General features: G+C 36.6%; 1 protein-coding gene across 3 annotated transcripts; it reads left to right on the top strand.

Annotated features, from left to right (window-relative positions):
• The first annotated feature begins 43,976 nt into the window (after window positions 1-43,976).
• On the top strand, window positions 43,977-130,765 carry LOC145666405 (uncharacterized). 3 transcript variants are annotated; one of them, XM_081733617.1, is made up of 12 exons: window positions 43,977-44,131; window positions 57,965-58,012; window positions 66,483-66,574; window positions 80,418-80,554; window positions 85,535-85,842; window positions 88,241-88,444; window positions 105,694-106,266; window positions 108,831-109,026; window positions 113,562-113,698; window positions 115,324-115,506; window positions 129,907-130,057; window positions 130,253-130,765. In XM_081733617.1, the coding sequence occupies exons 2-11, from the start codon at window positions 57,982-57,984 to the stop codon at window positions 130,029-130,031; spliced, it is 1,986 nt and encodes a 661-aa protein (XP_081589743.1). In that variant the 5' UTR covers window positions 43,977-44,131; window positions 57,965-57,981; the 3' UTR covers window positions 130,032-130,057; window positions 130,253-130,765. The 3 variants fall into 3 exon arrangements, with proteins under 3 accessions (XP_081589743.1, XP_081589741.1, XP_081589742.1); XM_081733615.1 differs by having other exon boundaries at window positions 57,965-58,804; XM_081733616.1 differs by lacking the exon at window positions 129,907-130,057 and having other exon boundaries at window positions 57,965-58,804.
• Window positions 130,766-144,179: the final 13,414 nt, after the last annotated feature.

Here is a 144,179-nt window from a genome sequence, read left to right as displayed (position 1 = left end):
AGAACTTTCTTGGTTACCTTTATAAATTAATTAATTGTGTATTTTAGCAGAATAAAAACTACCCACTGTATCAGATTGGCAACGAACGAGATACATTTTATTCCTAAAATTCGTTTTTCTCTTTTTCTCAAAAACTAAACATTAAGGGCTTTATGCAGAATCGTTCTGACGCGTGATAAGTGTTATACTAAAAAGTTCAACTAACATATGTTTCCTGCAGTAGTCAGGCCTTTAGTAAGATGCTAATCAAACGTTAAAACGACTCTGCATAAGGCACTAAAAGTTTACTCTAAAGAATCTTCTTTTGTTCAGTTCGATGTGATCTCTCCACTTAAATATGTCCAATCTTTCAACAATACTGTTGTTAAAAAAAAATAATTGTTTAAAAGTTATATCTTACTAAGAATACTTCCATTTTGTTGGTGTCATAATGGAAAGCTTGATGATGGTGATATACTTGAGTATCAGTTTAATCTTAATAAATGACGTGGTTGTCGCACATCATTTTTTTTTCAATTTTTGCAAAAATAGTTTTTCTCGAAAACTACGCCTGAGGATTTACACTCACTCTTATCATTTGGTTTATCTGAATTATGTTTGTCGATTTGTATATTTATTTATTTATTTATTTATTTATTTAACAATCACCAGATACAGCTCAGAGACCATTTTATACTGGATATCTGACAACAACAATAACAGTGGAAAGGATTTGGGAACGTATCGGGCAGAGCCTGTTTAGTAAGTACTATTGCGTCATTTGCCTGATAGACTGAGAAAAACTCTGGAGAACTCCAGACAGGATGTTCGGCAGTGGGAATCAAACCCACAACTTCCCGAATGCGAAGCTAACGTTCTATCACTTGAACTAGGTATTTCGCTCGGTTGATGTCTCCTCTTTAAACAAAATGTTTCCGTAAAACGCTAATAATGTTGCAGAATAAAATAAAACTTTCATTTATGGTTGTGCGGTCGGGGAAAAGGGCGAAAGATCTATGCCAGCTACTGGTGTGACTACATAAGACATGCACCCATATTAGTTCATTTCTTGCTTTCCACCGGAAATTGCTTCTTATTAGGAACTAGCATATGCCCTCGCGCGTTATCTCTTCCTCTCCCTGTGTTCCAATTGTCATCGTTTTCGATAGTAAACGCAAGTGAATAACATGAACACAATTTCATGTCACGCTCAATAGTTTCATTTATACATTTTAAAAAAAATCTATGTCTTACAGTCTTGGGGATCTAGCGAACGGTTAAAAAAACTATTTAAGCCCTCATTCTCCTAAATATATAGTCTTCTCAAACCCTCGCCTTATTTAGAGCCTACGATGCAAGGAAAATATTTATACAATATTTCAGGTTTTACAACTCTACGCAAACACAAAATAGTAGGCCCCTTATCGCCTCCTCGAAGGATATAAAATTCTCGAAACTTGGTTTTATTTACAGTCTAGGGTACAAAGAGAACATTTATAAAACTTTCAAGGTTCTAAGTATTGTTGTTTTGTAGATATGATGAACGGCGAAAACCATTTAAGCCTTCCATCCGTCGTTAGGGTCTGCAATTCCCTAAGTACTGCCTTGTTTTCAATCTAAGGTATTAGGAGAACATTTATACAAAATTTCAAAGTTCTTCGCTCAATATTTTAGAAGACTATTTAAGCCCATACTCCTGTAAAAACACAAAATTCCCGAAAATTTGTCTTATTTACTTAGGGTCTGCAATTCCCTAAGTACTGCCTTGTTTTCAATCTAGGGTATTAGGAGAACATTCATACAAAATTTCAAAGTTCTTCGCTCAATATTTTAGAAGACTATTTAAGCCCATACTCCTGTAAAAACACAAAATTCCCGAAAATTTGTCTTATTTACAGTGTAGGATGCAAGGAGAAAATACATACCAGCTTTCAAGGTTCTACGGATAATACTTTAGGAGATCTGGCGATTCACAAATATTCCTTCATCTCATCCCCCCCTTTACGATATGTACAGGGTGGCCCAAAAGTATATTCCTGCATTGATCAAGTATAACATTCTAGCCTATAGGTTTGTTTGCTTCGGCCGTTCCGAGCTTGATATAAGTAAAAAAAAAAAAAAAAAAAAAAAAAAAAGAACAAATAAAGAAACTAACAAGGTATTCGCGAAGTGTGCCCTCGGGATTCATGTAAAATTTCTCCATGGCTCAATGTGTATTGTACTAATTTTAGCGGCCCATATGGTAATTTGTATATTTATGAGCCTTCATATACCTGGAATTCAATCATTCACTATCATGTGGTTCGGATTCCACGTTAATCAGTAGGTCCACGTCTCATATAGCCTCGCTGCTGAACGGGACGTTAAACTCAAAATCAACTCAACTCAATCATACACTATTAACGTTCGGTCACAAAATTGCTTTTAGTTTCTTTAGATATAACTGAACATGAATGTGGGAATATGCAAAACAAATTGGATCAAGTACTGCTTCTCTGACATGTGTTATCCACACAGGCCGCCATCTTGGATTCGCCATATTGGATTCAACTTTCGGTTTTTCAAATGGGAATAGGTGCATGTGACACATCAAATTCATATAAAATTTTCTCGAAAATTCATTGGTGTAGTGAGTGTTACGGTAGCTTGTACCATTTGCGACATATTACATGTTAAATCCCTCTAGGCAGTTCGCGAATAGACATTGTAGAGTAATATCAGTTACGCTTACGTTTTTGATGTTGATAAATCAAAACAATATCTAACTGGAAAAGTATTATTATTATTATTATTATTATTATTATTATTATTATTATTATTATTATTATTATTATTATTATTATTTGTAAACCAACCCACCAATTAAGGTGACATACAATAGTATCAGGATTAAAAGTGGATCTGAAAAGCTAGGGGGACAAAGGTAGCAGCATGACGTCACGCCGTTCCCCTGTCTATCTTTGCCCATTGTATTTTTTTAGGAACTGGGGTTACGCCGTACATATTTTTTCGAGGTCGGGAGATGGCGTACCCACGCGTTCCCCCTCACTTTTACCCCTGAGTAGTATACAATCAAGCATACAGTAATAGTATACAGTACTAATCAAGCTTTTGTCATCTTGCTATGGTTCTAGCAAGGCAACCGTATACAGTTTGGTTAAGTAGATGCACTGTGTATATATAGTCCAGTCTAGTCGGCATAATTTTAGGCCAAACCTGAAACTTTGGGCACAGAGTCCCTAAGATAAGTGAAGCAACGTATTAAAAATATCCGCTTCTCCCATGTTTGCTTCATCCAATACGGAGGTCAATACAACATGGCTGCCAACTACAATTACAGGATGGTATAATTTCATGTTTCTTCATGATTCATGTTACATTTAGAGCAAAAGATGTCTCAGTAACTAGAATGGACCATGGGTGTCATAGTTAATATTCCAATGTAATCCACGAATATATTTACGTGGGAGTAAATATATATATATTACTTTACTAGTCTATCACCCCTCGTGTTAAAGTGGACAATATTTTCCATTTTTTCTTCTACCTGTGTTCCATTCCTCTTTCGTCTTCCATACTGAATGCAATTGAATAACACAAACACAATATCATGATTCTGCGCTCAATAGTTTCAGATATTTGGTGGAAAGAAAAGCTTCCGTTCTTATATTAGTGTTACTTGTAAAACCCCATCTGTTCTGGAGCCTACAACGCAAGAATATATAACTTTTTTTTTTTTTTAAGATTCTTTGCCTCACAGTTTTTTTTTCTGATGTAGCAAACGGCAAATAAATTCAAGCCTCTCTACACCCTCTTAGGTGAATATTTCTCAAAACCCCATTTTATCTTCAGCATAGGATGCAAGAAAATTATTTATACAAAGTTTCAAGGTTCTATATCTAAAATACTGACGTGCAAAACTTAAGGATGAAAGTGCGTTTCGCATGTTGTGTCTCTTCCAAGTGGTGTAGATCTGTGAAACTTGAACCATACATATAAACTAGTGCTACAGTATGTTACAGGAAACAAAAAACAGAAACACGTGAGATTAGAACAACATAATTACATTTTCATACAGATAGAATAACTTATACTGAAGGCACTGCTACTTCTGATGACCCTCTGATATTACAGAAGGACTAAAATTGTCCTTAGAAGGGTGTTTGCTCACCAAGGTCAGCGACGCAATGTCTGTAACGTACCTCCATGCTACTGAGAAGGTTAGTAATGAGTTCTTAAGATATGGAGTTCCAATACTGTACTTGTGTTATTGATAAGTGCTGGATGGTCCTTGGTGTCTCAGGACGTGCTGCATGACAGTAGGGATGCGCATGAGACAAGATTTGTGGCTGTCTCGTCTCGAAAATGTGCTGTAAAAGTGATGTCTCGACTCGAAAAATGTATATTTCTCTATTGGAAGAGCCGTGTCTTGACTCGAATTTTGTCAGGAAAATCCTGTCTCGACTCGTCTCGTGCGTATCCCTACTCGACAGCATTCTAAACATGTTCGATAGGATCCAAATCGGGGAAACGGGCAGACTAGTCCATTCGCCGAATATCTCTTGTTCTATAGCTCTTTCGAGATGAGAAACAACATAAGCAGTAACCAATAGTAGTACGCGATATACAGCCCAGCTTTGCCGGATTGCGGATTCCCCTTTTCCTTCTCACCCTTTCTCCTCCTAGTGTCACCCCAAATAAATTGACAACACTATTCATAATGTTAAAAATGTTATCCCAATAGAATTTAGACTATTTACTGTCCATGTTGCAAATATCAACTAAATGAATTCTCCTTTAATATATTTAATTACGAGAACTGCTAAACGCTATTCTATTTCATCGTGCTGTCACCATCGTCTATGATAGTTTGCATTTTCTCGCTGATTTAGCCCCTCTTAAATTTATTATAGCACGTTACAAAGTCCGTTAATGATTATTTCATGAAATCTCCTCTTCTAGTTCTTCTATATGCTGTGCAAATGGTCAACCTCAGCCTTCCTGTTAAGTGGTTAGTTCCCTCGTTGATTTAGCAAAGCCTTCCTCCCTGAGGACTTCCTTGCTTCACCACAAATGAATCACATAAACGAAATGATTTTTAAAGCCTTTGTTTTTGCTTTTCTTCCTCTAATGCGAATTTGTTTATCACCATTAAAAAAAATATGTATGGTCTAAAAATAATTCTTGAAATCAATTAAGAAAACTGACAATCATTTTTAAATTCATTCTCTATACCTCACGAAATCACAAGACGAATTTTATCTACCAAGAAAGAATTCAAGGAATAGTTATACGAGTAAAGGTAAGAAGCCTTATTTAGCCGCTTAATTGTATCAGCTCTCCGCGTCTCGAAGTAGTTTTGTTTTGAGTGCAATAATTTATGGTATGTATTTAAATGTCTGCGCGTTTGTTCAGCAACTTTGAGTTCATAATATGTTGACTAGAAGGAAAGAGAGGGCGGGAAATGATGAAGTAATCAAACGTGAAGCGCGAAAAAAAAATTGCATTGCCTATACCGGATAAAAAAAAATTCCTGTTTTTCGAAAGAAATAGAATCTTCTACTTTCTTTATTTACAATACATATGAAACTACGCAGTTACACATGCATCTCTAACGTAAGCAAAGAGCCCTTGGGCTCTTGAAATGAAACGTTTGTTTAACAGCTCACGTTTATGCTCTTTAGGCTAAGGGAAGCGGTAGGGGTAGTGAATGATGATGGAAGAATTGGTGGAACGAAATGTGGGAGGAAACAGGAGTAACCCGAGAAAACCTACGGACACGATATTGTCCACCACAACCTTACTTGACCGGGGATGGAAAAAGGACCGCACGTGCTCTACCGCTCTACCGCTGGGCCGCCGTGCAAACAACTCCTTGGACTTTCAACTGAGTATGAGACAAAATTTTACGAAAGGAAAAATGAAAATAAAATTAAATATTTCAGTTTCATATCCCACTCTTATGCCACGTAGGCTAGAGGAGATGGTGATGGTGCAAAATGAATGAAATGGTAGAATGAAGGTTTTCTCGGGAAACGGGAGAACCCCGAGAAAACTTATGCAGACGGTGTTTGTCCACCGCAAAGCCCACTTAGCGTGAACTGGGATCAAAACAGGGAGGACCAAAGGTGAACGCTCTACCATTGAGCCACCGCAGCCTCTTTTACAAAAGAAAACCCCCTATGGAGAAAAAGGGGGACTTGATCCTTTTCTTCAATGTTTATCAATTACCCGAAACTATTGGACATAAGAATCTAAAGTTTTGTTAAAATGCTTTCATGGATCCTACTCTGAGCTGTGAATAAGACAACTATACGAAAAATGAAAATGGAATGAAATATTTGAATTTTACGTCCCACAGTTATGCCGGCTAGGCTAAAAGAGACGGTGATGATGAGAAATGAATGAAATGGTGGAATGAAGAAAGTGGGAGGAAACGGGAGGACCCGAGAAAACCCATGCACACGGTGTTTGGCTACCATAAATCACTTGGTACGAGCTGAGATCGAACCAAGGATCCCATGCACCAGAGGTGAAAACTCTACCACTGAGGCACCGCGGCTAGACAGCTATCCGAAATGTGGTACATGACGAAAAAGGAGAATTTGAAGTTGTTTTTTAACAGTTCTCTGAAACTTGGATTTGGGAACTTGAAATTACGTACAATTGTTGTCCTTAAAGAATAGACTTGAGGGAAAGATGGAATTTTATTAAATGTAACCCTTAGAGAAGCTTTCCCTACCATTCATGATATCTTCCAACCTATAGAGTAGTATCTTAAAATTGTGTACAATTGTTCTTCTTGAAATGTAGGATGGGGATAAGATGAAGCTGTACGAAATACGACGTGTAACTTGTAAGAGGAAATAGAGGGGTTGAACTTTTTCTGACCCTTCCTCACCAAACCTTGGAAATATTTGGACGTACGAACTTGAAATTTTATACAAATGCAGTATCCTCCTCTTTCTTTTTACTACGGACAAGACGGTTTTTTGTGAAATTCTTCACCTATCATAGGGAGGTTAAATGCTTTATCGCTCTTCATCAAATTTCTGAACCTGTCCGGCCTATGAAGTCGAAATTTTCTTCAGGTGATAGCTATATACCATAGAGGAGTACTCTCCACCCTTTAGTTATGCCAACACCCCGCTAGTACACACAATTTTATGTGACCTCCATTCACTGATATTAATTACAATACATATTATTCCACATTAATTACAATACAGTATATTCTATTGTAACAAACATAGTTTACATCAGCAAATGCAATTATTTTATAGGGGATTTCTCACATTAATAATATTGAGAAGTATTGTCTTCACACCACAATTTAATGACTTAGGGATGCTCGTGGGTTTTCTCGGGGTTCTCCTGTTTCCTTCCACTTTCTTCATTCCACTCTTTCATTCATCTCTCATCATCAACTTCTACTTTAGCCTAACCGGCATAATCGTGGGACGTAAACTTTAAAGACTTCATTTCATTTTTTCAATGACTTAGGGAGCATCACGGTTCGCTGATGTATCAAAACTCGAAGAATTAAAACATCAACCCTTAGATGCGCCAATGCAGAGTATCAAGGATAGACTCCATTATAGAACGTTATTCCCTCAAGATCGTATAAGTCAAAATCTTGATCACGCAGCTAATTCGCTAAACGGAAAGAAGGAAAAGAGGTTGAAGCTTGAGTTTAACATCGCTTTCAACATCGAGGCTAATTGACGTAGACCTACTGATTAACGTGGGAATCCGAACCACATGAGCTCCGGCCGGGAATCGAACCCAGGTCTCTCACGGCAAAGGCCCGTACGCTATGGAAAGAAGAAACTCTAATATTATCTTACTAGAAGTTCTTCGTTAGCTTTATGTTCTGAATTGTGTACCTGAGTGGAATACAGGTCTAACCAATTCAGATTTCAAAATGAAAAGCAAAAGCTTAAAGTGCCCATTCTCTTCTGAAAATTATTTTACAAAGCTTATATTTCGCACTCAGTACAACGAAAGTCTTGTGTAGAAGGCCTATGTCCTTCTCCATCATCTGCATATCGAAATGCAGATGAGGGGCACATTTACATATCAATATGTAAATAGATCATTTTTCGATACAATTAATTGTTTAAATATTAGCATACTTATTGAATATTACCTAGGTATTATGGGTAAATTGTGAAAAACACCGAGCGTAGTACGGAAATATTAATACAATATTGTATTATATTGTATGTATTCATTTATGTTTATTTCCTTTATAGGCTAATTATATTGTACTTTACCGCTTGCATCTAATTACTGGGTCATTGCTTAATACATACATGGGGATGAAGGGAGAATGATATTAAAATACTCTACGATGGATAAATTAATGGAAGAAATAAGCATATTCTATAGGAATCATGCATTGATTTTTAGAACCATGGAAGACGGAGCTAGCGCTGACACAGAATTTTTTTTTCTTGTGTCTCTCACGACTTCTCGTCGCCTAGACTTCTATATGTGAGGTCCTCACGACTCAACACTTCAAGAAATCACTAGATGAGGGACTAAATAAGACTCATTATACACAGGAAGGATCCTACGCCCTTCCTTAGTGAATCGACACTGATTTGGAAACAGTGGGTATAGACGCACAACTTCTATTGTGTAAAAAGTTGTAAAAATTTTAGCGTCAACATGTGAGTTTTTGGATTTCTATAGGTGTGATTTTGTATGCAGCGAGCTCAAGCGTCTCTTCCGCCCCCCTCTTCACCCAGGACCGGTACCGTCAGCGAACGGACCTAGTTTTTTTCCCAAGATGCAAAGCCAGTTTAAAATGTTTTACTCTATTTTGACTTATTTTTCATGTAAAATATTAATATTAACGTATTACGCTCAATCGTTCTTGGAAATACCGTACAAAATTCCTGATTAATTTTATCAACGTGTATCCCATCCGCACAAGACATTTGGATCTTGTAATTGTCTAAATTAAATATTAACAAAGATGTTTCCTCACCCCTCTCCATACAAACATGGATGCCATTAGTAGCAGACAACTTGAAGGACAGCCGCAGGAAATTGGGCTTATTTCTGTTACTGGGGGAGATGACAGTTTATGTCTAATATATCAATATATTCTATGTATATTTAACTTTATTTCAGTGTATCATAACATGTATTTTTCCTTTTTATAGTGTTGTTATAAGTGAAGATAATTATATTGTTTGAAATAACTCTCATAGACTTCTGCTGGGAGCAGAAGGTTCCAAGTTCACCGCAATGTTAAGTACAGCAGCACCTGTCAGAGGGTGCAGGAACAATCTGCAACGAGAAGCGGCTGAACTGGTGGTATTTGCAGAAAGGGCCACCCGGAAGCTCGCCTCAGGCACAAAACCTTTTGTTAAAGACTCGAAAGGAAGCGAGTTTCTTCCTTTCTTGGTTTTTGTGCGGTAGATATACTTGTTTTGGTGGTGAACAAGGGAAGTTCGTGCTCTGATCTGGAAGTGGAAACACGTACAATCATAGTAAGGAAGTCATCTCTACTTCTTTGCTTAACTGTTAGTGATATCCCAGGAACGTGAGGACACTTTCGGTCCCCGTGGAGATTCCTGTTGAAATACATCATTTGATGTATTCGGAACTCGTGTGAGTGATAAACTTTGTCTATACTAATCACTATTGAGTGTGAATTAAAGAACGTGTTGAACTGTGCGCTTTTCTAAGCAGTGGAAGTTTAGTCATACAAGTTAACTACAATTTATAATGGAGAGTTACGTTTAATAACTATATTTGTTTTTTTTTATCATGCTAACCACAAACTTGTAGAAGAAGAACTAAAAGTAGACATCTTGTCTAATACCCCACCTATAGTATGGGGAAATGTTTACACGTCCAGTATGGCAGTGAATACGTAAAAGTAATATATCTCAGTTGAGATAATTTAAGGCCTGTAACGTCATAAACGCAGTGCCTTCCTTGGATTTTCTGAACAAGATTCCAAGCATTTGTATTGCTTGATCTCATGGACATACCACATGTCCACGTCCAGAGAATTCATCGTCCAGCATATTAAACATTTAACCGGAACATTCACCCTCTACAGTGAAATGGGAATGTGGAAGGACATTGTGACTTTGTGCTAGAAATGTGTACATGAACATGTTAGTCAGCTACAGGAACAGTGCAGCGAACATACAAGATATATGATCAATTTAATTTTTGTTTTTTTTATTTATCTTCATTTAACGTGTTGCCTACAATGATATTTTTGTGTGATAGTATTTTCTCCTCTCTGAGACTGACAGAGACTATGAACTCATCAACTGAGGAGTAAAGAAATTTGTATAAAATGTTCTTTTAATTTTTCTAAGGTCAACCAGACCTTAAATAATAAGTTTTCGTCCTCCCCTCTTTAATTTTTTTAATATAGTGAAACAAGTGTTGTATATATATATTTCAATATATATCATATTGTCAGTGTGTTAGTAGTGCACTACATGAGAAGTTTAAGTATCAGTGTATTGGAGTGTTATCATCAACATCCATACTCATCTTGATGTTTCATTATCTTGGAAATAAACCGCCATCTCTAATCAGAATTTGTGTTGAAGTCAATTTGCTGCAGGGTGAGTACCTACTGCTAATGAAAATGTTCTGTTTCAGGAGTGTGAGACAAGGAAGGATTTCCCTTGTTGTGTGTATGTCTGACCAGCTCTCTGAATGAGGCCCAGAGAGAATATTATGCCAAGAGAACCAAACTATCAGTCATGAGTATAGTGAGTTTTTAGTAACAGGCTGCTACCTGTTGTTTTAAAGTAGATTTTTTTTTACCCTTTTGGTATTTCTAAACACCTCACTATAGTAGCATCTTGGCCATGACTGTTGCGCAGATAACCCTGAGATCTGTTGCTATCATTAACTGAAATTTTCTGCTCTACCGATTTACTTGTGGCAGTGGCGGCTTTCACAGGAGAGTACCCTCATCTCCAAGAAGGGAAGTACTTATGCAGATGTTGGTAATTTGCATTTTATGTAAATTTTCTCTGTTGGTTTCTAATATTCCCAGCCACTCCACCTTATTTATTTAATTTATTTGTGTTGGTGTTCGTGGTAACCTTAGTTTCGGCTCTGGCTACCTGCACCTCACACTTGACGTGTATGCTGTACTGTAGATTTGTACTGGAAGTTGAAATTTATTTTGATTTTGTGTGTGTGTGTGTTGTGCACCTAGAGATGGGGGTATTGACTAGACCACTATTGCATCCAGGTTCACAAATTATAATAAGAAATCTCACACTACTTTTGATGTTAAATTGTGACGTCCAAATTTTAAAACTCAGCCCTATATAATAGCTAAGGACAGGATTTTGACGAATTTCACTTCGACGTGGGAGTAAGGAAATTGAAAAGTTTTTCGATATAAGTTGGCTAATAATTTCTGCTGTTAAGTGTCCCTTTAGAGTAAAAATCTTAGCGCATTACGCACTTAAGACATTGAATCACTAGCCATCTTCAAACTGACATCGTGAAGAGCTGATCATTGCAGTTTCCACAGTCCTGGCTCTGCAGTGGGTTGAAAAATAGTACCAAATTGAAACAAAAAGGGCTGAATTCATTATTTTATACCAGTGTAATACATGGCTCTATAACATGAAACTAAAAGAGGGTAAGTTCTAAAACATCCCTCCTCCCCCGTGTCTTAAGTCCAAATCAAGAAAGTGCTCTTTTAAAAATTACTTTTTAAAAACATTCAAATAGGAGTACCCCGAACAACCGTGGAAGTAGATGAAACTTTTCTCACACGAAGGGAGTATAACAGAGGCCGCAAATTAAAAGGATAAACAGTTATCATCATCGGTATGTATTGTAAGGAAACCAAACGCGCGTCTATTTCAAAGTGATCAATAAATCAAAACGGCTTTATGGCCATATATGAAAAATATATATAAAATGAGGAACAAATCAATCATCTTCCAGTTCGTGAGTAAACAGTACGTTATGATAAAATATTAAAATATACATTATTGCATTTTATTCTCGCTTATTTCACGACCGAAGGAGGATAATAACTGTAAGAAGTATATTGTGCTACTTTTTGTTTTCAAGATTTCAAGATAAAATTTCCACCACACTGCTTCTTCCTTGTCTCCTTCATCTGCGGCGCGGATACGCCCATGTAGCGTAATTTGTTCCTTGACATAGTTCGAATTACGAATTTTCCACTCAAAGTTCGTAGCGTTACGCAGTGTAATGCCGCAGAATGAATGTTCAACAGGGTTTTTTAAGAGTCCAACACACAGTATGAGTAACGTGAGATGTAAGAAAAGTCTTACTGACACTTTTAAAAGTATTTATTTAAATGGGGATGAATTGGGTAGAATTGTACCAACTTTTTCACAAAAGGGGCTGAAAATGCCAGCGTGGTACCAACGGGCCGATGAGTGACAGAAAGGGCTGAATTTGGTACAATTGTACCAAGTTTGGCAACACTGTCTGAATGCAACATATGCGCTATCTTACAATTATCTGACAAAGTAGTGGTTTCTTATCGCTGCCTGGTGGAAAATTCGCTCTTTACGCGCGATATATTATGTTAATTGTTCTAAAAATTTAGATAATGAATTTTTATTGGAGCGAAATGAGCATTGGCAAGCTGACATACATTTTGAATTTCATAGTGGTCTTTTACTATAGGTACTTCGACTGATAACCGAATTTTGTATAGTCATCAGAGTAAACGGTGACAAAATTGAGGAAAAGAAAATCACGAGTCACATGGGAAAGTTGTATCAAAACTTTAAAAAAGAAAAAAAAACTTGCAAATAAAACAGAACTCAAAAAATAATATTCTGTTGTACTTTTACGTAGTATTTTAAAATATAAAGATAACTACTTCAAAGTGCAAAATTCACAACTGAACTCTTTATTAATTGAATAGGCATCTTTCGGGAATTTGCCGGACCTGAGAAGATGCCAATTGATAGTGTAAAAGCCCTCAGCGCCCATGGCCTGCAAATTACAAAGGAGAAAGAAATCTGAGGAAGATACCATTAAGGTAAACAACCATCGAAGCTACCTTTTCATAGAGGGATTTATTCCAGGGCGCTGTTCCCCTTCCCTCTGTTGCCCCTAAGTAATCTTAACGACCAAGTTACAAACTAGCATATTGACGAAAATTCGTGCTAGCTTTTGTATGCATGTCCTTCTCTCATTCCTAGAAACGTTTTCAACCTCAACGCCACTAGATAAAAAAAAATGGGGAAGTATAAAAAAAACTTACCTGGATACGCTGCGCTTGGCTACACGAATAAAAGAAAATTCTTAGCAACGGTTTAATTGTTGAGTTTTTAAACAAGAATTTATGAACCAATAATGATAATCTTAAGAAATGTTAAATTTTTGATTAATGAAAATTTTCTTATTTGTTACATTCTATTTGAGCAGACCCTTCCCGTGGTTCTTCTATCTCAGGGTGCGGAGACGGTAGTCCACGAGAACGAGTTCCATGGTGGTCTGTAGGGATGCGCTCGAGTCGAGTCGAGTTGAGATTTAAGCCTGTCTCGACTCGTCTCGAGAAAATGTTGTCTCGACTCGTGTCTCGACTCGAAAATATGTTTCTGTCTCGACTCGACAGTCTTTGTCTCGACTTGACTCGAATTCGAGTCGAGACGTCTCGAAATTCGAGTCGAGACAAAATTTACGAGTTAAAATATACGCACACATCAGCCAGAATATTATGACTACCTACCTTATTGTCAGTATGTCCAACTTTGGCACGGATAACAATGGCCACGCGTCTTGGCACGGACGCAATGATCCTTGAAAGGTCACTGGAGAGATTTGATTGGTACACATAGGCAAGGGCGCCGATTTTTCTGTAAATTTGGGGGGCATTCAGATGCAGAAGGCATATGTATGAGGATTTTAAGACAAATTGTATTCAAATTATGTCAAATATTGTATATTCATAAATACAATGCGGGGGCCCACATGAGGACCCTTTGGGGGTGCCCGGGCAACCTCGGCCCTCCAGGATCGGCGCCCTTGCACACAGGTCACCTAATTCCCGTAAATTCCGGGGTGGGGGGCGATGCGCACTGAAGTCATGTTCAATCACATCCCATTTGTGTTCGATTAGGTTCAGATCAGGCGAGTTGGGCGGCCAGCACATCACTTGGAACTTGCCCCTGTGTTCCTCGAACCACTCCATCACAATCCTGGCCTTGTGATATGGTGCATTATCTTTTCGAAAAATGCCACTACCGTTGGGAAACATGGTCGTCATGAAGGGGTGTACGTAGTCTGCAAGCAGTGTGTGATACGCCTTGGTCATCATGGTGCCTTGCTCGAGCTCCACTAGACACATGGATGCTCACGTGAATGTTTTGCGGAGCATAATTAAGCCGCCGCCAGCTTGTCTCCGTCCCGCAGTACAGGTGTCAAAGAACTGTTCTCTTGGAACACGACGTATTCGCACCCTCCCATCGTCATGATGAAGAAGGTATCGGGATTCATCAGACAATGCAACGCTCTGCCACTGTGCCAAGGTTTAATGACGATGGTCATGTGTTCATTTCAGTCGTAGTTGCCGATGTCGTGGTGTTAACATTCGCACATAGATGGGACATGGGCTTCGGAGGCCCATCGTTAGGGGTGTTAGGTGCACTGTGTGTTCAGACGCACTTGTACTTTGCCCAGTAATAAAGTATGATGTTAGTTCTGCCACAGTTCGCTGCCTGTCTTGTTTTACCAGTCTGCCCAGCCTATGACGTCCGACATCTGTAATGAGGTGGGGGCGCCCAACCCCTCGACGTTTGGACGTCGTTTTCCCTTGGTTTCGCGACTTGTTGAAGACACTCACCACAGCACTCCTCGAACACCCGACAAGTCCTGCAGTTTCTGAAATTCTCCTGCCGAGTCTGCGGGCCATTACAACCTGCCCTCCGTCAAACTCAGATCGCGCGCCTTCCCCATTCTGATACTACATGCACCGTACGTGTGACTGACTAGCAGGCATTCGTCGGCAGGTGACACAGATATCGCCTGGACGGAAACTATATATATAGTAGGTTGGTAGTCATAATATTCTGACTGATCAGTACATACTAAATAAATTTAAAATGTAGGAAATTTTCAACATTCTGATTAACTTGCAGGAAATTTCACAATGAAAAGAAGCAACTGACTTGGACAAGACAACGGTTAGTTGATGGGGCAATCTTTTTTTCTGGTCTTTCATTTGGACCCGCCGCCATTTTGCACAGGGTTGTCGTAGAGAGTCGAGACTTCCTCCATTTTCCTTCATTTTACAACAGATTTCAAACGATGTGCTACTTAACCCTCCTTACCATTTGAAACTTTTTAGTTGGATCCCTTCTGGGACCCTGCGGGGAACCCTGGGGCAAACTTTTTTACCCCAAAAAAGTGTGGCCTTGAAAATGATAGGATACATGTTCACGGAGTTTTCCATTTACCCAACCGTTTCCGAACAAATGACTCGGTTCAAATTATTCTAGCAGGTAATTCCTTAGCTATGGCTTTTTAAATATCTAGAAATTGACCATGTTTTTGGCCAATATCACAGGAACGGTAAGCCATAGAGATATGATATGGTGGTAATCAATCCCTAATAGAATGTTAAACATTTTTGTCCCGATATTAATTGGTGGCCACTGGCCAATTGGCAATTGGCCAAACCACTGACCAGTTGGACAGTGGCCACCGGTTACTATTTGGCACCAAAATGTTTACCATCCTTTTAGATATTGATCAACACCAATATGATCTCTCTATGACTTACGGTTCCCGAGATATGGCTCCTTAAATTTCTGTAAATCGGTCATTTTTTGGCCAATATCTTGCGAACGGTTAGAGTGACGCGAAACATTTAATCATTTTGTCTGATAGTTTTTGATGCTCTATCGAATGCAGTGTACAAAATTGAAAAAATCGCAAATGACAGACAGACGGACAGATAGACACACGAACTTTTTAAGTTCGTTGAATGTGTTGTAACTCACGATATCCCGCCCGGTGACACGTATAACTTCGGGATTCGTCTAGTTATAACATATCAAATGCGAACACAATTGTCTCGTTCGGATCTCAGTGGAGCCATCCCTTGTCAGTAAGCAACTGTCTTCTTCAAATAACAAGTTGTTATATCTCGAATTGTTTTCTTGGAAGATATTTCTTGTAAATACGATAATTTATTGTAATACACGGTAATTCTAGTCTAAGATACACGATATCGAAAATATGGCATTATAGACTAACATAATAATATGCAAATGTTACACTAGAAAATAAAATCTAACACTGGAAAATCGCAAAGGGCAACCTGACATTCATGTTACAGTCATTCCTCTTTATTTGATTTTAATTATTACTTCATTATCAACGAACTTAAAAATTCGTTACTGAATTCTCTATGTCTGTGTGTCTGTCTGTCTGTCCGTCTTTCTGTTATTTGCGATTTTTCAATTTTGAACCGTGTATTTGATAGAGCTTCAAAAACCATCAGAACAAGTAATTAAATTTTTCGCGTCACTCTTATCGTTCCCAAGATATTGGCCAAAAAATGGCCGACTTCCAGAGATTTAAGGAGCCATATCTCGGGAACCATAAGTCATAGAGAGATCACATTGATGTTGTTCATTACCTAAGAGGATGGTGAACATTTTGGTACCAAATAATAACCGATTAACACTGGCCAATTGGCCACTAGTTTGGCCAATGGCCAGTTGTATAGTGGCCACCAATTAATATCGGTACTAAAATGCATACCATCCTCTTAGGTATTGAATAACACCAATATCATCTCTCTACGACTTACCGTTCCCGTGATATTGGCCAAAAATGGCCAATTTCTAGATATTTAAGGAGCCATAGCTCGGGAACCATAAGCTGTAGAGAGATGATATTGACGTTGATCAATACTTAAGAGGATGGTAAATATTTTGGTATCAAATAGTAACCGCTGGCCACTGTCCAACTGGCCACTGGTTTGGCCAATGGCCAGTGGCCACTAATTAATATCGGTACCAAATTGTTTACCTTCCTCTTAGGTATTGATTAACACCAATATCATCTCTCTATGATTTACCGTTCCCGTGATGTTGGCCATAAAATGGCCAATTTCTAGATATTTAACAAGCCATAGCTTGGGAGCCGTAAGTTGTAGAGAGATCATATTGGTGTTGATCAATACCTAAGAGGGTGGTGAACATTTTAATACCAAATAATAACCAGTGTCCACTGATTAACTGTCTACTGGCTAACTGGCCACCGTTCCCCAGATATTGGCCAAAAAGTTCAAATTTCTAGATATTTAAGGAGCCATATCTCGAGAACTGTAAGTCATAGAGAGATAATATTTTACTAATTTTTGCGAGCGAGAAGGTGGTGCGGATAAAAAGATTTACTTTTACATCTAGGAACAATGACAGTTATCCTTCCCGCTCCATATCTCCATTCTTTTTAAGTTCGTTCTAGCAATGCTCATGGAGCATTCTCAACTGGTTTAATTCTGTGAAACTGTTAGAATTAATTATAAGCTGTGTAGAAACACTTTCAAAATGCATTAAAATTATAAATGACAAGTAAAAGGTGCCTTGCTGAGCGTACCTTGTAGAGGCCCCCTCAAGTATGCTCCCCCACACCGCGGGGTCTGCGCGCCCTTTATCGCCGTCACTGGCTAATATGAATATGAAACAGATGTCAGGCAAGGACAGCTAGCGGTTTTTCCCATATGATCAGACGATGACTTATTTATGGCACGAGCCATAGTAGAAGGCAGCATAGTTGAAGAAACTACACCCTCCCAGTAACCTAAATTGCACGAAAATTTCCAAAGCAGGTTCATTGACCTGAGTACCGCATGTTGCCCACTTTGTCCAAGAGTGGGATTGTTTGTTTCTAACTTTTCTACCGAAAAGCATTTGTCTGGAATGGTGTTTCGGAGACAATAAAATAAAGAAAATATACTATGCAGAGAGAGAGCAGGGAGGAGGGAGTGTACCAATTATTCTTTCCTCTAAACCAGCGTTTCCCAACCTTTTTCAACTTGCAGCACACTACGAGTGTAACATGGATTCTTGCGGCACACTTATAGATATTATTATTTGTAAATATAAAACACACTGGTATTTTTTTCTTTGATTACTGATCTCCTTCGCACAGAGAAGAAAGCTCGATCACTGGGTTTTCCTCGTGGTAAATCACTATGCTTATTTTTCATTCTAATTTAAAAGGAGAAAACAACTGCAATGAAATGTTGGACTCAAGTTATTAAAAATACGCTTCCTTTTTCGAAAACTGTATCCAACCTTTTACTAAGAATGAAGATCATTAAATAACGAACGAACAAATAAATCTATTTTACTTTTAAAACACAAATGTAAATAATTTATCGAAAGGATTGAATGATATTTTAAATTTTCAAGTTACGAAATAGTCTGTAACGATAAAGGAGCAATAATAGTCATTACAATAACAAATACTTTCTTCAACATTAGAAATGTACAGAAAAGTAACACGGCATGAAACTTAAAATTGTAGATTCATAGTAGAGGTTCATAGTAATGTGCAATACAAATATGCATTTTCCCCTACGTTTTGCAATTTGATTGCTATAGAATTAATAATTTTGTTTTGATATTCTCGCGGCACACCAGTGGCCCATTCACGACACACCAGTGTCGCGGTATTTTCACTGATAGCTTCTCATTTTAGATTTTAGGTTTATTTACAACAAGGGGGGTAGCGTGCACCTTTGCACCCCCTAAATCCGGCCCTGTCCAGAAGTTATGTAGCCCTATTGCGTTCATGGAAATAAAAAACACAATAGTTATAACTATGCTAAATTACTATCGACTGCCAATTGCTCATTCAGAGAATTTATGATGTTCACTTTATTGCAATGTTCTTATACAAACTAGATATAGGCTAAGGATAATAGTTTTATAGAAACTAGATAATCAAATATTATTATTATTATTATTATTATTATTATATTTGAAGTACAATCAAATATCACGACATTAATTATTAGTTTTAATAAACTGAATTGAGCTGAAAATTAAAATCTTGATCTCGAAAGATTAACTATTAAATTTAATAAATGCTGGAATTGGTTTCAAGGCTGTTCCTGAGTGAATAATTTCTTCATAATAATATTAAAAGTTATAGAAAAATTTTCGAGACATTCGAGTCGAGTCGAGATTTTTATGAGCTGTCTCGACTCGACTCGTGTCTCGACTCGAAAATTCGAGTCGAGAAACACGTTTGTCTCGACTCGTCTCGAATTTTACAAAGTGTGTCTCGACTCGAATTCGAGTCGAGTCGAGCCGAGATTCGAGACATGTCTCGACTCGTGCGCATCCCTAGTGGTCTGCGGAAATCCGTACAGTTATTCTGGCTCGCAGGCCTGCTCTTACCTCTTACCTAATCAGCATCCAATTGCTGAGTATCTTCATTTGTATGGTGATCAAATTTGCAACTGGTATACGGCACGCCCACGAGTCTGACACCCATGGTACATTAATGCTTACGATAGTCTCTCCGCAGATGAATTTGTATGATCATCTCTCTTTGTTTGCTGCATGATTGTGCTCTTCCCACCATGGTTGTTGACTCTTAAGGCTCGAACTTCGGTTGTTTTATACATCAAACAGTATAAAGGGCGCCCATGTTGAGGTTTTCAAGGGGGACAACTATAAGCGACATTTCAAATGTAGTTTCAAATTTTGCGGTAACTATTCTAAACATCTATTGGGTTTTCGATCTTCCGAAGTACAATTTGTTCTAGGGGGGGGCGAACGCCTCACCTTGCCCTCCCCCTGATGGGCGCCCTTGTACAAGGCCCTCTGCACTGGTCTAGTGACTAGTGCGTGTGCCTTCGGTGCACTTGGTTCTGGGTTCGATTCCTGGTGGGAGAGCACAGAAAATTAGTAAAAACAATCATCCACTTACATTAGTCATCTGTCTCCTTTAGCTAAAAGGGCATAATCGTGGGATGTTAAAATTAAAAAAAGAAACAAATAAATAGCATACAAGTAACAAGGATTTCCAGAAAAAGTTCAGAGCACTACTAAAACAGTACCCTTATTTAAATGTGAAGTATACAGACGGTGCCGAAAAAAGATTCGTTGATTGTGCCTTCGTTACGGACAAGGACAGCTCAGAATTTAGTCTGTATTGACTTCGTTCACTACTAAACTAATAGCATAGTAGTTAAGCTTGCCCTTGACTCTGTCCTTCTGCTTTCCCTACGTCACGTATTTATCTGTACTGTTTCGCAAAGCTTTATTAAAAGACTGTGGAATATCTTTAGCAAACACGACCTCATGCAAGACATTCTATTGAGATACCATCAGCTACGTCAGTGCTGTGTCATCATTGTGAGCTGGGTACCGAAACATGTCGGCATTCGAAGAAACGACACAGCAACCAAGAACGCCGCATTGGCAGAGGTTGAACTGGAGCACTCTTTCTCGTGTACGGATCTCCGTAGCTATTACGTCCAACGATTGCACTCTTACTAACAAGAAAATTGGAACCAGGCAAATGAAAATAAGTTTCAATGAGTAAAATCTCTTTTGGGCAATTGGCAGACGTCATTGAGCACTTCATACCAAGATGAGGTGATTCTGACTCTCTTACGTCTCGGACACTCGTCAAACTCATTCTTATCTAAAATATGACGCTAACCATCTGTATTGTGAAGATTGTATAGTCCCACTAAGTATGGGGAACATTGTTGCAGAATCTAAAATACATTCTTTGGGATACAATACTTAGAGAACATTTTGGGATACCTGAAAATTTTAGGTTTTGGAAGATAATCTGGTCTCGCACTCTCATTTTTATTAAAGAAATTAAGAAGCTAACGTTCTTTGAGGTTTTTCTTATTAGGTTTTTCGTGCTGAATTATTAATAATTTTTTATTCTTTGAAATACTTTCTTGTTTTATTTTTTATTTATTTATTTATTTATTTATTTTTGTATTTTGTACTTTTTAAAGTCTTTTAGACCTCTGTTTTATTTTTTATAGTTTTTAATCTTCGTCTTCTTTAGCCTATTGGACGTTACACTATAATTTTATATCATTTTGCTTTACAGATGTTTGGTATTGTGTATTCAAGAGAAGTGGAACGTTAGTTCCCTTGATAACTGTCAATTACATGTTCCTTCTTTCCCTTTTCATTGCGTGTGTGTTGCATGCTAGCTGATGCTTAACACTAATTTGTTTTTAATGTATGCGAATTTGTTTCATGTTTTGTTGTTAGTTAAATACATTTGCGATTAAAATGAGAAGAACAAAAGCAGTATATGCTCAGAAATTTACAAAAAGATATGTAATCAATACAGCTAAATTGCAGTTTTCCACTTTGAATTGAACGTGGTAGGGGTAAATGTTAAACGAATGTTGAAATCACGGATGTAATTTTAAAAAAATAATTCCGGGAGACCAGGTGATTACCTAGGGGAGCGGGAATCGTCCGAAAGTATGCCTAGAAATAGTATTGTCCACGAGACTGGAAGTACCTTTTTAAATTCCAGACGGGACAAGACCAGAAACACTGCAAATCTCGTCTAGTTTTCGAAACGACAAATTTCACGATTCTCGTGAGGAGCAATATGGTAGGCTATTTGTCTCTTTTAACTAGAAGAACAATAATTGCATACGGGAAGGTGGAATGCCTATAAAGTAAGTTCCTCGAGCCATGAGCCTGGATATTAAAACAGTAAGATATTGAATTGAACAATTGGAAGCAGAAGGGGAACAGTGATCACCAGGGCCCGGATTTTGTTGACCTAAAATTTTCTAAAAAGTGACCTATAAAATGACACTAAAATTCCTGTGAAATGACCCTAAAATTCGCAAAAGTTGACCTTAAAACTTGCAGTTTTTTAAATGTTTATTTCACTGAAACATTGACATTTTTTGAATATCTATTGGATTTTAATTACCATTTCTCACTCATTTTCAAAAGTTTTGTTTCAGTTAGTTGCAGTCCATTGATCATCTGCGTCTTTGGTATTAAAAAAAAGCAATAATATTAAAATTAAACTTTGACTAATTTAGTAAATACCTAAGCATTTCATATTTGAATACAGATATTATATATATATATATATATATATATATATATATATATATATATATATATATATATATATATATATATATATATATATATATATATATGCCTATGTCCAATTAAGCATTATATAAACATTTTAAAAGCTGTGGCACAACAAACTAATTCATGAACTTTGTAATCGTCAGAAAATTTAGCTCATACCTTATTCAGCATTGCAGTAGATAACTATAAACATTGTTGCGATTTTATTGAATTAGCAGCCTTAATTATATACCGAGCAGCATCTGTTACAAAAACAACATGGTCATGTTGGACACCTTCAGACCAAAGTAGGGATATCGATTTATCGAAAAGTCTACATATTGTAAAATGGTTGACAGATTTCAACACTTCACCATGTGTCCTCGTTACACTTTGGCATATAATTTTTCCTTATATTCGTTTCGTCTGGAATGGAACGACCTGTATGACGTTCTAGGAAATCCCGCAATTTGACATTGTTGAGTTTCCAAAGAGGAATATTTGAAGACACAAAAACTTCACACAACTCTTTTAAAAACTGAGGATTTGCCTTTACTATTCGAAGCACTCTCCACAAGTAACAACTGCGGATACTTGGTTTTATGTTTGTTTTCAACTGCGCGTAAATGTTTTTCGCTTCTGATATGCTTTTGCACAGTGTACCTTTTCTATGCTGTCACTTTTACTTCACATACCTTACAAAACAATATTGTACCGTCAGTACTAAAAACATTCTCACCAAATTCAGAAACAATCTGTCTTAAATGAGAAGCTATAGATGGCTTAGGCCTCGGCATTCTACATACTGAAAGCATCAATTCACTCTTGAGTTGAAACTAGGAAGCGCACTTAAAAAATAAATGTTCGCAAGTGTAGATTGTATACACCAGAATAATAGATAAAAAGCCTGTTTGAAACCTTTGAACGTCTTCTAATCTATTTTTAGTTATTCACGTAGTCATATCCTTTGCGGTAAACAACCAGAACCATCTGCTTTGGCCACTTACGAACCCCCAGCCCTCGTCAACCAGCTACAGCTTAGTGTTCACTAACTTGTTGGGAATGCAGTTTTTCCACCCTAATAATCAGGAAGTAGGAAAAAGGATCATTTAACTTTTTGTTTTTAAATCCGTAAACAGTTTTAAGATTTCCTTATGTAGAATATAAAGAATAAAATGACCATAAGTGACTAAAAGTTACCTTAAAATATTAAACATTGACCTGAAACTTCAAAACGGTAAAAAGTGACCAAAAGTTGACCCTAAAAAAATATATTTTTAGAACCAAGAGTTGATGGATATTTTTTTATTTGAACTTGCCTTATCCTATGCGTAACAGAAAAAAGTTGACTTGTCAACAAGATCCGGGCCCTGGTGATCACAAACTAAAGCGAAACTGAGTACACCGCTAGTGACAACGGAAGACGAAACTGTTTAGATTATTGAAGGTAACGTAGCAAACCTGAAAACAACTTTAGGTCTGAAATGCAGTGTGGAGTCATGTAACTGTACTCATTTGTTCTGTTTCGCAGGTCAAACTAACAGATACACATATACATGCTCGCTTAGAGTTCGCAAGGACGCACATCAACAAGCCACAATACTTCTGTAACCGTGTAATCGGAAGCAGTCATTCTTTCAGAAAAAATGTTCAGAGGGGGGCACAGGTAGTATTCCGGGGGGGCACTGTTGGTACTATTTTATTTATTATTATATTATAGACGTATTATTTTGGTCTCGTCCGGGGATGGCACTCTCAGAGCTCCGGGGGGGGGGGGGGGCAGTGTCCCCAAAAGCGTGTCTGGAAGAAACACTGATCGGAAGTAATGAGAAAGTGTTTAGTTTATACGAAGGAGGAAACCTGTTAAAACGTTCTGTGAATGTTGGTTTACAAACACACATGATCAAAATTGAAAACTTCGCAAAATATCATATCTCTATGACTTACGGTTCCCAAGATATGGTTCCTTAAAATCTCCTGAAATCGGAATATTTTTGGCCAATATCTCGGGAACGGTAAGAGTGACTCGAAAAATTCCATCACTTTCTCAGATAGTTTTCGACGCTCTATCGAATGGAGGACTCAAAATCGGAAAATTCGAAAATAACAGACATACACAGAAAGAGACAGAAAGAGAGAGAGAGAGAGAATTTAGTAACGAACTTTTAAAATTCGTTGAAAAAATATAAATGATAAAGTGAGTGTACTAACACAAAGAAGAACATATTAATAACTTTTAAAGAACATAGGCTAATCATAATAAATACGGATTAAATGTTATTATATCACACCCTTCGAGGTTCTTTTGTGACGGTGAAGGATTCTGATCACTCCTAGATGAAACTAAACAAAAAATATAAGCACATAAATTTGTAGATAAATTTACAAAACGAGTCGTGAAAAGCTTCCCAAAAATCGAGACGAGACGAGACAGAATCCTTTGAAAATAGAGAAGAGACTTCTACAAAATTGTCTCGTCTCGTAACGGGGAACATTACCTAGAAGAAACACTGTTGCCTCGGATTTTAACGTTTCTTGAACAATGGATCCCGTCTCATCTAGCCTCATAAGGACCAGTTTAGTTCAAATCAATTAATCAAATATTACAATGTTATTAACGTTTAGCAGTGGCGTATTTAGGGGGGGGGGGCTCCCGGGCTTAAGCCCCCCGAAATCTTACTTACTATAGTAAAGTATATGAAATATCTTGCAGAATTTTCACATTTTCAGGCAAAGCCCCCCCCCCCGAAAGTTAGCAAAGCCCTCCCCGAAACAAAATCGTAAATACGCCACTGACGTTTAGTAATATAAATTGTCCCCCCCAAAATGTCTTAACCTGAAAAATAGGCCTGTATAATAATTGTTAGTCTTCAGTGATTGAATGTGTAAAGAAAATGAAATATTTCCGTTTAACATTCCACGATTATCCCCTTTTAGGCTAAGGGGGACGATGAGTAAGGCCAGTGAATGATAAAAGAATTGGTTGAATGAGAAAGTGGGAGGAAACGGGAGTACCCCCTTAAAAACCAAGAACACGATGTTGTCTACCACAAACTAACTTGGCCGGGGATCGAACTAGGGACCTCACGCACTACTACTTTTTTTCTTTTGTTTTAAATTTGTCCCAACCAGAGCCGTGACTTGTAGGGGGGGGCAACTACCCCCCAAGGAAGGTCCCCGCCTTTCGATGGAGGCCCATTCAAGACAAAATTTTCTTGCTCCATATACGATAGGAACATGAAATTATAAATGAACCATCAAACAGGTTCACTACATTACATAAACAAAACAGCACACAAAAGGGAAATAAAACAAATATGATTCGTGGGCCCATTTAAGTAAAAATGTCTAATATTTGGGGCCCTAGAAGTAATGTTTTTATTTCATATGGCTTTGAGATTTGTCAATATTGTGTCCTTAATTTATTTGTCATGTATGGAACGGGCACAGGGGTGTAACTAATGGCCCCACAGACCTTGGCGTGCGGGAGGGCCCACAGGCTCCATGGGGAGGGGACATAAAAAGTAAAAGAAAGATGGAAAGAGGGAACCCAAAAATTAGAAAACAACTTTTCCAGGAGGCCCAAATATGCGTGTTAATGCTTACTCCCCCCCCCCAGAAAAATATCTTAGTTTTGGCGCTGGTCCCAACCGGGTTACTGTTCGCTAGTGGCACCTTACGTCCTTTCGACGTATTCCAAACACGACAGGGACACGAACACAGAAATATCGAGGAACGATTATGCTCTTCAGAGGGATTCTAACCCCCCATGGGCTTCACCTCACAATCATCAGCCTAACGTATCAGACCACTAGGCTACGTCCACCGACTACCACTGAGCCACCGTGGCTCGCTGTATGAAGAAGAGTGTTGGGGAGAATTATTTGAACGCTCCGAGAAAACCCACCGACACGATATTGTCCTCCATAAACTTACTTAGCAGGGGATGCAGCCAGGTATCCCACGGAGCAGAAGTAAACGCTCTAGCACTGAGCCACCGTGCTCAGTTTGCGATGAAAGATCGATGAAACGTTGAGGTTGTTTGATATAAGGAATACAAACACATTATTAATTAAAACGAATTTTTTATAGTAACGGGTGTCACTGTTAGGAGTATGTATGTTACCGTTAACTGAAGACAAACAACAATAAATACAGTAAACATATATATATAACGAATGAAATATGTTTGGCGCCATAAAATCTGTTTCTCTCAAAAAGTGCGCATCAGAATTTACCCTCAAGCCTGTCATTTTGTTTAACTTGACGTGACCTATCGATTGATTGATCTCCTTTTTGGATAATATTTTAGTCGAATAGAAATTAAAGTTCAAGAAGCAATTTTAATTTGCAGCTATATCTCATTACGCGCACCGCGTGCATTGTCAGCTTGCTATCATAAAACAGTTGGAAGAGGGTATAATTTGGTATCAATTTTATCTTAATAGAAGGCATTGTTATTGATTAGCATTCGACTTTAGGCTTAAAAGAAACTCGCTTTTCTCAATTTTGTCGAAAACTACGGATAAGCATTTATACTCACCATGTTAATTTGTTTAGTTCAATGTCTACAAATTGGTATGATATTGTTACAAATATATATTACCAGTGGCGTATTTACGATTTTGTTTCGGGGGTGGGGCTTTGCTAACTTTCGGGGGGGCTTTGCCTGAAAATGTGAAAATTTTGCAAGATATTTAATATACTTTACTATAGTAAGATTTCGGCGGGGGGGACTTACGGCCGGAAGCCTCCCCCTAAATACGCCACTGTATATTACCTTTATATATATATTCTTATTTTAAATTATGTAATCAGTTAATTTTCTTCACAGTAAAATTCACCATAAATATTTAATAAGCATAATATTCTGTATCGTTGGTTTTCCATAATGTGGAAACAAATGCGCGAAGAAATTTTTTTTTTATTGTTTCCTGTAAGCATGGAGCGGTCTTTATGATAAGACATTTTATATTTAATATTTTGGGACTTAATGGTATGTTTTGGCTACTGTTCTATGAAGAAGAAAGAAACCTTCGGTGTACTATACAAAGACACTTAGTTCTGCAGGCACAGATAGGTCACTGTTTGTTATTATTTTGTACTTAATATGTGTTTATCCTGGAAGACACCGGGGCTTTTACTTTGTATTATGTAGCCGGAGCGTTCAAATAATACTCTAACATAGAGATGTTTGCCCTCGCGAGGGCATCCTCACCCTCAAATTCCCTCGCTCACAATGACGCAAGGACAAGGGTGCGCGAGGGCGAGGGTAAATTCCCAACACGAGGGCGAGGGCCAACTGCCACTGCGAGGGCGAGGATAAGTTTTCAGCACGAGGGCGAGGACCACCTGCCAATGCGAGGGCAAGGGTACGCGAGAGCAAGGACAAATTTTCAGCACAAGGGCGATGGACAACTCCCTTCGCGGGGACGAGAGTGCGCGAGGGCAAGGACAAGTTTCCAGCACGAGGGCGATGGCCAATTTCCACTGCGAGGGCGATGAGAAATTTCCAAACTCTCTTCGTGATGCGGGGGTGAACGAGGGCGAGGGCAAACTACCACTGCGAGGCCGAGGGTATGCGAGGTTGAGGAACAATTTCCTTCGCGAGAACGAGGGCACGCGAGGGACAAGGACAAGCTTCCTTAACAACAACTATTTATGATAAGAAAATAACACAATGCTGTAGGTCCAAGGTTCGGTAATCAGGCTAGGCGGTACAGAGAAAGAATTAGGTAAAGTGAACTTCATCTTCCCTCCTTCATACCAGCACCTTATATCTATATCATGTGATGCGATTTGCGCAATACCTTTGAAAACAAGTTATACAACAATTGAACTTATTAGTTGTAAAATACAAGCATCTTTTCACTAATTTATTTTTAATTGATCTTTTGAACGTACCAAGTTTTCGAACACTTAGTTAAAATATTTCACAGAAGTTAAATCAATATTACATTTAATACGTGGTACTAGTTAAAAGGCCAGAGAACCATAACGAATGACTTCAGCCACAGCCAAATTTAGACAAGGCTATTGAACTAAATTTAGGTCCAGCCATGACGACACAACGAGTTCGTATAAAGACGACAAACTCCAGAGATCTGGTGGACGATACTTTTTCACAGAACCACGGGAGACAATTGCTCTTAGCGGGTAGTTTCGAAAAGATGTCTATGTTCGTGGTTTTTAAGTGAAATGTTAATGTTGTTAGTGTAATATTTATAATCATGAATTTGGGAGAAAAATAACTCATTTGTTGCACAGCTAATTGCGAAGGAAACTAGGGAAATGAACTAAAAGTGAGTGTGTTTAACTTGAAACTAAAGACAATCTACGGAAAACCAAGTTCCACAGAAAACATTTAATTTCCACTTATTTCAGCAGGGTAAGTTTATAGATCTTTTCTCAAATTAATAAGTGGCGGCGCTACAGGGGGCGAGGAGGGACGATCGCTACCCTAATATTTTCTCTCGCCCCTCTTTGCTTCCACATTTTTCTATGTACAACCGGTACCGGTATATAATAATACGTACAACCGGTTATAATAATTTTCAAAGCAAAACAAGTGTGGATGCCTCGCCTCCCCAAAATTTTTCTTGCCTCCCCTTTTCCCCCCTACTATTACGAGCCTAGCGCCACCACTGATAGCAAACAATGATTTATAAGAACTTTCAAAAAAGTGTGTAGTATTGCCAGATAGTTAATCTCTTTCAGGTTTAATCTTGGTAAATAATAACAAATAAGCTAGCATAAGCATTGCTTCGTTGTTTTGTTAAAATATTTCTTTACCATCTAGGATATTTGGTATCAGCTACGCGTATATCGAAATTGAAGCGAGGACCAAACATACTTCTCGGAAATCAAATCTCCTACAGCAGAGGAAAGGACGTTAAACGTATGTAAGAAAGAGCAGTAGCGTATTTTGTGGGCTACCGGACCGGACGATCGCCTAGAGTATTACAAAACAAAGTTATTATAATACGAGGGAAAGTCAAAAATTATCTACACTTTTCATTCTATAATTTATTTATATGAAGCTAGGGTTATACTATGCACATCATTTTTCTACGTAATCTACCTCCTTATCAATGCACTTGGCCCAACGGTCAACGAGCTTACGTATTCCTTCCAAATAAAAGGACCACGCAAAGCATCCTTGAGTGGCCCAAACAAGTGAAAGTCAGATGGAGCTAGGTCTGAGCTGTAGGGAAAGTGCTCCAATAACTCAAATTTTAGCTTGTTGATGGTTTCAATAGTGTGATGAGCCGCGTGCGGCCATGCATTGTCATTCAACAACAAAACTTTCTTCGACAACAAACCTCGGCGTTTGTTGAGAATTTCCGGCTTCAGGTTCTTTTCCAACATTTCACTATAACTCGCACTGTTGATCGTCTTTCCCTTTTCCATGAACTCTGCCACTATGAGCCCCTGTAAGTCCCAAAACAGTTAACATAGCCTTTCCTGTTATGGATGGCTCAGTCTTGAATTCTTTCTTCGTCAGAGATCCAGTGTGTTTCCACTGCATACTCTGGCGCTTTGATTCTGGCTAATAGTGATGAACCCATGTTTAATCGCCGGTGACTGTTCTGCTTAAAAGTACATCACCTTCGTTGTTGAAGCGCGTGAGTAAGCGTTGACAGACCCTAACACGACACGAGTGAGCTTGTGTTCTGCAGTAAGCTTTCTTGGTATCCATCGTGCACAGACTTTATGAAAACCGAGCTCGTCGTGGATGATTTGGTCGGCAGAGCCATGACTGATGTTCAAAGCAGCTGCTACCTCATCGATAGTGATTCGCCTATTCGCCACAACCATCTCTCGAGCTTGCTGAATGTTGTCATCTGTAGTGGAGGTTGACAGCCGTCCAGCTTCCTCTTCATGTGTTACACTTGTTCGGCCACTTTTAAACTTCTCGAGCCACGAAAACACAGTTTTACGTGATATTGCACTCTCCCATATTGCAATTATAGTCTGCGATGAATGTCTGATCCCTTGACACCCTCCGACCAGAGGAATCGGATCACTGCTCATTGTTCCTCTTTGGTGCAAACTTCTAATGGAGCAGCCATGATATATCTGCAACAGAAGGAAGAAAATGGAGGAATTAAGATCACACTTTCACAACATTGCCACAACAGTATAACAATAAAATATGCGAGGACAGAAGACAAAGTGCGCAATGTAAGAAAAGTTATGACAAAAGTGTAGACAATTTTTGACTCGCCCTCGTATTAACTAATTTATATTGACAATTTTATACTATAGTATCTTGTTTTTGAGAAATTGATGTATTTAGAAATATTTACTAGCTTTTTTGCACGCAGTCTGTCTCGCTTGCTTACGAGATCTTCGATATAACAACGCTGCAGAATTGAGTTACTGGTGTAAGTTCATTTCTTTGGCCCGGGAATCGAAATTTGACAATTCTAGTTTTCCCTAAATTTGTAGATACTTTATTAATGTTTAGCCAACTAAAAGTTTTTGTTAACGTCTTTGTAGTGTGCCTTTCTGCTTCCTCTACTGAATCTCCACTGACAAGAATATTTATCTCATCAGCATATAATGTTGATTTGACAGAACCTAAATTGTTAACTGTACCATTAATTTATATAACAAACAAAAGAGGACCTGGTATTGACCCTTGTTGTACTTCTTTTGTGTAAATGATTGGAACGTTTCTCTTCTGCTATTTACCTCTTTACAGATGCCAACAGTTTGAATACATTCAGATAAATACGACTTTATCCAATTATATCCCACACCTATGATGCCATGAGAATATAATTTTTCTAGCATAATACCATGGTCTGTAGAATCGAACGCCTTAGATAAATCAAGAAAAATGCCAATTATATGCTTTCTTTTATTTATATCCATCGCTACATCCGATATGAAATTGAAGATTGCAATGTTGGTTGACTTCTGGCTTTGAAACCCATGTTGATTTGTTGATATTATATTATTTCAAAGAAAAAAGTTATTTAGTCGCGTTCTCATTGCTAACTCAAATATTTTAGGAAAGTACGATAAAACTGAAATAGGACGATAGTTATTTAATTCCAACGTATTCCCCTTTTTAAGCCTATACATAAGTGTAACTCTAGCTAACTTAAGCAACGTAGGAAAAATTCCTGTCAAAAATGAATTGTTTATTATATGACAGTAGTAGTAATCGCCCCACTTGAGGCCATTTTTGCCGCCCCCTAGAGCGTGGCGCCCGCCGCCGCCGCCAAAATTTTGCGCCCCGGGCGCCCGGCGCCCATTTTTGGAGTTACGTGGCCCGGAGTCAATGACCTAGGGGGCGCCCCCGCCGCCAAAATTTTGCGCCCCGGGCGCCCGGCGCCCATTTTTGGGGTTATGTGGCCCGGGGTCAATGACCTAGGGGGCGCCCGCCGCCGCTAAAATTTTGCGCCCCGGGCACCCGGCGCCCATTTTTTGGGTTACGTGGCCCGGGGTCAATAACCTAGGGGTACATAGGATCACCCCTTTTAGATTTTGGTAGGGGTACCATGGACCACCCCCTAAATTTTGGCAGGGGCACCTAGGACCATCCCCCTTAAATTTTGGAAATTGCCAAATCTAAAAATTTGGTGTGGTAGCCTAGGACCATAGTATGTACTTCTATCAGTATTGGGTGTCTATGTCATTCCCTTTCATGGGTAAAAAAAAATGACCAAAAATTCAAATTTCGGGGTTTTTTGACCTAATTTATCCCCTTGAATGAGGTGTTATTATCCTATATGGTTATATGGGCGTACCCAGGGGTCCATTACCTTTCATAAGATATGGATATATTAATGCACCCCTTGAAAAATTTGGGAAGGGTACCTTGGCCCACCCCTTAAATTTTGGAAATTGACCAATTTAAACATTGGGTATTATAGTACTGCACCCTAATATGTATTATGATAAATTTGGGTGGTCCACCTCGTTCCCTTTTAGGGGTACAAAATTGCCAAAAATATAAACGTAAGCAATACGTTGTACCACGTGTTTGTTCTTTTGGCCCAATTTATTTCCTTGGATGAGGTCCTATTACCTTATATGGTTATATGGTTATGTATAGAGGTCTATTCCCTATCATAAGACATAGGTACATTTGTGCACCCCTTTAAAAATTTGGGATGGGTACCTTGGCCCACCCCTTAAATTTTAGAAATTGACCATTTTACATATTTAGTATAATAGTACAGGATCCTAATATGTATGATGATAAATTTGGGTGGTCCACCTCGTTCCCTTTTAGGGGTACAAATTTGCCAAAATATAAACGTAAGCAATACGTTGTACCACGTGTTTGTTCTTTTGGCCCAATTTATTTCCTTGGATGAGGTCCTATTACCTTATATGGTTATATGGTTATGTATAGGGGTCTATTCCCTATCATAAGACATAGGCACATTTGTGCACCCCTTTAAAAATTTGGGATGGGTACCTTGGCCCACCCCTTAAATTTTAGAAATTGACCATTTTACATATTTGGTATAATAGTATAGGACCCTAATATATATTACTATAAATTTGGGTGGTCCACCTCGTTCCCTTTCATGGGTACGAAATTGCCAAATTTTAATACATTCACGTGTTTGGTTTTTGACCTAATTTATCCCCTTGGATGAGGTATTATTACCCTATATGGTTATATGAACGTATACAGGGGTCCATTACCTTTCACAAGACATGGGTATATTAATGCACCCCTTGAAAAATTTGGAAGGGGTACCTTGGCCCACCCCTCTAATTTTGGAAATTGACCAATTTAAACATTGGGTATTATAGTACAGGATCCTAATATGTATTATGATAAATTTGGGTGGTCCACCTCGTTCCCTTCTAGGTGTAAAAAATTGCCAAAATATAAACGTAAGCAATACGTTATACCACGTGTTTTGTTTTGGCCCAATTTCTCCCCTTTGATGAGGTTTTATTACCCTATATGGTTATATGGTCATGTATATGGGTTCATTTCCTATCATAAGACATTGGTATATTAATGCACCCCTTGAAAAATTTGGGATGTGTACCTTGGCCCACCCCTTAAATTTTGGAAATTGACCAATTTAAACATTGGGTATTATAGTACAGGATCCTAATATGTATTATGATAAATTTGGGTGGTCCACCTCGTTCCCTTCTAGGTGTAAAAAATTGCCAAAATATAAACGTAAGCAATACGTTATACCACGTGTTTTGTTTTGGCCCAATTTCTCCCCTTTGATGAGGTTTTATTACCCTATATGGTTATATGGTCATGTATATGGGTTCATTTCCTATCATAAGACATGGGTACATTGATGCACCCCTTTAAAAAATTTGGGATGGGTACCTTGGCCCACCCCTTAAATTTTGGAAATTGACCAATTTAAACACTGGGTATTATAGTACAGGATCCTAATATGTATTATAATAAATTTGGGGTGGTCCACCCCGTTCCCTTTTATGGGTAAAGAGCTACCAAAAATTAAATTTCGGAGGTTATTGACCCCTTTGATAAGGATTTAACATGTTATATGGGTATGTACAGAGGTTTATTACCTTCATATGTTTATGTGCCCTTTTAAATTTGGGAATTATCAAATAACAAAATTCGGTAAACCTTTTCTAGGACCCATTGGTGTTCCTCTTATGGCCAAATATTCAAAATTTAAAGGTTATTGACCGGCTTTATTATTGAATAACTACAGGATTTATTACTTTTTCATAAAAACACAGGTGTATTTGTGTACCAATTTTTAATTTTGGGAGGGGTACATTTCTTATTGTCATATCAATAATTGGTAATTGTTCTTAAAATTGGATAGTATCTCATTCATTGGGTAAATCATTGTCAAATATGAGTATGATCACGTGATCAGTTATTGACCTATGATGGGATTAGGAGTCCAGGACATTGGTACATTTAAACTTTGTAGGATAATTTGAGAATGCGTCATTGGTTTCGATTATTCCAGCCAAATATAAACGTAAGCAATACGATGTACCACGTGATTGACCTTGATGAGGTAGTGTACAGGGATACATAGCTAACCTTATTGAAACTTATGACTCATAGTCTTAAGGGAATACATGCTACAAGACTGGCAAAGTTATTGTTGATGCAATTTGATTGGTTGATCACTATCTTTCGTGCAATCTGATTGGCTGATCACTATCTTTCGTGCAATCTGATTGGTTGATGAGTTTCAAATCTTTGCTGCATCCAGTTTTGTTTTAACATTTAAAAAGTTTGAAACTTTGGTTTGACATTTTTTCGTTTGATATTTTTAGTTTAAAAATGTTTGTTTCGAAAATTTTTGTTTAAAAATTTTGTTTCAAAATTTTGTTTGAAACTTTTCGTTTGAAATTTTTGTTGAAAAATTTGTTTGAAAATTTTGTTTGAAAAATTTTTTTTGTAAATTTTTGTTTCAATTTTTTTGTTTAAAATTTTTTCGTTTGAAATTTTTCGTTTCCAAAAATTTTTTTCTGTTTAAAAATTTTTGTTTGAACAGTTTTGTTTGGAAAATTTTGTTTCAAATTTTTTTGTTTGAAAATTTTTGTTTGACATTTTTTTTTTAAATTTTGTGCACTCATTAGTAAAGAACCGGAACTGTTTAGAACTAAAACCTCTGGCAACATTGTGGTGCAATAGTACACATCAGAATATGGGGTTGTACTTGAAATGAAAAAAAAAACAATTCATTGAAATGGATCATTTTATTACACTCCACATACATCCATACCAGATAGTGGTTCTGGATATTGTCGATACAATGTATTTTGAACTTCTTGCACTAGTTTATCTTTAGCATATAATTTTAATTCCAATTGAAGTCTTTTAAGGTCTATTGCAATATCAATTGGTGGAAACTCAATGTCCATTTGATCACAAATAAACTGTTTATCAATACAGGTATGCACCCACGAACGATGTTGACAACCATCACAATATCTAGATACATGTTGTACAATATGCATAACACATTTTTCAAAATAGTACTTTTTCAGGAATATACTTGTTTTGTTGCACACTTCCACTGCAGGTTTCACACACTGAAATACGCCGATGAATTTGTTCCATTCCGTTTGCGTTAGATACACCATGTTGCGAGGGACATGGAATGTACTCTTTTTACGTAACAGCACCATCTTCTCTTCGAGGACTGTACGCAGCACCACTTCATGATTTGAGCCTAATGATTTGACTATGGTCACATTTAGCTCATCATGAAAATAATCGTTCATTTGGTCGATTCGTGAACACAATATTTGCCATTCTTTACAGGTCAGTTGTACACCAAATTGTTCTGCTTTGCCCAATCGAATCACTGGTTCAAATGTTCTAGCACTGATACCAATCATCACATGTTTTGTTTGAAATATATTTATTGGATAATAGCTTGCGAAGATGAACTCTTTATCGTTAGAAGTACACATCTTTCCTCCTGAAAAGCACTTGCTCAAATGATTTCGTGGGATGACACTGTATTGTTGATTTATAGAACTACGGCTCACGTCATTGGAAAGGAATGTGCTGACGTTTGAATTCATGGTTTCATCACAGTTGCTGACGTCATGCTGACCAACCAAATTCATACAACTATGTCTGACGTCAAAGGAATGTGCTGACGTTTGAATTCATGATTTCATCACAATTGCTGACGAATCTGGCTGTGTACTAAATTCAAATTGATGACTTCGACCCAAGAATCCTTTGTAACATAAAGATACAGATACAGTATTTAAGAAACGCAGCAGTTCTTCTTGTTTTGATGCTTCCATGGGTAAATATCTTGCTGGTAAAATTATATTCTTATCATTTTCAAGCTTCACTACGATTCTTAATCCAAACTTTGTAGAGATCTTTTGGCTAGCTAAGATTCTATAAGGTACATTCTGTTGTAAATCAGTAATCTTGGTAAATGATTTCATCACATCACGTGTGTTTAGAAACTGCAGACAAGTAGCCATGATGATGTTATCATGAATATTAACACGAACGATACTTATATATGATGCAAAACTGATGACGTTGCATTATCATGTTCTGACGTGTACTATTGCACCACAATGTTGCCAGAGGTTTTAGTTCTAAACAGTTCCGGTTCTTTACTAATGAGTGCACAAACTTTTAAAAAAAAATGTCAAACAAAAATTTTCAAACAAAAAAATTTGAAACAAAATTTTCCAAACAAAACTGTTCAAACAAAAATTTTTAAACAGAAAAAAATTTTTGGAAACGAAAAATTTCAAACGAAAAAATTTTAAACAAAAAAATTGAAACAAAAATTTACAAAAAAAATTCAAACAAAATTTTCAAACAAAAATTTTTCAACAAAAATTTTAAACGAAAAGTTTCAAACAAAATTTTGAAACAAAATTTTCAAACAAAAAATTTCGAAACAAACATTTTTAAACTAAAAATATCAAACGAAAAAATGTCAAACCAAAGTTTCAAACTTTTTAAATGTTAAAACAAAACTGGATGCAGCAAAGATTTGAAACTCATCAACCAATCAGATTGCACGAAAGATAGTGATCAGCCAATCAGATTGCACGAAAGATAGTGATCAACCAATCAAATTGCATCAACAATAACTTTGCCAGTCTTGTAGCATGTATTCCCTTAAGACTATGAGTCATAAGTTTCAATAAGGTTAGCTATGTATCCCTGTACACTACCTCATCAAGGTCAATCACGTGGTACATCGTATTGCTTACGTTTATATTTGGCTGGAATAATCGAAACCAATGACGCATTCTCAAATTATCCTACAAAGTTTAAATGTACCAATGTCCTGGACTCCTAATCCCATCATAGGTCAATAACTGATCACGTGATCATACTCATATTTGACAATGATTTACCCAATGAATGAGATACTATCCAATTTTAAGAACAATTACCAATTATTGATATGACAATAAGAAATGTACCCCTCCCAAAATTAAAAATTGGTACACAAATACACCTGTGTCTTATGAAAAAGTAATAAATCCTGTAATTATTCAATAATAAAGCCAGTCAATAACCTTTAAATTTTGAATATTTGGCCATAAGAGGAACACCAATGGGTCCTAGAAAAGGTTTACCGAATTTTGTTATTTGATAATTCCCAAATTTAAAAGGGCACATAAACATATGAAGGTAATAAACCTCTGTACATACCCATATAACATGTTAAATCCTTATCAAAGGGGTCAATAACCTCCGAAATTTAATTTTTGGTAGCTCTTTACCCATAAAAGGGAACGGGGTGGACCACCCCAAATTTATTATAATACATATTAGGAACCTGTACTATAATACCCAGTGTTTAAATTGGTCAATTTCCAAAATTTAAGGGGTGGGCCAAGGTACCCATCCCAAATTTTTTAAAGGGGTGCATCAATGTACTCATGGGTGCACAAATGTACCTATGTCTTATGATAGGGAATAGACCCCTATACATAACCATATAACCATATAAGGTAATAGGACCTCATCCAAGGAAATAAATTGGGCCAAAAGAACAAACACGTGGTACAACGTATTGCTTACGTTTATATTTTTGGCAATTTTGTACCCCTAAAAGGGAACGAGGTGGACCACCCAAATTTATCATAATACATATTAGGGTGCAGTACTATAATACCCAATGTTTAAATTGGTCAATTTCCAAAATTTAAGGGGTGGGCCAAGGTACCCTTCCCAAATTTTTCAAGGGGTGCATTAATATATCCATATCTTATGAAAGGTAATGGACCCCTGTATACGCCCATATAACCATATAGGATAATAACACCTCATCCAAGGGGATAAATTAGGTCAAAAAAACTCCCGAAATTTGAATTTTTGGCAATTTTTTTACCCTTGAAAGGGAATGACATAGACAACCAATACTGATAGAAGTACATACTATGGTCCTAGGCTACCACACCAAATTTTTAGATTTGGCAATTTCCAAAATTTAAGGGGGATGGTCCTAGGTGCCCCTGCCAAAATTTAGGGGGTGGTCCATGGTACCCCTACCAAAATCTAAAAGGGGTGATCCTATGTACCCCTAGGTTATTGACCCCGGGCCACGTAACCCAAAAAATGGGCGCCGGGCGCCCGGGGGCGCAAAATTTTAGCGGCGGCGGGCGCCCCCTAGGTCATTGACCCCGGGCCACATAACCCCAAAAAATGGGCGCCGGGCGCCCGGGGCGCAAAAGTTTGGCGGCGGGGGCGCCCCCTAGGTCATTGACCCCGGGCCACGTAACCCCAAAAATGGGCGCCGGGCGCCCGGGGCGCAAAATTTTGGCGGCGGCGGCGGGCGCCACGCTCTAGGGGCGGCAAAAATGGCCTCAAGTGGGGCGATTACTACTACAGTTGATGTGTAATGAGAAAAGAACATTCCTTTACAATCATGGATGGTACTTTGTCCCATCCTAGAGCGCTGGAACTTTTTAAGCTTTTTATTATTTGTAAGATTTCCTCCGGTGTTGCTAGGTTCAGAAAAAGCGATGTAGATATTCCATTCTATAGCTTACAGTCATTTTCCTGGTTAGCTATTTTCATAGGGTTATTTTTTCTAAAGTTAAGAAGTATTTATTAAAACGATTTGCAAACTTATTTGGGTCATATATTACTTGAGAAGTAATTTGTACTGACAACACAACATTGCTGCACATCTTGCAAATAAGAACAGATAACACTGAACTGCTGAACAAGACTGTACTATTCATAAAAATGAATACTTTACATGTTACATTTCGATCTTCTAATCAAGATCCTCAACAGACATACACTAAATCACTATACAATGCAACTATTAGCACAAAAAACTACCTGCTCCCTCATTGGTCAGAACAAGTAGCCAATCAACGATTCACGTTGAAGACAGTCTAAGCAAAACATAGAAGCCCAAATCTATGACAACTCGACCAATAAGAGAACATCTCAAAATAACAAGAAAAACATCATGAAGCAGCATCAGTGGCGGATCCAGGGGGCGATCGCCCCTCCAGAACAGGAAACTTTCTTATTTTATATATAAATAAAACAGAGTTTGGAGCTCTTAGAAATAGCTCTAAGTAGCAGTATTATAAGCCACCGCCTCCCCCAGAAGTCCGTCCTGGATCCGCCCCTGAGCAGCATTAACATATAATTCCCTGTGTTTGTCAATAAGCGTTTTTCATTTTTTTTATTAATACTCAAGTCTTTACTCCAGTTCATTAATTTCTTATCTCCTTCTTTTTCTATCCAGCATCTCTCCTTCCAATTCCTAGGCAACATACTTTCCTCATATTCTAATACAATAACTTTCTCCCAGTCCACCTCTGCAGAATAAATATGAGGGAAAAGCGTGTATTGGTATACAAACTTTTCCCTCATGTCTATTCGTCTATAAATAAAAAAAACTTGGTGCGCACACTTCTTATTCCCTATAGTATTTTTCGAGATATGTTTAGATTGTATGCTTTTATCCGGGGCAACGGCGCCGACTTTCCAAAATTTATGTGGGTGCATATCAGGGGCGGATCCAGGACCGACTTCTGGGGAGGGCGGTGGGTTGTCATAATGCTAATTTTAAGGGCTCCAAACTCTGGGATGGATTTTGTTTATATATATAAAACAATAAAGTTTCCTCTTCAGGGCGGAAGCGATCGCCCCGATCGCCCCCCCCTGTATCCGCCCCTGGTGCATTACAATGGCGGGATGTCTTATGTTTTCAGAGGAGTCTCGTATTTTTTGATTGATCTCCTTTTAGTTAAAGTGTTCTATGTCATAAAGGGCTGTGCTGTGATAAAGTAAAATATACAGGTTCTATAAGTTGAGGATGTCCTAGCTCAGTCGGGCACACGGTTGACTTAAACGCAAGAGAAACCGTTCAAACCCAGGTTCAAGGTTAAGGATAAGTTATTGTAATGGATATTTTGAACATATGTAATCGTAATATTAAGTGTATACTTTAAACAACTTACATGATGCACAATGATTGCAAGAGGAAATGATATTACCAACACGTTACTAAAGGAAAATACCACATTCATACAAATTAAAATTAAAAAAAGTCTTCATAAAAGCAAATAATTTCAATGGTATTGCAGAAAGAACTGTACAAGGATTTCATTGCTGATAAACTACATAGTCACTAACTTAAGTGCGTTGCTTGGTTGCTTTTGCACAAACTTATTTGAAACCAACAATTATGTTTTAAAGGTTAGAAATTTTAACTTCCATCTCAATGTTTTAATTGCTTATTATTATTTTGATAACAGCAAGTGAGAAATATTTATTTTGTTTCTATTAAATAAAAATCTTGTGGGTTCCCCGCATCCACAAGATTATTTGTGTTGGTGCTGGAGCTCCGAAGCACCCACGTAGTCGGCGCGCATGATCCGGGGCCACTCTAGAGGGGTTCAAAGTTGATGGAGGGAATTTTCACGATATTCTCCCAATTTTCCCTGTTCAAGTACGTTATGGGTCCCAATACATATAACCTCTGGAAAGTTTGTTTCATGCTGAAAAGAATGAACTGCAAACCATGACTTTCCAATGAATAATGTTGATGCAATAGCTATTTCATTGCAAGTCTACGACTTTCTTCATACTAATAGGGTTAGTGGGTCTCAGGGACTTACTCCGTTGTCCGTAGCACCTAATTTTCTGTACATGAACATATCTTTGTTAAGTTTATCGAATGGACTAGGTTTGATTCGGATATCTGGATGACACGTTCATGTCCGTTCCTTGTTAATAGGAATCTTTCTTATTCTATGAGATTTTCGCTTCGTTGAACTATATGGTTCGTTTCATTCTGTACTATTCGTGGATACTTGCTGCGATCTGTCAACATCCGGTTCTATTCCCTGTTCAGCGTAAGCTCTAAACTCCGATAAACAAAATATTTGCATCCTTCCGCTTGTCATAAATACGATTGGCTAGTGATGTATCATCCCACTTCCCACGGGGAGGAGCAAATTATACACGTGCATTTTAACAATACTGTCTCGTGTTGTCCAGATACTTACAGCAGCAGCAGAAAAGAAAGAAAAAGACTAGAAAGATTAAAAAAGTATATTTGAATTTCCCTGGTAAACAATTGTTGCTTAGTGAGTAAACTTTTACATTGTTGATCTTTCACCACAACATCGCTGAACCGGGATTCATGTGAGACATCTTTCAGACTTAAAAATAGAACACGCCTCCACAGTTGAATCGGCGCCATAATTACTGCACACACTATTGCAGTATCATTAGATAATTCGTATTATATTTTTGTCATTTATAATAATATAGTAATTTTATATGGAGATTCATAGTAGAAGCAATAATCAAATCATATGAACTATTTTGCAGAGGGGTACCGGTACAAGCGTCGGTAGACCAACAGCAAATCAGTTTAATTTCACGTGGCTTTGTTTATCGCAGTTTAGAGCTTACGCCGAACAGAGTTTAGGTCTGTTTCACTTCTGATCTCACCGTGGCTTGTATTGCGTGGGCCTTGTAATAATGAGAGTCGATCAATTTTCGTGTTCACTTTCAGCAGCCAAAAGTACTCCAGGTTCCTTGTCACTGCTTGCATGTGAGTTTCCTATCAATTGTATCAATTTACCATCACCGCATTTTACTCCTTCTTCACTTTAGCGTCGCCGTATGTTGAACTGTGTTCCCTTTGTAAACACGAAATTAGATTACCTTCACGATCGTTTCCATTTCCCTCTGCCATTATTACTGATGTACCTCCTCAATTTGTAGGTATTAACGTACTATCAACCCTGCACTGTGGTTTAACCTTGTTTGACATAATGATATACAGTGCGTTGCGTATAAAAACATTTTCTGGTGCGAGCGGCCCCGGGTTCGATTCCCGGTGGGGTCACTCGGTCGAAAAAGTGTAACAGCTTTTTCAGGCCAGCCACTCTGACTGAGGTTTTCCTGGGTTTTCCTCATTCACACCAGGCAAATGCCGGGGTGGTACCTAACTTATAGGTCCCAGGCCGCTTCCTTCCTTTCCCAATCCTTTATTCCTTCCCTTTCCCCGGATTGTGTGCTCGCCGAGGGACGTCATCCCTCAAATCGTGAAGGGCTAAATGGCCTTAGATGCCGAAAGCCCAGAAATCCAAATCCTAAATCCTAAATCCTAAAAACATTTTCTCTAGACGAATGGAGGCCATGCTTCGATGGATGTTACAAAATAGAGGATCTGCCCATATGTATCTTCATCCTATTAACTCAATGAAGCCAAAAAAAAAAAAAAAACGCATAGGCACGTCTGATTGGCTACTTTTGTTTCCGCGATGATGTCTCAAAACACTGCGATCATATTGGGCGGAGCAGCCAGAGTAAGGGAAGCAACACTGACGTTTACTGACGTATGGTTTCACGATTTTGTTGTATAGGGAGATCCTCTACTTTATAACATCCTTGCCATGCTTGGTATAGTTACTATTCAATTATATTCACTAATTATATGAATTAACATTGGGAAATTCCCGTCTTTGTCTCCTAAAGTTTCGATTAAATAGTTCTGATAAGTAATGGCATAACCAGCGAAGTAAGAATCTTTCGCAACGAATATACGTATGTGTTCAGTTGAGGCCTCTATCTGTTCATCTAACTACATTAGGGTGACCAAATCGTCAACTAAAAAAAACGGGAAAACTTTTTACTTTTCGATAGGTTGCTCCTTTAAATATATATTTTTGCTTCTCCGTTCTCTCTCTCTCTGTATCTCTCACAAAAAAGGGCAAATTTACACTTTTTCGTTTTAAAACCTATTGAAACGGTTGTGGAATTAAATAATGACAAATAATTATCAGCAACTAACAAAAAATGAAATTTTGAAAACATTACTAAAAATATATGAAACATCTATCAATATCTGTCAATCAACAAAATCTGTCACCGGCAGAATTTATAACGAACTACTCTCAGCATCGGATTCCAACTGTTTCTTATTTTAAACATTATTTCACTTACAACTAGTTTTCTTCCTACTTTCACTTTTATAGTTCTTTGTTCCACTTTCGTAAATGACAGTATGTTACATCTTAGTCTAATCACGGAAACACTGTACTGCACTGATGACAGCGCCTCGGTCTTCCACCGCCCAAATCAGAGAGTAAAAACAGTTTGATTTTCATAAGACTTTCAGGTCCTTGCACTGTCGTCTGCGGAATGGGAGTCTTGCAGAGGGAGGCATAGGAGGGAAAACAGTCTAGCCACCATGTCCAATATCGCAAACGTCGTAATGACGTTGCTCAGTAGTTAGACATATTAGAATGTAATCAAATAGCTTATAAATTAATAATATTAATTAAGAAATTTTAGATTGGAAAGTTTTTTTTTTTTTTTACCCAATGTACATAAACACGGGACATTTTAGCGTCCCCGGGAAAAAATTGGGACATCGGGTAGGTAATGAAAAAACGGGACAATCCCGTTTTTACGGAACGGTTGGTCACCCTAAACTACATGCATACTCATTTAAAACTTCTAGCTGCACTTCCAAGAATTGCATCTGGCGAAAGTTCAGTTCTGAGAATTTTAGGCATCTTCTCACAGGGACATACTCTTACAACTTCTGGTTTCCCCATTGAATTCCATCTATGCTATGTGAGATATTGTCATGTCGCCCAACGCAAATCTTTTGGAGGACAATTAGGAAGTAATTAGTGAAAGAAGAATAATTCTTCAACAATTATTTCAGGTAGTGTGCCTAAACTTTACCTACACGATATATTCCTCGGAAAATTGATAATTTGCGAGACAATTTCCTTCCTCTCAAACCCCAAAGCAAAGATACTTTTCAGGGTATGCTGAGCACATCAAAGATCTCCAGAAAAATCTAACTTGTCAGAATTTTTTCGAAAGAGTTTTATTTTGCTGGGCTACATAAAATTTTTGCATAAAACTCTCGTCAAAATGTGCATATTCTTATGGAGTTGGAAATACTGATTATTGTTTCAATATGGCATACCAAGACCAACCTGGTACGATAGTTGTGTATGGTGCTTAACGCGAAAGCACTGAGAGTGCGAATGCATAAGTGCAAAGGAAGGAAGAAGGATTTTATATGGATATTTAGGAGTTGCTAAAGGTATGGCTTCTCCATTCTGGTAATCGTAAATTATTTATAAGCAATAGACTGTTACTTCAGTAGGACGAAAAGTGTTGAGTCTTGTATTTTGCATAATCAACATACCTTATACACGTAACTGTAATTGGTTAAATTTAGCATCCAACGTCAATATATTACCGGAGGAAACTATTTTAATAATATGGAATAAATTTTATGTTACCTTGTTTATAACAACACATCCTCAATAGTATTTTTTACGCTTTTCTGTGGTAATTTATATACGATTACATGATTTATCTCGTTCTGTCGACAACTAGATGATTTATACAGTTTTAGTTTCTTTTTTGTAAAAATTTACTTTCATAAAAAGTGCTTATGTTTAGTCCTTTACGTTTGTTAAGCCCATCTTGCACAAGTTTACAATCCGGATTCATAATGATAAATGCCACAAACTTACTTTGTTAAAAACAAGGTGCTATATCATTTTAGGCAATATACACAATTTAGTCTGGTGTTTTTTCGGTGCTGTTCCAGATTAGGTAAACATAGATTTCTAAAATTTACGGAAGAAATGTATTTTAGGCTTGTGTATAGCCCGCTCCCCCCAGTTCTTTGTCACCGGAACTGGAAGAGTCACTACTACTACTACCGAGAACAGATACCCAACCAACCCCTGCGGGGCTTTTAACCCGTTCCTACTACTATTGCTACTAACTACTACTACTACTTATACTAAAACTTGCTTACCACAAGATTTACATCTTAGATCTTTATAACATGCGATTCCGATTCATTATGAACTATTATGATTCGTAAAAAATCACTGGGGGGAGCGGACTATAGCCTACTCAATCCGTATTTATTTTATTTAAGAAAACAGCAAAAGTGCATCTTGGGCAGAACATTCATAGGAACCGATTCACAATAAAAGCAATACGAGAAATTCCACCCCATTAATTTTAACAAACTGGTTCTAAACGTAACTAACCCTAAGCTAATGTGACAAAATCACTTGTTTTGCTCAAAGTACACTCTTGCCAAAGAAACCAAACCAAATGTACTCAAAATATATCGGGGTCTTACATCACACATACATAGTGAGGTAGAAATACGAAATACAGAGTGTGCTCTTTAACACAGAGACCTACATACTACATAAGCAAGGCATGATAAAGTGCCATGTGAAGGCAGTATGCAAAGTGATCATGCGTAATCATAGAAGTATCGTAAAGGTGTGCCAGACGTAAGGCATACAGCCATTGACGACGCGCCTGCTCCCTACATACAACTACGTGGAGGCCTTCCTGACTCGGTTAGATATCATTTGTGCATTTAGTGGCTACAGCACAGGTTAGTTCATGTTCTTCACGTTGTTGTTTCTGCCATATGTGTACTTTTATTTATATTCATGACGAGTAGGCCCTCCTGAAGTGAATCTGCACCCAGTATTGCGACTCTTTCCGTAGAAACACATTCTAAAATAATAAGAGTGAAATTTCTGATAAAAGAAATAAATAATGAATGTTTATATAAACTGGTGCTGTACTTTTTTTTTCTTTCAAGTGGAAATGCACTTCGAGTACCTTATAAATTATTTTTTGTGGGAAGGAGGGAGTTGCATTCAGGGATCAGATCATTTTCGGAGGGTCCAACTGTTATGGATATAATTACAATATGCGAACACATGTCTTAAAACGACAGTGCAAGAAACAGCTACTGTACTAGGTAGCCACTAAAGAGCACGAATTGTATCTAATCCAACTAAGAGTAGGGCGCTTCTGGGCCCATACGGAGGTATTATCAAAGGAGCAGGCGCGTCAGCAAACGGTGGGTATATGCGTTAGCAAAGTTAGTGTTTTTCACGTTGCTAGTTGCTTTATCATTACGGATCATGACTTAACATACTGCATTGACACAGAAGTTCATGGCTTCCGTTTCCACTATTAGATGGTTAAAAGGATATATATTGGATTACATTCTTTAGCATTATTACAGGTGCCAGAGGTAAGATCTCTGTATATTTTGATTACCTACTTACAGGGTTGGCTGGTTTAAACCAAGGTTTAAACCAGCTGGTTTTTTCAAAAAAACCAACTGGTTTAAACCAAAAAACAAAAAAATGTTCGTAAAGGTGTAAGTGTTTGTAAAATCTTGATGAACACGCATTTGTGGGTTATCACGTTTCACTCTCGTGTATTATTCGTATTATATTCAGACCTAAATTCCCCATTAATTACTCAAAAAGATTATAATACAAAAGCAACTTTTTTTTTATGCGTTTATAAATGTTTATTTTGTGATTTTTTGTAGTTATTATTGTTATGTAATTGCAATCGAAGAAAAATTCTAAATATTGTTTCGTTTCAATGTTTACTATTGATAAAATACATCGAAAATGCCGTACTTTTTGTGTGTGTGTGTGGGGGGGGGGTCATACAGACCCCACGAGAGGCATTTAGTGAAATAAGTATCTTTGGTATCTATTTATGTATAAATGAGTCTGAGCCAAAGTGGACTCAAATAATTCGTATCTTTATTTACTTTTCTTATTGATATGCAGATTAAGTCGGTGTATTTCTTTAATTTGGACCAATAAAAGTCGTTGTTAACTAACTTGATCTAAATTAGTTCTTCTGTACTCCGTAGTACTTTAAAATGGGACTGACTTCATCGAGGGAGTCGAGGGACTCGAGGGAGTCGAGGGAGTAAAAATAATTACTAGAGGGAGTCGAGGGAGTAAAAATTTCACTCGAGGGAGTAAAAATATCCACTCTAGGGAGTCGAGGGAGTAAAAATTTTCACTCGTGGGAATAAAAATATTCACTCGAGGGAGTCCAGGGAGTAAAAATATTCACTCGAGGGAGTCGAGGGAGTAAAAATATACACTCGAGGGAGTCGAGCGAGTAAAAATATTCACTCGAGGGAGTCGAGGGAGTAAAAATATTAACTCGAGGGAATCGAGGGAGTAAAAATATTCACTCGAGGGAGTCGAGGGAGTAAAAATATTTACTCGAGGGAGTCGAGGGAGTAAAAATATTAACTCTAGGGAGTAAAAATATTCACTCTAGGGATTCGAAGGAGTAAAAATTTTCACTCGAGGGAGAAAAATATTCACTCGAGGGAGTCGAGGGAGTAAAAATATTCACTCGAAGGAGTCGAGGGAGTAAAAAAATTCATTCTAGGGAGTCGAGGGAGTAAAAATATTCACTCGAGGGAGGCGAGGCAGTAAAAATATTCACTCGAGGGAGACGAGGGAGTAAAAATGTTCAATCGAGGTAGTCGAGGGAGTAAAAATATTCACTCGAGGGAGTCGAGGGAGTAAAAATATTCACTCAAGGGAGTCGAGGGAATAAAAATATTCACTCGAGGGAGTCGAGGGAGTAAAAATTTTCACTCGAGGGAGACAAGGCAGTAAAAATATACACTCGAACGAGTCGAGGCAGTAAATAATATACATTCGAACGAGTCGAGGCAGTAAAAATATACACTCGAACGAGTAGAGGGAGTAAAAATATTCACTCGAGGGAGACGAGGGAGTAAAAATTTTCACTCGAGGGAGTCGAGGAAGTAAAAATATTCACTCGAGGGAGGCGATGCGGTAAAAATATACACTCGAACGAGTCGAGGCAGTAAAAAATATACAGTCGAACGAGTCGAGGGAGTAAAAATATACACTCGAACGAGTAAAGGGAGTAAAAATGTTCACTCGAGGGAGTCGAGGGAGTAAAAATATTCACTCGAGAGAGTGGAGGGAGTAAAAATATTCACTCAAGGGAATCGAGGGAATAAAAATATTCACTCGAGGGAGTCGAGGGAGTAAAAATATTCATTCTAGGGAGTCGAGGGAGTAAAAATATTCACTCGAGGAAGGCGAGGCAGTAAAAATATACACTCGAACGAGTCGAGGCAGTAAAAATATACACTCGAACGAGTCGAGGCAGTAAAAATATACACTCGAACGAGTCGAGGGAGTAATTCACTCGAGGGAGTCGAGGGAGTAAAAATATTCACTCTAGGGACTCCCTCGAGTGAATATTTTTACTCCCTCGACTCTCTCGAGTGAATATTTTTACTCCGTCGACTCCCTCGAGTGAATATTTTTACTCCCTCGACTCCGTCGAGTGAATATTTTTACTCCCTCGAGTGAATATTTTTACTTCCTCGACTCCCTCGAGTGAATATTTTTACTCCCTCGAGTGAAAATTTTTACTCCCTCGACTCCCTCGAGTGAATATTTTTACTCCCTCGAGTGAATATTTTTACTCCCTCGACTCCCTCGAGTGAATATTTTTACTCCCTAGAGTGTATATTTTTACTCCCTCGACTCTCTCGAGTGAATATTTTTACTCCCTCGAGTGAAAATTTTTTCTCCCTTGACTCCCTAGAGTGAAGATTTTTACTCCCTCGACTCCCTCGAGTGAATATTTTTACTCCCTCGAGTAAATATTTTTACTCCCTCGACTTCCTCGAGTGAATATTTTTACTCCCTCGAGTCCCTCGAGTGAATATTTTTACTCCCTCGAGTCCCTCGAGTGAATATTTTTACTCCCTCGAGTGAATATTTTTACTCCCTCGACTTCCTTGAGTGTATATTTTTACTGCCTCGACTTCCTCGAGTGAAAATTTTTTCTCCCTCGACTCCCTAGAGTGAATATTTTTACTCCCTCGAGTGAATATTTTTACTCCCTCGAGTGAATATTTTTACTCCCTCCACTCCCTCTAGTAATTATTTTTACTCCCTCGAGTCCCTCGACTCCCTCGACTCCCTCGATGAAGTCAGTCCCCTTTAAAATTGTTCATATGTAATTCTGTGTAATGGTTTCATATGTGCAACTGTTTATCTTTTTGTCCTTCTGAAATGACTCTTGACAGTTATATTAAGAAGCATGTAAAGATCAGTACAACGTATTTTTATCAGGATTCCTTCGTGGTGATTCGGCAGACGTATTGCATTTGTGGCCAATTAGTCCTGGTTCCGAGTTCAAATGGAGGACAATTTCTCTCGGATGTAACTCGAGAAGCGGTTTTTATTCCGCTTTAAGCTTATGTGACCCCTTCCAGCATAACCCGGTTGTTGCATAATAACATCAAGGCGAAACAAACTTATTTCTGTCCATATATGATATGAATATATAGAGCAAATTATTTAAACCATAAAAATCTGGTTTAAACCAAAAAAACCGGTTTTTTTGGTTTTTTTAATAAAAACCATGGTTTTTGCCAACCCTGCCTACTTATATATTCCTCTGTTGAAATAATATTATATATTTGTCGTGTAAATTTTACAAATCTGTGGTTGCCTATACTAAGACGACACCAAAAGAAGTCTTAATGACGTTTATTGAACTTGCGACTTTACATTCGTATAAAATGTATTACCGTAGTGTGTAGATGAATGTTTTTGAGGGTCGAAAATAATAATACTTAAGTTTTTGAAACTTAATTCCATTAGCGAGTTTTCACTTTGTAACTCTTAGGAGCAAGGTACAAAATAGGGATGTACCGATATATCGGCATCAGTAATATCGGCCACTTTTGGGAGTATAGGTATCGGCAAATAAACACCGATATTTATCGATACATTTTCCGAACTATTTTCAATTTGGGTAATATTAACAGTGACACTTATATTTCATCGATTTCTTTATGCATGTGTACGCCTTTGATTTGCACTACTCGTACTAAGCTGATATTTTTAGTCCCTCCATTCCAAAATACTGGTGAAGCAAAGCCAAAGGTCCTCAGTCAGGATAATGGGCTACCGAAGAAAATTTTCTAGGAAGGGCCCATTCTATGATTGCTATGTTACGTCTGGTATTTAATATACGTGGTTTGCTATATTACGTATACAGGGTGTCTATCGGTCATGAATGTCACGAAATCAGAAAACGATCATAAAAGTCACGAAATTTAGCTTTTGGGTCACGATTTTTTTTAACTGTGCAAATGTAAGTACAGATTAGAAAATTTTGTTCTATAAAACATCAAAATTCACCACCAAAAATTTCTATGGTCGGCTTTCGACGCTACCAAATCGCAAGCAAAGTACGTTTGTATCGCATGGATTAAAATTTGCTCTTGAGAATGTTAGGAAATTTTATGATTTGGCAAAAAAAAAAAAAAAAAAAGTCACGAAATTTCATTGCGGAATTTTAGTAGACACCCTGCGTATACAGTTTCGTGATCCAGGGGGAGGGACGGGCTTCACGTTGCCCTGTCCTTCGGGCGCCCATGGTGAAGATAGCAGACCCGTCATTTTGTATCCCAAACGAGACAGGTTTCGATTCAGAAGAAAGTGCTATGGAAGAAACTCCCAGGACGCTCACTTTGTCATTATTTTCTCCTACTTACTGATTAAAAACAATTAGCTCTAAAGTTAATAAGTAGTTTTATCGTTTAAAACTTCGCTTAAATAACCCTCTTGTTCTTTTTATGGTATACACAGCAACACCTGGTTCACCACGCATAATTTTTTAAGCAATAAAAATTTGTAACGATAGTATCCGTTTGCGTTATATTATGTAGGGGTGGCGATTAGAAGGGCAGGAGATGGCAGTCCCCCCCCCCACTTTTTTTGAAGTGACACCTTAATGTATATTGCTTTATTTAGGAATGTAAAGGTTGTGTATGTATTAATGGTTCATAGAAAAAAAATATGGTGCCATATATTTGCCGTGGTGTGAGTATGTATTGGTTATTTGTCTTTCCGTGGAGTTAAGAAAGCTACATGAATTGCTTTTTAATTGCCACGGAAAATGGTCCAAAAATTAACCTTTTAGAGCGCAATAATTCCAGCGTACTTTCATTTTTTCTTACAAGGGCTCCATATGTTAGTCAGCCGCTGTGAAGCTAATTGAGAGAACATTTCGCAAAACAAGAAAAGTCTTTCACAAGTTACTCTTTAATTGCACAAAATTTGACAGTTCCTAAAATGTCTTTTCTTCTTTCTAATAGTAAGGAATATTGATTAAAAAGAGAGTAATAAGAATTAACTTCTACCTTTTTAATTGTTTTGTCTACAGCATTTATGATATTCCACAGTTATAAATTGGCGGTGAAAGATTTTTTTTTTTTAACTAGCAGACACAATTATGCCATTTTCGCAGATGCAGCAAAGCCCTTTTCGTTGGCTTTTTTTTCTTTGAACAGAAAACAAGAAAAAACAGTTGAGAATCCTCAAAAAGCATTGCCAGAACGAAATTATAAAGATTTAATTTATTTGAAATTATATATTAAATGTATTTGATTAAATTCAATAGATACATTTACATATTTGGAATCTGCGTATTAGGGGATCTATTGAATTAGCTATATTGAGCTGTCACTTTTTTATATATACTGAAAATGCAGATATAACCAGTGGTCACTGGATACTATTTGTTAACAAAATATTCACCATCCTCTTAGGTATTGATCAGCACCAATACCATCTCTATGACTTAAGATTGCCGAGATATGGCTCCTTAAATCTCCCGAAAACGAAACTTTTTTGCCAATATCTTGGGAACGGTAACTCATTGAGAGATGATATTGGTGTTGATCAATACTTAAGAGGATGGTGAACATTTTGGTACCAAATAGTGACCGGTGGCCCCTGGCCAAATCACACAGTTTTCCAGACAGAATTTTAAGATCTTCATGAGCAAGGAATCAAATCTCTTTTTAGATCTTCGTTGTTTAAGAGTACAAAGGGCTAGTTGCGTTGCTCTTGTCAATTTACTTAATAAAATATGAAGTACGATATACGGTATTTTAACTGAAAAAATAGTATCCTATTAATTATACAACATTTCGTCAAACAAAATATTAGAAACAATCAGGAAAACAAACATTGATGTACAAATATTCAGATCATGTCTTGCTCCCCCTCCCAATTTCAACTTTCAATCGCCGCCACTGTATGTATGTAATAGAGACTAGTAAATGCAATGTAATTATAAAAGTACATTATCACTCGAAATATCAATCACTAACTCTTAGAATTAACTTTACATTATATAAGTTATTATATTTGCTGTTTTTTTAGTTCATTTTATGTGAGCTGGATTAAATTTAGAGGAAATATTTTTGTGTGTGGAACCTAATATGAAATTCTACTTTTTATCTTTCTATGTCAAATTTTGGCCTTATAATATACGCTATTACAATGTTGATCATTTCATTATTCTGAAAATTTCTGAGAATGTATAAGAAATGTGTCCAAAAGTATCGGCCTCTTCAGTATCGGTATCGGTGAAAAAGTGGTATTGGTACATCCCTAGTACAAAAACGGCGAATCGACATGGCTCACCATTGTTTCTTTCCCAGTAGCAGTGTTGCCGGATCTCACTCACCCTACGCATCCGAACAGAAAATGCCTCGTCAGCCCGAAGTTGACAATTTTGAGCACACACACAAGGATGAATATTGAAAGGGAAAACGATCTTGGACCATCCATAGTCTCATTGCGGTACAGTGTTTGCAACTCGAGGATCAGTTGGGACAAGGTTCCAGAGCACAGTTCCGCCTCGTAGAGGCCAAGTTAGTTGAATTACGACAAAGTAAACTATTTCAAACTATTAATTAACCAAAATATTACTTGAATAAAAGGATTTCTTCCAATAATCAAAATTATAAAATAACAATGTGGGCAGAGCACACTAAAGGTCTGCACGGACTCGGGCCGTAAATTTTTAAATATGCAACCATATTTCTCGAGCTTATTCGGTCCTAACTTTGTAAATATATTGTACAACGATATTTATCAGACCATTCTTCCAGGAGACCTTTTAAAGCACATCTAAATTTGTAACTTGAGACGGCCACACTAAAAATCTGATTAACATGGTGCAATTGAGAGTAAAGTTAACTGTGTAGTGGAGAGAAAAACTAAAAGTAACAGAAATAAATATGCTTAGCTTATCTGTGAGTGAAAGTTTGAGCAGCCATTGTGTGGATTCTGTTCTTTTTATTCACAGTAAGTGACAATGACTGCTTTGACTACTATCTGAGTGAGTCCAGTACACATTCATTTGCATAAAAATTTGTAGATATTTTGTTTCAAATATTTAAAGTATTCATGTTTCTATTTCATGAAAATGTATATAAATGAAATGAAATGAAATATTTAGTTTAACGTCCTACGATTATGCACCGAGTCTAGGGAGACAGAAATTATAAAAACGACAATTTTCTTTAGGATATTCGTATAGTTAGTAAGTGTAAACGATAACCTTTATTTCGTTATTCTCTGTGAATCATGTAAGCTTTTAAAGCGCAAAACTAAACCTGTAATTGTTGTAAACAAAAATACAATTTTGTGTTAATTATTAAGTTTCTATAATTCGGGCACATTTGATTATCACACAAGCTCGGGCCTAAAGGCTAAAACATATTTCACACTCGGGTTGGGCCTTACGCTATTAATTCACAGGCCGGGCCTGACCTAAAAATTCCGGCCCATGCAGATCTCTGCCCCACACCTCCTAAACGTATAGAATGATGCAATTACAAGAAATCCTTCAATTTAAGTGGAATTTTGGTTAATTAATAATTTCAAATAATTTATTTTGTCGTAATAATTCACCCAACTTGCCTTAAGAAACAAAACTAACCAGCAACATCAATAACATCAGGCAATATAAAACAACATAGCCTACCCATTACGAACAAATGAATTTCAAAGAACACTATACTGTATGCCACAAAACATTTTGTAAATCCACCAAATCCAAACAAACACAAAAGAATCAAGAAATAGAACACTAAAAGAAACTATAAAATATGCACAGAACACCCATATATTGCAATATATAAATACTTCGACAGATTCACACAATACAAACACACATTACGTCTACCGCCAATGAACAATTCAGCATCGACCCCGAAGACGAAAACAAAACTCGAATAAAATAAAAAAGCAAACTTAAAATAAAATTTATGCACGTAAAATCAAAGAAATAACAAGAAAATCTTCATTTATCTAAAATTATAATTAATTGAAACATTAAGATTATGTTATGTATAAAACAACAGACCTCATTTGAGTAGTGTGGATGAAAGCAAACATGGTAGTGGACTGTTCAAAGATTGAAGTTTAGTGTTGTTGGTTTCGGTAATGATATATTTCAACAAGAAATAAGTCCAGAAACTGGAAGCAAAGAATAAGGAACCGAAACAATGTACGTAAAATTTATTTCATAGGTGTTATAAAGCGGTACCTGTGTTCTAGAACCCAGGTTGGTGTTGACCCACTTTTACAAGGTTCCCATCGTCTGATGTTGACAAATTACAGGTAGATCGTTTTCAAGTTTAACTTCGAGCCGACCGAATATGTTAATATTTCCCGGATACTGCTGATAACCGGTGCGTACTACCATGTGACTTTTCACAAACGATACTACAGTTGCTGTTATAGTCTCGTCGTCAGTGGCTGTTCTTGGACATCCATTGCGTGGCTTGTCCGCGACAGAACCTGTTGCACGAAATTTGTCCAATAACTTGGAAAATGCCATACGTGAAATGTCATTTCTCTCAGGATGGCGGGCATTGAAGTCAGCAGCAATCACTCCAGTACTTCGTCCACCACTCAACACAATTTCAATGCATTCTACCTGATAAGTACATTGTTGATCACCTGCAACGATAAAGAAAATTGATCACCTCCTTTCAATTTTTAATTTTAACAGGTCAAAAATCCTACACAAATAAAGATATCGCAAAACACATTGCACAGGTGTATTCCTCAGAAAAAGGCAGAGTAAAATGGTATGCCACATAACCCTCTTCCCATTTGAAAGACGTAATCTAAACCCAAGATGGCCACCGTTGTCGCCATAGCTCCTATAAATTGCGCCCCCACCTATAAACAACCAATACCAAACGACATTATGATTCCTCACACTGTTCGACTTTTATAGAGGTGTATCCATACTTTTGCCTCACCCTGTACAGTAACGTCTCAAAATCTCCCAAGCGCTATCACTACTCCAACTAATAATATAATTTAGGTTACTGCGTCGAAAAGGAGGAAGTACTCATCCCATTCACTTAGGGGTACTATTGCTAGATAATACTTTATAAATTGTTTCGACTACGTAATTTGTACTGTCAACAGGAGTGAGGTAGAACTAAAGAGCTTAAATATATATATATATATATATATATATATATATATATATATATATATATATATATATATATATATATATATATATATATATATATATATATATATTTCAATGGAAAGTAGAATAATTCTTTCCAGTTCTTAGAATGTCATTACCAATTTTCAAGTGAATAAACAAATATCTATCAAGGCCAACTCTCCCACTTTCTTTATTCCACCATTTCATTAATTTCTTATCTTCACCGTCTCCTTTAGCCTCACCGGCATAACTGTCGGACGAAAAGCTCAAAAACTTCATTTTCCAGAACGGAACCTTAAAATAATAGCAATCAAATAAACGCAGATTCAGTTTCTTTTACTCTAATAAAGAAACTGAGTTCTTGAAATAAAATAGCCAATTATTTTACCTAAGTTAACGAATCCACTACAGCACTACGAAACTTATTTCTGTGATCACATCAACGCTGGTCACATGGCCGTGCTCACCATCACCAACTATGTCTCCATGAGAAATTGAAAAACATCTGGAATAGAAAAGAAAATTTAGGTTACCTGTAGTCCTCTTTGTGATAGTTAGCTGTGCCGAAAGTAATGAATGAGATTTATAATCAGCCTAACCGTCCTGAAGCCACACCTTACAATTAACAAATGTAAAATATAAAAACAATAATATAACAAGTGAAAAAACATTAAAAATAAAAAGAAATTGATCTTATATACAGTATGAATTACTCATAGATTCCCTGATTCATACTTTTTCCTTCCTTTTTCCCTTATTTTTCGTTTTAATATACATTGTTTATTTTATCGTAGTACATTTATTTTCCTCTCATATTCCAACAGTAAAAGAACACAAGTATAGCAGATACATAAAATAAACAAATCAATATATAATATCAATCATTGATCCAATAAAATATCATAAAACAACAACAAATTTAAACAAAACCAATTAATCTTCAATTAACTATAATCTAAGTGTGTATTTAATATCTCTAAGGGTGACTTTAACACATAATTAACAGTTCTTTTCAGAAGGAATTTAGGGATTGCAAACTTACGAAATACTGATGACCAGGGCCCGGATTTTGTTGACAAGTCAACTTTTTTCTGTTACGCATAAGACAAGACAAATTCTGATAAAAACGTTATCCATCAACTCTAGGTTCAAAAAATATATATTTTTAGGGTCAACTTTTGGTCACTTTTTGCCGTTTTGAAATTTCAGGCCATTTTTTTTAATATTTTAACACGTTCGCTGCTGAGAACGCGCTGGCGGGAAAGTGAATCAGCTGCAGGGAGAAGCGCCGAGAGGCGTCCGGCGCATATGCCAAATTCAGTACTGGACGCCGATGGGCATCCTCAGCAGCGAACGTGTTAAGGTAACTTTTAGGTCACTTATGGTATTTTTATTCTTTTTCTTCTACATAAGGAAATCTTAAAATGAAGATTGTTTACGGATGTGAAAAAGACGAAGTTAAATAATCTCTTTTCATGCTTCCTGACTATTGGGGTGGAAAAATTGCATTCTTAACAAGCTAATGAAAACTAAGCTGTAGCTGGTTGACGAAAGGTGGAGATTGGTAGCCGAAGGGTTAGTTTTGAGTTGTTGACCACAAAGGATGTGATCACATGAATAACTAAAAATGCATTAGAAGGCGTACAAGGATTTTAAATAGGGTTTTTATCTATTATTCTCATGTAGTCTATACTTGCGAACTTTTATTGTTTAAGAGTGCTTTCTAGTTTCAACTCGGGAGTGAATTGACGCTTTCAATACTTACAATGCCGTACAATAGACTGATCAATAGAAATAAATGATCAATGGACTGCAACTAAGGGAAACAATACTTTTTGAATATGAGTGACAAACGTTAATTAAAATCCAATAGATATTTAAAAAATGTCAATGTTTTACGAAATAAACATTTAAGAAAACGCAAGTTTTAAGGTCAATTTTTGTTACTTTTAGGGGCATTTTACAGGAATTTTAGTGTCATTTTATAGGTCACTTTCTAGAAAATTTTAGGTCAACAAGATCCGGGCCCTGCTGATGACATAGTGATATCCCATCTAGATCTAATAATTATTTAAACTATTAGTTGTGTATATTTGTGTCCTGAAATGATTTCAAATAGTCAACAAGTATACATGATTAGTACAACGTTGCTTCTATCAGGTTGCTAAGTCGATAGACTCGCTGCTTTTGTAATCAAGCGGTTCCGGATTTGAGTCCAGGTGGAGGACACTTTCTCTCTGCTGCAAACCGAGTAGTGGCTCGGGGTCCACTTTAAAGTATACATCCTGTCCTGCACCTTCATAACCCGCTGTTTCGTAAGGACGTTAAGGCCAAACGAACTTGTTTCTGTCCATATATAACCAAAATAAGTAAAGCAAATCTAAACCAAAGTAAAAACTATTTTTTTAAACATGCTTTTTGCCAGCCCTGTATAATTCATTAACTAATCGCAGTTATTTTTAGAAATTTATTCAATGGAATATTGATGAGGAAGGGACCAAATAGGCAGTATCTGATTCGCTTCTCGATTTAATTCTTCATAAAGTGTGGCCCCCGAAGAAGTTTGCAGTTCGAGAAAAGTGAAATATTAGCAGAAAATAAAATATTTGTGCACAAGGTACTGAAGGAACTTTTTTATTTCTATTATTATACATAATTTGCGTAAACAATATGAAAACTTTAACGTAAACTGCTACCTTGTTTTACTTGCTTTGTCTTTCAGATTGAAATCCGTGCAGTATGGAACCCGACGTGAAAGATTCTCCAGAAGGTGAGTCACAAGGAAGTAGTAATGGTGTCGACTATTACACTTCTGGGTGGGATTCCGAAGATAAAGTAGAATTTGTACCATCCGCTGTAAGTTGGTTAAACAGTGGTGCAGAAAGCGCGGAAACTAGTAGTGGTTATGAAACGGCCGAAGTATCAGATGTAAGTCCTAATATGAATGGAAGTTTTCGACTTCCGAGGGGAATTTTTATCAATGAAAATGTAGAACTGTTAACCTCTGCGTTGAGTCATTTAGGAAATAAGTATGTTACAGATATGTCAAATGCGTTCAAAAGTACTATTAGATTGCCAGAAAGTGGCTGGGAAACAGGAAGTGATGAAGAGTTTCCGAAAAGTTATACGGGATTAACTGTTAATTCTGCGAAAAAAGAAAATCAGTTGTCATATGATAATGATTTAGTTATTGATGAATGGAGTAATAACTATGTTGAAGAAAATCATAATGTAGAGAAAGAAGTGATAGAAAATATGAAGAAGTTAAGTACAGATGATAATGCGTCTAGAATTTCAACAAACGCACCGTTACAAACTACCCAATCAACTGATGATGATGATAGTGTTTTTTCGTTGGATTCGTCTCAAGGAAGTGACAGAGTTCGCGTGGAAATTCCTGATGGCATCTGGAAAGATACAATTGATCAAGAAGAGCAAATAGAGGAGGCCGTGCAAAAGAAAATGGAAGCTGATAATAGCACAAACTCTTTTGTTGACATCACAAATAGTGAGACGGAGACGTCCGAGTCTTTTAAAATAGATACCTGGACGACAGATGGAGGTAAGTCTTGAGTATTTAAATTATTATTACAATTTGTAAAGCACCCGAACGGAAAAATATGTTAATCTTGTTATACAGGGTGTCCCAAAAGTAATGGCAAAAAATGAAACCACAGATTCCTGGCACCAAAATAAGAAAAAGAGTTTATATGACATATAGTCCGGAAGTGAACAGGGGCTGAGCTAGACAGCTTCGAATGTTGGGGAAAAGGAACTTCACACCTACCAGCGAAATTATGATAGGAGCTAGGAAGGGGGTTCAAAAGGACATAAAAATTATATCGGCTTGACATGTTAAACGCATGTTACATAACTTCGTCAGAAATTCTCCACACGTCATTTAGGAACCCACCTAATGTCTGTACGACAGGGGTAATGAAACGGTGCAGTAAAGATGGAAACCATACAGAAAAAAAGTTATCCATGGCACGATTGTACGCTCATGTACAATGGGAGTCAAAGCAAAGCCCACTTAGCATGGTTTCATAATCTCAGGGGGCAATGGAAAGTGGTATACCAGATAGAAACTTGCAGAGGGGGGGTAGAAATAAGAACAAGTGTAACTAGTCGTGTGATGTAACGAAATAACAGGCAGAATACACAACGCCGTACTGTGTTTGTAACATAGTATCTTCTACAGAGCAGCACTAGAAACTACTAGGTCATACATGCTAACAATCAACATACCTACAGAAGATGTTTGAAGTGCTGTCCTCCCACATCTATGCAACGTGCTAATAGAAAGTTTCGAATGCATTCCATCACTCGCGATGTGTTACGTAACTATTCACACGCATCTTCAATGCGGTTTTGTAAGTCGGCAAGTTTCTTTCCCTACGTATGAAGTTACTTTCCTCCAGATTCGAAGCTGTCTAGCTCCGCCCCAGGCCACTTCCGGACTATATCTTATATATATGTATTTTTCTTACTTTGATGCCAGGAATTTGTGATTTCATTATTCGCCATTACTTTTGGGACACCCTGTATACCTTTCAGCAACGACTTGTCACCTTCATCAGTACAATCCTTCAAAAAAGTATATGTTACTTGTAGAATCACATTATCGGTAACACTCTTGCATTGTAGAAATATAAATAAATAAATAACTGAGCTATCTGCTAATTAACTATATGTCTTCTTTATTTCAAAAGTAAGACTTCTGAGCCTGAGTTTCTTTCGTTCTAAATATGAGTTGTTTACCCTTTACTTGTATTGAAATCAAGGATGAAATGCCAATGTATTCAATATTTATGCCAAACAACGTCAAAGCTTTTGGCTCTGAAAAGCGGTTATTGATTGCACGTACTACCATATTTCTTCTGATGATCAAATAGGTCTTCTACTTCCAACAATATTATATTGACTGATTTTTTTTAAAAAAAACTTACTCTTCAGGCTTCATTTATACTAATTAGTAAAGAACATTTTATTTGACTCTTTTCTTTTACAAAATTATGCATCCCGTTATTAATAAAAATAAAATTCTCATATGCAAACATACATTCATCAAAAACTGACATTTTCCATTAGTATTTAAATACCATCTTTTCAAATACAGGGTGGCCCAAAAGTAGGTATACACCCCTGCATTGATCCAGTATAACATTCTAGCTTATAGTTTTATTTGCTTGGGCTGTTCCAAGCTTAAGATGTAAGAAAAAAGATATTAAGAAGAAATAATAAAGAAACTTAGTCTACCTGATGGATAACAATAAGAAGGGGTATAAAAAGCAATGAGTTAATCAGTACGGGATTGTATACCTACTTTTGGGCCACCCTGTATAAATCTATATGCCGAAGGAAGTTTTTACAACTAAAACTAACGGAGCATTGATCTTGGTTGTAGTTTGACTAAAGGTTCTTGTAAATTTCGGGGTTGTGTGGCATAGATATTAAATATGTTAGTATCTCATCCCGAGTGTGAACGTAGATAAAGGGTAAGCAACACATCTAAATCGAAGAAATCTCAGAACATTGGTTCATTAGCTCTTCACGTGTTAAAGTAAAGAAGATATACATAGTTAATAAGATACTCAGTTAAATTTATTTTCTACAGCACAGAAACGTCATCGATAATGTAATTCTACAAGCAATGTGACATTCCTTAACTCCCACAGATGAAGGCGACAAGTTGTCATTGAAACGTAAATCAAGATTACCCTTTACCGTTCGGGTACTTCGGTAATTACAAACTTCATTCTCGATATACATTTTATTAGCTTATTAAGTAATTTCTAGAGTAATTAGTTAAATTAGTGAAGTTAAAGGTTGTGGGTCTTGAACAACTCTGCAATTTGAAGAGAGATGAAAGGAATTGTCAGCTGTTTAAAGAAATCGTACTGTGTTAGAAGTTTTGGAGCGGTTGAAGAAGCAAAGTCTGTATTAAAATAGTCATTCCATGTCAAATCACTTAAAGGGAGTTGCACGACCATCAAGTATTTTTTTTTCTTTTTATTATTCATCAAATGTTACCTTACTGTTGATCTGCTCAAAAATATTTTTGTTCACGTGCCGCCATCTTGGTTTTAGATTCATTTCTCTTTACTTTGGCATGCGACAACAAGGGTTTTCAATGGTGTAGAAAACACGCTGCTGCATGTTTACTATGAGAGATAAAAAACTGTGGATTCTACTATCTTAAAACAGATTTCCAGGCCTTTCAAGAAATGTATACAGCTGTAGAATAATACCGTGAGAAACTAAATTTTAAAGATCTCAAATGTAGTCATTGGAGTTACAATTTTAAAAAAATAAAACATAATTTCAGGGCCTTGAAGCCTTTTCTGCTTTTTTTCTCCGAAAATCTAAAAGTTTGGAAACTTAAATAATTTCTCATAATGGGAACAAGTAAAAAGTGTGAAAGTTTGGGCCTAGTTATTCCTACTAGTGCTGAATAGAAACTATGGATTTTATTCTGTGGTTCAGACTGGTGCAATTTTTCCAGGGTTTCAAATAGCTATAAAAAATAAGAAGTATAAATTAAAAATGAAAGGCGTAATGTAACCCATATCATTATTTCATACATAAATAAGTTTGTGAGGGTTAAAACACACTTAAGTTATTAGTCAAAGACTTCCTTTGTAATTTATGTAAAAAATCAGTATATGTAATTTCCTCTCTTGCAGAAGGAACAGAGTTGTAAGGATGAGGTTGCTTTGATATGCACTAGGCCCAGATATGCTTATGAAAGTTCCTAGAATTTATTAAAAACCGAAACGATAGAAGTTGTAGTCAGCTAACCAGTCTGTTCATTGCAAAAGGTTCCTTTGTCACGTCTTCGTAAACTACCTCCTTTATGGCATTATGGCCCCAGATATTGTTACATACAAATCATCTAAACCAGCTTAACGTAGACCTACTATAAAATGTTTTAACTATGCCTAATTGCATGACTTATCCAGAGGTATATAGAAACACTTTGTGAAAATTACTTCCAATATATTTTAAAAGAAAACCAGAGATTCACAATAGTAATCAGTATAGATCCAAACCAGCTGTTACATTTCACGTAACCAGCACATGTAAAGACTATTACAAATTAAACATGAACGAAACATAGTACAGTGTTCTTTCTTCTTTTCATGGGAGCATAATGGCTCAGTGGTAGAGTGGATATTTTAGTGCGAGGGAACCCTGGTACAATTCCAGTCCATACGAGTTTGCGGTGAACACCATCCGTGCCCATAGGTTTTCTCGTAGTTCTTCCGTTTCTTCCCACTCCTCCTCCCACCGATTCTATCATAATCATCCCGTATCATTAATTATGTGTATACTTTAGTGTAAGGGTATAATTGTGAGTCATTATTTTTTTAAATATATATATATATATATATATATATATATATATATATTTCTCATCATAATCCCTACATTGTCATTAACACGTATTTACCAAAGCACTGTTACTACCCAACCTCCTTTCGCAAATAACATTCTATATCGATCTCTCCCTGTTTGCGCGCCTCTTCGACCTATGTTATAATCGGCTTCTTTGTCGAGCGTTCGTGTCACTTCGGACCTCATCGACATTCGTCCTTCCCCATTCGGCTTTCATTCAACCTCGCCACTCGTATACTTTAATTCTGAGCTCGAAACTGTAAGCACAAAGCTTCTTATCTATACAACAAGCTTCTTTTTTTTGTATAGGTAAACTTCAACATAGTGCACTTATCTTGACTCTTTGGACATGATGCATATAGAATCCTCTATATACAGAAACATCCATACAGGATTCTCGACTCTTTGTACACGATCTCTTTCCCGTAGATTCAAGATACCAGAACCGGAACATTTCTATAATTTGACCTTGAAATTAGTAATTTTTCACACCTAGATTTTCGGAGAAAAAATTATGGCAGAAAGAGCTTCCAGTCTCAGTTATATTTAATCATTTCTGAAAACCCTTGTAACCATAGTCCTTCTCAGCAAAACATATCCTGTTGTTTCAAGCCTTTTTGAATTTGCAGTCTTTCTAAATTTGCAAAATTCGTAATTTTGATGCTACATTTGAGATCTTATTCCATTTTCCAGCCTACTATCCTGGATGTATGTATGTTTTCTGAAAGACTGAGATTTCTGCTTTAAGATAGTAAAATCCGCAACTTCTCTTAGTAACCATGCAGTAGCCTGTTTGCTACACATATTGAACACTTATTTTCGCTTACCTCAGTGAAAAACAAAAAATGTAAATCCAAGATTACAGCAGGAGAACAAAAAGTGACAAACGTTTGAACAAGCTACTAGTGAGGTAATCTTAGCGAATATGTAATTTAAAAAAAAAAAAAAAATACCTGAAGGTCGAGCGACCATTTTGTTTCGAAGTAGGTGACTCCACAGGAATGGCTATAGTGTGAATACATTGTGTGTGGCGTTCACCTCCGGTGCTTGGAGTCCCTGGTTCGATCCCAGCTCGCTCCATGTGGACTTTGTGGTGGGCAAACACTATGCTCGCGGGTTTTTTCGGGGTTCTCCCGTTTCCTCATTCCACCATTTCATTCATTTCTCATTATCACCGTCTCCTTTAGCCTAGCATAACCATGGGATGTAAAACTGAAAGATTTCATTTTCATTTTTTACATTGTGTTTTCCTTCCACTTCAGTAATTGCGTAATTCACTTCCTTAGATGATATTTTATTTTAGACGTTGTTGTTTCAGCCATTCTACCCTTAGCAGCTTTTTTATTTTTTTATTTATTTATTTTTTTTTACTACAACTTCCTTTTTTTATACAACACAGTAGATATTTTATGACGAGAAAATCCGATAATTTGTTGAAAAGTTGGAACTGGTTTCGTAGCCGCGTTTATAAACAAACACTATATATTTAGAGGTGGACGTTCCCATGTTTACATTCGTGAAAACTTCTGTACCGAGCAAAGCAAGAAATATAAGTTAGGTTCGAGATTGGATTCGTCGTTGGAATTTTAGAACTTCTAGCACGTAAGTTTTCATGAGAAATATACGTGATGTTCGTAAATGCATATGTAATTAATATGCTTACTGATTTAATCAATAGAGAAACTTGTGCAAGAAAGCAAATTGTGAGCAAGTCTATATTATTATTTTGAAATAACTGAACAATTCGTAAAGAGAACTATGCGAACCTAAATTTGCTATTTTTAAACAGAATATTTAATTCTAAAAAAGATGGTTCCTTACATCTTACATCTATTGAAAGAAGAGGGGGCATGCTGGTTCAGTGGTAGAGCGCTTACCTCTGGAGTGAGGGGTCCTAGTTCGATCCCCGGCCAAGTAAGTTTGTAGTGGACAACATCGTCTCCGTGGATTTTCTCGGGGTACTCCCGTTTTCTCCCACATCTCATTCCACTAATTCCTCCATCACCATTCATTTGCGTTAATCATCGTCTCCCTTAGCCTTGTGGGAATAATTGTTGGACGTTAAACTGAAAGATTTTATTTCTATTGAAAGAAGAGATAAGTACATTTTGTAAACAAAGTTTATGCACTAATTTTATACCAAAGCAACTTGTCTCAAAGTAACATTCTTATGAATTAATAAACTTCAGTTGGGAAGTTGGATTTTATTTAATATATACGTAATTAATTTTATATTCAGAGAATCTTTTATTCTTAGGTTTAAGAAATATAGTAGGATGTGGTAGATAGGTATTCCCTAGTTGCCACAGGCGATCCGTTAAGACTAATTTATCTACTCATTTATTGTTATTATTAAACCTAGTTGTGAGTTGCACGCAATGACAATCGTATAGAAAAGTCACTCGGCGGCAGCGTATAAGTTTTCGATTTCCTGCTTCTTATTTTTGTGTTTTGTATTTTTTTTTTTCTGTTTCTACTGTGAACTAATTGCGTACGAAAATTATATATAAGGTAATATTGTATTTTTGTAGCGATTAGTTAAAAGTTAATTATAAATATATTTTGCCTACACTTCGTAGTAAATGAAAAGTATTTTAGAGGAACGGCTACCAATCAGATAGAAATACCTCTTCACTTCCAGATTAAATAATATAACTTTTTTGACCTTTGTAAAAGAGCAGAGGGAACACTCATCTCCATATTTCTTGAAGACACATTATGAAAATCATCTGTAATATTTCAAAGTTTAATCGAACTTTTTCTTCAGGCAGCAAATTATCGCGAAATTTATTTGTTTTTATGTTTCCTTTAATTTTGTATTCGCTAAAGATTTTTAGATAAAATATATATCGTCTATTAAACGTACGAAAAAGCAAAAATAAACAATCACTCAAAAAAAAAAAGAAAGAAAGAAAGAAGAAAATCAAGTAAAGAACTCTACAGAATAGACTTACAGGTTCAATGTACCCGGCTAGATAACTTAGGTATACAAATTATTATTTTTAAGTGCACCTGAAATAAATAAATAACTTCCCACATAGCACAAACAATCTGTTTATGTACCCAGCCCGTTATTCGTAGTTTCGTTGATATATATGGCCACATGATTAAAATTATTATAAGGAATGAAGTTATGCAGTAAACCTGATTAGTCTTTAATATATTGCGAATAAGTATTTATAATATTTGTCTTCAGAGAATGTAGAGGTGAGTGTTATAAATTATTATTATTATTATTTATTTTTTATTGTAAAACCATGCTCATGAATTCTAACTTATCATTCTACATACAGATTTCTGTAATTCCTGGGTTTTCTTTAAACTTCAAAACTTTCGACTCTCCTCCTGTCTTGATCACGGAGGATAAAAACAAGAAGGAAAAGAATAGAAACATAAAGGAATAAAAAAAGGAATGGACTTACCAAGGGAAGAGCTGTTGTATGGAAACATGTCAAATACTTCGGTAATCTTCGGATGGGGTAATGCAAACTGAAATATTTCTATCCGAAGATTACCGGGGTACTTGACATGTTTCCATAACACAGCTCTTCCCTTGGTAAGTGCATTCCATTTTTTTTATTTCTGGATGTTTCTATTCTTTTTCTTCCTGTTTTTATCCTCCGTGACCAAGATTCCAAGAGAGAGTCGAAAGATTGGAAGTTTAAAGAAAATTCAGGAATTACAGAAATCTGTCAATTTTTTTTTGACCTTAAAAATAATGTACCTTCAATTTGTCTCTGTTCTTTGTTCAGAAGAACGATCACTTCATAGAAAAAAGAAATAACTGTATTTATCAATGTTAATAATGAAGCTAGTAATATATTTTTTTTCATGTTGTTTAGCTGGAGGTGGTACATCAAATCACGAAGATTCTCAGGCCATATTCGGTAATGTTCCAATAAGGAAGTTATTTGTTGGAAATCTTGTTCATAGAGTAAGTTCTCTTTTATTTTGATTACATATCTGTAATTTATAGTTCACATTATGTTTTTATTTATTTATTTTTATATTTTCTATGGGTTTGTCTTGTAAGAAAAGTCCCTGTATGCATGCCAGAGAAACTGAAAGGACAAAACCTATAATTGATTGATTCTCTTTCCGTTTTGCTGAAGCTCTTAGCTGATGTAGTATCAAAACTAAATTCTGTACAGAAATATGTATTATACAACTAGTTGGAATAAGGGAATCCGGAAGTAGACAGAGAAAACTCCTTATATATACGTGGTTAACATCATAAATTCTTTCTCTGAATACTTCATCAGATAGGAAGAGATAGATGTAATGGGAGAAACAGGAAGATTGTAGAACATAAAAATAGTTACGAATTGTCAAGATGGACTTTGTATTGGAATGCAGGATTCTCTATGTCTGAGTCTGTCTTTTTCGGGGCGAGCGTTCTCTAAGTTTATTTGGGGCGCAAAAGTAAAAATGTGCTTCATATATGAAGATAACATCAGTGTCACAAGCAGTGGCGAAGGGTGGTAAGAGGCCTGGCCTACCCATTTACTTTCAGAAATTATAATTTATAATTAATTCATTTTCCTTGCACAGAATGTATGATAATTTTCTAAGTTGAGAAAATATTTTATTGTTCGATAACGAAATCGTGGTTAGTACCACTGCTGGGAGGCTCACCGAGCAGTGTCTCAGGTGGCAGTAAAACTACCGCCAAGCTACTCAGAAAATCCTGCGAGAGAACGTGTTGGTAATAACCTGCGAAAGAGACCGGCCTAAGCGCTTATCGACTTTCGTTTCTACATAAAGCGTTTCTCTCGAGACCTTCGATTTCGATTCCATATGTCAAACAAATAAAGAGCAAGAGAACGTGGACCGCATTCCGTACCAACTTTGCTTAATTTTGCGGACTCTAACGTAACACAAAAGCTGGAACAAGCAGTTTTAAAGGTACTACGCCTCCCAAACTAATTCTCCTTTATTCCGTTATGTTAACGTAAACTCGTACGAAATCAGACTCATTGTGTTCATTAGAACTGAGTAGAGAGTTTGTGTTTTTGAGATATTGTAAGTGACATTTTTTTCTTACATTTGCAAAAGTGAATGAGAGAAAATGCCAGTAAGTGGAGAATATAAACATAATATAATTCATATTAAAGAATTCTCTATGTTAGTGGTCTCTTGAAAATTAATGTGATAATTAAAGACGAAATTTTACAAGCAGAGTTTGTTTCAGTACAAGTACACGAAACAGCATATGTTTCTTGTGAAGTACAGATAAATTGATAGTCCATCTTCCCCACCCGATCACGCCCAGTTGAAACAATTAAATTGCATTACAGCGAATTAAGATCAGCTATGAGTCATACACGTGAATTTCATTATGCAAATTGAGATCCGGATCGAATAAGTAGTGTCGATGGTCTACAATTACGTTAAATTCATGTGAATTTGTCTTCTTGTGTTTCTGTAGTAAAATATTTATGTCTATCGATAATCTGTTTCATATTTTGCAAAAGAAATATATTTCCAATATGTCACCCTTAGCTACAAAGGGGTCATGCAAACATTGACTGTATTCAGAAGATGTTAAATTAGTTCGTTGCCGTTCGGTGATAAGGAAAAACAAAGTTTAAAAGCCACCCTCCTACGAAATTTTGGGTACACTTGAAGTTCAGATGGAAACTAGTTTTCGTGATTTACTCTCTTTCGGGGGGCGCGGTGGCTCAGTGATAGAGCGTTCACCTCCGGTGCTTGGGATCCTGGTTCGATCCCAGCTCGCGCCGTATGGATTTTGTGGTGGACAAACACCGTGCTCGTGCGTTTTCTCGGGGCACTCCCGTTTCTTCCCACTTTCTTCATTCCACCATTTCACTCATTTCTCTTCATCACCGTCTCCTTTAGCCTAACCGGCATAACCGTGGGACGTAAAACTTAAACTTTTTTTTTATTGTCTTTCGAATCTGTAGAACTACTTGCTTGTGAATAGTTTCAGGATTACAATAGTGATTTTCGTAGAAAGAAACTAGAGAATCTTCTTAATCTGTATCCCATTTTCGACGGTAATCAACTACGGAATGAACTGACAATCATCTTTTATAACGAAAATCAGTATCTTAGACTTATTAATTTACTTCAATACATCTCATCAAACGTCCTGCAAGAAGTGTAGCTAGAATGTCTTCGCTTGTTACATGTACGCTTAAATATTCCAGTTACTATAACACCATGTGAAACAAACGCATGGGTGCCCTAAAGACAATTAAAACATTCCAGAGGAAAAGGAATATAATGAGTAACGGCAGACTTAGTGTTTTAGCTTCAATCGCTACAGAAATAAGCTCTGAAGGATATTACACAAGGATACAGCTTTCAAGAAGAAAGTAATAGACATATTTGATGAGAAGAAAAACTGACGTTTGGAAATAATTTACAAGGTGATATAAGTAACACAGGTATTATTATTATTATTATTATTATTATTATTATTATTATTATTATATTGGGCCTACCTTCGTAAAACTATCACCCTTTGCCACTGGTCACAAGTTAGTGATGGGATGGTCTCCTTTGATGCGTATAAGAAACTTCCTATATGAGACGTAGACTATAAAAGACGGACAGAGGAAAGATTTCACATGTACTATTTTTCAGAAGTAAACAAACCACATAATCCATGTAAAATAAATAAATAAAACTATTCTCAATTACCATATAACGCAAATTCAATGAACATAGTACTACTTAGTATAAATTAGACTTTCCGTAACTTAAAACATCCAAAAGTCATAAATTCCTAATTGATACGACGGCATGTATTAATTATCTACTAACTGTAGATAATTAATAATACTACTATTAATTGCTTTCTTGTAATAACACATTGTAGAATTATCAGGTAACACTTTTTACCTTCTTTAACTTCATTAATTCGATCTCAAACTATGTAATTTTGGTTGATGAAAATAATTCCCGTGAGCTTGAAAATCAATCCACTTTAATATAAATTATTTCGTCTTCAGTCTGCTCTGTAACGCATATAAACAAAAGGTTAAAAGTTGCATATTAAAAACCTATCCACCTGCATAAAGGATGAAAACTATTAACTTACCATATAACTCACTCTGGGGTGAGTTTTTGCGGACAACTTTTTGAAAAAAAAATAAAAAATAAAAATAGACATGGAGATTTTTTCTCATATTTCATAAAGAAACGTTTCTAAACAACGTTACAATATGACATATTTATAATGTGGTATAAATCACTAGCAATGAAAAACTCCATAAGGGATGTAGTTTACTCTTGGAGGTGAGTTTTGTTTAGGACGATTTTCACAAAAACGACTGAGGTGATTTCGTTCATATTTCATAAATAAATGTTTAATTAGTAAACATACAATGGAGAAGTCATTTCCCATTAAAAAAAAAAAAAAAAAAAAAAAAAAGGATAGGAAGTTCACTTCGTTTATCTTCGTTTCATAAACAAATATTTCATGAATAGTTGACTTTTGTAATGAGTTTTCTTCGGACGAAGTTTTTTCGTATTTCACAGATAAATGTTTCAGTAATAATTGCAGCAGAACATAATTCAGTTTAAGAAATTGGAGCAAAAAATGTTTAGTGCAGTGGTCCGTACTTTTTATTTATTTATTTATTTATTTATTCTTTAACTGTGATTTAGAGTTCTGTTTCGCATTATGGTGAATGTTTTCCTGTTAACATGTCTTTTAATACTGTTTTTTTTTTTTCCTGTTTAATGTGTTTTTTTCGTATTTGTGTCTATATTTTTACCTATATTTTCCCTTATCATCATGTACTGCGGTTCAACTACTTTACGACGTTCTGTATCCCAGCTTGATTTAGGGGATCATCCTTCTACGTGCTGCCTATTCTTCGATGGAGGATCGTCAATCCCTTTGCTTCAAGAAGTTTATGGGATATATTAGGAAGCTGTGTGATAGTTGAAAACAGCTATGTTCCTACAGCTAATATGTGTACGCCTGAAGAAAGAACCCGGTAAAATACCATTAATTCCATTCCATTCTTACGTGGCGTCCTCCTCTTTGTGTGTTGTAGTTATCGCATGTATCATTAAATGAAACTTATGATTTTGTTACCAAAAAGAAGTTTCTTAGAGTAATACAAAAAAAATGTGTCAGAAGGTAGCCTACTGTGTCATTAGTTATTTCCTTCAATTGGCGTTGTGTACAGAGGTTGTTTCCCGTCAGTAGTGACAATTTTTACAAGCGGTAGTAGCGCAACGTAACGCGAAGTAAATGACAGCACCTCGTATACATTGGACTTGTTGATTTGTGACATATGTGTTGAACGTTCGTGTTAAAGATTACCACGGAAGATCGATTCTTATTGGGGGCGCCTTATAATCCCTAATACAATTATAATACTATATTATAAGATATGCAGAAAGCATAGATTCACCGTATCTGACAGTAGCGTAATACATGCGTTAAAGGTTGAAAATGAGAAGTGGATCTATTCCTGTAGGGTAGAAAAATACCTCACCCGTCCTGCTATGAACCCTATACTAGCAGTTATCTAGAAGGTACAGGCTCTCGTTACAGGGAAGAACCCAGATGCATCGAAATTATTGCAGACCTTATTAAATCATCTTTCAACACAACTCACACTAGAATTCGTCGTGATCTAGGGCTGGAGAAACGTCGAAAGGAGATATTTTGTAACTCTTGTCAAATCCCCATTGTAGCACAAATTGTCGACTACCCTACGAGCACAATCTATCGAGCGACAGATGAAAATACGTTGCATTACTGTTTGAAGCGTATGTGTACCTCAATGACTGTAGACCTGCGTGACCTTTTGTACAGAGAACGTTTTTAAAGCCTTTAAAGATTGGTGTTAGAGACTCCAAAAGATGGTATTATTTAAGTAGGGGAAAGTTGTGACAAGGAATTCATGAATCTTGCTAGTTTCTTTTTCAGTAGGAGGTTAAAGATGACGTGTCGTCAAAAATGGCAAGGTAAGTTCCCGTTATTATTAGACAAACATCCTGAAACCACGTTTTCTCCATGATTGTCTTCCTCTGTATAAGATAAAAATCTGTTATAACTGCGTAAGACAAGACATCTCGTTCGATTGTCTTCAACAAAGTTAGACGGGGGCGCGGTAGCTCAGTGGTAGAGCGTTCACCTCTGGTGCATGGAGTCCCTAGTTTGATCCCAGCTCGCGCAAAGTGGACTTTATGATGTAGACAAACACTGTGCTCATGGGTTTTCTCCGGGTTCTCCCACTTTCATCATTCCACCGTCTCCTTTAGCCTAAACGGCATAATTATGGGACGTAAAACAAAGATTTCCTTTCCTTTTTTTTTTTTCAGCAGTTAGAAGAAACTGATCCCGTGCCTTTCCGTGTGCCCGCTTTCTAGTGAAATCTCCGGCTGCCTCACTGATCCGACTATTATGCCTTCGATATCTTCACACGGACCTTGGCACAACGGAGGCCCCGCTCTATTGACTATACGTTAGGGTGGGCCGAAAATTTTTTTTCAGATATTCAGGATTGAGTAGTTATCAAAAGTTGTGTATTAATACGAAATGAAGCCATATCAAATATGTTGATTTTAAAACAATATTTAACCGGGCCCCCGTGGCCCTAAAGTTCCTAATTTTTTGTTGAAATAAAATGATTTTATGTAATAAGAACATTTTTCCAGACAATACTATTAGTAGATAAAACATTAAATACATGGTTTTAATATACGCAAGTAGCTATTGAGACTTTAACGAACTTTCATAACTACCATATTAACCACGAAAAACCTTCGTGTTGAGCCCAGCTCAAAACTCTCAAACTTTAAGAGAATATCACTTTTTCGCATCTGGAAGCAAAATGCACAACACTGGCTTTCCGAAGGCGGTGCTTACATTGCTGAATTCAAATAAACTAGAAACGATATGGCTGCGAGCCTCTCTTCCTGTTTTGTCTTGCTTTCGAATTAAGGATATGATTTTGAATTACAAGTCAAAATGCAAAACGATCATTAACCCCATTAAGAAATAAGATACCTCCATTAAGAGCCAAATTAAAGAAATTTAAGAACGGTGCTCAGAAGTTATTTGATATTTTCTCTTGCAAATGCTGCGATAGAGTAACCTGTAAGTGTGATAAATCAAATTAAATACCGCCGTGGGATCTCATATTAGATCAGAGAAATCAGAGACAAACGACGAGTTGCAATGTAGATAAAGCAGAAACCCATAGACTCAAAAGAAAGCATGGCACACAGATCGATTATGATGCTGCGGTACCAAATACAAGAGGGTTACAATCGTTAGCCTCAATCACGCACTTGGAACATACATTAAGTGCTTCCACCCCGAATTCAGACGATAAAGAGTTCGCATGGAGCTATCGTTTAGAGAATAACATCTAAAGTAAACCTAAATAAACAATAGTGAGCCCTAAACAAATGAGTACCGCCAAAGATTTAACAGGTGTCTCGAATAAGTCGGCAGCTAAAATTGTATCCGCTGTTTTAGAAGATATTAATTTTTGAACAAAACTAACCAAGACAAGGTAGTAGATAAAACCAAAATCCATAGGAAACTAGCAAAAAAAGAAAAAAGAAAGAGAAAAAAAGAAACTGTCTACAGTGTAAAGCTACTCATTTTAAGGGTCTATTTTGATGGCCGAAAATACCAAACTATAGTTCTAATTGACAATTGCAGTAGGCAAAGCACTGAAGGATATGCGGATTATATCGATTTGACCGATTGGTCAGAAGTAATCGGAACGAAACCTCCAAGTTTGGCTAACGTATCAACAGAAGAATTAACCGAAATGATTATAGAAAAGAGGAGGTTTCACAGTTTGTCACGTTCCCCTTCCACACACAGGCTTTGGAGAGGTGTATAAAGGTAGTAACAGAATCTTCTTCAGAAGTATACGGTAGTGTTGCACGAGACGGTTATATTCGCGCAAAACTGAAAGCACGAAAGTATCTACCAAGCTTCGAACATAAATCTCAATATTTTGTTCCAAGATTCAACTAAGGAGCTTTAAGTAAGAGGAAGGTGGGTGGGAGGAACTCGCTGTGTAGCCATCTCCACGTGGTGAGTTCTGGGCTGGTTTGGTGTTTGTTGGTCAATTTTTCAATCTTACCTTGTGTATTTGTGTCCGTACTATTATATCTACTAAACACCAATCAGACGAAGAGCTGCACATCAGATCAGAACATTTAAAATCCTGGGGTCAAGTTAAAGTATTAGGAATCTAAACCAATTTTCTATACATACTTAAAATAATGGTATATATTTTTTTAAAATAATAACACTTTTCGGACCCGCAGGTCCTGGTGAAATATTTTTATCTGCCTCTGTTTTGGGGAAGAAATATAGCATTATACAACTTTTGCACGGTACTCAAACTTAATTTTCTGAAAACAAATATTTCCATAATATTTTCACTACTCACAACCATATTTTTTCAGCATTAACGTTCTTTCGGGCTCCCGGGGCCCGGTTAAATATATTTTTATCCGGCTCTGTTTTGGCGAGGAAACATGACATAAATTTTGCACGGTACTCAAACTTAACTTTCTAAAAAAATATATTTCAATAATATTTTCACTATTTACAACTATCCTTTTTTAAAATAAACGTTCTTTAGGGCCCCCGGGGCCCGGTTAAATAACCTTTTCCCCGGCTCTGCTTCTGTGAAGAAACATAACATTATACAACTTTTGCACGGTACTGAAACTTAACTTTCTAAAACTATTTTTTAATAATATTTTCATTGGTCGCCACTTTTTTTTTTTTTTCAAAATTACTGTTCGTTCGGACCCCTGGGGTTCGGTTAAATGTCTTTTTATCCGGCTCTATTTTGGTGAAGAAACGTAACATAATATTATACAACTTTTGCATGGTACTCAAACTTAACTTTCTAAAAAATATATATATTTCAATATTTCACTGCTTGAAACTTTTTTTTTTTTTAATTAACGTTCTTTGAGGCCCCCGGGGCCCGGTTAAATATCTTTTTATCCGGCTCTAGTTTGGTGAAGAAATATAACATAATATTATACAACTTTTGCACGGTACTCAAACTTAACTTTCTAAAAATATATTTTAATATTATTTTCATTGGTCGCTACTTCTCTTTTTCAAAATTGACGTTCTTTCGGGCCCCCGGGGCCCGGTTAAATATCTTTTAATCCGGCTCTATTTTGGTGAGGAAACATAATGTAACATTTTATAAGTTTTGCACGGTACTCAATCTTAATTTTCTTAAAAAAAAGAAAATTTCGGCCGTTTTCGGCCCACCCTACTATACGTCCTCTAGAAAGTCTTGTGAAAAGGAGTAGTTGCGACTGGAGCTGTCTGCATTGCATGCAGCCTCCTAAATGGAAACGTCGATACTGAGCAATAGCTAGAATGTAGGACCACCAGATCACTTGTGGTGACATCATGAAATTCCGTGAGGTAGGCTCATCAAAAAATCGTCGCTATAGATGAGAAACACCTCTGTATTATGAATAAGAATTTAACCCATGGTTATAAATACTGGTGTTGTATTTGGCACAGGAAATTAAACCTTCTCTTGTTTTTGTGCTACTGAATATATATAGACTTAATTTTGTATAATTATAAATACATAGATCGAAATAAAATTCTTTTTTTTTTCTGTTTTCTTTAATCTCATATACATTTTCTGTTTATCTTCAATATAAGTTATTGGGGTAATAAAATGCGTGTATATAATAATAGAGATACGTATTTTAGAAAACAAATTAATATTTAGTGCGAAATTAATTTGAATACAGAGAAACAGCTGTTATTTTTATTGTTTGTGTAAGGCAGCGTTTCCCAACCTTTTTCAACTCGCGGCACACTCATAGATTTTATTATATTTAAATATAAAGTGCCATGGTATCTTTTTCTATGATTACTGATCTCACAGAGAAGAAATCTCGATTACTGCTTTTCCACCGTGGTAAATCATTATGCTTATTTTTCATTCTAATTTTAAAATAGAAAACAATTGCAATGAAATATTGGACTTAGCTTTTTAAAAATACACTTTCTTTTTTGAAAACTGCATCCAAACTTTCACTAACAAGAAAGATCACTAAATAACGAACGAACAAACAAATCTTTTTTACTTTTAAAACACAAATGTAGGTAATTCGTATGCATGTTTGTTTTGTCGAAAGGATTGAATATTTTAAAATTTGAAGTTACGAAATAGTCTGCAAAAATAAAGAAGCAATAATGGTCATAACGTCATAACAATGATAACAAATAATCTTTTTCAATATTAAAAATGTACAGAAAAGTAACGCGGGATGAAACTTAAAATTGTAGATTCATATTAGAGGTTCATAGTAATGTGAAATACAAATATGCATTTTCCCTTATGTCCTGCAATTTAATTGCTATAAAATTAATAATTTTGTATAGATTTACTCGCGGCACACCAGCGGCCCATTCACGGCACACCAGTGTGCCGCGGCACGCCGGTTGGGAAACGCTGGTGTAAGGCATATTTTATATATTTGTGTTGTTATTTAAAAGTGAATTTCGTCAGTACTACAAGGAAGCAGTAAATGCCAGTAATCGGTTTCAAAAGTCAGTTTTTTTCTAATTCTAAGAACTTTATATATTCAAATTAGGAGTACACACTTTTAACAAAACCAGTTTTAGCTTTAATCACTTACTCAGGATCAATACCCACTGTATACTACTATACATATGCACAGTCTGGGCCGTGGTCCGGGGTGGCAAACTTTTGTGGACCAATTTTCTTATACTTTAGTTCTGGAATTTGCAGAAATTTGGCGGCAGACGTTGATATTAAGGGAGTGGCAAAAATATTAAGTACGGCCCTGTGCACAGGAACTATAGTATGTTTTCAAAACGAGGTTTTTCCTTTTTTGGTTGTTTTTTTTTTTTATTTATTATTATTTTCTTTCTTTTAGAAGTAATTGCTAGGGCCACTTTTTCGTACAGCGTAGAATTTGCAAACCATAGAAAGAAACCATTTAGTATTAAGGAAAAAAAAAAACTTTTTTATTTATTGAAATAGCTAGCTTTACACCATCTTGCACTATTTCTTTCTCTTGCTTTTCAATACATATATATACATGTGAAGAACATCGTACTTGTAGGTTTTATTGAGGTTCTTCCGTTTCCTCCAACATTCTCATTCCGCCATTTTTTCCACATTTATTCACTTTCATTCATCACTCATTTCCTTTAGCCTACAGAAAAAAATCACGGCACGTAAAACTCGAAAAACTATTTTCTTTATATAAGGTATTTCAAAACAACAGCGACAACGTTTTAGAGGTGATTTGTCGCTGTTGTTTTGAAATACCTTATATATACCTTATATAAAGAAAATAGTATAGATTAGACAAGACAAAAAGTATAGATTAACGTGGGTACCCAAATGTTTTCTTTCGGAGTTACAGGCTGCCGAAAACATAAAAAAATGATCTTTAAAAGTCCATAGCTCCAAAACTATGGGACCTACCGTAGTCGGGTCAAGACTTCACTTAGGAACTAATATGTGTCCTATCCAAATATCCAAGTTTCAGAATCCTGAGGTACTCATGGAACAATTTTTATACAGGAAATTTGGCTACGGGCGTGTAATTTGAAGTACTCACCAACTACTTCTATGAAAATTGTTGCGGAAATACCACAGGTTTCTGAAACATTAATATTTGGATAGGGCACATATTAGTTCCTAAATAAAGTCTTGACCCGACTTCGCTAGGACCCATAGTTTTGGAGCTATGGTCCTTTAAAGTTCATTTTTTTCATGTTTTCGGCGGCTTATAACTCCGAAAGGAAGCATTTGTGCACCCAAGTTGGTCTATCTTGGTGTCAGAAATCGCCTCCCAAACGTTGTCGGTGTTGTTTTGAAACACCCTATATATATATATATATAATATTGCAAACCTTATTGGAACATACATGAACCACAAAACTTTCGCATTAGAGCTAAGCGCTCTACCCACTGATCAACTTTGCCCTCTCCAAATAACTGAAACAAGATCCAGTATTAAAATGTGTACAGTAGCCAGTTATTTGAGTGAAAGGGAAAGAGATGTTCAGTGATTAGTTGAGTGCAACACAAAATGGTGCTAACGTGAAGCAGTGTATGTTCAGTGTTGAGTGTTATGCGAAACACAGTTCGTCGAAAATTTGCGTTAAAGTCTTGGCACAAGAGTTTAAGAATGGGAATATGTTGACAAAACCTCCAGTAATCGAACACAGCCTTGCATTGACATCAAAGTTGGCCGTTTCCCAGCATCTTCTATAAAGGCAAGTCCTCCTATTCATTTACAAGAGTAAATTTAATGTATAATTAGAAAAATTTTGAGGGTCAGTTTTATTTTGGCCATCCTATATGTATATATTGTTATTCTGTAAAGATTACTAAATACTAGAGCATGGACTTAGAATCGAACCCCCTGATTGTCGGTTCTCGGTCTATGTAAATCTTTGACTAGTTCGTCTCAATATTGCGAGAGATGAGAGACAAAATGAATTGCAGAGAATACAAAACTGATACGTGAATGATAATAATAAAAAGTTTTAATTCCATTGGCTTTTCTCATAGCGCGTATGTATGCTGTGCTTGAGATTCGAAGCAAAGAATCTAAGACTGTCAGAAAAGATTAATATGTTCATTGTGTTCCTCTGTATTTGAAGTCAACCACGAAGGCTCCGCCTCACCTCGACTGAAGTATGTATAAACGAGTGTCAACTCTAGAACTGAAGAGTAGACTTGAAGTGCTTGACTGAATGTAGAGGGTCCTTTTATATAAAACGGCGGAATGCAGTCCACATGCCTTTCATATTTCCTTATCTGGCAGCTTCACGTGTTTGTTCGATACAATAAAATAAGTTTTGGGCTTCTCTCAGTAATTCAGATTTTGAGAACAACCCTGACTTAACCCATTCAATTAAGGCAGTTGATGTTTTGTACTGAAGCCAGCCTTAAATGAATGGATAGATGGATGGACAATATACAAAATTTAAATATTTATAATTTACAATATCGGGTTGTTCAACAAGTTTTGTCGTTCGATACGAAATACACTAGTGCATAGGGTGACACATCTGTGATCAGTGAGCGTACTCTCCCTGAACTGCAATACACTTGTTCCAGTGCTCTTCCAATTTATGGATGCCTTCCCTGAAGTGAGACTCCGGAAGATTGTCGAAATACGCGTCCACGGCTGCTATGGCCTCAGCATGTGATGCAAATCGTTTTCCACGCAGGAATTTTTGAGATGTGAGAATACCCAGAAGTCTGACGGAGCTAAATTCGGCAAATATGGTGGATGTTGGATCAATTCGTACTTTCACTGATTTTGGCTTTTTTTTTTAACTGTGTGACGCAATGCGTTGTCGTGATGGTAAAGGATTTTTTTTTCTTCTTCTGTGAACCAGATTTTCTCTCACGACGTTTGACATCCAGCTGGTCCAAAAGGTTACAATAATAATCTGCGTTGATTGTTTTGTCTGTTTGCAGGTAATCCACGAACAGAATCCCTTTTTCATCCCGAAACACCGATGCTAACACGTTTTTCGCCGATTTCTGGACTCTTATCGCTTCGAAGCAGAAGTACCGGGTTCACCCCACTCCTTAGCCTGTGGTTTTGTTTCAGGATTATGATGAGAAACACACGTCTTCTTATCCTTTATGATAAAAGGACGTATAAAATCCTTTTTATCCTTTCGAAAATACTCCAAATGTTGCTCCGAAAGGCACATTTGCTGCTTCTTGTTGTTGTTGTTGTTGTTTGTTGTTGTTGTTAGCGAATGCGCCTCCCATTTAGCAGTTTTTTGAAACCCAAAACGTCAGTCAAAATATGGCTGACACTGCCTAATGAGATGTCTAGGGCTTCTACTAAATCTCTCTCGGTGACTCGGCGATTTTCCAGAACCATATCTTGTATTTTTGCCACGATTTCTAGAGTTGATACACTTTTTGGACGTCTTTCACGTGGATCGTCTTCAAGACTTGTCCGACCCCGTTTGAATTCAATAACCCATCTTTCTTCTGTTCTCAATGATGGTAAAGAGTCCTTATACACTTTTACCAATCGTTCATGAGTTTGTTTTGGAGCTGCACCTTCCAAAACTAGGAATTTTATCACTGCTTGTAGCGATACGAATGAGTTGACGGATCAACGTGAAACTTCACGCGTGTTCATAACAAAGTCGTGCCATCTGTAGGAATATACAACGACGAACCGACTAGCATCATCTCATATCGCACGACAAAACTTATTGAACTAACTGGTAATTTCGGGGATTTTAAACTTTGGTATACTACAATATAATGAGTCCCAATTGCAAAATGTGCAAAATGGCCGTATCTGATATCCCGTGGACAAAGCTGAAGTTTTCCTGTCGTAAGCTTAGCAACCAGGGGAGTCATTTGTAGAAAAAAACAGGGAAATCCTCCCTTGGGTTGGGTTACATACTTTTTTGTTCAATAATATAGTAATGCAAATGTGAAAGTCAACCTTTATCAATGGAGAATCTACCCCCGCTCCAAGCAAAATCTGAAACGACGCTCCCTCTAACTTCGTGTGTGCTGCTGATGTATAACTTAAGGAGAAAAAAAAAAAAAAAAACAGCTAATAGATTCAATAGGAAGAACACGGCTGAACGCCAGTTTTTAATAATACTTTCTGAATTTGATTGCTTCCTTAGAGAACTTCTCAATTATAATTATTCTGTGTACACTTTTTCCTAAAGCATTAATTTCAATTATTGCAATTGGTATTGCACTTTATTAATACCCTTATGATTTATATTTCAGATAAAGAAAAGGGAATTAAAAGAAGTATTTGCTAAATATGGAAGAGTGATTGATGTCCACATAACTAGGCACAAATACTCCTTTCGTCATAAAAATTACGCATTTGTCACCTACTTAGAACCGGGAGATGCAGCAAGGTAAGAGTGGAGTGTATCTTAAGAGGATTTACTTATGGAGTAAGTGTTGGAGATAATTTAAAACTGTAGTTAAAATTCTAATTGGTGGAGAACAGCTGAACATTTCCAGTTTACGTACAGTCATTGTCACAAGAAAATAGGGTATTTTATATATGAAGTGTACATGTAGTATACTAGTTTTTATTTTCTTTAGCCGTAGGGTTGGTAGTCTCAAACAAAAGTGCATATCCATTTCATTCATGTTTCAAAACTAATAAAATTTGAGTACAATCTTCAATCGTAGGGAAAGTGTATTTTTCAGTATATATGTGGTGATTTTGTATTTTTGTTATCTACTGTTGAATCAAATGAAAAAATTGGTTCTACTGACGTAACTTAAAATTTGATGTGTATGTAAAGAACAACTTAGATTCTGCGATACTTCAGTATGTGAAAGCTGTTTAATACTTTATTATTATTATTATTATTATTATTATTATTATTATTATTATTATTATTATTATTATTATTATTATTATTATTATTATTATTATTATTATTGCATACTAACAAAATAATAAATATTTCTACCTGTGGAGTGCGACATAGAATTGTATTTTGCTCCTATACTTCAGCAGACCTATTTCTCCAGATTACTTCTTGAACTGCTAAATATTCATGTTTCTCCTCTTGTATTATTTCAGGACTTAGTCTAAATTAAGTAGATTAGTACGCTTTTTCTCTTCTTGGAATTGTGAAACTGTACATAGAACAGTTTAATATGAACGAATGGTAGCCGTCATATTCCTTTTCTAAAACAACAATGTTTCTATGCCCATTGACATTGGATTCATGGGTTGGATTTGAATTTAGTGTCAGCAGCGAGGCTGCATGGGGCGTGGACTTGGAGCTTAACGTGGGATAGGAACTACAGCAGCTCCCACAGGAAATGAACCTGGTACTCCGACCCCAGTGGTACGTACACTAACCACATAGCCACAGGAAACTCCCCATTGGCATTGAACAAATAGATGTTTTTGACGTGTACTAATTCGAGTCCTGTAGAGATCTTGTTGCTGTTACAGCAGGTATAAGGTTTTCTTATTTGCTGTAAACGGGACTTAACCCGATAAAGTCCAGGAGGTGCCTCAGAGGCACCCTGGTCCACTTTTAATACAATTATTCTTAATAGATGTTTCGTCGAGTGTCTTTCGCTCTAGAATTCTCCTATCTTTTTGGAATATGCCCCCTGATTGAGATGTTCATATATTTTCTTATTTTACTTCAGAAAAAAATAGGGTTATTTTTTATATTGACGTAAAGGCCCAAGGGGTGCCTCGGAGGCACCCTGGTCAATTTTTAATTCCATTATTCTTAATAGATACTTCGTCCCGTGTCCTGCGCTCTAGAATTCTTCTATTTCTTTGAAATACACCCTCTGATTCCGTTTCCTAAGCATTTTTTTTTTTACTTTACCTCAGAAAAAATAGCGTTATTTTTTATACTTACGTAAAGGCCCAAGAGGTGCCTCTGAGACTCCTATTGAAGTATGTACTTTTCTAATTATTTGATACTGTTGATTGTTTATTACCATTGACAAATGATTTCATAGCAAAGTAGTGAGTAGCCTTTCATATTAATGACGGGGAATACAAATGGTCGCGGTGAGTTCAGGTAGCTTGTATATGCAGCAGGGAGCCTCAGAGGCACCCCTTGGGCCTTTTAAGGGTAAAATTAGCGTGGGCTTTCTCGGGTTAATCATACATTAGAGCAAATAAGAACTCTCTTACTTAAAAAGATAAATAATAATACGAGATATGTTGAAAAAATATCTAACCTTAAGTTGGCAAAATAGATTTATTGATGTGGAAATCCGAAACACTAATCCGAAATCCGTTCAAAGTAGTATCCGTGCTAATGCACACATTTCTCCCAGCGCTCCCACCATTGTTGGAAACACTTCTGGAACACAGTTTTTGGAATGGTGAGCAACCGTGCCGTCGCATTCCGCATGGTGTCTTCTCTTGGCTCGAATCGGGCCCCTTTTAGTGGCATTTCCAGCTTGGGAAATAACCAAGTCACACGGAACCATGTCGGGTAAGTAGGAGCCAGACGACACATAGGAATGTTGTGTTTGGCGATGAAAGCCTGAATCAAATTTCGCGAACACTCACCTCTTGCCCAAATTCTCGTTTAAAATTGAATGTACCTACCTGGTTGAATGGTTTTCGCTATTGGCAAAATTTGATACAATATCGCTGCTGAAGTTTTTCTATCATTTTACAAAAACTGAAATCCGACCACCGCTCACTACACGTCTTCACTTGTTGGCCGACTACAAGCGACTGATGCAACGCTTTCTGCGGGCGGGAAAAAATTCACGACCGCGCGTGAGTGTCCGTTCTACATCTACACTGAAGAAAAATCTCCCTCTCTTCATTGGTTTACGCGGGGGAAAAGGTCGATAAACAGGCTGTTACAGATACTGTTTGAACACACCTCGTAATAATAATAAAAAAGGAAGCTAAAATTCGTTCATATTAAAGTGTTCTGTGTACGCTTTAACAATTCTTAGAAGGGAAAAGTCGTACTAATCTACTTAATTTAAACTAAATGCCTAAGTAATTCTTCCGTAGACAAGAGGAATTGTATGAATATTTAGCAGTTCAAAAAATTATTCACAGAAATAGACCTGGTGAATAAAGCAAACAGTAAGGTTCGTGAAATATAGCAGCAAAATACAACTCTACAATGCACCATCCAAATAATAGTGTGCTCTTTATATAAATGAGTGCGTTAAAATGCATACCTGGTGTTTCTGGACGAGCCATATGTTTTGCTCCATGTTTGTTATATTTAAATTCCGTTTCGTGTAAGAAATTACTATGAAAGTTTGGTAAGCTTATTCCATGGTTTTCTGTACATTCTATGTATACATATTTTGTGACAGGTTAGACAAAGAAAACGTTCACTCACCCATTTGTCGTCACTTTTTGTTTTAACTTCGTCTTTGCATTGCAGAATTCCAAATAATATTAGAATTTTCTTTCTTAATTTTTACACTACATACAAATGTTCTTAATTTTTACGCTACAAGAATTTATTTATAATAACTACAATACCTAGATATGCATTTGCAGACATAGAAATCAAGCTGCTCCGACATAAGGCGCTGTGAGATTCTATGAAACAGATAGTTTCCTAACAGAGACAGTAGAACGTTAGATAATCATAGATGCTCTCTTTGTTTCAAATGTTCCCATTTACGCGTTTCAATTACTAAAAGTGATCTACTCTTTCTTAGAATATTCGGCTTACAAGAGAGCGTTACTTTTAAAAGGCCCTTAAAAAAAATTGTAAGTCCTTAGTAAGTACCATAAATAAAGTAAGTTAAGTGGCATTTCACATATATCGTGATTTTTTTTAACGTATGCTGTCGGCAAACGTTCTTTCCAAAGTTAATTTCAAGTTATAACTACGTTGATTTAATTTATCGTCCTTTCGGTTGAGATAAACTAGAAGATAATGTAATACCGAGGCTGTAGCGTATTGTTCACGATCCTGCGCAGACAAGACAATTGTTATATTTTATAATTTTATTGATTGTTACATTTAAACCATAATGTCCAATCTTTTTTTTTAAATATATATATATATATATAACCCATGTTTTTGAAAGAACCCTGTATTCTTCCTTATAAATGGAATAAATCAAACACATCTCAATTTTCCTTGGTAATTAAGAATTTTATTTGGAACGACACATTGAAATTTCCCGTGTTGAATACGAGAATATATGATCTTATAAAAGAGTGTAAATAGCCAGTAGTTTCTGAACAAGGCGGTACTTGACTATATTCTGAAAATAGATTTTTCCTTAACCTTGGCAAATTCTCGAGTTATATTCAGACATGGAACGTGCGAATATTTTACGCTTCCTACTCTAGCTCTGGCGTGGGTTTTAGTGTGTTAAACCTCTCAGATTGCTTTGCAAACTGTAATTGTATCTTCTCGGCGTGCACTAAACTAAGCTTCTGTAGAAATGTAAGTTGTTTTTCAATAAAAGTTGTCGCACACTTATTAATAACATTGACCTGAAATGATACTATTTTTATAGTAGTAACAGGATAGAGATTATCATGAAATTAGTGCACATAATAGGAGAGTCGTCGGAACGGCTGAATGAAAGGATGACAGACCAGGGTCTATATTGTGTATTGGATGTTATTCGAAAATGTTCCTTTGTGTTCAGTGACAAGTGTCTCGGATCCCATGTTAAAATAAGATCGTACGGATATTCTCGTATAACTTCGGCTGTAAAAGGGAAGAATTAAATTTTATGCAAGCAATATTGAATGAATTATAACGGTACATTAGTTGGTGAAGTACTTAATGAGAAACGTGAAAAATCTTAAGTAGTTAGCTCCATCGTAGCACAGTAGTAAGCGTTTCCGTCACCATAGATTCAAACCCGAATAGTGGCTTGGATCCCACTTTATGAATTAAAATGCTACCTCATATAGTCCCGGGGCTGAAAAGAGATATCACTCCAATTGATCTAGCGATCTTGCTTACTCTTTTAAATTTCCACTATCTTAGCTATAAAGCAGTGCTCGTTGGAGCAATAGACCACGAAGGGTTAGACCAGTCAAATGACAGTTGTTAAAATTGTTTGATCTGTGTGGTCAACTTACGGGTCTGAATCATTACTTTTGGCTTTCTAGACCTATGTTCGTTATCCCTTAATTCAAATTACTCCTCAGTTACTTCATCACTGAAATTACGTATTCCCACCGGAAATGACATATGGAATTAAGTGTGTATAGAATTAAATAGTATATAATATGCTACTTGAAAATCGAAAATTAGAATAAGTGAAAAATTAATGGGCACGAAAGTCCGATATTGGTGCAACGTGGAACAACAGATTATAATAAGAACTTGCTGAAGTTAAAGAGTCGGTATTAGTATATGATGATGTGTTTTTGTTGAATTTTTCAGAGCGTTAAAAGCACAAAGAGGCGAGCTGAAGATCCAAGGCCAGCAACTTCGAGTATTTCCAGCCGATCAGAAGCATCAACCTAGAGATGGAATGCCATTTAGACCTCGCGCTCGCTTTTACAGACGAACGAAAGCCACTCAAGCAACATTGGCAGAAATAAAAGATTACCAATGGAAGCCCAGTACGGTTGTTGAAGATGATAAATCACAACCTGTGGGAGTGTGTTGGATTGAGAAACTCAATCCAGACTGTTTGTTGCATATATTTAGCTTTCTACCGCTCAGAGAAAGAATTAAAATTGAAAGAGGTAAGTAAACTCACATTGATATGTTAATAGTCTTTATAGATAACACCTTAACACTTAAAGGCCGATGGGGATTTAAATTTCGAAACCGCCCTGTCCGGCAGAAATCAAGGGTTATTTTAAAATATCATATCATGCTTCTTTTTTGTAGTTAGTCAAAGAAATTTTGTGAAATGTATGCTAATATACTGATACATCAAGATAAGATTGTTCAAGGGTCCCTTCTTTTTTCCTTGTTAATTTGTTGCTCCCTGTACCTATTGCCTCAATTTTGCAAAGTACCCTTTCATTTGCCAAAAAGTTTTGCCCCAAAAAGTATGAAAATATATCAAAATGAAGATTTTCCTGCATTATACAAAGGAGTAGGAAATTGACTATTCTTTAAAAAGTCTGAAATTAAGTTTATATACTCTTTTTTTATGTTTAAATGCCTGGACGCTCGTGAGCGTCCAGCGGATTCAACGTTAGTAAAGGGATGGACGCTCAGGATCGTCCATCGGTTTTTAAGTGTTAAGGATCTAAACAGACAGAATATTACAAATATTAACTCGGACTAACTGTAGTATAGTTTATCATTCAATAATTAGCAAAATTTTCAGTAGGAACTTCCATCTTCCTCAGCGGTGTTTTCCTAAAGCATCGACTGCATTTCTTGATCACATCTCAACGACATTTATCATTATGATATAGAAGATGGAAAAGAAACCTCTCTTTTAGAAATGCAAATAATATACTGTATAAACAAATACTACCTCGCTAGCATCAGGAACAGGATTTGCGCTCTTAAATATCAGAACTTGAACTTACTGAAAATCATCGAGATTGGTGCAGATATACTATATAGCAAACATGGCAATGTTTAACTTCTAAATAATGTAATGCATTCAGTACATTTCCTACTGTTTAGGCTTGTCGTTAGTATTTACAAACGAATACTCTATTGTTATATTCTTCACGATACACTAGCTTTTTACACAATATACTAATTAGAATTCCTATAAAATGATTCCCCTGTTCATTTGCCTATGATTCTGTAAAATTACAAATATTTAAACTAAGTCATTTAATGGTACCTTAACCAATTTTTACAAAAGTTTTTAGAAACAAATAAACTGTCGATACCTCTTTAACACTTCTGCGGTGGTGCTGTGATCATAAGTTTGTGTAAATATATATAGTTTTATAAGGTCAGTATTAACATCGTAATTTCAATACATCTTTTTATTTATTTATTTATTTATTTATTTGTTCGAAACTTGTTTACATGTTTTGTGTATGTAGCTGTACAATTACGGATTACTACAAATTTGGAAACAAAAGTTGGCAACGATGACTTGTAGACGGGATTCATATTATTGGTTTTAAGAAGACGGAAACTTACATTCAGATTAATGGAGGAAATAAAAATTCTTTGGCATAGGCCTGAAAAATAAAAATAACAGCTTCAATAGGTAAAGTATGTGGGAGTTCACTCTACACACATCATTAATGTAATGGCAGTCAATTGTTTGGATTATAACTTTTACATAGAAAGAGAAATTCTTGAAGCTGAAAGTACGTTACTTTGTATAGAACGTCCAAACAATACTAAAACAATAACCACATGAATATCTTAATATACAACATGTATTAAGCCACAACTTTGAAGCAATATTAAAATAGTAACAACATTAAGATCTTAATATACAACATGTATTAAGCTTCATTAATCCTCGTTAATGGTTACTCGTATATATAATCGAAATATTGGGAAGTTTGTTCTGCATTAAAGAATACAAATAGGTGAGTGTTTTAGTTACATTGAAGCATGTACTCCCATACGTTCTATCAGTCAAAGCAGAAATGCCTGGTAAGTTGAAATTCTTTTAAGAATTTTAATCCCAAACTTGTCCACTACAATGTTGACTAGTGAAGAGGAGGAATTTCCTATAGCAAATCCGTTTATTTGTCTGTCAATTTACACTTCAGATTTGCAGTAATTATTGGCTATACACAGTTTTAGAATTTTTGGTAATCTCATATATTTCTAAATCATTAAATTTGTTGCTTCTTAACCAAAATGACGACACCAGAGCTGGCACAAGGGCAAGTGCTCTCTGGTGGCTACATCTGCTCCGCGAATCCCCTCTCTTCAGAACTGCTATATAATAATCTAGGTCAAATAATAGAAAACTACCCTTATCGGTATATCAAAAAAATAGCTGCCACCCAAAAATTTATTTCCCTTCGTTCACCTCCCCCCCCCCCTCCAAGAAATTAAAGCTGCCGTCACTGTTTTTAATAAATTCGAAGTGCAATCAGTCGCAGTTGGCACCATTGATGTGCGTAATTACGTAGTTCTACGTTGATACTTAGCACATACAAAATTATTGATCGCACATTATTTTCTTTTCTTTTGCAGTTTGTACTACGTGGCGAATATTGGTCCAGTCGTTGTGGGAACAGCAAAAGCATCTTGATTTCCACGACATGTTTACTCATCTTAGTGCCCCTCTCCTTGACACAAGTATCCTGTGTGGACTTCTGCGACGGTGTCCAAATTTAACAAGCCTTGATTTGTCATATCGTAATCATAATCTGTGTGCGAAGACAATGCAGGCTGTAGGTGAGTACAATGCAGACAATAAAGTTGTATGGTATAGTGTAAACATGTTTTGACAGAGAAATATAAATCAATCCCATGTATTGTTCTGAAACTATAGATCGATCGATAGCTAGATAGTAAATAAGTAATGAAGTAAGTTAGTTAGTTAGGTAAGTGAAAGTAAGTGAAATTTTTCTGAAAATTCAAATGTTACAGCTGCTTGTTGAGGAAAAGAGTGTCAAGTTTTCTTTCAGGTATTCCATTGATGTTTCTTATGAAGTGCCCATTGATAAAAATATTTTATAAAATTTATTCAGTAGTTCAAATAGCAATCTTTAGTTAATTTACATGTTTGCGTATCCACTATTATTAACTAACCCTTTATTTAGCTCTTCAAGCCATTCCTACATAATGGAACTTATTAAATGCCGCGGGTCACGGAAAATGGTTGGTCTGGCACTTGAAAATCAAGGAAAAATTAGGGGAAAAGACGAAAATTAGTTTGTAAGAACCCTGTATATCTGCTGTCCTGAAACTTTCAATTTGTTTACTATTAAGTGGTAATTCAGGGTGTCTGCTGATACTGGAAATACTGGAAATACTTGAATTATACTGGAATTTAATTTTGATACTGGAAATACTGGAAATATACTGCAATTTTGATCACATACTGGAAAAATCATGAAACTGGTAATTTGTAACAATACTTTTTTGTAATTGTTTTAATAGTGTTAGAAACAATTTTGTATCCATTGAGATTGTAAATTTTTCCAAGGGTAACCTCCCCTCTTCTTCCCGTTGGAACTCCACCACGATTGTGACTATACAGTACATTTCTTTACCTAACTGTGACAAATTATTTCTCCTATTCCTAAACTTACACAATTACAATTTTTCTATTTATTTCCTACTATATATGACAGGTAATGCGACTTGAAAGTCGACCAAAAAATGCAAATGGCGTCATTCGCCATTTGTAAAATTCTTTACAGTTTTTAACAAAATAATTCAATTCTTGTACAAGTAATTCAATTTACACGTATTTTTAGCATAGTTGGCTTTAAAAGCTGATGCTCCTTTTAAAAAACACCGTTAATGGTGATGAAGACAAGACAAGAGTTGTACACATTTTGTAATTAGACATTTAAAGCGATGGATGGAGTGGAGGGCTGTGAGGGGAGTTGGGAGGGCCTTTAAAAAATGTTAAAAAAATCATTGTATTTCAAAAAAATCAAGGTTAACTAAATTTATTAAAAATAAGATATTCTTTTGATGGTAAAATAATTACAAACCTGAAATCATCAAGAGTGTGATTATTCCTAAAGAACTTGAAAAAAAAATCATTGTATTATGTACAGCAATTTTGCTGATAGTTATACTGAATATACTGGAAATATACTGTAATTTTGAAAATGAAACTCAGTAGACACCCTGTAATTCAAGTACACTGTTAACTGTACTTAATTTCATATACGTTTTAAGATTTTTCACGCTTCTCACGCCAGGAATATTCAGGTGAAAGCATTGATAAATAATGACAGTATTTATTTGATGCCTCTTAAAACTGCAATGATTCATTTCTGTGGTCTTGTAATCTATACACCCAAACAGTGAGTAGAGTAATACTTTACCCACATATGACGTTCTATTCCATTCCTTCACATGCTTTTCATAGCATAAACATTTGGTTTTGGCTGTCTAATCCATAATTTAAGGACCTTGGAGTAGGTACAATCATGTCCAAAATGATTATCACATATCTATATCTGTCTTCTTGTAAGGATATAATTTGATAATGATTTTGCAGGGTACTTTTAATAGCGATACTATGTGTATAATCGGGAAATGTATATTTGTGCTAAATTTGATAGGAAAAGAACTATAAATTCGAAAATTAGAATGAATAAAATAAAATGTTGCTAAATTTATAAGGAAGTTTTATTTTCATTTTATTGTTCCTATTTACTGCTCTTTAGATATGAAATTTGCCACATACATGTCTTTGCCGAACGTAAGGAATACCGGGGGAATTCATTATCAAATCGTATTATTACAACAACATATTTATAGACATGCGACAGTAATTTTGGACATGAGTGTACATGCTTGGAATATTGCATTGAAAGTCACATTCTTGTATAATGGGGATTATTTCATAACTGTGGCTGTATTGTAGAAAGGCACGTATCCAGGATTTTTTTTTTCGGGGGGAGGGTCCACACAGTACACACACACACACAGTGTCTGTTATAAGTTTATAGAAAAACATAAATAAATATCCAAAGTAACAAATTTTTAAAAAGTCTGAAACGTATCTAACTTACCATGAAGTCTTCCATAATTTCTATTATGCAGGTCTTCAATTTTTTTTTTTTATTATTTATTTATTTTTTAATAGAAGTTAAATACTGTTACTTCTTTTTTCCACTTAGCAATTAAGTTTATGTACACTATTTACAATTATCGACACACTGACACTAGAGTATTAAATTTAATCGTCTGCTATGTTTGGCCATTATATTTATAACTTCTTCCGGATCAATATCTTGGTCCCAATGAACCGATAACATTGCAAGATTTGTTAATCGCTCGTTCCCAGTCTGGTTCTCTCAAACAAGTTTTAAGGCGTTTCAGGGTAGAAAACTATCTCTCCGCACTGGCTGTAGAAAGAGGTAAGGTGGCCAAAACTTTCAAAAGTTCGTGGATTGCTGGATGCAAGTCAACAGGACATGAAGCTAAAGCTGAAACAGCATCCTGGGGAATGACGTCCTTTTCAACACACTTCCGTTTCTGACCACAATATGTAGTCTGCCATTATTTGCGTTTCACTTATATTTCACGTACGTTGGAAGAAAAAAAAAATTTTTTTTTGTCGTCCTATTCTCTTAGGCTAATAATCTTCCAAGTATGAATATCAATTCCGTATAATTAGCGATAACAGCTAATTAATTTCTAAATATTCAAAAATTCCTATCTACGTCCTTACAATAGTATCTGCTCGTAATGTCTAGGGTATTAGGCTCAAATCAAAGAATATTAAATGAAATTTCGAGAAATTAAATAGGAGATTATTCGTTTATTTACAAATAGAATACTCTAATTTAAAGGTAGGTTACTAAGTTTAACTCAGGACGCCACTCCGCCCTATATGCACTCTATCTTCCTTCTTACCCTTCCCCAATAACTAATGGAGAAAGGAAGTATTTTAATCTAAACTCTAGAAATCCTAATTTCCTTATTAATCAAATTACTCTCTATTATAGCAGGGACCTGTGGAAATACGGTTTACAGAATTCAGTTACTTCTGGACCGTACTCCTTGCTTTTAAAGACGGGACCTTGACTCAAAGGTCACTGTCTGGCCTAAATCTGTCTCTGGGACTCCAAGTTAAGTCCACAAAGGGATTCTATCTAGCTTAAGCAAATAATTTTATAGGATAGGTTTGGTATTAGGGATAGGATTGTCAGCCTTTACTCACGGCTCTAAATTTCCTTACACTCAAGGAAATAAAGGAATTTGGTTAAATACTCACTCTAACACTCTCTTAAATGAAAGTTGCAGTGAGAAATCTCTAATCTCTTACAGCACCTAAATATGCTATAATTACATAAGCAGGGATCGAACCCAAACGCATTTGGATTTCAAAATAAATGTTCCTCCACCACTAGGACGGAACCAAAACCTCGAGTCTATACGTGCGTCACTCACCTCCGCCTTAGACCCTTAGGAAGCTTATATACTCCCATTCTAAACAAGCAATAGTAATCCAATAGCCTCTGTTATAGGCGTAGGATTAAGCCTCTAAAAATAACAACTTATTTCCTAAATCCCTATCATTTGAATATCCTATCTAAACGGCCAAAGCTCAATTGCTTAAGCGGGCATCTGTAATGTAGTAGAATCACTATTCTCTCTACATACAGTCTCTAACTAGAGGGGACTCTCTCCAAACTGCACTATTCACTTCCAGTGCAGCGGGTTCGATTCCCGGCGGGAGCTCATGTGGTTCGGATTCCACGTTAATCAGTAGGTCCACGTCTCATATAGCCTCGCTGCTGAACGGGACGTAAAACTCAAAATCAATCAATCAATCAAATCCAGTGCAGCGGACTGGCTGGCCAAGATCCTACATTCAGGAATCCTCAAATTGCACAGCGACGAAGATAGGGGAGGCAGCCTTTTTATACGTTTTGACCTGCTAAAAAAAATAGCAACAAAAATTCTTTAGAAAGTTTTTTAGCGCCAACTTCTAGAATGGAAAATTCCCAGTAAGGGAGACTGAAATACAATGGATTTAGCAGCTAGCCTCCTCGACAGGCTTCTAAGAGAAAAAGTTAGCATGGAAAAAAGCAACGATAGAACTAGCTAAACTGTGAATAATAATATGGTTAATTCTTAAGTAATAGGGGATGATGCTCTAATATATATATACATAAATATACAACATAAATTGATTAAATATTTCCTTACACTAATAATAATAAAATAAATGAATAGATATATATACCAATAAATTAATATACTCCAGGCCTGGATTTCTAACTTATAAATAAACACAATTATTAAATAGAGCAATATTTAAATTATATCAGTTATATTTGAATATAATATCAGCAAGGTCGCAAGACGTAACTTGCATATAACCCCATAAAAAAAAAAAAAAAAAAAAAAAAAAAAAAGAATATTATTCTCACTTGTTACTTTGAGTATTCAGTTTATAGTCCGGAGCAGTCTTATATTTCAAAAATTTTTCATCACAACACTATCACAATCACAAAAAACAAAAACAAACAAATTTTTCATTTAATTTCGTAACGACTTAAAATTTTTAGGGAGAATTTCCCTTCAGTTCTTAGTCTCGTGACCGTCTTTTTTTTTTTTTAAAAAAAAAACATAAGCAAAAAAATTAATAATTTCCAATTTAATTCAGTATTTGTTCACTTCACTTGTTCACTCACTTCCACTGATTTTTTCTGTTTATCTGCACTACCGACTTGCAGATTTCTGTTCACTAGAAGTCCAACTTCCTTTTTGCCGTCTCGACTCCGTTCACAGTACCTGATAAATCTAAGTCCTTACCTGGTGTTAAGGGAAGGTTATCTAATCCCTCACCATCAGTGATTAGATCCAAGAAACAACCATCCTCGACAATAGCATCTGGATTACTGGAAGAATCTTTCGAACTCGGTCCACCAAGGTTGGAGTCCTCTTTCGTGAACAACTGCTTATTAAACTTTTGCAACGATTCTTGATATTGAAGTGCTCTAATGTCCTTCAGAGTATAACCTGGGTCATTTACTCGAACTTTCTTAATATTACTGTTATTTAACTGTGAAAAACGCATACGACGCTTATTGTTTCGTGAAGCATCTACGTGACACAATAATTCAAGTTCAAAACTTGCATCTGCTTTAGGACGAGCAGCAACGTACACACTACGTGTAGGTTTCTTAAATCCGTTCGACATTTTATCAAAGCTTTTATACTACAAACAACGATGTTTACAGCAAACGACGAGACGAGAAACTGTGATCTTGGCCAGGCTTGTTCCCTAAACTAGCTAAATTTCTCTAAGAAAGAAAAAAATAACAGCACAAAGAATTTTTTTTTTTTTTTTTTTTTTTTTAAGCTTAAATTACTACGTCTGTGGGATGTTTTATTTTCCCCCCAACTTTACTTTCTCTTTCGTCTGGAAATAGCGATTTGGCAAACTCTAGCTGTAGTTCACGGACCTTCTTACAAAATTCTGGGGCCATAAAAACAGGTTTGATCATATCAGCGTTTGTCTTGACTGTTCTACCACTGTCTTGATTCCGAATTATATAAGTATTTGCAGCTAACTGCTTTTCGATCTTCCAAGGACCGCTGTATCTCGGTAAGAGGCCTGCACTCACTTTATTAGTGGGGGAAGAAAGCCGTATTATCCTCCACCATACCATCTGACCGGGTTTGAATGGATTTGGTCGTCGACCTCTATTATAAATTTGTTTTCTGTCAGCATGTTTTCGTCTCTGTACCTCATTCGCGCGTTTGTAAGCAGTCTCCATTCTCAGTTGGATTTCCCGAACATATTTACAATAATCTGGCTCCTCTTGAACTTCTTCTTTCTCTTCTTGGGATTCATATAACGGGTGTTTAAAAGACCTTCCAAAGAATAGAAATGCTGGGCTGTATCCCGTAGCCGAACAAACTCTGGAATTTATTGCAAATTCAATAAGTTTAATATCTCTCGCCCAATTTTCATGCTTGTTAGCATACATGCCGAGTATTGTCTTTACATCTTTTATCATTTTTTCGCTTTTATTTCCCTTTGGCCTATAAGCGCTAATAAAATGACATCTTGTCTTAAGCAGACTCATTGTTTCTCTCCACAATTTTCCTGAAAATATTGAGTGATTGTCACTAGATATCTGAGAATAAGGTCCAAACTCCGAGAAAAAAGTTAAAAGACAGTCTACCATTGTCTTTGCAGTAAGTCTTCTGACAGGATAAATCTTTACCAATCTTGAAAATCCATCAACAAGGACTAATCCATATCTATATCCTCCTATTTTACTTGGCACTAAGGATCCAAAATTATCGACATACAAGATCTGGTTAGGCCTGACAGCTAATGAAGATTCCATGAACCCATACTTAGTATTAGTATTTTCCTTGTATAAACTACAGGGAACACAAGCTTTGCAAAAATTTCGTACATCGTCACGCATACTTGGCCAGAAGTAAGCTTCCCGCAACTTTCTTAGCGTTTCTATCCACGAAGACTGACCTGATTCTTTAATTATATGAGCCATCACACAGAGAGTTGCTCTCAATGAGTTTGGGATCCAAACCACATCCCTAACTTCATCATTTACTCTCAATCTTCTTTTCAGAATTCCATTCTCGTCTATGAAACAATTTCTCTTCAGTCTCTTAAATTTTTGACTCCGCTTACTAGAAACTGACACCTTATCTCCTTTTAAAAAAGCAATGAATTTCGAAATAAAAGAATCTCCATTTTGATTTTCTCTAAGTTTATCTAAATCTCTGATTTGCGAGAAGTCTGCATAATTATTTTCTTCCTCTTCTTCTACTAACATGCAGTAAGGTAATTCTGATAGCATTTCTCTCTTTTCTTCTAGAGAAAATTTTCTAACTTTGCTCACGATTAAGTTCTTTCTTCTCTTCTTTTCCTTCATTTGTTTCTTTAATAGTTTTACTTCCCTAAAACTATTATAATCAATGAGTAAAACCTCAGACGTTGGTAGCTCCTGAACGTCTACTACTTTTCCTTCGCTTGTCTCTATCTTTAGAAAACCAGAATCGTTTTCAGCTTCTAACGGTAATAATTCATTAGCCTCGTTGCTCCCCTCAAACTCTGGACCTTCAGTGTGCGAGTTTTCGAGACGAGACAGAAAATCTACTGGATTTGTCTTCTCTTGCTGAAATCTCAGCACAACTGGAAATCTCATTATTCTTGTTAACCACCTCTGTACAAGCGCTGGTACTTTCATAGATTTTATCAGTGATAAAATCGGTCTATGATCTGTATATACATAAATGACAGGAGCATGAATTAAATATAATTCGAACTTCTCAAGTGCAATAACAATGGATAAAAGCTCTAGATACGTAGAACTATATTTACTCTGAGTGGGAGATAACTTTCTAGATCCATACGCTACTACTGCTAAACGGCTCTTATCATCCTTTTGGCAGAGGGTGTACCCAGTAGCCACCGAGCTTCCGTCCACATATAAGTAGAACGGATCATCTAACTTGGTAGAAGTAATTCAGGATCTTTGGCTAATTCCTCCTTTAGTTTCAATAACGCTTTCTCGTGCTTCTCTTCCCATTTAAATTTTGCATCTCGCTTCAACAAATCTGTAAGCGGTGAAACTATCATAGCCATATTTGGTATCCGAAAGTGAAAAAACTGGAAAAATCACAAGATCGCTTGAAGCTGTTTTACATTCTTCGGCCTAGCGATTTGCTGCGCCATCTTTAATTTCTCCGGAGTGCATGTTATTCTACCGGGAGTAATAGTATATCCCAGAAATTCTATTTTCTGCGTAAAAAGAACTGCTTTATCCGGGTTAAGGGTAAGTCCTGCATCGCTAATTCTCTTCAACGTTTCTTCAAGAGTTTCAATTAACTCATCAGGTGTTTGACCGCCCACCACTATATCATCATAGAATGAGATGACCTTAGTATAATATAGTTCCTTTAAAACCATTTGCATTAACCTGGCTAAAGCAAATGGGTAATTACATAATCCATAAACTCCTCTAATGAACTGATACGTGCCCAAATGAGTTATAAAACCTGTATACGGTTGACTTTCTTCATCTAATTCAATCTGAGCGAAAGCATATGATAAATCAAAACATGCATAGAAATTCATCTTTGCTAAGTGAGTTAGGGCTTCCATTATACTTGGCAAACCCACTTTTTCCTTCTCTGTTAGTTCGTTAACTTTTCGACTGTCTAATATGACCTTGAAACTACCATCCTTTTTCTTATGCAAAATCGGGCAGCTTACGTACGGAGTACTTGCCTTTTTAATAATTCTATCTTTTTCCATTTGATCTAACACTTTCTCCATAATCTGCCTTTTCTCTATAGACATAGGTCTAAGCCGACAGGAAAAGGGTTTGGGGTTTTTAATATTTATATGATGTTTCATTAAATGTGTAACACCTGGTTTGTCTGAAAAAACGTTCTTATATTTTTCCAAATATATTTCTCATTTTATTTTTTCTCTGTGGGTCTAAACTAACATTGTTTAACATCTTTTCTGTAAGTTGGCTGGGGGCATTCTCAATGGCCGCACAAGGGACATTTCCCTCCCCTCTACTTTTATGAGGTTTGTCATACTCGCATACCGCCATCCCTCCGTTCTCAATACACCATCCTCGGAGCGATGTACACAAAACAATCTTTGCCCTTGCCAGGCAATCTCTTCCTGCAATTATGGGTTTCAGAAGGGAAGATACCACGTGGAACCGTTGCCTAATTTTATGGCCGTAAAATTCAACTTCTACGAGCACACTCTCTAAGGAAGTCGTTGACCCACTCGCTAGACTTAAATACAATGGATCTTTCTTAAACTTCGCCCCTCTCTCTCTCCACAAATTTGCTTCGTTTTCGTCAACAAAGCTCAGTAGGCTGCCAGAGTCGCAAAACAAGAATACCTCTCTATTTAATATTGTCGCTTTTATTAGTGGCTCTGTTCTCCACCCTTGAGATTCCTTTTTTGCTTTCGATGCAATAAAAAAGAATTCTTTCTTTTTCCTGACGCACCATCGTTTCCCTCTTTACAAAGAGTGCCGTTATCCCTCATTGATGTTGACAAACTTTTTGAAGTTCTCTCTCGATCCTCTGGAATTACGAATCTCGTAAGAAACGACTCATCGCTAAAGCACCATGAATTTTTCGCAAGGTGAAGATCTATCTTTGCTTCTGATAGAAAATCAGCACCAAGCACTAATTCAATAGAAGCGTGAGAAAGAGCATAGAATTTATGCGTAAATTTCCTCCTTTTTATGAAAAAAGTTGGCATAACCACAAGACTACAGCTAGCTTCACCTGTAGCTAACAAAATCTTTTCATTTACTTTTTCCGACTTCGCTCCTTTCTCAATCCATTTTTTCGCGGTCTTAATATCAATTAATGAAATAAATGATCCACTGTCCAAGTAACAGTCTTTAATCTGTCCGTAAAATTTCCCAAACAGATAAGGAGGTGCATTTTTCCCTATAGCAAGTTTTCTAGGAAATCTAGTGACCGTAGTTGCAATATTTTCCCTTTTCCCGTGGTTCTCCCAACCTTTTTCTTGCTGGGGCAAACATAGCTTTTGTGCCCAAAACCTCTACACGCATGACATTTAATTTCAGCCTTACTTGGTCCCTCTTTTTTACTTTCTCTCTTTTCATTTGTTTGCCTGCTAAAATATGCTGGATTTAATGCTTGCGGCCTAATCGGGGGGACTGACTCAGTGCCTATCTCTCTACTACTCACTGCAGCCAATTGGATACTTTCTTCCTTCCCTGCGCTATGCTGCTTAGCATAGTTATAATCTTCTAATAAATACGCTTGAATTTTCAAGGCGTATTCTTCCAACTCCCTTAAGTTAGCAAATTTCCTATCATGAAGAAATTGTTTATACTTAGGGTGTGCTTTACTTACAATCTTGGCTATCTGTTCTATCTCCTCGACTAAATTTTTCATACGAGAGAAAAGCAATGCCATTTCTCTAATAAATCTTGAGAACGATTCGTCCGGTCTCTGAATTCGTGTCGCCAATTGAGCTTCTATTTCGCTTTCATAATTAAAGCTAAAATATTCCTGCAGTAGACTATGCCTGAATGCAGTAAAATCTGTAAATTTCGACTTGAAATTAAACCATTTACGGGCGTCAGAAACTAAGGCATTTGGAATAACTTTCTCTAGCAATTCATTCATTGTCATATTTTTGCTCTTGGCAAAATCTGTCAACTCATCGAGGAAATCGAATGGATTCTCCGATACTTGTCCTGAGAACTTAGGTAACGGTAGTTTTATTTCATCCAAATTACTACATTTACAATTTCTGTGCTCATTATTTTCTTGATTCCCCTCTCTAAGCTTACGTATTTCCTCTACTATTTGGTCTATTCCTAGATCAACATCCGAATCTATCCCTAAAGCGGATTTTAACAAGTCTAATTCAATTACGTTCTCCATTTTCCTCCTACGTCTGTTTCTCGGTTTCATTTAATTTCTATGCCGGACGAGAATTCCCCACTTTTGGAAGAAAAAAAAAAAGTTTTTTTTTGTCCTCCTATTCTCTTAGGCTAATAATCTTCCAAGTATGAATATCAATTCCGTATAATTAGCGATAACAGCTAATTAATTTCTAAATATTCAAAAATTCCTATCTACGTCCTTACAATAGTATCTGCTCGTAATGTCTAGGGTATTAGGCTCAAATCAAAGAATATTAAATGAAATTTCGAGAAATTAAATAGGAGATTATTCGTTTATTTACAAATAGAATACTCTAATTTAAAGGTAGGTTACTAAGTTTAACTCAGGACGCCACTCCGCCCTATATGCACTCTATCTTCCTTCTTACCCTTCCCCAATAACTAATGGAGAAAGGAAGTATTTTAATCTAAACTCTAGAAATCCTAATTTCCTTATTAATCAAATTACTCTCTATTATAGCAGGGACCTGTGGAAATACGGTTTACAGAATTCAGTTACTTCTGGACCGTACTCCTTGCTTTTAAAGACGGGACCTTGACTCAAAGGTCACTGTCTGGCCTAAATCTGTCTCTGGGACTCCAAGTTAAGTCCACAAAGGGATTCTATCTAGCTTAAGCAAATAATTTTATAGGATAGGTTTGGTATTAGGGATAGGATTGTCAGCCTTTACTCACGGCTCTAAATTTCCTTACACTCAAGGAAATAAAGGAATTTGGTTAAATACTCACTCTAACACTCTCTTAAATGAAAGTTGCAGTGAGAAATCTCTAATCTCTTACAGCACCTAAATATGCTATAATTACATAAGCAGGGATCGAACCCAAACGCATTTGGATTTCAAAATAAATGTTCCTCCACCACTAGGACGGAACCAAAACCTCGAGTCTATACGTGCGTCACTCACCTCCGCCATAGACCCTTAGGAAGCTTATATACTCCCATTCTAAACAAGCAATAGTAATCCAATAGCCTCTGTTATAGGCGTAGGATTAAGCCTCTAAAAATAACAACTTATTTCCTAAATCCCTATCATTTGAATATCCTATCTAAACGGCCAAAGCTCAATTGCTTAAGCGGGCATCTGTAATGTAGTAGAATCACTATTCTCTCTACATACAGTCTCTAACTAGAGGGGACTCTCTCCAAACTGCACTATTCACTTCCAGTGCAGCGGACTGGCTGGCCAAGATCCTACATTCAGGAATCCTCAAATTGCACAGCGACGAAGATAGGGGAGGCAGCCTTTTTATACGTTTTGACCTGCTAAAAAAAATAGCAACAAAAATTCTTTAGAAAGTTTTTTAGCGCCAACTTCTAGAATGGAAAATTCCCAGTAAGGGAGACTGAAATACAATGGATTTAGCAGCTAGCCTCCTCGACAGGCTTCTAAGAGAAAAAGTTAGCATGGAAAAAAGCAACGATAGAACTAGCTAAACTGTGAATAATAATATGGTTAATTCTTAAGTAATAGGGGATGATGCTCTAATATATATATACATAAATATACAACATAAATTGATTAAATATTTCCTTACACTAATAATAATAAAATAAATGAATAGATATATATACCAATAAATTAATATACTCCAGGCCTGGATTTCTAACTTATAAATAAACACAATTATTAAATAGAGCAATATTTAAATTATATCAGTTATATTTGAATATAATATCAGCAAGGTCGCAAGACGTACCTTGCAACGTATACGTTTTTTTTTTTTTTTTTTTTTTTTTTTTTTTTTTTTTTTTTTTTTTTTTTTTTTTTTAATAACTATATCACCTGCAGTTGATTTTAAATATTTTGGGCAGTAAAACCTTGAAAGCAGCCAACGTATCCTTATTCTGTTCAAAACGTGATGTAAGATTGGAAATTAAGTCATCAATACAAGATATGAAAACAGCTCTTTTGCAGTATTGCTTCGGCGTTTCTCACGGATAATTCTGTCGCTTGGTTTGCTTACTTGCTAAACGTGGAATTTTTATTTCACTGTCGAAAAGATTTTTCATGATGCGGGATGCTTGTTGAAAGATATCGCTGAATGCCGCTTGAAAATTCTCGGTTCTTAAATTTTGTAGTTGTTTTAAGATGTCTTGGGTATATTCCATTGCTGAACTTAAATCATGTTTAGAGATAACTTGAAAGACGAACTGTTAAAGTAAATAATTTTTCGCATGTTAACAGGGAGATCAAAAAGGAACTTTTCTCCATAACTGACAATAATTGCTGTGCGGTGTGGGATATTATTTTCTCACTTGCAGCAATAGATTGTAAGCTAGCAACAATTGGCTGAAATAGTTCGACAAAAACTATGACGGCATGATGGCGCTCAACAAATCTTGTGTCACACAACCCGACTAATGTAGTTTTCTTGCTTTCTGGTATTAATTCTTATATGTAATGTTTAAGCGTATTCACAGAAAAATTATTTCGGAACAAATCACAGATGTCCTTCATGGTACCTAAGCAGTTTCTAATATGGGAGACACTCATGGCAGAGGAAAGTGCTAGATTTAATTGATGATTTGCACAATGGACAAAAATAGCTTTGGGATACATTTCTCTTACATTTGACTGTACTCCGTTCACTTTGCAAGCCATGGAAGCTGCACCGTCATAGCCTTGGCCTACGAGATTGTTCATATCAAGGACCATTTTCACACATTGTTCAATTATTGCTTTTGAAAAGCCCTTTCCCGTAAGATGTAAATCGGAACAAACCCCGAAAAATCTTCACGCAGCATGAGACTAGTATTTACATACCGAGCACATAATAAAAGTTGTTTAGTCCCCCCTATATCCGTAGTCTCATCTGCAATAATACTAAAGCACTGTGACTTATTAATTTCAGATACCAACTTATTTCTTATTAACTCCCCACAAATTTCTAAAACTTCATTTTGTATTTGTGGATGTACGTAGTATTTTTTTCCTGCGTTTGTTAAATGTTTCTTTAAAGATTCGTCATCGGCGTTAGCATGAAAACGAAGAAGTGAGCGAAATTTCCCGTCCTTTTGCGAAGGCTTCGACAAAATGAAGGGATCTCCTCTCAGAGGAAGCTCTTGCTGCCTACAAAAGATTATAGTTTCTACAATAGGAATAAGAGCGGCTCGTTTTTTGCTACATTTTGCGTATTACCACTCTCCACAGCCATAAAGTTGTCAGATTTTACCACACTAGCTTTGTGATAAGCTGTTTTCTGATGGTCATTGAACACTTCAACAGCATCCTTTCATTTGTAAAATGGCTTAGTCACCAAATATCCTACACTTTGATGTGAAGCATGACCAACGTTTGGTGTACAGAAAAGAACACAATAGCGACAAAACGCCCCGTCCTCCGTCTTTGAGTGAGTTAACCAACCACCTCTCTAACCAGTGGTGCTAAAACGAAAGTCTTTTAGAATCATGAAGTCTCACAGGAAACAGGAGGGTTCTTTCCAGCTTAAAATTATTTGTCAACATGTCGTATCGCACTTCTCTTGAAATATTGACACATTTTGTTTCTTTCACTAACACGCCAATGTCATTTCGGTGGAAGGACACACTAGGCACATTGTCACTATTCTCTTCTTCAGGTAATGGAATGTCCACTTCTGAATTAGAAACCGGCTCATTTTTCATTACCTTTATTTACTGGCTTAAAAAAGCTGTCAATTGTCTTCGAATGTCTCTTCATGATTTACTAAGTTTTATACAGTATATCATGAACACACACAGTCACACACACGATTTGCTAGTTCAGCCTGCAGAGCCATGAAAACTCAAGTAATACTCTGAACAAAAATTTTTACACACGCACACCAATAATGTACAAAACTATCAATAAAAGACCTCTGATGGCGCCTGTATAGTAGGTGAGAATGATGGTTGCCTGTAGTCTCTGTTCTTCCTTCCTCCCTCTCTCTTGCCAAAAAGACATGAGCTTCCCGAAACAAGTGGCAAAAAGACAAAAGACTTCTTTCTGCCCTTTGCTCTGGCAGAAAGAGCTGTTGCTTTGAACAATATTCATCGGGAAGCAAGGGGATGGTAGAGGTTAATAGTCGGTTGACTGTTTCTGTAAAGCGAGAAAAGATGGACGGGGACAAGTGAGGCCGAGGGAACTTTTATTGATCCTGGCGATGATCTACACCCGCGAAAAACCGCTACACCGAGGCATGCATCCCTCAATTTGGATACTAGGCGTACAACAATCACTAGGCTACAATTAGTGATAGTGTTGTATTTTTCTTAGAGAGAAAAAAGGTCTTGCCGAACCCTCCTATATGCTGCAGCAATTCATATACAAAGAATTGAGAAGTACAAATAAGAAAACTAAAGCTGGGAAAATGTGTTTGAGACAAGAGTTAAACTTATCCAATGTGAATCTTCACTATATAAAGCAAGTAAAACATTTCCTTTGCTCTCTCCCTCCCTCCCTCTCTCTCTCTCTCTCTTTCTCGCTCGCTCGCTTCCCGTGGCAGGGATTGTAAAAAGAGACAGTGGAAAGATTGTTCGTCTCGGAGACTCAAACATCACAGAACGATAAGAAAAGCCGACCGAAGAAACTACTTCATACTCATACCCTATTCATTCAATCACGTTTCACTGTAATAAATGAAAAGATACAAAATAAGGCCCTTCTCTCGGTTCCAGAAATATTGGAGAAAGAAAAATACCTCTCTAAGGAAGAGAAGACACCAAGATCCAATTGTAAAGTTACATTATCTATATATGACGTTGTACAATACTCATTGGCCATCATTCAGGTTTCCTAATTTCTTTTGAGAGTTTGTTGTGTTCAGATCGATTTGGGAAGGGATCCGGACTCCCCCCCCCCCCTTAAATACGTCCCTGATAGTAGAATATTCAATTTCCTATAAATACTTATTTCTCCCCACAACATCAGTTATTCCATGTTGGAAACAGCCGTTTGCTGATGCAATAATAGGTCCGGTATTTATCATCCTTATGTGTACGAGAAATACATCCAAATATGCATGGATACAAGAATTAAAAAAAAAAAAAATGGTCATGCAAACTGGGCAGCTGGGAGATTTTCTGTTGAAAGGTTTTTTTGTCGCCGTCAACCTGAAACCCTATACACCTTTTATTTGTTTAACTGACATTAAAAACTCAAACTGAACACAGACAGAAGATTAGTCACTAGCCCATAAAACTTACCTAATACTGAGTAACATCGCCTGTGGCCTGGATTCTGTTTAGAAGTGACTCCACGGTGTAAATCCACTCACTGAACGGTAGATCCTGTATATTCAACAAATTACGGGATGATTAATGACTCACCTATAACGTTCCTCCACTGTGTGTTTTTAGGCTATATTTATATGTTCTCTAGCGTTCAATTTTCGTCAGAGCGAAAGGCTTAAATTATTTTCCTATGCAGATCTTACGTAGTTGTCGCAAGTAACCGTGGTACGTTGTAAAAAATAAATAGAATAAGTTATTTTTGTGTCCTGATATGGGGTAACCACATTAGTTATTTATTTTTGTAATGACTCACTGTTTCCAGTGTATTACAGACACATATCTTCATGAATCTGCCAATTATTTTTTGTGTTTATTTTATTTATGGAATAATTATATCTATTTCCTATTTCCATTTATTAAACTTCCATCTTTTTCCATTCAAAAGATTTGTATTATTTATGATGCATTTTTAATTACGTTTAATCTATATACCTATGTGTAAGTGAATTGTTTTGACTTTGTACCTCAAAATAATTTACTGAAGAAGGAGAAATTTAGGATTTTAGATTTCTGGGCTTTCTGCATCTATGCCCATTTTAGCCCTCACGTTTGAGGGATGACGTTCCTCGGTGAGCATACTATCCGGGAAAGGGAAGGAAGGAAGCGGCCTGGGATCTATAAGTTAGGTACCACGCCGGCATTTGCCTGGTGTGAATGAGAAAAACTCTGGAGTACCTCATTCAGAATGGCTAGCCTGAAAAAAAAAATTCAAACTTTTTCCATCGAATGCCTCCACCGGGATTCAAACTCGGGACCGCTCGTACCGAAGGCGAGAGCGTTAGCGACTAGGTTACGCGGGACCACAAGAAGGAAAAATAAAAAGAAATTAGATCTTCAGGTTTTAAATTTTGTCAATGCAAGCAGGTGTATTAAAAATCTAAAAATATATCAAGAAATTGTTCTTGTAATTGCAAAATGGTTGTATTTGTGGACAAGTGCTGAAAAATACAATATTTGAATAGTTTTTAACTGCAGTCAGCTAACAACTTCTGATTTAATCTTAAAAAAATGAGTTTGTAGCACAAGGTGATTAAAAACAATAATACATTGGAATAGAAAGTAAAATACCCGGAAGATTTATCCTTCCGTGAAATCTTCCCTCTGATAAATAAAGCCACTTATAGCGATAGGAACAATGTTATATCTAGAGGGGGTATCTGATTTTTTTGTCCAGTGCAGTGATTATATTTAATGGAAATAGAATAAAAAATTGAAAACCTTTCAAGCATATATAATCGTTATTCTTTCACCTGTTTGTATTAACAATGTAATTATGCTTCTCTTTTCAGCCAAATACTGCCGTAATGTTCAGAAGATGAACTTAAAGAGTGTTCCTATGCACTCAAGTGGAGTCCATGCGATTGCACTTCAGTGCCCTAACCTGAAGTGGTTTAGCGTGGAAGACTGCACAGGAGTTAGGGACCGGGACATTCAATCGCTTTTGAGGCGATGCCGTAAGCTGGAAACGATTAATTTATCTAAAAACTCTCGAATTTCCACGAAATGTTTCCATGTTATTCCACCAACTGTGAAAGAAATTGTACTCAATGAATGCGGAAATATTAGATGTAAACATCTTGTGAGAGGCCTAAAGAAACTCAAAAATCTCAAAAAACTTAGCATCGATGGATGTATGAGTATAACTGGTAGTGATATAGCTGAAATCTGTAATCATGTTCCAGAGCTTGAAGTCTTAAGTTTGGCTCAATATTTTCCACTGATCAATAACGATGCCTTGAAACCTATCGCTACACTCAGGAAATTGAAAAATTTGAATTTGCAAACTAATTCTGCAGTGACAGATCGTTTCTTGGATCTGCTTTCTAGAAACTGTCTGGAGATACATACATTGGATATTTCAGGTAAATATATTTTTTAAAATATTTTTATTTTAATTGCAGAATGTCTGGAATGAAGCTGGCATGTTTCATCGCCAAAATTCACTGTATATAAACAGGTGCACTCAGGCCCGTAGCCAGGGAGGGGCTAGAGGGGACACTGCCCTTTTAAATTATTTTTTGCCCCCTTTAAAAATAACGCTGAAGAGAATTTTTAAACTGACTCAAAACCAGTGAAATTCTTGCAATTATATTTACCGAATTAAATTCAATTTTGCGAATTCTACTCATTTCTGTGTAAAATTATGTTTCTTGCTAGATGTACCAAACATCTTCCATTGCCTTTACCCATTTCAAGAATTTCAAACCATACCCTATTATTGCAACCACGACAAGCATCCAAGGATACCAGGTGCACTTCCAAACAACAATATCATAGTCCACAACGTTAGTTGTGAATATAAATAAACTGTAGTGTCTCGCGTATTTTGGAAGGTAGAAAATTGAGTGCAAACGTTTATGCTTCTATTTTGTATTGATATAATCTAAAATTGGCGTAATATAATTTTGTTCTTGTGTTTGAAAAATAAAAACTTCGATTTTAATTATTAATACGAAACAAAGTGACTCGTAGAGAGATTGTATTAAGCACACAAAAATGCAACAAAAATTTAAGGTTTCGATAATTCAAAAATAAAGATTCTGTAAATAGTAAGTAAATGTACAATTTTATGGTGTTCTTTGATGTCTTTGTTATTGCCCTCTTAGTCTTCATTTCTGTCCCCCTATGGGCCTGGGTGTACTGTAAAGGTTTTTTTTTTTCAAGTTCGCTTCCAAAATAACACGCTTCTGTACCGCTTACGCACCCCGAAGCGGTCTGAAGACAAAGACATCGAAATGCCGTGCTTTTTTTGGGGGGAGAGGGTCATACAAATTCCCACCAGAGGCATTTATTGAAATCAAGTATCTTTGGTATCTATTTATGTATAAATGGGTCAGGACCAAAGTGAATTCAAATAATTCGTATCTTTATTCACTTTCCTTACTGATATGCAAATTAAGTCGTTGTATTTCTTTAACTTGGACTAATAAAAGTCGTAGTAAACTAACTTGGACTAAATTAGTTCTTCTGTACTCTGCAGTATTTTGAAATTGTCCATATGTAATTCTGTATAATGGTTTCACTTGTGCAACTGTTTATTTTTATTTTATTTATTTATTTGTCCTGAAATGGCTGTTGACAATTATATTAACAAGTATGTAAAGATCAGTGCGATGTATTTTTATTAGGAGTCCTTCGTGAGTGAGTCGGCAGACGTATCGCCAGTTAATCCTAGTTTCGAGTTCAAATAGAGGACAATTTCTCTCGGATGTAAGCCGAGAAGCGGTTTGGATTTCGCTTTAAGCTTATGTAACCCCTTCCAACGTAATCCGATTGTTGTATAACAACACCAAGGCGGAAAAAACTTATTTCTGTCCATATGTGATGTAAATACATAGAGCAAATTATTTAAACCAAAAAAACCGGGTTTAAACCAAAAAAACCTGGTTTTTTGGTTTTTTCAATAAAAACCACGTTTTTTTGCCAACCCTGGTCTAAGAGATAACCGAAAACAATGCTTTATTGTAATATATGAATAAAGGAAATGAGAATAGCGTTCCACTGTTCTTCAAATTGTCCCACTGAGTCCACTTCGCTAAAATAAAAGTAATGCGAGAATGTAAAATAAAACTTACAAATTGATCACCACAAATCTTCACATTTTATAAATAAAACATGAAATCGCAAAGATATCCTTAATATCATCAGTTAGTTTCTAGCATAATAACTATAAAACATCCGTTTATCATGACAACTACAGAATATATCCATGTCAGAATTGCCATTAACTGATCGTCCTATCGTCATTGTTAATAAAATAATAATCTAATATCTTCAGTTCATCAGTCGTGTGTGAATTATTTTTGTGTACTTCGTTCTTTATCGGGGCCGCGGTGGCTCAGTAGTAGAGCGTTCACCTTCGGTTCGTGGGGTCCCTGGTTTGATTCCAACTCGCACCAAGTAAACTTGGTGGTGGACAAACATCGTGTGCGCGGGTTTTCTCGAGGTTCTCCCGTTTCCTCTCACTTTCTTCATTCCACCATTTCTTTCATTTCTTATCACAGTTTCCTTTAGCCTAGCCGGCATAACTGTGGGACGTAAAATTGATTTTTGTTCTTTATTGGGAATTTTTAATTTTGTTAGTGCTGTTCATGAGCCGCCCATATTCATTGTTGAGGCAAAGTCTTGAGATACTAAAATTATTCAAATGCATGTTTACCAATATCTGAATTTGTTGCTAAAGTTGAACGCTATGAGGCAAAAGTGCCCAAATTCATAACATGTGTTTGTCAATATTATCGTTCATATAAGTATGATATGTAAGCAAATACCATATATTTAAATTTCATTTCATTTATTTATATTTATATAAACCTGTATAGTATACTTCATTACTATACATCACACTTTACAGTCAACTTAAATATGTTTTTCGAACATGGCGTAAAATTATTGTAACCTGATGTATTTTATCTTTTTTATGTAGGGTGTACTACGAATTCAGATAATCTTTCGGACAGAGGATTTGAATATATTGCACGGTTGCCAAAATTGACCACTTTATATTGTAGTTACCTGGCAAAAGTGTCTGATGTGGCTCTCATTTATGTAGCAAGCAAAGGTATCTTGAAGAAACTGGTATGCAGAGGCTGTGCAGTGTTCTCAGATGATGGTTGTAGTCGGTAAGTTTATATTTTTTCCTTAGAAAGTACATGTGATTAAAAAGAAGGTATCCACAAATGTAGATTTTTGCAAGCTCACATTTAAAAAAAAAAAAAAAAAATCGCAAATCGGGAGAAAATAATTCAGAATCAGATCTCAAGAAGCAAGCGTGAACTATGAGTTTGAACCGAACATAGTTCAAGCGAGCGTAGCGAAGCTTCTACCATTCGACTCGATCAGTTTGTCTATGTCCGTCTGTTCCACGATAACTCTTCTAAAACTTATTTTAATATTGATTGGTATATGCCTCTCTTCAACTTGCAGAAATAACCCTGTTGTTTGGGGTTGCAATTCGTAAAGAATAAGGAGGGAAAATCGGATGTTGTAAATTTACCTCCTCCATGTTGTAAATTTGAATATGCAAGACAACTTTCCATTATAAACAACAATTTTCCATTATAACAGAAGTATCAAAACAGGCATATAAGAAGAAAACAAAATCGAGATTTTAAGAAAACCTTTCCCGCTGAACATGAACTATATGTAAGCAAAAGATTATCATTATGTTATGAGGAAAAGACAGTGCTATATAATTTTCAGTCGCAGAAATAATATTATAAATCACGATATTAACTGCATCACATTTAGCTATTCAGTTTTTTTCATTTGCATAAACGCATATATAATCCAAAGATGGGAATACTCGAGCTTCCTTCCTAAATGCTTGATAAATAAATAAATAAATAAATAAATAAATAAATAAATAGAAAGTCCATACAATAATATATATATGCTGGTAGCACATAAAGCTGTAACTTGTCGAGACGTAATATTCTTATAGTTGTATTGAAAGTAATAGGCAATGTATGTATATACAGTAATGAATTTACCAAGCAGGTGCAAAACTGATTGCGGTTTTTAATTATCAACTTTAAAACAGAATATAGCAGCTTAGAATTAAGTTTAATCATCAAAATAACTATTAGCGTTTATGCATTTTTGCTAAGAAAAAACAAGTCCACTGATGATATAAAAATCTGGATGTCTAGAACCGATGAACTCTTCGAAGGAGTTTTAATCTGTTGTTTTGTTGTTGATTGTCTTCTTCTGCAGGAAAGTCTGGTACTTGAAAAAAGTTTACTCGGTGGGAGAAAAGTCTGGTGAGTAAGCTTGATGAGCTAAGTGTTTCGTATCTCAGGTCGTTTAGTTTTTACACAGTCCTTTGTGATAGATAACATGTGTTTAGCAATACTTCACAGATGTGGTAGTTTCGCCAGAGTTCAAGGTGTAGTGACCGACTCCACGTGCCAACCATCAAATAGTAACCATTACCTTCTTTTGATGCAGTTTTGGTTTAGGAACTGCTTTGATGACTTATTGCTGTCCAACCGCTGCGTGAAACGCCGTCGGTTGTATCCATTTCTCGTCGCATGTGACAATGCGATCAAGAAAAGGATCACTTTTGTTTGGAAGAAGAAGTGCAGAATAGACTTCATAGCCGCGAAGTTTCTGGTTTCCGTTAGGTCGTAAGGCATCCTTTATCCAGTTTTAACTTTCCCGTTTCGTGTAAATGTTGAATAACTGTTGAATGGTCAACGGTTCTTCAATCTTTCAAACTGTTTTGCATGGTCCTTTTCAGTAATGCTCCTTAATCACATAAAGTCGTCCGCCACCCTCCTGATCTGCTCCTTGAGAAAACTTTTGGAGCCAATGTTGAACTGTACATTCACTGATGATCCCCTGACCAAATGCTCGGTTGATATTGCGGGTAGTTGCTCCAGCTTTACGTCCCAATCAGAATTCGTACAATAAAATTACTGAAATTTGCTTTCTTTCCATCGAACAGAAAAACTAATTGCAAGGATAAGTAGAGCGAACATTCTTTTTAAGTTGGTATATAACATGACCATTGTTAAATAAAAGTTTTTCCCATAATTATACATCAAAATTTAAACTAACAAAAATTGCAATTATTATTGCACCAACCTGAAGTGAAACAAACGTCGTACGCCTTTAAAACAGGTACACTTTTATCACTGTCACTCAAACGCTTCCCTACATAGAAAAGAAGTGGGAATAAAAGGAAAATATAATAATAATAATAATAAAGTAGCTGTAAAGCATCCAAGTTGGAATGCAGTGTCACGTGACTGTGTTACTAGCGGGAAAGTCAAGAGAGTTTGGTAGAGGAAGATAAAATAACAGGACGAGTGAGTCGATACGAGTAGAAAAGAGGGAAGAAAACCTTTCAATATATATATACAGTAGCGGCTCCAGGATATGATAAAGGGAGGGGCTAAACCATAGTTTGCCGCTTTATCCAGTGTGAAGCAGGATTGAAACCCATTTTATCCAGTGTATACCTGAGCGTCAAGGAGGGGAGGCTATAGCCCTACAGTCCCCCTTGGATCCGCCACTGCATATATATATAAAATATTTATTTATTTTTCCTTTTCGAAAAACAAAAATAATGCTTTACATTGGCTAATAGTATTCTTAACTTTTTTTAAATCAACTATTTTTGTATTAAACCTCCCTTCGTTATTAGATGGAAGTAGCAGAAATTTGAAATATGATACATTAAAACTATTTTTCTACTTGTCCACATCGGAACGAGTTTTTTTGCTTCATTTGGTATTAAAACTGAGAAAACTTAAGAAGTTAACCAAAATGTCATCCTGCGAAGGTGGGGGCACTGAATATCTTCAGTCAAAATTGGGAAAGGGAGAATTCGATTCGGAATTGTGATATGTATCTGTTGTATAGCTTTCATGGTTGTCAGCTTTAATAACATATTTCGTGGGCTACAGCAGATAGTATTTATTTAATAATTTCTTTACACACCAACGTAGTGAACAATCTAAACGTATTTGATTAACAAAATTTTAAAATCCTTTATGCATTTTAATATATTTGTACATAAAAATTACCAGTACCATCTATAGTTTATTTACTTATTCTTTCGTTCATTCGAGATTTTATTTTCTATTTTACCTGGACTGTGATGTTTACTCCATAGGATAGTAATCCAAGTAGAGCAAACATTACATTAGATAGTCATTAATCGAATTTTTCACCCGAGCGCTAACGACGAAACAAGTTATCACAAAGGAATAGCTTCTTTCACCGCTAACCACACATAGGCGAAAATTCAAATAACAACCTTAAACTTGCGAATAGGACAAAATTTCAGCATCGTTTAACCGAAAAACAACTGATCACAATAATTGCTAACATAGTTGATCACAATAATTTCGTACCATGCACAACCATGAGGCGAAAGGATTTGGGTCAAAATAACGTCAATGATTCACATTAATAAAGCTTATATTTGATATTAGTGCTATACTTACATTGTTTCACAAGAAATGAATAATATTTTGACTATAAATAATGTGGATGTTTACTATTTACGAAAATATAAGTGGATATTCGCAATTCTACATTTTATATTAATTAATCGTCGCAGTGAGTGCGCAGTCCTCCTTCCAGCTGAGTGAGTTTGCGCCCAATGATGGCTACGTCACGCAGTTTTCTCCTTGTTCTTGCTGTTCACGTTAGTCCCACCTACCAAAGTGACGTAAGCACAAGTAGAACTGTGATTGGCTACAGTTGATTGCCAAGGCCACTGGCTGCTTCGTCTGCTCGTTCCTGCTACTCCGTTGCGAGAACGCACAATGATTAAATTGTCTGAGCTGGGTACACCAAAAATAATGCACAAATTAGTTTATTACAGGACTAATTTTCACTTTCAGATTTCATGTTTCTCAATTAAGCTAGTAAGGTATAAAGAAATCTGAAATGAAAAGTTACAAATACAGTAGACTCCCGAGTATCCGGCGTAATGTGGCGGAAGGGCAGTCTGGATAACAAAAAAGTCTGATAAGCCGGAGTTCTATGAATAGTCTCCTTCATAGTCACTGCAACTTATTTTCGTTTATCACCCATTTTCAAATCTTCACTGTAGTACACTTAAAACAATAAATAAATAAAATAAGCATATACCAAAAATAATTTACGAATACAGTACTATACGTACTGTACAATTGTAATCAGAAACAGTGGCAAGCGTAGTGTATTGAGGTCCGTTAAACACTGACGAAACAATGGTCAAAGAGCAGAACGCTGCTTATTTCCTGTCACAACTTGTATTTTGCACACGACACGTAGGAGGATCGTAGCAGACGCCCGGTTCCAATGCCTTGGCAATGTTGCCAATACAACTCCTTACCTTCCTCATTTAATTACGATAAAAGAAAAATATGCCAGATAGTCGTGAGCCGGATACTTGGGAGTCTACTGTAATTGCACGAGCAGTAGAAATTACGGTGCGAAAAGCGTTGTTTCACGTAACACAGATTTGTAATTCATTTAACATAAAACAATTGGAAACTTAAATGTTCTTGTTAATATTAATAACTAAAACTGATACGTAATATTGAACTTACGTAAGGTAGAGCAGAGAGGTATTAATAATGGGCGAAAAACTGCCTTCAGTCATAACACTAAGATAAAAAAAATAACAGCCTTTTCTTGTTGTTTCTTCTCTTTCTAGGATACTGTCCTCATGTAACGATTTGGAAGAATTTGATATCAGTGGTTGCAATCTCGTTACTGATGCCACATTGCGAGCAGCATTAGAATCGGTGAAAATGAGAACAAAACCAGTCAAATTGAAAATGACTATTGGAGGTACGTTTAAACGATTTGTAACTAATATGTAGCTAATAATAGATATACAGAATATTTGGAAAGAACACCAAGAAACTTTGGAAAATAATTTCTCACAGGAAAACATGAAAAAAATTGTAAATCAACATGAATGCATAAATGTCTCATTTCCGACTTAAATAGCGCGAAAATTAATCGGAACAATATAAAACGAGTTATAACAGACGAACGAAATGTCGAATGAAGGTCAGGTAAGAGAGCTTAATAGTTACTTTGTTCCTATATATTCCGTTAATATGCCAGTGGATATGAATTGTGTATTTTAGTTCCTGATCTGTCATTTTCTGCTTCTTGAAGACCTCATGAATCTCGTATGCTGATACAACAGAGATTCAACATATTTTACAGGCTGTTAAATATCACAGCATACATTCGAATGTGGCACTCACCCATTTTTTTCACTTCACCATGTTATATCATACTGGAAATTTTCTAGTAAGATATTGGAAATATCCAAATCAACCCCAGTAATCACCCTGAAATTGATTATAAATATCATTTCAGGTGTATAATTAGATTGAATCGGTGATTGCAGAAAGGATCCTAGTCCATTTTTTGTAGGTTTGAGATACTAAAGAAAATCTGTTTAAATTCAGAAGTGCAGACTTTTATTGCTCTCGGCTATAATTCAGTGGTGCGTTTATACCGTTGTAACATCTTCTGCACTTTCCCTTCCTATACAGAAATTTGTATATGCCCCTAGAGAAATAGAAAAGTTCATAATCCAAATTTTAGAATTTTTTTTTTATTTTTTTTTATTTTTTTTTTTTTTTATTTAGGTCCTTTTTGCAATCATTGATTCAGTTGTATGTTATATACGTAGGTTGGAAATTTAATAGTGATAACTATTTCACTACTACTAGTACAAAAGAGAGATTTGTGTGAACCTCATACAGTTCTTCAATGAAGTCGCCACGTTCTCATCAACTCGTTGTCAGCAATGTGGAAATCTAGTATTCCTGTAGCTGCACCTGTTGTGTTGATGGTTCTGACGGAGCGGTTTCTTCATTTTTGGGATTAAATCATACCCTCAGAGGCTTATGATTTAATTCCAAAAGTGGAGGAAGCATTTCCTTGAATTTGGTTCCAATTTCTTCTCAAGATTCTGGATACAATAGAACAGGCACTCGTTGTGTCAGAACTATCAACAGAACAGGTGCTGTTACAGGAATACTAGAACTTCCATACGTTGGCGAGTTGTTGAGGAAGCTGGAGACTTCATTGAAGCACTGTAAAAGTGCACCAAGTATCTCTGTAGTGGTGGTAATTAAATAATTTCCACTATTAAATTTCCAACGCACATATTTATGTAAAAGTATGTAAAAGCAACTGACTGTATCAATACATGTGTACGAGGTGTGTTCAAATAAATAAGTATTGCAAATTGAAAATATTAATTTTGAGGTAGTTTCGCTCTTCCATTTCATTAATTATGTGCTTATAGACGATACGATGTAAGAAAAGACCAGTTGGTTCTTCTGTTGAATGACATTTGTCTCTCAATCTTGAAGATGACAAAATATGAATTACTTTTCAATATTTTATTAGATATATAGTATGCTTACTTCATGTTTCGTCTTTTTAAGGTTCAGGTATCACGGTTAATCATAGTAGCGCCGTCCAGAGCTACTCAGGGATGTCACCCCTTCTTGAAATTAGCACAATAAATCTGTGTGTGGAACACTTAAGACCAGACTTTATGGATGATATCTATTTTCAATCGCCAGATACCACAGATGATGACGATGATGATGATATATATGATATAGGTACGTATTCAGTTATTGACATAAAACTTTAACTTTCTAGGAAAAGAAGTCCAGCATGGACGCATGATAATTAAAAGACATTTCCATAATAGCGTAGAAAATGATCTAATTAACTGCACTAATAAAAAAGTTAGCTTTCACTCCATAAATAGTTAATGAAGAAAAGCCTTTGTTGTCTTATTGCCTTAGACCAGCGTTTCCCAACCGGTGTGCCGCAAGGAATCGAAACAAAATTATTAATTTTATAGCAATCAAATTGCAAAACGTAGGGAAAAATGTACATTTGTATTTCACATTACTATGAACCTCTACTAGGAATATACAATTTTAAGTTTCATACCGGGTTACTGTTCTGTACATTTCTAATGTTGAAAAAAGTATTTGTTATCATTGTTATAACCATTATTGCTTCTTTATTGTTGCAGACTATTTTGTAACTTGAAAGTTTAAAATATTGTTAAATCCTTTCGACAAATTACCTACATTTGTGTTTTTAAAGTAAAAGAGGTTCGTTTGTTCGTTCGTTATTTAGTGATCTTCCTTCTTAGTAAAAGATTTTATCCAGTTTTTAAAAAGAAAGCGTAGTTTTAAAAAGCTGAGTCCAATATTTCTTTGCAATTGTTTTCTATTTTTAAATTAGAATGAAAAATAAACATAATGATTTACCATGGGGAAAAACCAGTCATAGAGCTTTCCTCTCTGTGAGAAGATCAATAATCACAGAAAAATACCACTGTGTTTTATATTTACAAATAATAATATCTATAAGTGTGCCGCTAGAATCCAAGTAACACCCGTAGTGTGCCGCAAGTTGAAGAAGGTTGGGAAACGCTGCGTTAGACAGAGAGAAAGAAAGGAGAAAGAATACAGTGTATGCAGAATTTTAAGGAGACCGTCACAATCATCAATGTCTTGTCTTTGTACTTACGGCCACATTATCGTTATCGTAATAACATTTGAAAGAGCAGTGCAAAAGGAGTTTCTTGCTACAAGTATTTAAACGGTATACTTAAATGTTTTCTGTAGTGTTAGGGTCGAGAACATACGGTTTTTAACTTTTAACGAGTATAAAACTGTTTAGTTAGATATACACCCTGAGCACAAAAGCATTCTTTGATTTTAAGTAGTTATAAATTACTCAATGGAATATGTTTATACGAGGCTTGGCTAAAAAATAATAATAATAATAATAATAATAATAATAATAATAATAATAATAATAATAATAATAATAATAACGAGAATGTGGCAGCACATGGGGAGCGCATGCGCGCAGAGCAACCTTTGACCTTCAAGAAGAGAATGATATACATGAGTTGCCGCTCTCTGTTGGTTTAGTCTATGAGCAGCGATTGAAAAGAGAGAGGTGTTCAATAGTGTTGCCGGAAGAATGGCACAAATTCAGCAACGCATTAATTTAAAATTCCGTGTGAAATTAAAAAAAAATTACTACCGAGTGAGTGTGTGAAACTGTTGCAGGATCTGTCTTGTGACAATACGATATCACGTACGCGAGTATTTGAGTGGCACAAACGCATCAGTAAGGGACGAGAACGATTATGATGAAAGACCGGGTCGCCCTGTCACAGCAACAACAGAAGAAAATGTGGCAAAAGTGACTGACATTGTCCGGAAAAGTCGCAGGCTCATCATTCGAATGATAGCAGACATGGTGGTTGCACAATTCTGCACGACCACTTGAACATGCGCAAAGTTTGTTCCAAAGTGGTGCCAAAAACTTCATGCAGGAGCAGAAAGACTTCCGGAAGCAGAACCGGACTTTTTAATAAAAATTGTCACTGGCGGCAATCCATGGAAAACGAGAGTCACCGCGAATGAAAAAGACACGTAAGAGCAAATCGAAAATGAAGGTCATGCTTATTGTGTTCTTTGATATCAATCGCCTGCTTTTGACTGAATGGGTACCATCAAGTCAAACAGTGAATAAGCAGTATTATCAGCAGGTTTTGGTAAAGCTGCGAGAACACTTGAGAAAGAAAAGGCCCCTCTTGTGGAAGAACAATGAATAAATTGTGTATCACAACAATGCTCCTTCGCATACTCCTTTGACCGTTAAGCAGTTTCTGGCAGCTAAGATACCAGTGGTGGAACACCTATGTTATTCCCCGGACTTGGCATCATACTATTTTTTCTTTTTCCGCAAGTGTAATCCGCCCTCAAGGGAACTCATTTTCAAACTATGGAAGAGAAGCAGAAAACAGCATCGGTACTCAAGACGGTGACACCTGAAGATTTCCACCACTGATTCCAAAAACTTCCTATGCAAACGTATATAGACAACGGAGGAGAGTATATCACCTTTAATTTATAAGTTTGTGACAAAACCGTTGACACCTTATTTTTTAACCAGACCTCGTATATATGGTACCTTCATAGTCTGCAGTGGAGTCCAAGATGATACTCACCCCACAACAACACAGCTGGGTGCGTGATGAAATTTGCTAAAACATTGTAACTGTGCAGGCTCCTTTCAGATGGAAATTTAAGGTAAATACATCTAGTAACAAGCCGTTTTTGCAATGGTACAATTTCATTAGAAGGCATGATGTCAAAAACAGAGGCATCCAGGACGACCATTCTTCTTGAAGCAACCTGGTGATCGCGCCAGAAAAACACTCACGAAATCAGTGCGTAGCGCTGGCCAAGAGATACACATCCCACAAAGATGTTGCGCATATACGTGCAGTTTCACCCATACAAGCTATAGTCCACGCGTACTATAGTGAGTCTTTTAATTCCTTGTAAAATTAAAGAAATCACCCAAGTAAGTGTCTGAAACTGTTGCAGGAACTGTGTAGTGATAATACGATGTCACGTACGCGAATGTTCGAGTGGCCTAAACGCAAGACGAGACGTGACAAATGCAACTTGAATTCTGCAAAAATGTTTTGGCGTTAATAGAAAATGGTATAACTTGCTTTCAAAGACTATCAGTGGTGAGGGGATCTTACACGTAAGTGAAAACGTCAATAGGCACAATGTGAGAATGTTGGGCAGGGAGAGTTTTCATGCTATCCTGGAGATTGAACGTGACTTTCCATCTATTGATGTATTTTGCGCCATATCAAAGCGGACTGTATACAGTCCCTGTAGCTTTGAGGAACAAATTGTTACCGGCCAGAAGTTACCTTGAAGTACTAACCAGCTGACTGATTCAAGCTGCTGATGGTTTTGACGGCAACGAATACTTGCCAAACAGATGATCGGTCGCGTTGGACAACATGGCCAAGTGTTCTACCGAGATCACCGGCCCTAGTTGTTTGTGTCGTTTCTTTTGAGGATATGTGATGAATATCATATGTACCTTCACTACCCACAACCTTGGATGATCTGCAAGAAGGCACCACTGACGAGCACACCGGAATCTGGTTTGAGCTAGATTATTGCATTGATGTTTTCCGAGTAACAGGAAATGGACATATCAAGTGTCTGTTGATTGCAACCAATATCACATAAAACTTCGAGTTATGCAGCTGTAGCTACCAATATAAGAAACAATATTGTGAAGTTAAATTCTTTGTCCTTGATGTTGATGCAGAATTCCTAGATGAAGACAATGTGATCTAGATTTTGAAGTAGCCGAGAATGAGAAAGGGCTTAGTATTCTTAGGGAACAATTTGAAAAAGCTATATCTAAGATTAGGAAAGGAAAGGCAACCGGGATAGGCAATATAATAATCGAATTCATCAAGAATATGGGAGACAAGGACAAGAAAGAATTGTTCAGATTCTACAATGAAATATATGAAACAGGTAAGTAGCCAAAAGACTTCTTGAAGACAATCATGATACCGATGGCTAAGAAATCGAGCCTAAAGAGATTTAAGGATTATACAACTATTAGTCTCATATCTCATGCAGCAGAAATTTTGCTTCGATTTCTGAACAAAAGGTTGTATGGAAGAATAAATGAAAAAGTTGAGGAGGAACAGTTCGGGTTTAGGAAAGGTAAGAGCACAAGAGATGTAATTGGTTTATTAAAGATGATCGGCAAAAATGTATAGAAAAAGGGAGAGGTGTATGTTGAATTTATTGATCTAGAAAAGGCTTTTGAATGCGTGAATTGGGAATTGTTGGAAGTTCTAAAGAAGGTTGGACTGGAATGGAAAGATCGAAAACTCATGAGAAACCAACAAATAAGTATTAGAATAGGAGAGGAAATGACATAGGAGAGTGCAATAGAAGAGGAGTTCGACAGGATACTGTCTCTTGCCTACATTAGCTAATATCTATCTAGAAGAGAGAGTGAAAAATAGCCTACCAAATGAAGACGGCATTTCAGTAGGAGGTAGAATGGTTAGGTGTATACAGTTTGCACATGATATGGCGCTTGTTGCAGAATCTGAAGAAAAAATCAGTAAGATGTTAGAAAACTTGAGGAAGGGGTGTGAAGAATATGAAATAAAAATAAATGTTAGAAAGACAGAAGCCATGGTGATTGAAGCGAAGGGATCGGTATCTAATATGGAAGTAGGAGTGGAGAAAATTGAACATGTGTCTAATTTTCGATATGTGGGTAGTATTATTAGTGATGATATGAAGTGTGAACGTGAAGTAAAAGCGAGAATGGGAGTGGGGAAAGAAGCCTTTAGGAGGAAGAAAATTCTATTTTATGGGATCTTGATGAGTTGAGAAAAAGATTCATAAAATGCTTCGTGTGGAGTATTGTACTGTATGGGTCAGAAACATCGATATTACGCAAAAACAATTAAAAACGACTAGAAGCTTTCGAAATGTAGGTGTGGAGAAGAATGAGCTTGGTTGAGCGGAAAACGAATGAGAAGGTGGTAGAAATGGTGGGGAGGAAAAAAGTTTTAAATATTAAGAAGAAGAAGAAGAAGAAGAACTGGTTGGAACAATGGCTAAGAATGGACAGTATAGTGAGAGACGTGCTAGAGGGTATGGCGGCAGGAAAGAGAGGGAGAGGACGAAGGAGACTACAATTAATGGGCGATATCAAAACAGAAAATTCGTACGTGAAGACGAAAAGGTTAGCGGAAGACCGTGGAACGTGGAAGCTTCTCAGTTGTGGCAAGCAACGTGCCAGTAATGACAGAATCCTATGATGATTATGACAATTCTCCATCTGTAGGAAATCAAGGATTATCTTCGTACTAACTCTGCATGACTGTTTTCACGTGTCTAGTAAGATCGATGCAGTTAAACTTGTTAATATGCTATTTAAATATCACGATACTCAAAATACTTCTAAAAGTATTGGAAGTTTAGTGTGAAGCGCTTTCTGGCAGTAATTGACACGATAGATCAGAGATAAAACAAACTCTTTCATGTATGACGTGACAGTTTTGAAGTGCACTTTCCAAATAACATTATAAAAGTTCCTTACGTTTCTATATGTGAAATTTTTGTTTAACGTCCCACGTATATGCCGTTTAGGCGAAAAGAGGCGGATGATTAATTTAAGTGAATGATTTTGTAAGTAAATTTGTAGTGCTTTTTCCACCGGGAATCAACCCGGGACTACGTGGCATTATGTGCTAACTGTTGTACCTTTGGGAAGGGTTGTTTCTATATGTAGTTAGTATTATAGTACATTATATATATATATATATATATATATATAGTAGTTATAATTATAGATCATCAAGCAGACTCCACTTGGTATAATTAGGAAAAGTTAGTTCTTGCGACTGAAATCGCTTTCTCATTGCTATGTCGGATCATGATTATGATATTGAAAGGATAAGTAGAATTAAAGAATTTAGATGACTATTTTCCAAAGGTATCCCTTAACGTTTTGCCGACAGACCTAAAGGGATCCGGTTGTGTATAACATGCTTCATTCTTATGCTTTCGCAGTTCTTTCGCAAGTCATCTTGAGAAAAAAGAAAGAAAGCTCAGCGCATTATTGGGTATCATCTATAGATATAGGTTGAGAGGAATTTCTTTGAAGACACTAATTTATTATGGGAACAAAAGATGCAATGATGTCTGTAGAACATATTGAATAATAAAATAAGTACGGGTGATAAGATCCAGTTGATAAACAATAATAAATAGACTCATTAAAGTTTTATATATCTTTTATAAATTATATACATACATGTCAAGTCATATCTTTAAATAAATATTTAAACTTTTAAAAAAAAGTACATCTTACTTGTTTGCAATGCTTATTCCTCTGAATATTATTAAAAGTTTGAAACTTCTATTTGCTTAATATATAGTCATGTTAAAAAACTGTTTGTGAATTTAAAAATTAATCAAATATTATGATGGCAACTTTGTGATATACGTCATATCTTTTAAGAATACCTCCATTTTTCTTCTTCGTTATTTGTTCACCAATACACGTGCTTCTTTCTTCATTTGCTTCATAGTACAATAGGAACAAAAACATGGCCGATTTCCTATTTACGCATGTGGTTCTATGTACAAATTTTCTTTTGCTTGAATGGAGTACTTCTGTGAGTAATTCTTGTTTTCTTTTACTGTGTTATAATAGGAGAGTTAATACAGTGCTAACATAAATGATTCATACATTTTGAAAAGGCTTTATTTTCAAAAATATTTCACGTACACACATGAGACATGTATGAAAAAAAACCACAAACTCACCAAGTTTCTACACCCTCTACAAATGTTCAATATGTGCACCTTTGGTGACACGACACACGTCCAAACAATACATGAACTCATTCCGTACGTTTTGTAGCGTAGTCCTTTCAGTTGTCAGCACTGCAGCACTGATACGTTCTTTGAGCTCGACTAAGAATTGCGGTAGTGGGGGTACGTAAACAAGGTCCTTAACTTACCCCCACAGGAAGAAATAGCAGGGCGTTAAATTAGGATATCTGGGAGGCCGGGTGAACAAAACTAGGTCATTCTCACCAATACGCCCAACCCAGCGATGCGGAAGTTCATCGTTTAGGTAGTCATGAACTGGGATGTGCCAATGAAGGGGGTACCAAACTCTACGTAATACAAACTTTGTGAGTTTGTGGTTCTTTGGTTCTTTTCATATATCTTTCATGTGCGTACGTGTAATACTTTTGAAAATATAGCCTTTTCAAAACGAATGAATCATGTTAACCCTGTATACTAAAATACCATTACATACTGGGTAAATTAGAATGATAATTTATAATTTTCCTTTCACCTGTCACTCGTATATTTCTGCAAATTGTAACAACAGAGGTCACATGTAGATAATTTGACAAAGTAAATTCGTACAGAAATAGTATTCCTGTTTCTATGGTACTGCCATATTGTTCGCAGAAAGACGCTAAAGGTAAGCGCAAGGATGATTCAGTATTTAATTACGAACACCAGTCATACGTAATAGAATAATAATATAAGGTACATTCATTTAATTAGTAGTCAACCCGTGAAATGAATGAAACCCGTGCGAAACATGTAACGACGCTTATACCGGCTTGTAGCGGATTCTTTAAACGCTCGATAGATGGCGGCACGGTGGTTATCGCGTGAACGGGAAAAGGAAAGTGGAGCTGCAAAGAGGGACAGTTGTGAGTCAGCGTCGTCCAAATGCACAATACTGTGTTCTTAATCGAAAAGCAAACAAGCTGGAAAATGGAGGCCGATAAAGTGAGCAGCGTGCCGTTGTACGGTTTCTTAACCGCCGAAGGTGTCGGCGCACCGGCAATGCACAGACGAATGGTAAGTGTTTACGTACAGCATGCATTGTCACTCCATGCAGTCATCAAATGGCGCAAGCTGTTTGCAGAGGATCGAAAGACGGTTAAAGCAATGTTCGTCCGGTGCAGCCCGTAGTGGCGACGCCACAGATTACTGCACGAGTGGACGAGATCATCCACCAGAACCGGAGAACTACGGTGAAGGAGGTGGCGACGGAAGGGGAATCAGTGTCGGATTGGCCCACTCCATAATCACTCGCACGTTCATTTTCGCAAGGTTTGTGTCCACAGCCAACCAATGCTCAAAAAACTGAAAGAATGGAGGCGTGCCAGTCGTACCTGAGCAGATTCGAAGCTGAAGGTGAGGCATTTCTGGATAAAATCATCACAGGGGACGAAACGTGGTGCCATCACTACGAGCCGGAAAGCAAACGCCAAAGTTTGTATTGGTGTCACACTTAGGAAAACTGTCGGCAGGTGTGATTTTTCTTCATGACAGTGCGCGGCCGCATACGGCCAACGTAACACAGGAAACTTTGACGAAGTTTAAGAGGGAAGTTTCTCTAAGCCCCGACCTCTCTCCTTGCGATTTTTCCTGTTTGTTGAAATGTAAAAAGCTCTGCGTGGACACCGCTTTCATTTGGACGATGAGATCATACAGGAGGTGACGTCGTGGCTGCACCGGCAGCCCAAGGCCTTCTACCAGAAAGGCATCCAATGGCTAGTGTCACAGTGAACAAAGTGCGTCACCGCCAGAGGTGATTATTTTTATGGTAGGTTAACAATTTCCAATACTTGTACAGGGTGACTACGAATTAAATGAATGCTCCTTATGGAATGCTATTGTTTTTCTTGTATTTTGAGACGATGAGCTTATCTGAGGCAGAATTTCTGTTCATAGATTTGGACTGATGGCGATGTAGTCGTGGTCATTCTTGATGTTTAGTATCTTCCATTATCAACTTAAACTGAATTCTTACTCAATGTTCGCAGTGGCTCAGTGGAAGAGCGTTCACCTCCGGTGCTTGGGGTCCCTGGTTCGATGCCAGCTTGCGCCGTGGTGGACAAACACCGTTCTTGTGGGTTTTCTCGGGATTCTCCCGTTTCCTCTCACTTTCTTCATTCCACCATTTCACTCCTCTCATCATCACTGTCTCCTTTAGCCTAACCGGCATAATCGTTGGACGTAAAACTTCATTTCATTTTTTCTTATTGAATGTAAAACTAGTATATAAATTATTAGTCATATTTTTACCTTTAGTCGTATTAAATAAATCTTTCATACACAGATAATTAAATTTAAAAAAAAAAAAAAAAAGTAATGTTTACATTTCATTATAGTACTCAGGCAAACATTTGGTACTTATTATCTAGTATAAACCCATTTCCGTGAAAAGAGAAAATGAAGAATGAAATCGCCATTTCTCTTCCTCTTAATTGCTGTTCACGATACATCCCAGTTTGTTCCAGAGTGACTGACAGTATATTCCTTAACAAATATGTGTACACACAACTATCAGAATAGTGGAAATACGTAACTTTATGAAATAGTAACACTAAACATGTATGCACTGCGACTGTTCTGTGTAAGTGTTGTGTTGGGTCATAGTAAGTAGTACGGATTCATGTGTACAATAGGTGAGGAATTGGCGGTACAAAATGAAAGACCCTCTGATTTTCAGAGAGGGCAAAATTGTGGGTACGTGGTTGGGGTAATTGTATCCAAGACTCCAGTATGTTAGGGGTATGGAGAGTAACAAGTGTCCGGTCAGTGACTGCATCGGAACTCATAGCAAGACATCTTCAGACAAGAAAAATAGTAGGCTTAGACCAAGCCTATGTGAGATACAAAGTCTGCCTCAAAATATCCAGATTTATTAAAGATCAAAATGCAAACAACCAGAACTCTCCAAAATAGCATTCTTGAGGATCATCACACCTCTGCCACTCCTGGTACGCCTTGTGGAATTTCCTTCAAACAGCTCTTCGAAGCTGCTTTAAGCCTCTCCGCCGTTCCAAAATGAACGGAAAAGAACATTCATGGGATCTGAATAAATTCGATCCCCAATAGACTTGCGGAATTTCACGCAAATTCTGTAGCTTCCTCGTGTATATGCAAGGTGTTAATGAACTATACTGACAAACTGTAAGAGGTGATTCCTCACATCAAAATAAGAGAAAAAGTTCATATGGACCTATGGCGGGAAGTGCATAGTTTCAGAGCTAGGGTTGTTCAAAATCGCGAAAAAGCCAAATTTCAAGAGGTCCTATTTCGAATTTTAGAAACTGTGGATGGTGGTCTTTAGCAGCGTAAAGGAAGCCACGCATACACAATCCAAAAGTGCATATTTCGTCAATTTTCTATAAGTGTACAGGGCATTCCCTACAGGGTGTAATTCTCATATATACTGTCAATAGAGTTTTCAGATATACCTGGATTTCAAGGAGGGTCCAAAGTAGGCAGGAGGTAAGCCTTCACAACTATGGACATCCAATGCTTTGGAGTTAAGTCGGAAGTGAGGAACCGGTAGCTTCATGTCTTTTTGTGTTCTGAATAACGTGTGATGCGATGTATTTCGTGACGATGTATTTCACGTTTTCTTCACTTTTAAGCGTGAAAGAAAACATTGCAGAATGCGTTCTCCTTAGTACGAGAAACCATGCTGCTGACGATCCTTAACACTTTCGACATCGTGCCAAAGGATTCCATGTTCACTGCTATCAAGGTTTATCGTTTGCCTACTTCGGACCAATCATAAAGTCAGAGCTTATCTCATGTCTGGGAATTTCACCCTGTATGGAATACTCTGTACGCCTATTGAACATTAATGAAATTTGCATTTTTGGATTGCGTATGCGTGACTTCCTTTACTCTGATAAAGACCGCCATCTGCAGTTTCTAGAATTCGAAACAGGACCTCTTGAAATTTGGCTTTTTCGCGATTTTGGACAGCCCTAGCTTTGAAACTATGCATTATTCGCTGTAAGTCCACATGAACTTTTTCTCTTATTTTGATGTAAGGAATCACATCTTACAGTTTGTCGGTATAGTTCACGAGTATAGTTCCTATATAGTGTATAGTAGCACTATATAGTTTCTTCTTCATCTGGTTTCTGAGTTGGTGGAAATCTTTCAATTGTTTGTTGCCAGGTCTCCTTGTGATTTGATGAATTTCGTGTATAGTAGCTAAATAACTTTTGTTTCCTAAACCTCAATCTGGGATCTAAAGGGTGTGTTCGGCTTACAAAATAACTAACTTACATAGTTTTGCCTTTTAACTGTAAGTAATTTTTATGTGACACATTAAGTTAATAAAGATTCTTATTTGAATATTAGAAATTATTGATAATGAAATTCCATTGCGTATCCAAGCTCCCCCTGTCCAGGTTTAAACTGGGTTCCTTGTTCTGACGAAAAATGGTTCGTAAAACATTTACTTCAATGCAGAATGACGATCATAACCTCTTCCACATTGTGTAGATAAATTAAGATGATGTGACTAGATGTGACAGTTGTATTTTCATTTCGTCCGTGTCTAATGTATTCTTTAATACTGGTTTCCACGCACCTTTTTTTCATTCCAATGTAATATTCAGAACATTCACAATTTACCTAATACACCCCTGAACTGGTTAACTTATCTACAAAATAATTTTTGTATTTAGACAACTTTATATATATATATATATATATCTTGTAGTTCTTGTTGTGAAGTTATATTCAGTCGTTATCGTTCATTTTGTTAGAATTTACCGATTTTTTGTGAACAAAATAGTCACAATAACTCCTAACCATTCCTTTAACTGATGATGTTGAAAAGAAGAAAATTAATTGTAGAATTTCAAAAAAAAAAAAAAAAAAATCATTATTATACGTAACGAATAAAAATGTGCCCATAAAATTCCATATTATTTTCAAACAAAGCTTCAAGTTCAACATGCTTAGCAAAAAATTAAAACTATCTGAATTCATTCCTTCTATAGAAAATTTCTTCCATGTATAAAACTGGAATTGATCTTTTTATTTATTTATTTATTTAAAGCATCATCGAAAATTAAGGAAATTTATTTCTGAGCGTAAAGATTGGTTGAACACTAATGAATGTTAGTGCAACAGATCATATAAAGGGAGTAAACTCACTTATAGCAGCAAAGGATTACACAGAAAAGTTATAAAATTAGCAACTATGACTACATCTTAGTTACAGATCCCAGAATAAAGTTTCACGGACAGCCAATGACTTTTTGGATGTATCCTGGCTGATAAGTGAGAAATTACGAAGAATCTAAAAATGCATGCCTTATCACTCCCAATAATATTTGGTACACAGAGAGTATATGAAGAAGGTCTCTCCCTAGTACCTGTAGTATTTAATAGAAGCTTTCCCACATATAGAATAGGAAATGGTTATCCACCTATATTTCAAAAACAGACAAATTCTAATATAAATAATAGTGCCGACTTCAAAACAGAAATTTATTAATCAGCTAATGCCATTTGTTTTAAATTAGCTTCAATAGATATCGTGGACATGTATAATTCCATTCCAATCAATATTAGGGACCGCGGTGGCTCAGTGGTAGAGCTTTTATGTCTAGTGCATAGGGTCCTTGGTTCGATCCCAGCTCGCGCCAAGTGAGCTTTGTGATGGACAAACACCGTGTGCGTGGGTTTTCTCGGGCTGCTTCCGTTTCCTCCCACTTCCTTCATTCCACCATTTCATTCATTTTTCATCATCACCATCTCCTTTAACCTAGCTGGCATAATCGTAGGACGTAAAACTAAAAGATTTCATTTCATTTTCCCAATCAGTATTGCTATCGAAAGCAATCAAAAGTGGCTTAACGATTCAACAACAAATTCAGCGATTTAGAAATATATGAAATTATAGAAATTTTGTAGCTTTGTCTCACTACAGATTATTATGTTCGTTTGAATGAAAAATTTGAAAGTAAATTAATGGTAGCTATGGGAAGCCCCTTTCATCTCTTTTGGTCAGCATAGTTATTAACAAGTTTCAAACCAAAATTCTAAACCAGGATCAATATAAATTCATAAATACTTTTATTTTGTAGATAACACATTAATTATGTATAAAAATGATGAGGACTTAACTAACTTGGTAAATGAACACAACCTTCACGCTAATATAAACTTTACCATAGAACTAGAATCCAATAAAACAAAATAGATTTTTGAGACCTTTTAGTTTCCAGGTCCAGTAAGAAATTTTCCACTACATAATTCAGAAAACCTGCAACTTGTAATTATTATGTTCACAAAAAAATCGGTACATTCTGACAAAGGCTAATGCTCGGATATTTTTTTTTTTTCTTAGAGCTTGCAGATTTGTAACTTCACAACAAGAACTACAGAATGAATTAAGAACCATTTTTGATCTAGGAGAAGCAGTTACAATAGCACCACGTTAGAAAAATTGAAATTTTAAACTTTAATAATCCATGGCAAGACAGCGGCTTCAAAGTACTACATTAAAGCTAAAACAGTGGATAAACTTACCTTTATAGCCAAGTGTCACATACAGGTTTAAAAAAAAAAAAAAAAAGAAAGAAAAAAGTTAATATTTCCATAAAACATCCGGTAAATTTTGAAAAATGTGAGAAATTCATTAAACTACAAGATGATTTGCCAACAAACATTAAAGGGCTTATAGCGAGTCACTTTATATATATATATATATATACATATATATATATATATATAACTAAAAGCTGCCTTTCTTCGAGTTTGTCATTAAAAGTTACTTTTTGTGGGGTAAAATATTTTTTTCATGTGATTTATGTTTTGGATTGACAGTTTTCTAGCGTAGATTGTTAGCATACGTTCTTGTTACTACTTTTTAATTCATTTTGTACGCAACTGTATTTTTAGTTAACATTTGTAATTTATTTTAAAAGTTCATAATAAGGGTATAAACATAATCCACATTATTTGCTTTGATCTTATTGTGTTCAAGGAGAATGACATAATATTATCTGCTTATAGTTTACGTTCCATTGTATGCAGAGTGTTGGTAGAAGCCATACCTTTGTTTACCAATCACGTGTACCAAGACAAAATTTGTTACAAACCAATCGTACAAAACAAAATTTTATTACCAGTTAATGATAATCTAGATGCTATGTATTAATTACTTTAATTTTGTATTATTGGACGTAATGAAAATATAGAAATTTGGCCTTACCCCATCGAGATTCAAGTTGAAATGCAAAACCATACAAAGTATGTAAGTAATAATGAACCTCTAAACTCAAGTAATCCTTTTTTTGGCTGACAAACTTAAGTAAAATAATTTTTAAACTTAACATGTTAAAACATTACTATTTCAGCTATGCTTGAAAAAAAAAAAATGTTCAATTTATGCCAAGTTTGGCATCGAGGTTTAAAGTTACTTTCTGATGAGATTTTAGCCACCTTTTTATGTACGTTTGGTCACTTTCCAACTATTTAGAAGAGACCAGACCACTATGAGCCCTGCAATTGAAAAAAAAAAAAAAAAAAAAAAAAAAAAAAAATCCGTCAATTCGGCAAACTGCAGCAGAAGAAACATTTAAAAACAGTTATAGCGCTGCTTCGTTGTAAGTCTCCCCTGTTCCATATTATGGTTGACGGGTCACGCTTGGAAATTCAATTCATTAAGTAAAATGAATTCATGCTAGTCTGTGATAGACAAATACCATGATTTTTTTCAAGCATCTATGTTGAAGAAAAATAACCAAGTATTGTGTTGTTTTCCAGATCTCGAACCGTCTGATTCAGATGACTGCTTTGGTTTAATCTATGGAATAGATCCATTCCTGTGTCGACTCTCTGAGGATGATGATTTGGATTACGATGATTATGATGCTGATATCTTCTTCTAACAGGATCAGGCTCTTCGTTTAACGCGGTTAATATTTACTTCACTATATATGAAATCACTATAAAGTATAAAGCGTGTCTAATTGTGATTAATTGTGTAGTTTTAATTCACAAAATTAACTCAAAGGGAAAGCTTTGATGTGTTTAATCGGCAGTGTTAATGTATGACGTCTAAATAAGCTGATTTTTATACATTTTTTCATTTTTTTTTTTCTTTCTTCAGATTTCGATCCTGCTGATTATCCTGAAGAGCTTTACTATGGAATGGATCCAGACTTCTACGCATATTGTGATTCTGATGATTACGGTGATGATAATTCTATATTCGGATAAGGCTCCATGTGTCATGGTGAAAGAAAGTACAAACTACTTACTTATGTAGTGTATAAGCTCTAAGAGTGGAGTAATGTACTGTGTTCATCTTATTCCCAGAAAAGAAGTTCGTATATTCGTAAATGAAATTTGCTGTATTTTGCCCCATGATTTAGTTAAGAAAGAAAGAAAACTAAAAGCATTTATTTTTATTGCAAGAGCTGATTTTTTTTGGAAAGTCATTTCCTTCTTTTTTGTTATAAACCATACTTAAGTGTAAAGTATTATAATGTTCAATTTTCTTCTTACTATGTGCTATTTATTTCATTGTGTGTACAGTTTAGTACTGTACGCATTTCGACAGATTCTGTGATGTCATGAGCTATTTAATCAATGTATTGGTAATAAAGTCGTATTATAACTATTTTGTTACTTTCTTTTCAAGATCGTGGTAAGTTCACCAACGACATATTTATGGAATGCAGTGTAGTAATCAGTAGAGTATTTATCTTGTTAATAAGATATATATGCTGGTTCGATTTATTATTATTAACCTTTAAACGCCCATTGACACAACTGCTGCGTCTAGTCTTTCAACCTCAATAACTCAGCCCCTAATTGAGGTAGGAAGAGGATTTTCATACCAGTGGATTCCTGAAGGATGCAGCTTTCCGCCGGTGTGCATTTTATGTATGTGGGGGGTGGGTATCACGATAAGGAGGGTAAAGGTCGTGTTTTTTTTAACGGGTTTTTGTGGTGGTATTCCTTCCCCCCTTGGGGATACACTCATCAAAATTGGTATGTGAAGCATGAAATATGCTACTACATGGTAATGTCCTGTATTTGTACTTCTTGCTTATATGGAGGAGTAGGGAGGGGACAAAGTTGGCCAATTTTTGGAATTTCAGTTTTTTGACGTAAATTATATTTGTTTTTACGACAAACATCAATAGCTCAGCCCCTAATTAAGCTAGATGATTTGGTACCGATGTATTCCTGAGGGATGAAGGTTTCCGGCAGTATGCGTTTTATGTATGTGGGAATACAACGGCCGAGGGGGATGGTGAAGTTCTTTTTTTTCATTCATCAGGTTTTGGGGGGCATTCCTTCCCCCTTTGTGATACACCCATAAAAATTGGTGTTGTATTGCAGCAATGGCTACCATTTTTATATTATTGTCAGAAGTGTCTGGCCCACACATTAGCATCATTTTGTCAGCGTAGGGTGACTCCAAAGGTTGTCAGGGCCCTGCACAGTCAATTTTTTCATATTTTTTTTTTTTTTTTATTATTATTATTTTATGTTTCTTCTTCTACAAATATGGCAGGAATTGCACGAATGTTACCTCGTTGGAATCTGTGGTCTATAAGCTTTCCAATGGTGTATGAATCATGACTATGATAAATATAATTAGAAGGGTCACCAGAGTCCCGAACGTGAGAGTCTACCATTTTGTTAAAAATCCCTGGCGGGTGTCTAAAGGTTAAAAAAAAATAACACTGTAAACCAGTTTTCATTTCTTAGTCCTTTAAGTATGTTAAACTGAGCCAGTTTTTTTGTACTCGACTTTCCCGTTTGTTACTACGTGCTGGCAATTTACTGCAACCCCCTCTGAAATATTTACTATTTGTCGATCTTTCAGTTCGTTTCTCAGGATATTCTTAGGACATTTATGACCTTCATTCGGCGGAGTGTTGAATATATTTTATATATGTAATCCTTTCAGGACCATGGTTGTAGAATAGTAATTTTTGAATTCAGTAACGTATTTAAACCAAAAAAGGGAGCTATTTAGATATAAAAGAAAACAGCTGAAATAATTGTTAAAATACCGCGTGGGATATACATGTGTAACACCTGGCCTCTTGTTAATGTTGTGTTATGTGATTGATTATCTGTAGTAAGTTAGCGGTGTAAGATGGAATGTGTGTTGGAGGAGGTAGATTGTGGTATTGCAAAATAGGAAACCTATGAGTTTCAAAGATACCAAATTGTGGGTGCGTAGGTAGTTGGCGTAAGTGTATAGGGTGGCCAGAAATTTCCTTTCACCCGAACTAAGTGCGTGTATCAATGTAAAATGTTAAGATATTTAAAATTTGAACCTCTCATCCGGATCATTGATATGACAACAGTACTCCTCACGTGAATTGCCACGTGACTGCCCTTGGAGGAAGGAGAATAAAGTCTGTGCGTTGACCAGTTTATTGTTTCGCCTTTATTGTGTTTGGTGAACAACAATGGCAGACGCCAGTGACTTCACTTTGGAGGAGCGTTTAGTGGTAAGATTGAGTGCATGAACAGAAGCACAACGAAAATATGCCACCAGTGATAGATAGGTTTTGTAAACGGTTCGGTAAGGAGCCACCAAGTCTTCAGACTTTGATCACATTTCGCCTGGGAAGTGTTTTGAATTCCCTTCGTTCAGGTCATCTATCAACCTGAAAGGACACTACAGGTGTAGTATCAAGCTGTGCAGAGATAATGGAGGTGCACATACGAACGGTTTCGATACACATCTGTAAGTATTATTAATGTAGGAATGAAATAAATGCAGGAGTAAAGGAACTTTCTGGCCATCCTGTATCTGTGGCAGGGGCGGATCCAGGACGGACTTGCGAGGAGTTGTAATACTGCTACTTAAGAGCTACAAATTCTATTGGGGGGGGATCAATCACCCCCGCTCCTGGATGATGGCTAAAACTCATGACAGAACTACATCAATGAAGGATAATGATGGACGGAAAAAGCCTCAGTGACAGAGATTGCCAAGCATTGAAGAGGATTGTCGCCAACAGTACCTGGAACACCCTATTGCAATAATCATAATCCTACGCGAGTTTCATAGCGTCCGCAGTCAGTATGAAATTTCCAAACCGCTGATCTTCGTCAAGAATGCTTTAGCGCGAATGAAATGATGTCTAGAACATGCAAAGAGAACCAACTAATGATTAAAAAAATTATAATATGGTCGGGTGAGCCATCTTTCATCTTATTTCCAACAACAGGCTGGTCTTGTTTATATTTGGTGAACGCCTAAAGAAACTTCCCTGAACTTTCACCTCCCACCCGTGAAACATAGCGGCTGCTCTGTGATGTGGACTGCAGTTGGCCTGATCCTCCGCTGGTCCGTTGATTTATGTGGACACTTCAGGTGACCACGTGTACCCTATGAACCAAATACTTTTTCTAGCCGATGACGCAATTTTTGAAGATGACAATGCGCCAGTTCATACTCAAGAGTTGTTGAGACGTGGTATCATGAATATTGGGATGAAGTACACCAGCTCCCCTGCTCAATCTCCACATTATTGAACACCATGGTCACTTCAGGAGCTCAGAATTCCGAGTAGATGGAACTGAGTGCTGCGTTACATAAGAAATGATACAATATTTTTCAGAAAATTATTCATTACTTATGTGGATTCACGACGACGAAGTAGAGCTGATCTTTAGGTCAACGGGTGATCCCTCGCCATATTAATCTGGTAAATTATATTTTCTCCAGTTGTTTCCATTATTTTGATAACCACCTCTGTGTATATATATATAGAGGTTGGATCTTGAAATTTTGTACGATGCAAATGCCGACAGAGAAAAATACTTTGAAATATCAGATTGCTGTAAACGGCATTATGATCTTCACAATCTATTGAAAATCATATGCGTGAGTGGTTGTAACATTTACATAAGCAGTTTTTAGAAACAAAATCTTAAAAATAAATAAATAAATAAATTTTCAATTCCACGTAACTTTGTATCTATTTATTCGAAATGCGCCATATCATTATCATAGTATTTGACACTGAGGTACTTTGGATCTCCATTGCCCCATCTATCTCACTTCGGTTGTTACTGGTGTAGAGACCAGAGCCCTGCAAACCCAGGACCGAAGACGGCACGGATGGATGTGTATTCTGTGCCCGGCTCGGCCCGAATCTCGAGCCGGACTCTAAATGGGCTGGGCATAACCGGCCTGAAAACAACCAAGTCTGATATGTGAAGTCAATCTTTCAATATGCAATGGAAAATGTGTCGTCATAATATTGATGTCTTTTTGTCCTTCTCGAATGGGAAAATCGGGTGAAAGGTTACCCAAGGTTTGCTTTCTATATTCCTATTCTGTCTGTCTATTTATCTGTACTTGCTCTGTCCAGCCATGTTTATTATACAATAATACAGCTCAAAAGTCTTGTACTACACTCATTAGCGCGTTACGAGTAACAAAGAAGATATGTAAAACTGCTACACTGTATGTAATACTAATACTACAACTAATACTACTATTACGAATGCTAGTGCTAATTCCACTATTGCTGTCACTGCTACTAATATTACAACTATCACTACTACTACTACTCATTACTATACTAATACGACACCGAATACCACTACTGCTATTCCTAGTAATACGAAAATAAAACAATGAAAATGAAATCTTCGAGTTTTACGTCCCACAGTTTTGCCGGCTAGGCTAAAGGAGATTGTAATGGTGAGAAATAAATGAAATGGTGGAATGAATAAAGTGGAAGAAAACGGGAGAACGCCGAGAAACCCCCCCATACGGTGTTTGTCCACCACAAAGTTCACTTGGCACGAGCTGGGATCGAACCAGAGACTATGCACCAGAGGTGAACGCTCAACCACTGAGCCACCGTTCCAGGAACACCTAATCGACCCTGGCGCCTTGGTGATTTATTTGATCATTATATTTTGTTCACGCCAGTTCACGGTTTCGGCCTCCGTGGTCTAATGGTAGCGTACCAAATTTACTTAGTAGGTCAAGTACTTGACTTCATCATACGTTCTTTAGGTAACAACGGCTCAGGCCGTATGGATGATGATTGGATGTATTGGTGGAATGAAAAGTGGGAGGAAATGGGACCACCCCGAAAACTCCCACGCACACGGTGTTTGTCCACCGTTCACATAGCACGAGCAGGGATTGATCCGACGACCTCTAGCACCAGATGTGAGTGCTTTACCTCCTGAGCCACCGTTGTCCCTCGTAGATAAAAAATCGGTTCACATTCTACGCAGACCGGCCATAGTAACTAGTATTTCTCCTTTTTTCTGTACTTAGAAGGTAAATTCTGTACCACCAGACATGTTAGTTCTGACACGAAGTCGTAGCACTTGTAGTAGTATTAGCAGTGGTCGTCGTAGTAGTAGTAGAAGTAGTAACAGTAGTAGTATTACACGGGGGCGCGGTGGCTCAGTGGTAGAGCATTCACCTCCGGTGCTTGGGGTCCTTGGTTCGATCCCAGTTCGCGCCGTATGGACTTTGTGGTGGACAAACACCGTGCTCGTGAGTTTTATCCGGGTTCTCCCATTTCCTCCCACTTTCTTCATTCCACCATTTTCATTCATTTCTCATAATCACCAGCCTAACCGACATACCGTGGGACGTAAAACTCAAAGGTTTCATTTCATTTTTAGTAGTATTACAGTATTTTGCAGTCTTGAATAAAGAGTCAGTTTCCCAAACACATTACGATTAACATAGACTGACATCATTAGTTTCCGATCCGTCTTTCAGTGTCCGGGCCGGCCCGGTTCGGCCCTATAGCATTTGTGTCCGACCCGGAATGTGCCCGGCGCGGTCCAGTTTGATATTACTTGAAACGGGCAGTGCCGGGCCGAACGGGCGCGCCCGGCCCGTGCTGGGCTCTGATAGAAACTTCCAAAATTTTTATGTTCGAGATGATGTAGTGTCTTTAGTTTATAACACTGAATAATAATTATGCTACCGTAAGTAGGGGCGACTATGTAATGTAATCACAAAATCACATGCTTTCCCAAATAATACAGGTAATTAAAAAAAAACTTATTACGGCCATTTATTCCTATGTAGGAATAAGGAAAGACCGAAAAAAATAGTTATTTTTAATATGGAGTCTGCAACCCTGATAGATGTTCGTGAGAGTTAAGAACATCCGTAAGTTACGATGGTAGACGATACTTTCTGTTTGTGTGTTCTATTTGCTCTTTCTTGCGTTAGCATACCTCACAGACACGACCTTTTGACGTATGCCCTTACGTACAATGAAATCACATTTTTAACGTGATTTATAACAAAGCGTCATCTTACCTACCTCCTCGCGGCTGGCCGTAGAAGAGAGAAAGCTATGGATTTGCGCGCTCCGGACAATGAAGATGGGAGAAGAGAAAAAAAAATCTTGTGGGGGGGGGGACTGACTCTCATTGTTTTAAGAGCGAGAGGACTTCATAACACATTTTCGAAGCATCCTTTGCGGCGCTCATATATGATACAAATTATTATGAAGGAAAGAATACTTTCTTAATGCATTTTACAATTTCAGAATTTAATAAGGTATGATGTAAACTTTTTTTTTTCTTTTAAGATTTAGGGAATGAATGAATGTACATGAACTACATTTTAAATTGATTTACCTTTGAAATGTGAAAGTTAGCATGCGAAGCCACCGAATTTTGGCAATTTTCTCCTTTTTGGCTTTTTAAGATTTGTTCAAGTACCAGGTTTGTTTCCTTGTAGTGAATTCTACAATTAAGAAGGTCCGTTTACAACATCCAGTACTTGTGAACCGTATGTTCAGTTTGGGGCTGGGTGCCCTGATGAGTTTCCTAATTGGCATTGTAGTTGTTGCCAGCAAGTGTACGTTATGCAACCACCATAATCCAAATGATGATGTGGTTGCCTGAACTTTATTTCCTAGAAGTTATACATCTTGATATGTGTGTTCTTATTTCTTTACTGTTATGTGATGTAAAATTTTTGAAATAAGAAATTTGTGGATAGAGTTTTAAACATTTTCTCCCTCGGATTTTAGCGGCCTCAATAAATGTTATAATAAAAATTCAGTTCATTCATAAATTTTAAATAATAATTTTGTTTCACGAAATTACTACATATTCAGAACAGTTATTGCTAAGATTATTAAACTTTTTAGTAGAATACTTTTGTCGTTGAACATTAATCTAAAAGCTTTACAAGAAATTCGTTGTGACTAGAGTGCCGTCCACCGATTTTCAGTTCTGAATTATCGATTGACCGATTTTCTTCTATTCTTGATTTTTTTTTCATTGTCTTTCCAGAATGCAGTGATTAAAATTAAATCTTTCAGTTTAACGTTCCATGGTTATGCCCTTGAGGCTAAGGGGGACACGGATAATTAGGGCAAATGAATGATGGTGGAATGAGAATGTTGGATAAAACGGGAGTTCCCCGAAAAACCCACGGACACGATGTCCACCACAAACTTACTTGGCCGAAATACAATAATTAAATGTCTTTTCGTGTTATACTGCCAAAACCAAGGTAGAATGTATTTTAAAACTCTGCACTAAATACTTTTAAATATTCTCAAGCAAAGAAGGCGCCAAATAAAAGCTTTTATTCCCTCCCCCCTTAAAGTCTCCCTGAGCCCTTGCATCTCTATTTGTAATTCAAATAAATAATTATAAAATACCAATCAGTAGAGAATAGCCAATTGTCAAGTCATGTAGGGTAAATTTAAGGCAGAGAACATTCATGGGATCTCAGTAAATTCGCTCCCCAATAGACTTGCGGAATTTCACGCAAGTTTTGTAGCTTCCTCGTGTATATACAGGATGTTAATGAACTATACCGACAAACTGTAAGAGGTGATTCCTCACATCAAAATAAGAGAAAAAGTTCATATGGACCTATGACGAAAAGTGCATAGTTTCAGAGCTAGGGCTGTCCAAAATCGCGAAAAAGCTAAATTTCAATAGGCCCTATTTCGAATTCCAGAAACTGTAGATGGTGGTTCTTATCAACGTAAAGGAAGCCACGCATACATAATCCAAAAGTGTATATTTCATCAATTGTCAGAATGAAATCTCATTTGCTTTAGAAACAACCGAAATCTAATACCTAGATACATGAATTTCCATTCATAATGAAAATGTTAACGTGTCTATTTTACAAGTTAATCAATAGTATTATAAATACACAAGAAATTAAGCTAATTAACTTTTTATCACTATTTAGTTTTTGTATCCCTTTCAAATTACAATAGTGGGGGACTCAATGGTAGAGTGCTTACCTGTGGTGCGTGGAGTCGCTGATTCTATCCCCCGCCAAGTAAGTTTATGGTGGACAACATTGTCTCGGGATCCTCTCGTTTCCTTCCACATTCTCATTCCACTAACTCTTCCATCATCATTCACTTGACTTAAATCCATGTCCCTTAGCCTAAGGGGCTTGAAACGTTAAACTGGAATATTTCATTCTTTCAAATCACTCTTAATAATATTGGTATGAAACCAAATGAGTTTTACAAAATCGATTGAGAAATTCAAATTGTAGAAATAGTTTGAATTGAGCTGGCAACATTCAATTATTTTCCACTTCTTGAGTAGTTTGTACTCTTTGTGCTAAGCAAAATATGTAAAATTAAGTTAAATAATTCTACATATAGGACGTACACTGGATATATAGTTATGCAGTGGCAAATTGGCACTTAGTTTTTGTTCTAATATTTCTACCTCATATCAGAATGTAAAGAATATCTACAAAGTGAAAAGTAACTGCTGGTCCAAAAACTGGATATTGAATTTGTGAAGAGAAGGGGTACAAAAACAGCTTTGCTGCCATTTGCCGATGTGACTTTCCTTGTAGTACTCTGTAGCTGCCACTGATCTCAAGTTTTCATTGAACATGCAATTTGAAATACGTAATAAACTGATGTAGTCATATGTGAAAAGCACTTTACATTTAGGCAGCAACACTGTTAATCAGGTGGTACTGCAGAGCATGATAAAGCAATATTCCCCTCTCGATATTTGCCTTGATACATATGTACAAAATCTTCGAAAAAGAAAGGCGGGATTACATGGGGCCGCGGTGCTGCAATGATTATATGTGGGAGGTTGAATGATAACACCGTTTCCGTTTATCAACTCAAATAGTTTTATTGGGTGTAAAAACAAATACTGTACTACCAGAATCCACTATACTGTGACAATAAACATTAAAATGCGTTCGCTGAACAAACAACACTTTAAATTCGTTCTTAGACATGTTGGAAGTATCTTTGCCCACAAATCGAGACCATGCAAACATCTACTTTTAAAATTACTTTCGGCATGATGGGGCACCCTCTCATTTTGTTTGTAGTTCAAGTGTTTAAGATGTTTGGTTTGGAGATTAATGGATCAAACTTCAGGGACCCATTCCTTGGTTCCCACCTCACACCACTGGATTTTTATCAAAGACGTTGTGTACCATGTTAAAATCGATAATTGAGCACCAGAAAAGAAGAATCAACGAAGCAATTGCCACTGTTAGAGTCTGGTGTGAAATTATCGCCTGGGCGTGTTTCATGCTGTGAATGGTGCACACACAGAAACATACAACATTCAAACGCACTTTAAAACTTTTGTTTGTCACAGTACATTGGAGTCTGGCAGCACTGTTTCTGCTTTTGCTCTGAATAAACAACTGATACACCCAACAAAAGAGTGTATCATTCAACCACCCACGTACCTTCCCACTTCTGTACACCACCCCTACAGAACTCCCATTCTTTCTCGAATTACCTGTACGGTCACTACGGGATGTTTTAAGATCTATGATGATCGAGTTTTATTGACCCTGTCATCTTCCGTATGCTGTTTCAGAATTGTCCAGCGACATGCAGGTAGTGGACATAGAAGCTGGAACACTTGCGCAACTAGCATAGGATGTTCGCGGGGCTCACCAGAGCCATATTGTAGTTTATATCGTACTTTTGGGCAATGAATCACGTGTGCGGGTCCGTGGTAGTTAGTAGAAGAGGTTCGTCAGTGAACCGCAAATCGTGTGTGTAGAACGGTATAATGGGAAATATATCCGACTTCAATACAGGGCAGATCGTAGGGGCGAGTCTATCAAGTTGCACTGCACCTTGGGACGCGATGTAAGTGTTGTCACAAGGCTTCTAACAAGTATGTGTTATTTCTAAATGATTCCATCGCTGTGACGCATCTCGAGCTACGCACGGCGATTTAACATTGTAAGAAGACTGCAGATAAGGGAATGGACCTCAGTAAAGAACGAAGCGAGAAAAGGTGTAAGTAGACTCCAATCTAGATGACATGACATGAACTGTAAACTGATGTTTATACATGTTGATTAAAACTATTATTCAATCTTCCGTTATGTCGTTTATTAATTCCATATCATTTGTCGACAGTTTGTCAAACTACATGTTCTGCTGCATATAATAACATAGTATAAAATTCATAGTATTTCATATCCTTTGTATTTATTCATTAATTTCTTTAACCATATTTATAGTATATATATTTGGTCTAGGAATTAATTCGTGCGGTTGGTACGCACACATTGAAGCTGTAGTACAAACACAAAATACATAAATACCTTAAGAAAAATATTGTCCATCGCTAGCCACCACTTTCGCCCATCTGTCAGGCAATGTACGGATTCCGTGGCGAAAGAAGTCCTCATCCTTGGAAGCGATCCAGTCAGAGACCCATGTTTCGATATCTTCTGAAGAAGTAAACCGCTGTCCAATCAAATCGTTGTTCATGCAATCGAACAAGTAGTAGTCCGAAGGAGCAACGTCTGGTGAATACGGCGGGTGGGGTAAAACTTCCCATCCGACATTTTCTAAATAGGTTTTGACCGGTTTTGCGACATGTGGGCGAGCGTTATCATGTTGAACAATAAGTTTATCATGTCTGTTCTCCCATTCTGGTCGTGTTCTGGCCAGAGCTTGCTTCAAACGCATTAATTGTCGTCGATAACGTTCTCCATTCATAGTTTCACCCGGTTGCAGCAGCTCATAGTACACCACACCTTTCATATCCCACCTTTGCACAGTGAATATCTCGTTTTGGTTGTGATGGACCTGGTTCACCTGGTTTCACCCAGGCCTTTTTTCGTTTAGGGTTCTCGTAATGGATCCACTTCTCATCACCCGTAATAATTCGATGCAGAAACCCCTTTCTGCTCTGTCGTTGAAGCAGCAATTCGCAAATGGTTTTTTGTCTTTCAACGTCTCTGTCTTTCAATTCATGTGGAACCCAATGTGACATCTTTTGAATCATTCCCATGGCTTTCAAGCGTTTGGAGACTGTTGTTTGATCAACGCCTAATGCTGCTGCAAGTTGTTCCTGCGTTTGACACGAATCCTGCTCGAGCAATGCTGTCAATTCTTCGTCTTGAAATTTTTTTGGCTGTCCAGCTCGCTCTTGGTCTGCCAAGCCGAAATCACTACTTCTAAACCGTGCAAACCACTTCTGACACGTTCGCTCAGCTAGAACATGGTCACCATACACTTCCACCAAAATACGATGACTTTCAGTCGCACTTTTCTGCATGTTAAAGTAATGCAGCAGGACACCCCGCAAAAACACTTTATCAGGCACAAATTGCGCCATGTTCACTTAACTACAAACTGGTGTTATTGACGCTTTAATCCACTGCCCTATACTACGAACGATACGCCATGACAGGGGTTTGCAACACATGTGTGGATACACGGAACTGTGGGACGCTCCGTTCGTTGCGCCATCTCTTGTCCACCCGCACGAATTAATTCCTAGACCAAATACTTCACAAGCAGAACTACATTCATAAACATTAACTGCACACATCTTATAAGTTACTAAACAGACATATCGGAGATACATATTTTTGATTGGAGTTCACAGAAATACGAAGAAAGAAAGTTGCTTGGAGCAGAATCAGATAAAAATTAGCAACTCATATTATAGTAATTCATATATACAATATTAAACATTAAACAAACGTTGCTTCAAACTTACTTAAATATGTCAGAATATCGTGACAAACTATGACAAATAAATATTATTTTCGGGTTAAGTTTAGAGTTACCCCTCCGCTTTTTATAAAAATCAGGAAAATTTACAAGAGAAATAAGGTAAGAAATGATAATTTCAAGTTTTTATTTGATGTTTAGGAATGTAAGTTCGGCAGGATAGTTATGTTTAATACGAGAAAAGATATGTGGAAGTTAGTACTATTTGCCGGATGCGGAAGGTTTCAGCAGCATGGTGCTTGTAAAATATGGCGAATATGGCGAACAGGTGTAACGGATGCGCAAAAATAATGAAGAAAACCTTTTAAATTTTTGTGAAGCCCACGGAGTACTGGAGTCAAGTGAAATGTAAAAATTTTTAATACTTTGAGCACTGTTTTTTGTATGTTGCAAAGTCCAAGGGCACCTTCAGACTGGAGGGGCAACTCTACACTTAAGCCTTATTTTCGATAGAATTAGAATTAATTATTGGTGAATAATAGTTATAAAATTATTTAACTTCTATCTTTTACGAAATCACCGAGTTAAAAACATATCAACAACTTTTTATTTATTTAAAAGAGAACGAAAGTGGCTCAGAATTTTAAGTCATTCTTGGCCAATACTTTGAAACAAGGTGCAGATAAAGTATAAGTCGGTCAAACTGAATTTGTGAAATATCATAATAACTTGATTCAAACATGAATAAACAAAGAGTTAATCAAAACAAAAGACAATATGTAACGTTCCGTTACAAAGTGTATTTGTCTCTCACACTGCAACATTTTGTAACGTTTCACGAACAACAATATTCAAGGTGATATGTCCACATGAACAGGAAGGGCGAACCACATGCAAGAGGAGCAATTGCAGGGCAAACGGAAGTTGTCTGAAAGGGACAATACGGCATTGACAAGAATTTTTGCACGAGATCGGAAAACCACTGCATCGACAATCACCGCAGAAACAAATACACACCTCACAGAACTTTCTTTCACGAAAACAGTCCGTCGATACCTGCGTAAGGCCGGCAGGGTTGCGATACCAGTCTTTCATCAGTAGCACAAATACCGCAAAGCGGGTTTAGTTGTGCCAGAAGCAAGAAACTCGAACGTTGGATAATCTAAAGCATGTCATGTTCTCAGATGAGTCCATCTACACTATTTTCCAAACAACAGGAAGTGTGTGTTCGATCCTAGATCGCGCCAAATGAGCTTTGTGGTGAACAAACACCGTGGTGTGTGTTTTCTCGGGGTTTTCCCGTTTCCTCTCACTTTCTTAATTCATTTCTCATCATTACCGTCTCCTTTATCCTAGCCGGCATAACTGTGAGACGTAAAACTTAAAGATTTCATTTTCATTTATTCAACAGGAAGTGTGTTAATCTGGAGAAGCCCCTCTGCTGCATGCAACCCAGACTGCTTGGTACGCACAGTCAAACATGGAGGCGGATCCATGATGGTTTCAGGTCCAATCTCGTGGAAGACTTAGGTCCCCTTATTGTTCTAGAAGGTCGTTACTGCCAAGGAATATAGAACCATTCTGGAGGATCATTTACACCCTATGGTTCGAACTCTTCCCGAACGGCGGTGCAGTATTCCAGGATAATAAAATGCCTCATTCACACTGCTAAACTTGTCACAGAACGGTTTCGATGAGCATGACAGTGAGGATGAACATCTGCAATGGCCCACTCAATCGCAGGATCTCAACATTATGGAGTTTGTTAGAGGATCGAGTAAGGAAACGTTTCTCTCCCAACGTGCACGTGCTGAACTTGTCACTGCGCCTCAAGATGAATAGCTAGAAATCCGTCTGCAAACAGTGCAGGACCTTCCCACGTCGTGTTGTTGCTGTACCGGCCGCCAAAGGTGCCCCAACAACTTATTAAATGCAAATTATTGATTTCTACCAGGTGTTTTAGTTTCAATGTCCACTACTTGCAGGTATAATTTGAATAGTAAATACTGAACAATATGTTGTCGAAACGGTACAAACATTTTTTCACACAGACCACACATACATAGTCTTTTTCTTTATGGAGCTCCTTCGTGGCTAAGCAGTTAGCGT

Source organism: Thermobia domestica, chromosome 12, assembly GCF_964235325.1.
Source record: "Thermobia domestica chromosome 12, izTheDome1.hap1.1, whole genome shotgun sequence".
NCBI lineage: Eukaryota > Metazoa > Arthropoda > Insecta > Zygentoma > Lepismatidae > Thermobia > Thermobia domestica.
Note: the sequence above shows the minus strand (reverse complement) of the source record. Positions and strands in the feature narration are given on the sequence as shown.

Excerpts from the sequence above, each read along its gene's own strand:
- LOC145666405 (XM_081733615.1), top strand. The coding sequence starts at position 57,982 with ATGGAACCCGACGTGAAAGATTCTCCAGAAGGTGAGTCACAAGGAAGT. Across the intron at positions 109,027-113,561 it reads TCAGATGATGGTTGTAGTCG|GATACTGTCCTCATGTAACG; the intron begins GTAAGTTTATAT and ends TTCTCTTTCTAG. Across the intron at positions 115,507-129,906 it reads TGATGATATATATGATATAG|ATCTCGAACCGTCTGATTCA; the intron begins GTACGTATTCAG and ends GTTGTTTTCCAG.